The sequence below is a fragment of the Symphodus melops genome (assembly GCF_947650265.1).
Source record: "Symphodus melops genome assembly, chromosome: 11".
Taxonomy (NCBI): domain Eukaryota; kingdom Metazoa; phylum Chordata; class Actinopteri; order Labriformes; family Labridae; genus Symphodus; species Symphodus melops.
Window position 1 is genome coordinate 3,480,079 of NC_136701.1, and position 111,242 is coordinate 3,591,320.

At 42.3% G+C, this 111,242-nt stretch overlaps 4 protein-coding genes across 9 annotated transcripts; 1 reads left to right on the forward strand and 3 right to left on the reverse strand.

Moving 5' to 3' along the window:
* Positions 1-228: 228 nt before the first annotated feature.
* On the reverse strand, positions 229-3,309 carry c1qbp (complement component 1, q subcomponent binding protein). Its single transcript, XM_079356096.1, has 6 exons — positions 2,876-3,309; positions 2,060-2,210; positions 1,885-1,975; positions 1,067-1,162; positions 833-958; positions 229-709 (listed from the first exon to the last, which is right to left on the reverse strand). Exons 1-6 carry the CDS (start codon positions 3,126-3,128, stop codon positions 560-562), a joined length of 867 nt encoding a protein of 288 aa, XP_079212222.1. The 5' UTR covers positions 3,129-3,309; the 3' UTR covers positions 229-559.
* A 627-nt stretch (positions 3,310-3,936) lies between these two features.
* dhx33 (DEAH (Asp-Glu-Ala-His) box polypeptide 33) lies at positions 3,937-14,375 on the reverse strand. The gene is made up of 12 exons (XM_079355724.1): positions 13,941-14,375; positions 12,974-13,134; positions 12,279-12,506; positions 11,994-12,164; positions 8,807-8,992; positions 8,547-8,658; positions 7,787-7,946; positions 7,565-7,653; positions 7,259-7,386; positions 6,882-7,085; positions 6,717-6,803; positions 3,937-5,996 (listed from the first exon to the last, which is right to left on the reverse strand). The coding sequence occupies exons 1-12, from the start codon at positions 14,149-14,151 to the stop codon at positions 5,688-5,690; spliced, it is 2,046 nt and encodes a 681-aa protein (XP_079211850.1). The 5' UTR covers positions 14,152-14,375; the 3' UTR covers positions 3,937-5,687.
* A 4,634-nt stretch (positions 14,376-19,009) lies between these two features.
* Positions 19,010-37,472, forward strand: p2rx1 (purinergic receptor P2X, ligand-gated ion channel, 1; the record flags this gene model as incomplete). Of its 5 annotated transcripts, none has more annotated exons than XM_079355371.1 (14): positions 19,010-19,148; positions 27,697-27,841; positions 29,573-29,644; positions 29,941-30,010; positions 31,922-32,015; positions 32,906-32,986; positions 34,366-34,507; positions 34,612-34,757; positions 35,692-35,782; positions 35,873-35,938; positions 36,032-36,127; positions 36,471-36,560; positions 36,724-36,768; positions 36,859-37,472. In XM_079355371.1, the coding sequence occupies exons 2-14, from the start codon at positions 27,764-27,766 to the stop codon at positions 36,862-36,864; spliced, it is 1,077 nt and encodes a 358-aa protein (XP_079211497.1). In that variant the 5' UTR covers positions 19,010-19,148; positions 27,697-27,763. The 5 variants fall into 5 exon arrangements, with proteins under 5 accessions (XP_079211497.1, XP_079211493.1, XP_079211494.1 ...); XM_079355367.1 differs by lacking the exon at positions 19,010-19,148 and adding an exon at positions 19,685-20,858; XM_079355368.1 differs by lacking the exon at positions 19,010-19,148 and adding an exon at positions 19,685-20,858 and having other exon boundaries at positions 29,941-29,998.
* A 2,524-nt stretch (positions 37,473-39,996) lies between these two features.
* On the reverse strand, positions 39,997-103,211 carry camkk1a (calcium/calmodulin-dependent protein kinase kinase 1, alpha a). Of its 2 annotated transcripts, XM_079355201.1 has the most exons (17): positions 102,642-103,211; positions 76,389-76,837; positions 70,746-70,793; positions 69,905-69,958; positions 65,173-65,224; positions 64,237-64,370; positions 58,746-58,782; positions 58,380-58,401; positions 56,304-56,392; positions 54,277-54,476; positions 51,309-51,362; positions 50,296-50,369; positions 47,454-47,541; positions 45,107-45,235; positions 44,549-44,652; positions 43,517-43,567; positions 39,997-43,227 (listed from the first exon to the last, which is right to left on the reverse strand). In XM_079355201.1, exons 2-17 carry the CDS (start codon positions 76,716-76,718, stop codon positions 43,155-43,157), a joined length of 1,539 nt encoding a protein of 512 aa, XP_079211327.1. In that variant the 5' UTR covers positions 76,719-76,837; positions 102,642-103,211; the 3' UTR covers positions 39,997-43,154. The 2 variants fall into 2 exon arrangements, with proteins under 2 accessions (XP_079211327.1, XP_079211328.1); XM_079355202.1 differs by lacking the exon at positions 43,517-43,567 and having other exon boundaries at positions 102,642-103,209.
* Between the last annotated feature and the right edge of the window lie 8,031 nt (positions 103,212-111,242).

A 111,242-nucleotide genomic window follows, 5' to 3' on the forward strand; every position in this document is an offset into this window, starting at 1 on the left:
GTTTTTCCACCTCCATTGGTTAATAAATTTGATTTCCATTGGTCATTTTTGTGTGATTTTGTTGTCAGCACATTCAACTATGTAAAGAACAAAGTATTTAATAAGAATACTTCACTAGTTCAGATTTAAAAGTGTAATTTTAGTGTTCCCTTTATTTTTTGAGCAGTGTATGTTCATAAACACTGAAACAGTGGATTTTGCATTAAAGAAAAAGCACGACATCAAACATTAATATCAAAGTGTTTTATTAGACGTACTGATCATCCCCTCAAGTTAGTCATCAGATATTGTCGCCTAACAGAGTCCAGGAGCTGGGCCCCCTGGACCTGCCTCACAGGTACTCCCCCTTTCAAATAATTCTGGTTTCTGCATTATTTATGACCTTCATATATTTAATTTAAGTTACAGAAAAAATAAACTCACATTTTAACAAATAGAACACATTCGCAGCAGAGTGCCAAACGCTCATATCACCCAATCAGTCATCAGCACTGCAACATTATCATACTTTGCCAGGGTGTACATTAAACAACAGCGAAATGAAGTTGTTAATTGAACATTAGTTACACTTGACAAATCCTTGGAGGTCTTCCAGGAACTTGATGTACTCCTGATGTTCCACCGCTGTGCTCAGCTCCATCAGTTCGTCAGCGAAGGTGTTGTCGACCCCGCGGTCTGCCAGGAAGTCCATGAGGTGATCATACAGAGCCTGAAAACCACCCAACAAATAAACAAATCATCAAATGTCTTAAGTTAAAAAAAAAGAAAAAAGAGAAGGTATCAGCAGCTTCATTGTGACTCTGGATGTGTTGTTTACAGTCTCAGGTCTTACCCAGTCCAGAGAGTCTGTGTTGAGTGTGTAGCAGGTCTCCTTCCAATCCGCGTCGCCCTCTGGCTGGAAACTGACCTCACGGATGGCGAAGATGTCGCTCTCCTCCTCTCCTTCCCCGTGGCTCATCTACAAAATCAAACATGTGTTTGTACTTCTCTGAAACACACGACTATTGAAGCTGAGGGCAGAGAACACACTTGATTTGATGCAGAACTGAAACGAGACAACGCTTACCTCGTCTTCGGGGAAATGGCAGTCGAACACCAGGGAGTTTTTCGCTGCCTGTTTCGTTACTTCAACAACAAAGTTTGGTGTTGACACAATTTCTGGCTGTAGGAGACACAGGAGAAGGATTGTGTCATGATCCTCGTTTAAATGTAGATGCAATAATGTCTTCTCATGTTTAAAGTACCTACACCCACTGCTGCACTACAAGTGAGAATTATTTTTTGTTTTCTGCACTGTAGTGAGAATATTCACCCTTTGCGACAGGTCAGCAAAACAGGTTGTTACCATTGACTTTAAATATTCATGGCAGAAGCCCGACTGATGTCACTGGTCGGTTCCTGCAGGGGGCGCTGGAGTCCCATCAATGTTTTGTTAACTGATTGTCTCTATCTGCCACAGAGGCTCAGAAAAAAAAAAATGTTTCAATCATAAAAATTCTGTCCAGTTTTTCAGAAAGCTCTCAGGTTGGGGAGGTTTAGTGTTCACACATTTCAGGTCCTATCACATCGAGACGTCAGCAAAACCACTGATTCACTTTAGTACAGGCGCTCTTGTCTGCTGCGATGCAAAATGTGTTTCTCAAGTTTTTTAGAAGGCACATAAATGTTAAAAATGTTAAACTTTTTTTTCTCAAGACTTCCCAGTGCTCCTCAATGGCACATTTGGCCTGAGCAGCCAATCAAATCAAGTTAGGGTCAGGTGTTGCAGGAGCAGCCACGTCCAGCTCAAACTGTATCTGGTCTCTGGACCCGAGGCTTTGGAGGGGGATTTTTCTTTTAGACTTCTTGAGGTCTAAAAGTGTTAACAGATGTGTTATAACTTACCTCCTCTTCTCCTGCCTTCTGCTGTCCCTGGTCTGCCTCTTCCTCAAAGTTAGGTGGGATGCTGTTATTGACGTTGAACGTGACAGTGACTCTGTACGACAGAAGGCAGATGGAGAGCGCGTTAGCCCGAAGCATCGAGAAGGATCACATGAAAAAACGAGAATGAAAGTTGTACTTTTCTCCTGCGACGCTCCTCGTAAGTTTTGCCTCTGTGCCGTTCATCTCAAGCTCCCATCCTCCGGACATCTTAGGAAGGCTTTTGTTTTTCTGGATCTTTCTCTCCTCTTTGAGTTCATCAGACAAGAAATCCCCAAACGCTTTGTCCCCTGTAGAAAAGATGGAACAGGGTCACCATAACTGATTGTCCTGAGGTTCTGAAAGACTGTATTAAATGTTGCAGCTTTAATTGCACAATTGTAGTATATCTGTGTATTAAAATTCAGGGTGTACCTGTATTGTTAAAGTAAATCTTTAAATCAGAAACTTCAAAATAGAAAAAAACAAACTGACAGTAATCATTAATAAAGGTGAATACATTTACTGTATGTGTCATTGGACATCAACCCTGCCTCTCATCTCTAGACATCAGTCCTCACGTGGATAATTATGAAGCTATTTAACAGACGAACACAGAACACGTGTGATTTTACACAACTTGTAGTACCCTATCTGCCCTATATAGTATCTTAACTTGTGATTTTATTTATACTATTGAAAATGTCTGCACATTTCAAGGTGAAAGCTAGCTGCTTTCAGCAAACCTCTGTATTTGTCCTCTGACATGTAAAAACATCTGACTACGAACAGAATGGTTCAATATGTCTTTGTTAATAATAAACCTCAGAGTTGACCATATTTAATCCACATTTGAGGTCCTCTCTGAGCAGCTAATGCGCATTTTCCTCTTAGCACGAGACTTAGCCTCATGCTAATCTAGCTATCTGGCTAAAATAAATTTAAGACAATAATTTCACGTGTATTTTAATGTTACCTTCTGTGTGTAGTCCTCCACAGCCACATGATAGTGGGGTCTGCAGTGCTTTTGAACTGAACAGCTTTGGTCTGTATCCCGAAGACGCCCCGTTGTTATTCAGCATCCACAAAGACCGGGTGAAGGGCCGAGTCGTGGCCGAGCTCGGAGCGCAGAGTGTCGGGCAGCTGAGTGGCAGCGCTCGGGCTGTGGATGTGGTGACCGAAGAGACGCGCACAGCTGCTCCAACCACACGGACTACTGACTTTAACATGATTATATTACACTAATAATGCGTTGAGTTAAATAAATACGGCTTTAGGTAGTCAGTACGTTAAGTTAAGACAGGTGACAGCAGCAAGCTAGCTCTGTGTAACAGCCGCTTCTGGAAGATTACAGAAAACACGTGTGGAAGGACACATTGACCTATAGTAACTATGACCTCTAAACCGGAAGTAATACTTTACGATTAAAACAAGAAATAAAATTCAATTTACGAATGGAAAAACATTTCCCCGGAGCGCAATGAACTTAAAATATATGACAAAATCTATATTTGCCCTTTTTTAAAGTATTAAGATTTTAATACACTTATTTTTTTTATTTCGCTTCATTCCCGTTTATTTAATTGTTTCTGTATTCAATTGTATTCTATTATATTAGTCAGTTTTCTTTTAATTGTATGACTTGTTTTTTGTTGTATTGCGGTTCACTTTTGTATTTAACGACATATACTATGAAATTGACGTTTCCGGTATCTTAAGAAGATCTAAAATACCATTTAAGTTATGTTTAAATAAATTAATAATTAGCTGTGGAAGTGTCACCCACCTGGGGGAGGGGTTACTGCCCTTAGTGATGTCATGAAGGGAAAATCTCATAACAGCCTGTTTGAGCACACATTTTCTGAAAAGTGGAGCAGGCAGAAGACAGAGAGGATGGACTTTTCTCATTATTGAGGGGTTTGTAGACTGACTAGAGAAACATGGTGAATAGAATTTTAAAAGAAAAATGAAACAGCTCATGAGTAGGATCATCTGTAAGAGATTCAAAGGCTCCACAAACAAAGTCTGAGAATCCTCTGCAGTTAAAAGTTATAAACTGTGGATATCATTTATTCAGGTTACAATAAATATTGTACAATCCTGAGTCCAGTGCAAAAAAGACAAGAGGAGCGTCTATGGTATTCCTCCACATGGTGATGATTCTATGAGAGACCTGAGAGGTCACGTGGCTAACTCTAATCTCCATGCATTGCATACATTACCTGTCGGCATACATCGATGGTTAGTCTGTGTAGGAGGGGTGGAGTTACATGTGATGTCAAAGAGTGGAACCTGGAGAGTAAGGCATGCTACTTCTCCTGATGTTCATGTACAGGAACCTGGTGTTACAATCGTGGATGCGAAAATAAGGCATGCAGAGGCTCACGAGATGAGTAGTTATCAAAGTGAATCCTGTCCCATGTAAAAACGCCACCTTTAGTGATTTTTGTTTTCAAAAGCTGGTTCATGTATTGAGACAAATCTACTGTCTATGCATTAAAGAGAAACTGAACCCCAGAGTAACAGGCATTAAGAAGTGTTGATTTTTTTTCCAAGTCAGCATCTCATTATTTGACTATATAGAATTGACATTTTTCACATTTGGTTAGAAAAATGCAGACTGCCCTCTACAGGCTGAAACTGGCTACTGCAATTATATATTTATTTTGGCAGAGCAGGAGGCTGCATGGTGGTCAAGGCTGTTGTCTCAAAGACAGAAGGTGTCTCTGTATGTCGGCCCTGTGATTGACAGGCCAGGGTGTAACCCTGCCACTCGCCCAATGACAGCTGGGATCGGCCTCAGCCCCCGCGACTGTAAACAGATGGTGGATGGAGGCAGGTGACGATAGCATTGCCAGCTTTAGACAAAAAAAACCTTCATCGGCGATAGTAAGAGATTAAAAAACGGGGCTGTTAGTTAAAAAATTGTAAAATTCATACCATCCAAATCCTCCAGAGGTCATTGACTACCACTCAGATATTCTCTCCTGCCGCTCCCTGTCCTGCTCATGGGCGGGCTTAGCACTCACTGACCTTTATTCCTGCTGCTCGAGTCGTCGCTCCAGCCTAAATAACAGAGCTAAAGATGCTAATCAGTTTTTGTGAGTCTCAGTCACATAAACTGTAGGAAGCTGTGGCTGATTTTAACAATGGAATGAGTGGCTGTGTTTTATCCACCCATTCACACTGATGTTTAAATAGCATTTTTTTAAATTTCAGGTTGATGCACAATTAGCCAAAACTCTGGGGTTTAATGACCCTATAATAAAAGACCACTTTATATAAACAAGTAACTTACATGTCGAAAATGATCAGAACAGCTTCAAGCTAACTTTCTGAGTGAAGAAGAAAAGAATAACAATCAGCTCCACTTTGCAGAGTAGGTGGCGTGTTGGCTGACGACATAAGGTTTCTTTGAAAAACTATCTGTGCTGTTAGATGCATGCAAATGTTGAATTAATGCGTGACATCTCAAAAACACTTTTTTAAGGTGTTTAACATTTTGCAAAAAGTGCAGATAAGATGTTATCAGGCAGAGGAAACAGCGTTTATAAAATCTGAACTGAGGCCTTGATATGCAGATTTCTGCTTCATCGACATGAGCCAAACGCTCGTCAACTGAGAGGTAGTGAAATCCAGAGACGTGTACTGCACAAAAAGTGTTCTGGTCCAATTTGTTTCTGTAGGAAATTACCAAGTGTCTTTCTCCAAAACCAGGATGCATCAATCGTTATTTGTCACCTGCTGATTGGTCCTTGCATTGTTCTACCGTCCTGTTTCTCTCTCTGCTAGCTCTTGGTTGGGCGGAGTTTGCGTCCAAAGTATTCTGGCGCTGCGTCCAGCAGCCAGTCGGCATCGACCAAACACAGGTCTCTCATGTAGCAGCGGGACGTGTGCAGCAGCTCGTTGAACACCACGTATGCTGGTTTGGCCTGGAAAAGGACGGAGGAGGGGTGGATGGCCACGGGCTGGTGGGTGTCCAGAGCTAAGTAGCTGCCGTCAGGTTGTAGCTCAGCTGCATTGACGAACATCCCGTGGGCAAGGCAGCGGCGGACGTTCCCTGTTTCGGCCCCACAAGACTCCATCTTCAAATTAAGCTGATAAAAGGGACAGATAGGACACCAGAATTCAGAGAGAGAGAGAGAGAGAGAGAGAGAGAGACAGAGAGAGGGTGGGGAATGACATGCAGGATCAAAGCCACAGGTTAGCTCCAAACCTTCAGCCTCTGACCCTGCAGTGTAACTCCCATGATTCCCCGCCAGCCTCTACGTCAGTGTTTGTTATTGCTTTGATTGAAAGACCGCTGGTGTGTTTAACTCTACCTGACCTACTACAGACGGATTATGCAAAAGAATAAGAGATGCTGTCTCTAATCTTTCCTGTAAATGAATCACTTGTTAAGTTGCTGAGGTCGGACTTTCAAGCTTCCCCCTTTTGCTTTCTCTGCTCTGTCTGCTCTCACGCTCGGGTGAAACCTCGCCCTGGAGCAGTGGAAGAGTCTCCCCTGTTCTTACTGACCGAGGTCCAGAAACAGCAGGCTATGATGTAATCTTAATTATACAAATAATATCAGCCCATAGTTCAAAAGGAATCCTTCGGACTGAATGAGATAACAGAACCCATGCTTTGTAGGCTAATTGAAAGGCTTGAAAGGCATTTTGTCCTTTTTAACTAAAGAGTCTGGAAGGAGAACCTCGTGTTTGTGCGTGTCTGAAATGAAAGCTGAGCTTCATGGGACCTTGTACTGTGTTATTCATTTGTTGTGATATTGCACAGGAGATGCACGTGCACAGTGGATTTCAGTTTAAAGTCTGTACCTTGATGCAGATGTCTTTGAGCTGAGCCTGGACCTCTTTCACCAGACTCATGTTCCTGCTGTTGACAAAGTTCTCTCGACACCACTCCTTCAACAACAAACAGAGACAGTTTTTATTTGCTCAGTCACGCTTTTTTATCTTCCCTTACTCGTCCCTTTGACTCACCTTGTTACCGCTGACTTTCTTGAACGCCCTGTAAATGTTGAGCAGGGTCATGTGGTCTCCTTCACTGGAGCTGAACTTCTTGCGTGCAGCGAGCACCTCCTCCCGCCGGGCAGGAGGGTTATACAGCACAGTGTCCACCGAGAGCAGAGAGACGATGCTGAGAATCTCCTCGGAGCACGAGTAGTCAGGAGACAGCAGGATGGTCTGTGAGACGGAGCAAACAAGGCGCAGGAGTGTTACACCAAATTCTCTCAGGGTCACGCATGTGACCCCGTGTGGCGCCGGTGGACGCAGACTGTCACTTTATGTAAGACGACCACGATACAACAGCAGTTTATATAATAGTATGCATTTCCAAACACTTTTTTTTTTTTCACCTTGGCATATCTGGGCTCCAGAGGGAAGCTGGCCATCTTCTTCCCCAGAGCAGTGAGGAGGACCTGGCCCTCCTTCTTCTCCAAAGCTCCCAGCAGCTCCAAGTGCTCCACAGCAGAGCGGACGGCCTCTGGGATCAACACAACAGGTTAATAGCAGAAACAAACGCTGCTGGGTGCACAGCTTTCCAAAGCAGTCAACATACAACTTGAGGTTTCCTGTGAGTGTACATTACAGGACGCCTCGACTAACCGCTTAACCCACCGCCCCACACTTGCTGGTTACTACAGTGATTAACAGCATCTCACCTGGAGAAGGCTTTGACATGAAATCAAAATTCATGACATCTGGAATCCCCAGAGCCATGAGCTGCAGCATCACACCAGCCAAGTTACACCTGCACACATGAAGAAGAGAAGATGATTCAATCACCCTGAGCTCAACGAATCCACCGATGGGACCGACTCAGACTCCTGCTCATCAGCTCCCACTGAGCTTTGTTATCTGTGTGACGATGAAAGCATCCCTACCTCTGGATCTCAGGCACAGTCATGGGGATGAGGTTGTCAAACTCCTGCTCCGTGTACAGACGATAGCAGGAGCCCGAATCCTCCCTGCCGGCCCGGCCCGCTCGCTGCCACGCCTGAGCTTTAGAGACCCGCTGCACTGCCAAAACCTCCAGCCCGCTGTCTGAGTGAAGAGCAGCATGCAGACGATCAGGGGAGAGCAAAAACTAAATAGAAGACAATTAGGGTTACGTTTCACCCATTTATAGTATGGCCGGGTCAAGGCAGGATATTTCCCCTCTTCAGCATTCCAACATACTTCACATGTACATCATATTTAAACCATCGTTATCATCATCATTATCAAGGTCGGAGGTATTCTTGAAAGAGCTGGTTCTTTAGTTTTTTCGTAAAGGTGCAAAGGGACTGTGCAGCATCGAGTGGAGCGTGGAAGTTCATTCCACCACCGGGGGGAGCCAACATTTCAGAGTGCAACATGCGATCACGGTGACGGTACACACGACGTGTTTGTCAGCATTTGAAACTGTTTCATAGAATGCAGACAATTTTAAAGATGGTAAAAAAACGTTGTGAATCCGATGTTACAGTTAATGACATTTCTGTTGTGTTAACTTTGGACAACAACAGGCGTTGCTTTAGATTTAAATAATTCTCAGTTGAAACATTTTAGAAATGCATAATCTTTAAGTAACAACTTTGAGAAATAATGTGGTTACTGTGGTAACAGATCCAGGACTGTGTGTAAGGGACTGAACCATCTCACCAGGATTGAAGCGTTTGGCCTTCACCATCCCCGTGTCGATGACGTATTTGATCCCAGAGATGGTGACTGACGTCTCGGCGATGTTGGTCGAGAGGATGACCTTCCTACATCCCTGAAAAAGGAGGAAGACAACTTTTACTTTGAGGCATGCTACCATTTAAATAAAGTAGGTGACACATTGCTTTAAGATCATCACAGAAAAGCACTTTCATCTGTGGCTATTTTTGTCACAAACACATCCTGCTTGTTTTGCAGTTCACCTTTGGAGCGGCCTGAAAGACCCTGAGCTGCTGTGCGGGAGGAAGCGACGCGTACAAAGGGATAACCACCATGGGACTGCAGCCGTCAGGGAGGTGCTTAGAGATGTCTCGACACGTCCTGGCAAGAGCCTCGATCTCCTCCTGACCCGTCATGAACACTAAGATATCGTGGGACGGCGGTGCCTCCTGTGCACAAACAACAAGTCAGAAAGAATCAGCACAGAGCATGAACACACACAGGAAGCTACTGACTCACAGGTCGCAGGGATATGGGTAAGCGGGCTTACAGACGTTTGGGGCGAGATAAAAACACAACTGAATTTAGCGCTATAGACACTGAAGAAAGTGCTGAGCCTGCCAGCTCAACGCAGGAGAAAACATCGTCGACAAGACGTCAGGAAAGGTCGCCAAACTTCCAGAGTTAGGAAACATTTTGGATACTTACAGTACAAAAAACGAGTAACATGCTCTGTTAACTGTGTCAAAGACGAGTGCAGCTAAATGTGCAACACTACAGACTCTTCACTGTTTGACACAATATGGGAGGAAATAAATGACCACATGTTCCAACCCTGTGTTAATGTGGAGTGTATTGTAAATAATATAAACAGTGTTAATGTGGAGTGTATTGTAAATAATATAAACAGTGTTAATGTGGAGTGTATTGTAAATAATATAAACAGTGTTAATGTGGAGTGTATTGTAAATAATATAAACAGTGTTAATGTGGAGTGTATTGTAAATAATATAAACAGTGTTAATGTGGAGTGTATTGTAAAGAATATAAACAGTGAATAGTATGGACCCTCAGTAAGGAGCAGGTCAGTATGCTAAGTGCTATTAGCCAACAGCTAACTGTAAAGTTAGTGTTTCCAGCTCTGAGCCTTTGATGGTGAAATGCGTCTGTTACATTATAGTTTGACAATAAAGAATAATTAAACCATAATGAAACATTTGGTTTCTTCAGCTTTTAAATGTCAATCAATAAGGTGAGATTTATCATGACAAATATTGATATTGACTGATGTGAATTTTTTTTATCGTGATAACATTTGTAGTCATATCGCTCAGGCCTATTTCCTGGTTAACATGAGGCTGATTCTGAATCTACAGCAGACGCCACAACGACTTACACAAAAACAAAGAAATATGAAGAGTGTTGTCTCGCCCTCGGCTCCACCTGTACTACAGCGTGTAATTAAGAGAGACAGACCCGTACGTTTTGACACATCCTACCTCAGAGAGAGCTTTTACTGCTGTCACCTCAAACAACACAAATTACAAATCACAGCTGGACGCTGAAAGTAATGGGAGGCTGTCTCACAGCTGCAGCTCAAAATGAGCTAAACTCGTCACTGACATGATTGCAGGTGTGAGAGTTTAAACCTAAAAGAGTTTCACCACGTGTTAAACATAAATGAGTTAAAATGTATATCTGTTGTTACATCTCATCAGGAGGTGTGAGACAGCGCCTTCTCATGGCATCAAAAGAAGTTACTCTAGGTCGTGTCGTTACAGAAGAACATTGCGGCAGAGGAGATACACTAAAACAGGCTGAGATAGATGCAACAAAAGTCTCTTTGACTAAGACATGAGCGGTCAATATCAGAGCCCGACCATTTAATCGGCCAGTAGATAATATCGCTCGATATCAGCGCATCCAGTGAGTATCGGTTTCAGCTCATTTTGATCACAGATATGCACCCATATGACAAGATTTATTCACCAGTCAAAAAGCATTTAATTTGAGTTTCATTGTATTACTTTAGCAGTCCTCTTAAACCAGCAGAAGGCACTACACGGACTATAACAAACAGAGGTGATGCACGAACATGCTCTGTTAATTTCCAGCAGTGACCATCTTGTCTTTGTTATAAATCTTTTCCATGCGTTTGATAACTGCATTTAAGGAATCAACTGAAGAAATGTGAAGATCCAAAGATCGAACATTGATCCAAGCTAAGAAAGTTGTAAACAGGGCTCTGACAAAAACACAGCCAGCAGGATTCGAGCTTCTCACTCATTATATTTACTGCGGATAAAATTGATTCTTGCTTTTTTCATTTGCAACATGTCACATGTTCTTCATTTAAAGATTTATTCTGCCTTCTCTGCTTTTAGATGCTCTTCAGTGTGTTTTCCAGGTGTCTTGTGCATGTTTAGAGACATCTTTGTGCACAAATTCAAAGATAAGATAAGATAATCCTTTATTCATCTCACGAGCGGAGAAATTTACAGTGTTACAGCAGCAAAGCAGGACAGCAGATGAAAATCACACAGTGCAAAAAAATGTAAATTCCTTTTTGCAAAAAAAAAGTGTAGAAAGAAACATGCATCAAAAACAGTAATCAAGAGCTAGTAAGAGAAGAAATGTGCATCAATTAAAGAGCTATTAAAAAACGTGCCACAGAAAGGAACAGTTGAAATGCCAGTAACTTAAAGATGTAAGTCTGTATAAACAGTATGAACACTATCATGCACACAGTGCATATAAGGATGGACATGTTATTGCACAAATTGTCCCATAAATAAATATTGCAATGCAATCAAATTGAAGAATAAAAATACAGAGAAGATCAGGTGACATCTTATAACATTATTATTGCAAAAGAAGTAGGAGTAAATTGTCCAGTGTGGTGTGTTTGTATGATCTACTGGGAGCTGATTGGTTAAACAGTCTGACTGCAGCAGGAAGGAAGGACCTGCGGTATCTCTCCTTCAGACACCGCGGGTGGCGAAGCCTGTCACTGAAGGAGTCTATGGAAACATGTCTTTGCCTATGTCCTCATGTTAGCTGTGGCAGTAGCTGCGTGAAACGCTCGGTCCCTGGCCCCCCGAATTAAAAGTGCCATTGTGACGATTGCGCCAGTGTGATATTACTGATCCAAGCCCGCTGGCTCGTTGTAGCAGGATCAAGCTCATGCTGCACGTCCATGTGACATCCGTGCTGAGCGACTGACCAATTACTACAGAGCAGAACGGCCGACCAATCAGATCAGACTAGGCCTGTGTGGGGACCCTGATCATGGGGGATTCAGAGCGTTGCAAACGCAGGCAGAGAAGAGAGTCTGCATGGACAGACACTTTTTTTCTAACTATAGCGATTGCTGCAGGCACATAAAATAGATCTATAAACCCCAAAAGGGGCAGAATATGGGAGTTTTAAAGAAGAAAGACTGAAAAGTACCTGATGGATCTGGAAGACGGAGACGAGCGCCGCCTGCAGGTAGTCTGACTGCGGCTGCTTGGTGTAGTAGATCTGAATGGGATGCTGTCTGCCCTCCAGGTAGAGCACGGGTGACTTGTTGAAGTACTCGGAGAACAAATCGACATCCATGGTAGCTGACATTACTATCACCTGTGCAGGTGAAACAAACAAGCAGAAGTTCAGGAAACTTCCCTGAACAGATCAGCCCGGCGTTTACATTCAAAGTCAGAGAATATTACATGACGACAAGGCGACGCCTCCTACCTTCAGTGGGATCTTATTAAGCTCTCTGCGTCTGCGCTGAGCCGTCTTCACCACGCCAAACAGCACGTCAGTGTGCACAGTGCGCTCGTGAGCTTCGTCCAGCACCACCACCGTGTAGCGCAGCAGTAAGGGGTCTCCAATGGCCTCACGCAGGAGCATCCCATCCGTCATGAACTTCAGCTTCGTCTCAGAAGAGGTGACATCTTCAAAGCGTACCGTGTAGCCGACCTGGGCCGAAGTGATTGATAGTCAGACCCGGAGTGCCGACAGGTGTGCGACGTGCTGATGTTCGTAGCAACCTAACTCATGCATCACTTATGTTTTGAGTTGATGCCTCATAGTATTGATACGCCCTGCCTGATATGAGTCACGATTCATATCACTGCTTGTCCTACACGATATGCTCAGGCAGCGTTTCCCACAGAATCTATTGTCTTATCCTCACACACCTGCTTCTCTCCACCTTGTGATTCGACCAAAACAGAGGACACTTGTTTTTCATTTCATGGGGAATTCGACACGGATCAGCTTAGGTGGTTTTGAGGAGGAAGATTACCCAAAGAATCCCCCATACAACAAGAAATATTTGGTGTTGACATAACTTTTGTTGGTTTGCATGAAATTCGGGGAAGCTTTCAGTGCATATTTTTCCAAAATCATAGAATACATGTGGTTAAATCAGGTGGTGTGCGTACCAGTTTTCCCAGCTGAGTCCTCTTCTCCTCTGCCACCCGTCCTGCCAGAGAAATCGCAGCAACTCTTCGGGGCTGAGTGATGGCAACGATGCCCTGTCGTCCGATGCCGGCCTCATAAAGATATTGAGGGATCTGAGTGGTCTTCCCTGAGCCAGTCTCCCCTGGTGTTTGAGAGAGAGAGAGAGAGAGAGAGAGAGAGAGAGAGAGATACATTTAATAACAACATTTTGACATTAATTACAATTTATTATTTTCCCCCTTCATGTCAAGAAGAAGAAAATATCCTTTTATTAATCTCACAAGGCGAAATCACTTATACATTGTTATTGAGACACAGATACACACGTGATGAAGAGATGTGAGAGAGAGAGGGGCTGCTCATGAAAGCCCGCCAGAGCAGTTGTGGGGGTTCGGTGCCTTGCTCAAGGGCACCTCGGCAGTGCGTAGGAAGTGACCTGGAACCTCTAACTACCTGACAAATTTCCTGAGTTTTATCTCAAAGGTTCTTCATAATAAACTTTGTCATTTTCTCTGACTTATTAAAACAGTGAATGTTTAAGGTGAGCTTTAAAAGTTCTCATATTACGCAAAATTAACTCCTAACACTAATGTGTGTCCCTAGTCTGTCCACAAATCCCTCCAATGATGAGAGAAGTCTAATTTCGTAGGGGTCGCCTCAGGTCCCATAAAATAAAGATAGCTATTTTGTGCGAAAAAGTTATTGTAAAGATGTATTTTGGGACTTCAGGGGCTCCGTAGCTTTGAGTAGTTTGAGACATTTATGGCATTCCTGTTACATTTCTATTTGTGACTTGAAAATGGCAATAAGTGACGAAAACAACTTCTCGGCCAGGTGTGATACCACAGCAGACAGATTCTACTCATGAGTGTGATGTTTCTTTAAACGCAGCAGCACAACAAGCGGCTAAGTGTTTAGCATCGCGGGCTAACTCGTGCTAACGCTTACCTATGAGAATAGCACCGTTCAACTGCCTCAGATGGTTCAGGAGCTGAGGTTTGGCCTGGTAGATCGGGAGCTGTTTCCTCTGGACTTCTAGTGGAGTGCTTGCATTCCCCTTTCTAGGCAGCAGCATACCAGGCTTATTCCTATCGAGACGGAAAAAAACAGACCCCGGCTTGAACCTTTTAGCCGGAGGAGGGTCGGGGTCGTGGGGCATGGTCTAGAAAAAGTAACGCTGATGGGAAAACCCTTCGAGATTCTCTCTTTCTCTGATAAGATTATTTTAATGTCACAAAGAAACACTTAAAGTTGTTTTCATGCTCGCAGGCAAGCGTCACTGCGGATGTTTTGCTACCGCTGCAAAAAAAACGTCCCCACGTGGTCTAGAACGGCGCAGACGTTTGACGTCACATGAAGTTTGAAGTTTCCCCCACGAGCGCAGCCTGACAGGTACTGTAGATGTCGCTCCTGCTGAAGTATATAAAACACCAGAAAGAACATTTGAGAAAGATGTAGATTTAGTTTTAGGAATTAATGTCCCAAAACTGCCCGAAGTGTATTTTGGTATTGCCCAACTGTAAATAAATACTGGCAAAATGTTTTTTCCCTTTTTCACCTTTTCAAACAGTCCCTTGTGCTCTAAATGAAACCTCTATGCTGTGCTTTGGTCCAAATATAACATGAATCAAGCACCAGAGGAGGTTTGTGACCCTGTAGAAACCAGCTCTCTCAGAATGCACCATTTTGGTGTGTGTCTCTTTAAATGCAATGAGCCCCCTGAGTTTTCTCTGTACATATCACTCCTCTAGAGACAATAAAAATGGCAGACCTGCGCAAAAGTTTGCTCTAGTCTGGAGGTGGAGATAACAGGGGAGGGGAGGATATTTTCTTACCAGAATCCAACTAGTGATATCACAAACTCAGAAAATTTGAAACATAGCATTTTTCTCTGTGTGGTAAGACTAATGCAGATCACAAACAAAGGACTGGATGGATTTATTTCAAATTTTGTGGGTTGATAGACACTCAGGTTATCAAAATAAATATTCAAAAAACACTAGAAGTGGATTTTTCATAATATGTACTCTTTAAATATGTACATTTGGCAGTGTGAATTTCTTCAGCTGCTGCAGGAAGTAAATGCTCTGGTTTATTGATGATGGAGCTGATATTGGCCACTGCTCCCACGTAAAGGCCTGGGTGAAACAGTAGATTAAAAGAAGCTGACTGTGGCCCTGCACAAAAATCTACAACTACCTCCACCAGGTGGTCAGGTGGTCAGCTTCCCACCTGCAGGGCGCACTCATCCCCATCAGAGATGAGTCCAATTAGGGTGTGTGTTGTCTATAAACATCAGGAGTTCTTTGAGATTGATGTATGAGCATCAAATCACATCCATTGTGTTGTTCAGCAGAGAACAGCGTCGACCTGCAGGTGAATAATTTAAAGCACTGTCATCATGGCTTCATGACGAGGAGCAAGGAAGCATGCAAGAAGGAAACATTGCTGCTGAAGGTCATGAGGGGTGATACGCCTTAGGTTCATTTTATGACCCTGGTTGAATTAGAAAAATATCTTCCCGACAAAACACACACAGACCCTGGAAAGAAAGACGAGAGCATCGGCAAATACATGAATGCTTTTTTTTCCTCCACACAAATAATAAACCCCTGAAAAAGCATCTCTATTTCAATGATAAGAATTTGATTCATTTTTTGCAACCGTCTTTGGAAAATCTTCAAAAGCCACATAATGATGTTTTTTAACCAATCATAAGTGCCAGGAGCCAAAACAGGGTTAAGTAAGTCTTGAACAAGATGAAGAAGGACGTTGTGAAATGAAGTTCTGTAACAAAGCTTATCTGACACAAACTGGTCGTAGGACATTACCACAGTTTCCTGCTGACTATCAAAACACGGAAATCACTCTTTACAATGCACAAAATTCTGTATATGGCAAACTGTCTAAAGATTTAAGGGATGAGTTGAGCTGCAGGAAAATACTTCACAGACACCCATCATCTGGCTTTTCACTCTTTAACTTGAATTGTATTAATTGCATTTATCTTATTGCTGTATGTAAGCATTTGTCTCTAAATCTATTGTACTTTACTACTATATTTCTTCTTCTTTTCAGTCGCTGTAGAGCACTTTAAAGACGGGGTCAGGAAGTTTTTCTTTCAAAAACTAATTACAAACTTAAGCAAATGTAATGTTGCGCAATCCACCCTTCTGGGCCTCCGTACATGTGTGCTGGTGTCTGTAGAGATCATGCTGTCTGACTAGTTTTTACTATTCTTTCTATTTTTGTTTTACTTACCCTGGACATTTCTGGGCAGAGCTGGTGTGCTTCCTCCAGCCAATGAAAGCGCTGCTGGTGAGTTAAGGATTGGATACAATTTAGTGATTGGACGTAGCGACAAAGAAGAGAAAACAATCACAGTGAAGCTAAATGTCAAGTGGATGAAGCTCGTTCCAAAATGAGGGTGGACCTTGTTGTCGATGGATGTAGAGTCTGCCCGCTTTCTGCTGGACAGGCAGGTGACAAACTCCAGCAGTTAGCTTGTGCTAGCGTGCAGTGGACTGATAATGTCCAAACTGCTTCAACATGCGTCCAGTGCAGGATCTCATAATTATTACAGGTAATTATGAGATAATGTGTCTACTTTGTTTTCTTTGATGAATGCAATGTGTACTGAATAAATAAAGATGTACTGATTGATAATCAACATCTCCTCCCTCAGGTCAGAGAGCAGAATGTGTCTTCACCTTACTCAGTAACATTTAAATATTCCTGTTTTAATGTTCCAGGAATGTACTGAAATCTACTCGCTCATATTTTGAAATAATTCTGGATTGCATGACAAGAAAACAGTTCAAGCACCGACATGTTTGCAGAAGTAGGTAAGACTATTTATTCGCAGACAGGATATAATGTAACACTATGTGGCTTGTTACCTGCCTTCTGCAAAAAGGCTTCCAGTTCACTGGAACATCTTTGATGTTGGTTTGGTCGGTGACTGATTCCACACGCACGCACGCACACACTGTTGTGAAGTTGCATTTGGCGGAAGTTGCGGATTGTGTTCCTCTGCACAGGAGAACACGATCCTGATAAGGCTACAACACTAAGAAAACCTTCAAAGTCATTCTCTCAGTTGTTTACCTCATTACTGTGATCCCACACACGATCAACTCCAACCTTTGCTGCAGTATGAAAAATGAATCATTGCAGTATAGAAATAATTCAGCATCTACTAAACAGATCGAATAACAAGACCAGATAATTCCCACCGGTTATCCCACCAAATTCCACCCTTATTTTCGATGTGGAGCTCCTGAGTGTTTCAGTGTTTCTAATTCCACCCAAATCTCTGAGACAATTAAGCATGTATCCATATTTGTACACCTTGTACAAATATCCCTTAATAAAACTGAAACTGTGCTTATGCTCACATGTTCATTTATGCTGTTGATAGTTCGCCTAATGAAGGCAAGGCAAGGCACGTTTATTTGTATAGCACATTTCAATAACAAGGCAATTCAAAGTGCTTTACACAAGGCATCAAAAGCATCATGACAGAAGAAAGAAAAGATACATACACAAAGAAAAGAAGAAGTTAAAAATCACTTCAAATCAAGTACCAAAATTATGCCAATAAATGTTTGCAAGGTGTTTTTGCAAGTCAGACAGCATGCAGGAGTTTACGATGAAGCTTGTGATGGACACATTGCTCTCCTACGCGCCTGTCTTAAGAAATGAATGTGCGAAGGTTGTCTGTTTTTGAAGCTCAGGGTGTTTACATGGCTAACACCAACACACTTGCACAGACAGGATGCTTTCAGACTGTCACAAGAGGCAGAAATCTCAGATATATGAAAAGCATATATATAATAACTGTAATTTGGCTGCACCAAAATGCATACACTTATTTCAGAATCAGAATTGATTTTTGTTGTCAAGTACATTTGCTCCTAAAAGAAACATGACTTGGTGATTTTGATGCAAAAACAGTTAACAAAAGAAATAAGGCAAAAAATATCAAAAACTTAAACAAGAAAGTTTTCGAAGCAATCGCAAATATAAAGACTTTAAAAATATAAAAACACAAAAGGTGCAGTCCACAACCATACTGTTTTCAGAGCATTAAGCTCTAGATTGTTCTACATTTGTTTTCATATCTGTAAGCAAATTATGTTGTTATATGTTACGTATATAGATTCACATCGAGCTGCACCCACTGTTTCAACAAACATGGATTCCTATTTGCCAAGGAGGAAGTGTAAGGTTCAACGTAATCCTTCTCATAGTGTTTAAACACAACAGTAGGGATTTATTGCTCATGCTCTGGACTTTCCTAAAACACCTATCCATTGGCGTGATCAATGGTATGGAAGCCCTATGAGGACATTTCGTTTTAAAATTGTAATTCCTTCTTAAAAAGACTTTGAGGTTTCTTTCATTTCCAATGCTGTTGAGATGACAAGCACATTAAAACAAAAAGAAAACAACTAACACCTCTGAGGGCTCACAAACCTGAAACCAAAGCAGCGATGATTGTGTGCACATTTCACAATAACAGTAAGAAACCTGTGTGTGGGGGAATCATATGACCGTCCTTTTAGTATTGCATGCACTGTTGAAAACCAGTTTGTCAGTAATTGTCAACGGAGAAAAATTAGGAGGAATTCATCAGATGAAAAGGAGGACAGCACTGGAGTACTGGCTGATATAACACTATGAGTGCCCCATAATTTACTTTTGCCGTGGATCCCCAATGGGCTCTAGAATTGACACTAACTTTATAGGAATGATAAGACACAGAGTGGATTTTTAGCCAGAAACATCACAGACATGTTTTGGGGCTTCTGAGAATTATTTGCAAACAGAGGATAATATGTGACATTTTAAATAGAGATCCTTGAGTGCAATCTTTTGTTTTGGTTGACCAAAAACTGGTCTGGTAGCTGGAGAGGTGCCAGTCCATTTCCTGAGCACTGCCGAGGTGCCCCTGAGCAAGGCACCGAACCCCAAAAACTGCCATTAATGCAGAGTGAAAACCGAATTAAAAAAAATTTTTTTTATAATGGATGAAGCCTGAGTGACGTCAGCCGTCTGTTCCTGGATTGGGGTTCATCAGCAGCAGCCGACATGTTGGAAATCCTGAGACTTAACTTTCAGTCAACCTGAGACAGGCTGAGAGCTGGAGCTGAGGTGAGTTTTATGGTTTATGGAACCATTACAAGGCGCCCACGATAATTTACATTAACTAATCAGACCTAATCAGACTAATTTGTTTTTTGTACCAAGCTGTAAACATGTATTTATGCTGTTTAAAAAATGCTTTTTTGCCTGTTGTGTGGATGTGACTTCCAGGGTTCCTGCAGCCAGCCTTAAGTGGACACTCGACAAACTGCAGGATTTTGCAATTCCCTTTATTTTTCCAAGACCGAAGGCTGCCGCTTGATTTGACCCCATAAAGATTATCGACCGTCTGGTCTCATATTTAGGAGCATATCAGCGTCCTGATATTAGCATTGAGCTTTAAGCGCAGCTGTGGTGTCGGAGTCGAGTTTAGAATCAATTATCCCCTGTCTCTTTCTAAAATCTGTTTAGGGCATTTGGCACACATTCAACTGCAGCGTTTGGAGCATCTGGAGTTATTTTTTAGATTGTCTCAAAGTCCTCTTTTTGCAATCCATGCAGAATCCTGCCAATCCTGCCAAATCCTCACAATCGTACCCAAATCTATGTGTGGCCATTTCATGGTGTCTTTGTGGAACATGCTTTAACCAGATTTGGATTTGGATTTTAAGCACGGTTCCAAACTAAGATGTTCCATTCGATAATCTCAGGAGATTAGGAAGCGCCGCGCACAAGTGACAAAAAAAAAAAAAAAAACAGTTTTCAAATCAGAAACCATTATGTAATATGCTTCATATTTCAGCTCCTTTAAACTCCAAATATTATAATAATTGTGCACATGCAGCTTCCTTTTCCTTTGAGAATAAAGATTAGAAATTCAAAGCACCTCGCCGCTCATGAAAGGAGAAATTGAGAGAGAGAGAGAGAAACCCCAAATGTTTCCTGGTGCACCCCCTCACAAAATGATAAAACATAAGACGGCTTAATGTCTGCAAATGGTGACAGGAGGGTGTAGGCAAACAAGCTGAACTCGGGTGTGTATTTGTGTTGAGCTTATGTGGTATGTGTCTGTGCCTGTAGCATGCAGGAAGAGAGTGTCAGTGGACGCGATAAGGTTTGATTGCACAGAGAGAGAAAGAGAGAGAGAGAGAGAGAGAGAGAGAGCGAGCGAGGAGAAGGTCCGGTGTTTGTGTGGCAGCTGTTAAAGCCTTTGAGTTTACAGGTCAAGAAAGAGATAAAACAAAACGTGTTTACTTTTATTTGAGTACCAAATAAGAAAGAAGTGAGGCAATAAAAAGCCAGCAGATGCATTTGAGATGTTAAAATGGACAAATGGGACTGACTGTGTCGAGGCAGTGACCCTGTGCACAGAGAGAGAGAGAGAGAGAGAGAGAGAGAGGGAGAGAGAGAGAGAGAGAGAGCAGGAGGGGAGGGGAGAGAGGAAGTCCTACTCTTCAGGACTTCTCATGAAGCACGTCAGATGTTTCTTATGAGAGGAGGCGGAGGACCTTCGCCACTGTAGAGCGAGGGAACAAGCAGAGGAGACCAGGAGGCGAAGAAGTGGAACCTGGGTGTTTATATGCGAGTGGGGTGAAAAGAGAGAGAGAGACACCCGTCTCTGTGAGTCAGCCGATGAGAGAAGATGAAGAGCCAAATCACAAACGCCCTCTCCGACTTCTTCTTTGAGTACGAGACCCCGCGCCAGGTGCTGGTGAGGAACAGGAGGGTGGGAGTTGTGTGCCGCCTCATCCAGCTGGGGGTCCTGGCTTACATCATCGGGTAGGAGCCAAATACTCCTCTTTTTATTTCGTCTGTTCACAGGGGCGACATGTCCACCTTTACAGGGCTTTGCATGTTTCAGCTTGCTTTCGGTGACACACTGTGCAGGATGATGACCCCTCAGAGTGACCCTGCAAATTCCAACAACTCCGTCTGTCTGCTGGCTCGGTGGATTTTACTGACATGCAACTGTTGATTGATTCATCGTTTGAAAGAAGATTAATCAACAAAAATTTAGATTTTACTTCAAGCAATATTGTCAAACAAAATGTAGTTATTTATTTGGATGAAAGGCCTTTTATGAGAATTTCTTTCACAGCTTTCTCACATTTTTATTGACAAAATTATGAATCAGTCAATCGACATTAAGACATTAAATGTCAAATCATTTCTGCTTTGATTTTGGCTTCTTACGTCTTTATTGGGAAGACAGGACAGTGGATTGCGAGAGCGGGGAATGACATGGGAAAAGAGTACTTGGAGGACTAAAGCCTCCATACACACACTAACCGCTAGGCCATCAGCGCCCCAATAATCAATTAATTTCTTGCGGATTTTTCAAGTAAAATGTCAACAATTGCTCGTCCCAGTCCATGAAATTAAGGGGTTTGCTTTTTTTTGAGCATTTTTGTAAACAAAAGCTTTGATTTCAGGAAAGGTTGCAATATTTTTAACAACTTGTAATTTCTACTTTAATCGATTAATCATGAGAGATATTTTCAATGAAGGAAATAATCTTTTGTTTTGGCCTAAGAGGAACATCGAGCTGATGTCTGCAGTAGTCTTTGTTTGTACGGAGGAAGCTGTAAAGTGAACAGTACTTTTAAAGGAAACATCTGATGTGACATGTTGAAGGTGTCACAGCGGATCAGACACACACACTGAAACATGCCTGGTGCTGTTGACACAGCAAGTACGCTCCGTAGCTGTGACGACTTGAGTGATGTCAGAATGGACAAAAATGTGCCCTTCTCAAGTTGAGACAAAATCCACTGCATGCTTCTTAACTTACGAATAGATCTTCTTTACCCACACACACGCACATACACACACACGCTTTAACATGTTGAAGCTGTTCCTCACAGATTCACTTTGAACAAAACAGAGACCGCCTGCTGTGTTAAAGCCATCGCTGGGTCGAGGTTTCTGTTTTTGTTCGTTTTTAATTACTCAAAGATTGTTTGTCTTTCAGTGTGTGTGTGTGTGTGTGTGTGTGTGTGTGTGTGTGTGTGTGTGTCAGTGTCTGTGCACCTCGGAGCAGTACAACCTGAGGAGCTGAGTGTGATGAACACGCTGAGGCATATGCTAACACATATAACAATCAAATAATGCCACTGAGATGTTTTACCTTCTGCTGGTGACATTAGAGGAGAAAATGTGACGGATGATGGATGAAGACAATTGAAGAAAGTACTCTCTGGCTAATGGCAAGGTGTTTCATCTTTTCTTTCCTTTTTAAAGAAAAAACAAAACAAGTTATGTAAACTCATTTTAAATTGTTACGTTCCGTTTGTGGTCCTTTTCTTGGGCTCACTGTGATGACAGCACCGCAGCATGTCCCTCATATCGCATCACATCACATCACATTGCATCTTACTGTATCATGTCATACAATACGGTATATTACTGTACCAAACACTACTGTATATTACCATACAGTATAGTATCTTACCGTGCTGTATCGCATCCTTTCTTATCTTACCTTACTGTCCCATATCATATTGTATCACTTATTACCGTACTGTATCGCATCATATGTTACCATATCGTAATCTTACCTTTTCATATTATCGTCAAATCAAATTAAAGTACGATGTTAAAGAATGTTGAAAAACTAAAAGGAACTGATTGAATTTCTACGTTTTTGTCTGGAGGGATCTTCTACGACCTCTACAGATATCGTATGCAATGCTACCTGCTTCTCCATGCAGTCAGGACAGACCACATTAAAGTCTGCTGTTGATGGGCATGCAAGGAGACGTGATTACAATGTTGTCCTTACTCCACGCTTCAGGACTCAAGCAGAACGCCGACGGGTCGGACCAAAAGTCACACTGTCTCTCCCTGACACTTTTGCAGCAAACTTGTATTACTCATTTTTGTTATTCAGCAGCAGAAAACAAAAAAAAAAGTCTTGCAGTTTTTGGAAGTCTTATCTAAAATTTCAAACATCTTGCGTCCTTGGCAAGACAAATGTCATGAACATATCAGACTGTGCTCTCCATGGATCCTTTGAACTGTAAAATCCTACATGTAAATATTTCTTATTCTGTTCATTAAATGAAAAAGGTAAAGAGTAATTAAATTGAGAAGCAGCTTCAAAATGGCTTTTTTTTTTTTAAATAATTTAAATTTTGTTTAAAAAAAAAAAGCTAATCTATTGTTGTCTGTTTCATACTGATTAGTTAAAGGTTTATTTTCTTCACCATTTTGATTTGTCTTCACAAAACGAGCACTAATCTCGGCTCTGCAGCATGATGGTGGGAAGAAAAGCCCTGCGCACATCAAGGAGCCGCTGCGCCGCTGCCTCGTTGCTCTCCTTCTGTCGCAGCAGATACAGATCTCACTTAGACTGCTGTTTTGGAAGATCCCTCCATTATTTCATGCTCATGCGTTTCTTTATTCCATTAATGTGCTCTATTTTTTTCTTCTTCTTCTGAACGTATACGCTCCAGCTTGCATAATTTGATTTGCCCGACTGATAGAAGTTGTGTTTTATGGCTCATTGTGTGTACTTTGTTTTACTTTGAGGACATCTTCCTCTTCCTCTGCTACCGTGAGGTGTTCTCTTTGTGCGCTGATGGAGGAACGTGTGCCGACACACATGAGTCCAACACAGGCCCTCTGCCAGTGGGTAATTGATTTCCCCCCCCTCGATGAAATAGCTCTGCATCTACGTGTGTGTACACAGTATCCAAGTGCACACCAGCTGTTAACCATTCCCCTCTAGCCACACACACACACACACACACACACACACACACACACACACACACACACACACACAATAAGAAACTTCAATCTGATCAGGCGGAAACATGTGATGCAGGTTTTTAAGGATCTGTAACTTCTTCTTAAATTGGTCAACTCACCAAACTTGCAGATGCTTGTGGTGCTTTACATCAGATTAAAAACTGGAATATTACATGTTTGGCGTATGAAATACAAGGCTGTAAAAGCTGTTGAGATTGTACCACTATTATCAGCAGTGGCTGTATAAACTGGATGGGAAATGCACTTGAGCTTATATATTTCTTTTTACACTGCAGGTCACACCTACACATTCACACACTGATGCTGCTGTGTAAAGTGACCATCAGAAGTAACTCGTTCATTCATACACCGTTAAGTGGCTTGCCCAAAGACACATTGAACGTGGCTGCAGGAGCTGGGGATCGAACCCTCGAAAAGATTGAACCCAGCCCCCCGTTTACTAAGTGCCTTACGAAAAATACCAACACAACAAATAAAAATACTTCATCACGTGTAGAATTCAACTTTTAATATCCAAGCAAAGTAAAGAAAAACCTTATCAGTGTCTTAATTTACTGATGGGCCATAAATCTATAGATTCATTGGTCCATAAAGTTAATTTTAAACTTTAAACATCTGCAATGTCGTGAGTGCAGCATCAACGTGTATGCAGATGGTCAGTGTAGAGGCTCAGGGTGGAGCTATAGTTTTAAGTACTTGATAATATAATGAGGTCATTAAGTAGAATAGTTTCCTGGTGCCCCTCCAAAAGGTCAGCAGATAAATGTTAGGGGTCATTAGATGAATCATCTTGCTCCACTGTTGTTTCTTTACCATGTTAATTATCTCGAGCCAAAGCCTGAAGATCTCACATACTGCCTGCAGGACTGTATGACTTTAAACTCTCGCTCTCTAACATATGGGCTGCAGGGCCAACAGATAAGACACAGATCAACACTCAGGAGTATTAAACTGAGAGGAGCTGGTTTTGAGGAGTTTTGAACATAGAGCAAACACTTTTGTTCTCACTTCTGTTCTCACTTCTGTTGTGAGCCGGGATACTCCAACAGACCTCACATGTTATGATTCAACGTTTTTGACTTCAGGATGTCTCTGCTCGATGTAGAACAAACATGTTTACAGCCTACTCCAATAATCTTTGTCCTCATGGGCAGATATTGGGCAGTTTGACTTCCCTATCCAACCAATATGCAAGTTGGAGCAAAGATTACAGGCATTATTTTTCAATCTTCAAACCCATTGGTTATTTTCTGAAGACTTTAGGGCCTCTAGCAGTGATGGTTGTGCTGTATCCATCAGTTAGACATAAATGACCATCCTTCATTACACATGCTCGTTGTTTTAGCTTGACTAGTAACATGAAAAGCGAGAATGGAGGTGGAGTCCAAAACTATAAGAGTAGATTTTGGCTGAACTTGAATGCAGGTATAACGTTTATGGGAGTTGGTTTTAGCTAAATTGTTGTTAGATGACAGCTGACTTGTTCTACTATATTATGGTGTACTGTAGTGTGTTTTGCTTATTTATTTTGCTTTTCCTAGTTACAGCCAATGTCAGCTCAAAACTCCAGTGGACAACACTACTCTCAAAGGGCAAATAAACCAGAATGCTTACTGATACCAATTTTGATACCCATATTTAGTCCTGCAAACAGATTCTGTTTTTTATGCTCTGTTTATAAAGATAACATTCCTGTCAGTACAGGCCTCACACGTTATGATTCATCGTTTTTGACTTCAGGATGTCTCTGCTCGATGTAGAACAAGCTGGTGCGCATTTAAGATAAAAAAACAACAGTTTTGATACACATACTTGTATTCTTTCCTTTAACTTTAAACTTTCTATTTTTACTGAACATGTCCATGAGACCTTAAAAATGTAAAAAAAAAAAAAAAAAAAAAAACATTGGTTAATGTGGAGCAACTTCCTCTACATATTCTGTTTTTCATTTGTTTTACGGGGTTAGACTCCTTTACATACTGTAGAGGAAAACTATCAGCTGATCGTCGTGGGCGGTAACCAAGCACAACTGTGTTTAAACATGTTTATTGTCTTCTTAAGCAACTTCCTCATTGTTTTTTTAACATGTCACCAAGCAACCTCTGGTGTTAAAAAAAATTAAGCCAATAAGGAAATGCAAAATCCTGCAGTTCCTCGAGTGTTCACGAGAGTCTGGCTGCAGAAGCACAAGAAGTCACATACACACCCATTCAAAAAAGCTTGTTTTTACAGCAGACATGAACATGTTTACAGCCTGGTCCAATAATCTTTCAAATCAAATATGACTTGCAGTTCATTGCTCAAGTTTTTACTTTTTACACTGAGGGGATATTAAAGGTCACATATTCTCCTCCTCATCAACCAGTAATATGATAAGTCTCAGAGCTCCTTAAAACATGTGCGAAGTGTCTTGTTCTAAATTCACTCTGATCCTGTAATTGAGCATGCCTATAAACCCTTTTATTTCAGCCCTGCTCAGAAAAGGTGGTTTCTGTGTCTGTAGCTTTAAATATGTAAATGAGCTGTGTCTGACCACGCCCCCTCTCTGGAAGGGCTTGGATGGATCTGGCTTTCTCGCTCCATGTCCTATAGTTTACGGTGAGAAGGCAGACTCAGAGCGCAGAACAAACACCTAGATGTGGGAGTGTCACTCACCTGAGGGAGGGGTTACTGCCCTTTGTGATGTCATGAAGGGAAATTCTCAAAACGGCCTGTTTGAGCACACATTTTTCCGAAAAGTGGAGCAGGATAAAGCCGGTGAGGATGGACTTTTGTCATTATTGGGGGAGTTTGTATACAGACTACAGACACATATTGGTGTCAGAGAAAAATGGGCAAGTGACTTTTAATGTCAATCTTCAAACCCATTGGTTATTTTCTGAAGACTTTAGGGCCTCTAGCAGTGATGGTTGTGCTGTATCCATCAGTTAGACATAAATGACCATCCTTCATTACACATGCTCGTTGTTTTAGCTTGACTAGCAACATGAAAAGCAAGAATGGAGGTGGAGTCCAAAACTATCTAAGAGTAGATTTTGGCTGAACTTGAATGCAGGTATAATGTTTATGGGGGTTGGTTTAACTAAATTGTTGTTAGATGACAGCTGACTGGTTCTACTATATTATGGTGTACTGTAGTGTGTTTTGCTTATTTATTTTGCTTTTCCTAGTTACAGTCAATGTCAGCTCAAAACTCCAGTGGACAACACTACTCTCAAAGGGCAAATAAACCAGAATACTTACTGATACCAATTTTACTAAATAATTATACATTTTATTTGGCGCCTTTCAAAAAACCCAAGGACACTTTACATGCAAGGTTTTAAAAAGACAATAAACTCAGAAATATAAAAAGTTAAAAAAGGAGAGATTGAAAGAATTATTACTTAAGAATTATTAATCATTATTAATTTCAATACCCATATTTAGTCCTGCAAACAGATTCTGTTTTTTTATGCTCTGTTTATAAAGATAACATTCTTGTCAGTACAGGCTGAATGCTTTCACTTCAGATAAGAACCTGAATCAATAAACCTTAAGTTTAACCAAATCCTTTTTTCCATCAGTACTTCATCTTTAGTGGAAGAAAACATGGGAACCTTTGATCGACACAATGAGATTCAGCTTCTTTGATTTGTTTCAGCGATGGCAAAGGCACAAGAAGAGTAAACCGCTCTGACATTTCACAACCACGATCACTCATACGCTCCCCTGTTAGGCATGCTGCTGGCACGTTTAGTGTGTCAACTGCAGCCCTATGCATGTCCTTGCCTGTGGGGTTGGAGGGTTGGCCAGGACGTTATATGCTGTGTGCCTGACAGGAATCTCTCTGTGTCCCATCCAGGTGGGTGTTCATCTACGAGAAAGGCTACCAGTCCACAGATACGGCCGTGAGCTCTGTCTACACCAAAATGAAAGGAGTGGGCTACACCAACGAGACAGGAAAAGAGAGAGTCTGGGACGTGGCAGACTATGTGTTCCCTCCACAGGTTGGTGTGTGAATGGTTGAAGCCTCAAACATGATTATTACGTGACTCCTAAGTGTTCAAGAACGAGTTTGTCACCCTTCATAAGTCACTGGCTGTTGTTAGGGTGATAGAAAACCTTCACCAAAGTCACATGTTGGGAGTCCAACAGCTACTGTCCATGAATCCAACTGTCTGAAAGAATGACCATCAGCCTGAGTCACATCAGCAACGTGAAGGAACGTGCGCTCCCTGAAGAAAGCTGAACTCTCCGTCATACGGTGGTGACAGGGACGAAGCTTTAGTCATGCTCTTAAAACATCCGTGTTGGCTAGATTTCATGCCAGATCAAATCATTGACGACACAAAGTTAAAGCACGCACAGAGTGAAAGTTACCAGCTTTGTCAACATCAAGGTGTCACTGGGTTGTTTCACATATCCTGTAAAGATCTGAGCAAACAACTCATCCAAAAGGAAGACTCCGGTCAAACATATTTCTTTGTTTACCCAAAAAGTCCTCTGCAACCTGTTATCTGTGAGAATGGAATAAAGAGACACAATGATGATCATCATGTTTGCTTTGAGTTGTGGGTGTGGGCCGTTTTATTTAATGCAGATGGGATTAGACTCACGGTTTGATGTGATAAGCTCGACCAACAACATGAAAAGATCACTTAGTTGTCATGCCAGATACTTTGTTAGGTCACATCTTTATAGTTAATGTTCATGTCTAAATCCAGATCATTGTGAGAGAGTTAAAAACTCCCTCACAATGACCGCGAGGGAACAGTGAGTGGCTTTGAACGTTCTCATGTGGTACACATAAGGGACACTTTGATTGTTGAAAAAGTTATCGAATCAAGTCTACGCTGTGAATTCGGCCTGCTCATCATGATCAAAAGCATCAAAGGAGAACAGGGAGGTGACAAATCCAGCCTCCTTTCCCCAGGCCAATATATTCAACATTAACATAGTCACGCTGAGCTCATGAGGGCTTTGCTATCTTCAAAAGCAGTTTCTCCCCTGTTTCTAGTTCTTATGCTAAGCTAAGCTAATGAGCTGTGGCTTAGTGTTTACCAAGATATATTGGAGTTTTATTCGTCTTTATTTCGGGGGGGTTCAAGAAAAACAGAACATATAATTTCCCTGATGTTACACTATAGCTTCAAAGCAGACATTGCATAAAACAGCATGTGTTGTTTTAGATGGGATTTGTACTTTGAGGTTGTTATTTATTCATTTAAAAATGTATTTAACAGGATAACCTCTCAGGTCAGACCTTTATGGAAGGGAACATTGATTTACAGCAGTGGATAACAAGACAGATAAAGATAAACAGGACATTACAACACAATCTGAAGGAATAAAACCAAGAAAAAAAAAAATCTTCACTGGAATGGAGGATTGAAGCTTTGAACACTTTCACATTAAAACAATCAAACAAGCAGAGTAAGTACAGACTTATAAATAAGAACATGCCAGTACAAGTAGGATGAGTCAGGGCCCGATTTATATGAACCTAAAAGACAAACAAGTCAAGACTGAAATATAATAAACCCATTTGCAACTTGAGCTGTGCCGATGTTTGAAGAATCAGCAAAGCCACCATTAGTTTATAACGGCTTAATGTTTGACATGCTGCATGCAATAAACTGAGGCTTGCTGCAAATCAACTACTACATCCTTCATTATGTGATTTTATGGCATAAATAAGGGAGACAATCACATTATCTGTGTTGATCTTAACCCCTCAGGGAGACTCATCGTTTGTGGTGATGACTAACTACATCATAACTGAAGGTCAGAGCATGTCCAAGTGTCCAGAGGTGAGTAAACCTTCTCCTACAGTCCTCCTTATCTGATTTATACATTTCCATAAATAGTCAAACAAATTCTGTCTCATTCCAAGACTGTTTGTGTAATTGGGTAATTGTCCAGCTGTTGAATACAGTGCCCATAAACATAATGGCTTCCAGATGAGTCCATCAGCAGATTCATTATGTGATAATTATGTGAAAACACAAGAATATATACAAATGTTTCTTTGACCTTGCCGTTTTTGTGTTACTGCACATTCCTCCGTTGTCCATTTCGTCTAACTCTGATCTCCCGTTTGTTTCAGCTCCCAGGGAAGCACAACTGCAACTCAAGCAAAGACTGTATAGGAGGGAGTTTCAAACGTACGGGACATGGTAAATCCTGACGGCCCGACAGTGTGTGACGTCTGCTGTCATCACTGAGTAACCGTCTGTGTGTGTCTGTGGCTAAGCTCAGCACTGTCCAGATTCTGGGCTTTTGATCATGAGAAGAGTTATTAATGTTTCAATGTAAAGTTTGATGCGTCTCTGTGGTCTACAAATGTAAAATCAGACCTCAGAGTGTTGACTGATGCATTTTGATACAGGTCGCACCAGAAGATAATCCTACACAAGCTTCAGAGAACTTCAGGAACATTACCTAAAAGTCCTCTGAAGGTTTTCTTAGACATTTCAACTTTAACCTCAGGGAACATTTAGCGAACATCTCTGCAGGGTTTAGTAAACCTTAATGGACCCTTCTCTGAGATTTTATTTTTAAATTACGACAGGAAAGAAACAACATCCCTCCATTCATGCGTTATGTATATCGCTTTCCTGTTCAGGGTCCCGGGGGTTGATCCCAGCTGTCACTGGGCGAGAGGCGGGGTTACACCATGTTCACCAGTCAATCACAGGACTGACATGTCGACGCAGACAACCAGCCACACTATGGTTCACACCTACAGACACTTTAGAGTCACCAGTGAACCTAACAAGCATGTCTTTAGATTGTGGGAGGAGGCCGGAGTGCGCATGCACAGGGAGAACATGCAAACTCCACACAGAGAGGCTCCTGTCAGACGAGGATTTGAACCAGGTGCTGTGAGGCAACAATGCTAACCGCTGCTCCACTGTGCAGCCTAGCAGATCAACGGAGAGTGTCAAACAGAAACCAAGCTCCCCTTTAGTTTCATTTAATATCTTTATGCCAGTGAGAGCAGCATGATGTCCTTAGGGAGGTATGCCTCGAGGATCATCAGGTCATTGAGCAGTGTGTTTGTTAAAAGGGATGTGGCTCTTGGGAACTGCTCTAGAATTAGCCCACATAGTATAAACTGTATAAACCAACCCTGCTCTGACTCACAACCGCCTGTAAACACTCGGATGTAAAATACATATTGCTCTTGTCTACAGTAAGCAGATCAACATCAAAAATGACAGTATGAGCGAACAAACACACAGAACTCGTGTTTGTATTGTGCTCGTTGATCATTGAAGCGAGTGAGTGCGACCCTGCCTTCAGCAAGTAGACACATTCATGTTTATATAAACACTGGGACAGATGCTACAATTAGCCCTGTGCCTGAAAGCTGACACAAATCATAAGCACAGACAGACATGAAAATAATAACCATTCAGACATGAGTTTTTTTTTTTTTTAATAGGTCTGGACATATGCAGCGTCGTCAGCGAGTTCAAAGAGCAGCGACATAAATTAACTGTCCCCATCTGTCCCTGGGTTTCAGCCTTTCAAGTCCTGTGTTGACCGACATCGACTTTAATAAGAGCAATGTTAGCCCAAGCTTTAGATCTGCCCCAGTCACATCCACCTTGAGGTGCCAGTAGAGGAGAGTTGGTCTCTTTAGAGGCGGCGTGCTGTCTGTATGACTGTGGACAGTCAGACAGGAGGGGCGCCCCTGAGGCTAAACACACCAGTGGGCTTCTGTGAAAAGGTCAGAGGTTGAAGCAGAGTGACCAAAACGCCTGCTGGAGAACTGTCTGTGAACTCACCCAGCACACGATGAGAAAGAGCGATAGCAACAAAGCTAATCACACACAGAGAAATGATACGTTGGGATCAGGGAGAGATAAAGGAAACAGCCATTTCAGCGTTCGCTTTGCTTGACTTTTAAATCTGTCTTGCTGCTCTTGATGCAAACTCGTGATAAGATGATTAAAGCTGTGCTGTGTCTTGCTTTTTCTTTTCTCTTCTCGCTTCTTGAAACGCACAGCATGTTGTACTTCTGGCTGCTTCACTTGAAAGTTTTGTCTCTCATGATGAACTCCAGTGTGTTTTACTTCAAGGACAAATGACGGGAGTTTGTGTGAAGCTGAACACCACACAGACCTGCGAGGTGCTGGCCTGGTGCCCTATTGAGGATGATCGCAATATACCAGAGTATGTCGAAACACTTTCTCCTGCAAGTTGATACTGACATGTGCATAGATTACATAACTGTCAGCACTAAGACTGTCATGATACCAGAATTTTGAACTCTGATACCAATCCACTGAAAGTCAAACAGTATCAAAATTAGTTTTTTTATTAGACAGCAACAAAAGTCGACTTCCTGTGCATCAGATACTGAATAGTTTCTTGTTTTTAATTAACATATATTTGACTCCTGCACACTGTCTTAAGAATACAAATACTTTTCCAAAATATCTGTACGACTAAGACAATGCTCCTCGTCTTTTCATAGTGGCAGCTTTTTCTAAGCGTCTGTAAGTTTTTTGACATGAACGATCTTTGAAATCAAAATTTGTGCAATTTAGACCATGCTCCCTCTCTCACTTTGAGGAAACACAGGGATGTGTCCAGACTTTTTTTTTTTTAACTGAGGTTGCCCACCTGGAGCCCTGACTTGTGCAGAGGTGGCCTGATGTTTGTTGGCACACACAAATTTTTCTATCCCCACTAATATTTAATTTTAAATCAACTATCAGTCTAACTTGATAACAAACATTTATTGGCAATTCAGTCCATTTCGAGTTACATTTCTTCCAATTTTTTTTTGCTTTTTACATTTATGGAAAAAGCGAACTATTAACAACTGAAAGTGCTTCCATTAGCCTGTTGAAAACAGACTGAATAGTTGGTTTGTACTGAAGTTCCGCCTCTGATTAGGCAAATAGCTAACAATAGACATACTGTTATTTTTTTTGAAGATATGGTATCAAACATGTTGACATTCTCAGGCTCCACACGAGAAATGATGTTTCAAATGAAGTATTCTGCTCATAATACGGTCCTTAAATCTCTCCTCTCGTCTGTTTGCTTCCATCTAGTCCTCCTATGTTGATGTCTGCAGAGAACTACACACTGTTCATCAAAAACTCTGTGACCTTCCCCTTATTTGGAGTCACAAGGTGAGGTTGGGTCTAAGATAGATTAATAGAAATAAGAGAGCTGTGATAAATGTTGTTCTACTCAACGTTAATCTGAAATTGAATAATGATAACGAATAAGATGAATGTCCTTAAAGGGGAAGTCCGCCAAGGTGAAATGGTTGGTTTACTCATGTGAGACTGTCTGTTGCTGTTGAAAAGCTTTTTAACGATTGAGAGGATAATTACAAGTTTGTTTTTAGACTTTGCAACTTTTTTGAAAGACGACGGTACCAAATAAACAAAAAGAATAATAGTTTCAATGTGGTTTCAATGCGCTTTTCTTCGTCAGGTGATGGTTGGGTTTTTATTTTTGCATGCCAGTAACTGATAAGCACTCTGATGGCACGTTTGGTCACACATGCAAACCGCCTCAAGGTAAAAACTAAACGAAATCTATAAAAAACCTTATTCAAATACAAAAACGGAAATTATGCAAAGGAACATCATTAATATACAAATATAAAAAAACTCAGACATTGTGTCACAATATACCCAAAGTAAACAGTCAGTTTCACATTATGGGGTAAATTTATTTTTGGAGTAATCCCAGGATGAGTCTGTAGAGGGCGCTAAATGGCATGTTCAGCAAATGTGAACATGAGGAGAGTGGGATCGTTAACAAAAAAACAACAGCTGCAGTTTTTGTGAGTGATTTGTCTATGAAACACTTTGTGATTGGATCTGTTTTGGATATGGGCCCAACATTTTGTGTAATACTTTTCTTAAAGGAAATATGATGGAAACATATTCCTTTGCATACTCCTGTAAAGTTTTTTATAGATGTTTTTTTTTTCATTTAAAGTCTGTTAGCATGTTTGATCATACCTGCCTGATGAGGATCCAATTTTTCTAAAACCAATGGAAACGAGGAAGACCATTGTTTCCAAACTTTTTTTTGACACAGAGTGAGTGAGTTATAAAAAAAGACACAAAACTCCTTAAAAGGGTGGCTATGTTTTACCTTTTAAAGCCTATTTTTATTTGGGTGGCAACATTTAATTAACAATTATGCTCAACTGCATTGTGGCAGTTGTAGTGGTCAGAGTTTGCCACAAACAAGAATCTAAAAGTCCAGAAATTTCTGCCTCAATTTTCACATATGCCTGTTGAAGATTTCACCTAACCAATAAAACAAATATTTGGCAATAAGCCATGTCATATACCGGGTTTAGAATACTAATATTTACCAAGGAGAGGTGAACGATATGAAGCGATGACGGTTGGGTAGTAGTACTGTCAGCAGTTAGTTCCCCCCTGGTAATTTCAGGTTCATTTTTTTTCCAGGACAAAACAAAAACGCTGTGAAAATGTTCCATTAAAAGTAAATATGTGTCTCATAATGGCCATGTGTGTTTCAGGAGCAACCTGGTCGAGGGTATTGATGCTGACTACATCAGTAAATGCCTCCATGATCCAGAGAACTCTCCACTGTGTCCCATATTCAAACTGGGAGACATCGTCAAACTGTCTGGTTTCAACTTTGAAACAATAGCCAGGGTGGTAAGTACAGATTCAATGCACATGCTTTGTGTTCTGGTGTTTGTGTCTCTTTGTGCGTCTTGTTATTGTAATGGTTTCATTTAGGCTTTTATGTGTTATGACAGGGAGGGGCCATCGGTATAGTGGTGGACTGGACGTGCAACTTTGATACGGATGTAAAGAACTGTAAACCAAAGTACAAGTTCCACGGCCTGTATGGAAACCCAACAGAGACTGACAAAGCCAGAGCTTCAGTGGGCTACAATTTCAGGTTGGTATAGCTCCGTTTTCACCAAGCGGTTCAGTTCAGAAAGGTGTACATGTTTTGGTTTTTTCCTTAGTAAAAAGTTGAGAAGGGTTCCAAAAATAAGTGATTTGCACTGTTCTACTTTTTTGCTCCCCTTCTATTGGAGTGCCAAGCGTATCGATTCAACCCTAAAGCAACGAGCTGGACACCCTGCAGTCCACTGAATCTTCTCCTCCTGTGCTACAGCAGTAATAATGGCCAAACACAAAACAAACCATGTTTTAACCCTGCTGATTGGGGGGGGGGGGGGGGTCATTTCAATTATTGTTCAGACCTTCCTAGGAATCATCAATCTTTGTTTATTTTGTACTGTTCTTCGTCTTTGTTAAATATTTTGGCTGTCTACACCTTGTCAAGCCGCTATGCTTTAATGATGCACAAGGGAAAGGCGAGCAAGATCAGGATTTAAGGTACCAATTTCTTTGACCTACCTGCAGAGTGAGAACGATGAACACACGTGAAGTGAGGACTTTTAGATGGTTAGAAACGGGCCGGACGTGAGTCTCTTTACGACCTGCAAAAGCAAACGACAACATCAGCCACAAGATTTCACATTTTCTTTTTTACTGATTCAAATAAACAATTTGACATGGACAGACAGACAGCAACATTTAACCTCGTCAACATGGGTCATCAAAACAATCCGACACACGATCCTCACAGGAGCTTGACAAATATGTGTTTATTTCCACATCAAATTGAGATTAAAATTCAGAATCACAGAATCCCACCTGTGGGCGTGGGCTGTTTTTTCCCCTCCATGCTTAAATTCACATTTGTTCCACTCTGATGTCAACGCCCACAGTGGGACTCTGTGATATTTTGGGGGAAATAACACCTCAACCAGATAAAGAGTTCTGTTAGGCTCTTATCTTTTGTCTCTCATTGCTTTCTGTAGGTTTGCAAAGCATTACTTGGAGGACAAAACTCAGAAAAGAACTCTCCTAAAGGTGTTTGGGATCAGGATCGACATCATCGTGCAGTCACTGGTTAGCCATACATCTGAATGCTTACAATGATGTTAAGTCTATACATGGGATAAAGGGAATATGGAATAATTATAACTCTGTGTTTCACAGGCAAGAAAATTCGACATCATCCCAACGCTGACAGCGATAGGCTCGGGAGTGGGAATCTTTGGAGTGGTATGTTGAACTTTTAGACTTACACCTGCAAAAATTACCTTTTATTTCTGCACAGTAACATTTATAATTCTGACTTTTTAAATGACTTTTCAGGCAACTGTCGTGTGTGACTTGATGCTGCTCTATTTGCTTCCCAAAAGAGAATTTTACAAGAACATGAAATTCAAATACACAGATTCACACATACAGGTAAGCTCTGTGATGCAAGTGACTGAACGTGCACTGTGTATTCTACTGTAAAAGATCTTTACTTTGAGCACAAGATGGCAGCAGAGAGGCATGTATCAATGGCAGGTGTTTGGTGTTATTCTGTGTCACCCTCATCTCTTGTGAGGTAGTGCCACATGCCAGAACCCCCAACAGCCCATGAGGAGAAGATTAATGCTGTTTATTCTCGTAGCTCACACAGCCAGTGCAGGACTCTACCTCCTTTGTCTTCTGATAGAAGATGAAATGATTCCATGATGCCCTCTTGCCCATGCAGACAGTTCTCTTCTTTTACTCAACCAGGCAGAACATTTTGTATTTGCAGCATGACAGCGAGTTGTCTGGTTTAGACACAGGCGTCTATTACACCATTGAAGCAAAGGCAAGCCAAGCCAAACACACTGACAAGTCCAACGTGAGTGCACGTAGACGTAGAAGTCGACGTCCACGTCGATGTAGAACAGTAGTTTTTCATTAGTATTTCTAATAAATTATGTCGAGGTAAATCCTTACTTTCTTGTTTACCTGCATGATGTTCAAACCTTCTTTTCTTTGGTTTTGACTGTTTCATCCAACAGGATCCGGATTCAGATGCGGGCAGCATAGAGACCGAGGTTTCTAAAGTAAGGGATTCCTAGATTTCTAACAGAATATACCGTTTTACTTTGGTTTCCATAAAGGCTGATGTCTGTCTTTTCTGCATTGCTGTTTAGAAATGACCCGGGAGCAAGCCTGTAAGGTACTTGTTTTGGACGGTGTAATGCACTGATACCCTGCAATAAACCCCCACAAGTCAACACAGAGAAACACACTCAGACTCTAGGACTCTTGACTGGAGCAAACAAAACCAAAGACCTGGCTCCACGTCTTCCTCTTCATGTTCCCGAAGAATCTTCAGCCACCATCTCCCAACCTGAGAGAATTTACACAGAATTTACACTCTTGGTGTCGAGCCCTAACATAGCTGAGCTGTGTGTGTGTGTGTTCTTTTTTTTTTTTTTTTTGGGTGTTGCTCAGTTTGCTTTTATTCATACTTTGGGTGTAACCCTCCCCCTAACCATCTTCCTATCTGTGCAGGTGAAAGCTCATTTTCTGGCACTACTGTGTGTACACATATCATCCATAATTCAATCCGTTAAATCGTCACGTCAGAGCAAGATATACACACATGATGTGTGGAGATGTGTCACTATCAGAGTCATCCTGTGTTCACCTTGTGATCGACTGCTGCATTCAATAAAACATGTACAGTTATTTCACTGCTTTTCTTCTTTTGGTTTCAAATAGGACCCTCAGCATTGATTAATTAAAGTCTGAATTGAATGCATTAATGTTTTATTAATCATGATTAATCTTGTTCACCCTCAGTGTCTCCCTGTAGTCTCTGTGATGTAAAAGAAAGGACACTGCTGCATCTTTGAATTTCTCATTTCACTTTAACAAACTCCCAGACAGCTCAGCTGACGAGTCCAAAGTCAAATCCACCTTATGACATCACATATTGATCTTTGTTACCGTTCCTTTGAGCTATCTGGGATCCATAACCACTTCCTAATGTCCTAACCTCCAGCGTACCAAGAGCGCTTTATATTATTTCAAAATAAAAGCACACAAGTAAAGCACTCTCATTGCCAATTTCCACATAGGAAGTGTATAAGCCGCCTGCACATCCTGCCTAATGATTCAGCTTCTGAAGTGTGAGCACAGCTGTAGCTACACATCACGTGAGAACAACAAAATCACGCGGGAGTAACGAGAAAAACAACAGGTTGCTTTGTCTTTCTCAGTATTGTGCACCGTTGTTTGTGTAAATGTGCAGCAAACAAAAGAAAGTACTAAAATAAAAGCTGAAGATTTTTTATTTTTAAATGGTAAATAATGGAATTTGAAACATGCATTAAATGTGATTAGTTAATACAATTTAGCAATTCATCACGTGTCTAACGATCCTAAATTTAACGTGTATGGTCAGATAACAATGCAGACACACATCAGCGTCCAGATTGTCTTTTTTATTGTCTTTGATTACGTGGTGTAGGTGTACAAAAAGCATGCAAAAAATAGGATCTTTAATGGTACATATTTACATAATAACAACCACATTCCACAGAGATGTGCCATGCTTCTGTTTTTTTTTTTAAATCACGCACTAGTGCAGTGGTTCTCAACCGATCTAACCTCAGGACGAACTGCCAACTCTTTCACGACACATCGTAACCCAAATTTCTGATATTTTTCATTGTTGGACCTCCGAAGGTTCAAAACGTGACAGAGCAAAATAAAAATAAAAAAACGGGTTCAAAAAGCACTTTACATAGCCTACAAAATCCCAGGCACATATTAGCGACACACATTTGGGTTCCGATCCACCAGTTGAGAAACACTGGACTAAAGAGTACATTCAGAGAAATGCACGAGACAATACAACACAAACGTACACACGAACAGACACAGAGCCTCAAAACACGAATCAGGACAGAAAACAGATGAGATTCACAGTGAGAGGTGAATCATCCCTGACCTGCTATTGGATACAAACTCCCTCTCACACCTTTTCCTTTGGAGATAACTATGACCTAAAGTCATGACAATTTGTGTGAAATGATCCTGTTGATTATTCTACATTAACACCAAACCTCAGCTAAATCAGCACCATGCAACACCTTTCTTTCTTTTTAAAAAAAAAATGTAGTTCACGTGCATCTGGATCAGGCAGATTTTTGGAGGACATTTAAAGTCTTTATGCTTTTAAGATTTCTACAAAGAGGAATTGTACAACAGTTTCGTGACTGATGAATATGACTCTTACCATTATCACGTCATCTGCTGTGACCTATTTCAGGTTTAATCATTTAGTGTTGCACAGAAGTCCTTAAAAACTGAAATAAAAAGTTTTTTTAACACATACTTTCTATTTATTATTATTATTATTATTATTATTATCTGTAGCATCTGCACGAGAAACGACATCTGTAGGTATTCAGATTGATATTTTAGAGGAAGGGGAAAAGCTATGCAAGGTAACATCTTTTAAATTTGATGTCCCTCTCTCTTGATGCTCTGGAGAGCTATGACCTGTAGCACTCATGCAAAGTGCTGACTGAGGGTTTCAGCGCTCTAACAAGACATGCGATTGGCCACTTGTGAATTCAAATTTAAAAAAAACTTGAGTTTGGTAAATAATTTTCTTATTACCAAATTTCATAATAGTTTGAAATCATATCGGGTAGAATTGAATTTGTAAAAAAATAACGAATAAGAGATGAAAACTGACAAGTGTCCTCGGATCTGTACGTTGTCATATTATCTGCCACTTTGTAATTTTTTTCCTGTGTGCTTAAAACGAGACACGACGGATCCAAAAAGAAAAAAACTTTTTTTCAGAAGAAGAAATCTAGCAGTGACAGTGTGCAAGTCTGAAGAGACCGTTCCCGAGTTTTAACTTTGAGACTGGCTCGTGATCATCCATCACTGCTTCTCAAAGAGAGGCTTTTGAACCACGTTGCTATTTGAAGCTTCTCCTTTAATGAATCCTGCCGATACAACAGGGTTTTTACAGTTAAAGCTTCATGCGTCTTTTCTGCAGTGACATCCATAAGTCCCCTGTCCCAATTATACAAACCTAAGACTTTTTTTAAACGGAGGTAAACAAACACAACTTTCTCAAATCCAATTCTTTTTCTGCAGCTGATACAGTATTTAGACACAAACAGAAGAAGTTTGAAACGTCTTTTAGATTCATTTGTAAAATTCTCAGGACGCTGTGGAAACAGAGGTACACAGGTAATGTGCTTTATACGGGCGAGTCACTCAGTTGTGTCCTTGATCATAAACTGCACATCGCTAACCAGTAGTGTTTCATGACATCACAATAACTTTAATATGTATCTGTAGGTGGAAAAAGTGCAAATATTTCAACAGAGGAAACAAAAAGTAAAAGATAAAAGATGAGCAAACAGCACAACAGTAAAATGTGTCGCTCAGACATGACAGACATACAAAGATACGACTGTAAAGCAGCAAACACAAAGATTCAACATAGAAACATATATAGAAAACAACAAAGTATTAAACCATTCAAATCAAAGAAATCACATCTTTGCCTACTTTTTGGTTCAAACAGCCCTTCACTGAAGGTTACTGTGCACATGAATGCATTCTGTCACATCAGTCTCTGCAAAGACAGGAACGAAAACAGACGGTATCAAAACCTTATTAAATACATGTCACACAATTCGACATAAAAGGTGTTCACTTATTCTCGTCAAATCTTGTCGAGAGTAAAATGATATACACAACCCCCTACACACAGATGCTCAATAGCAACACGTGAAACACTTTACCATTCAGACCCCTCTCCGCTCTCTACGTTTCACTTAGCATCCTTCACTGGAGGATACAGAGGGCAGCGCTAATCGAGGGAAATGCACACTCTGTTTCTAATCCACAACACAGTGGCCAACACTGAAGTGGACGTGGAAGTGTTGTTGGCAGCTTGCGTCTAATCATGACATTGAAATGCTTCTTTTCACTGCGGTTCAAGTGATCAGAGCACTCAGCCAGCCACAGAGGAGGATGAAGAGGAGGAGGAGGAGGACAGAATCAAAATGGAGTTATATAAACATTTATGTGAGGCAGTGCTGCTGTGGAGGCAGAAATGTCCTCATTGATTTGAGTGTGCAGAGACAAAACAACCCACAGATTCAGCTTCTTTTTTTAAAGTGGAAAACCTGGAATGCAAAACAAGGAGCAGGATCATGGACAATAAAATCTAATGTTTCTGATTCACCGATGATCTGAACGCGTGATCTCACAGCTAGTGGCTCTAAAAGTACAAGGAGTTGGAACTAAAAGGACCAATCAGTGAGATGTGTAATGAGTGAAATGATAAAGTAACCTTCCTCTCTGATCAGACATAAAGGAAACATGCTATGTTGAAGTGCTGGCTTCTCTGACAACAATGCAGCAGCCAGTATGTCCTCCTTCTAACTTTAGATTCTGCTCCTGAATGCTCTGGATTTGTTTGGACCAGAGAAGGTCGGCGGTTTGAAGGCCCCCCCTACACAGCCTTTTTGGACTGCCCTCGGTTTGTCAGCTATGAGAGCAATTATCAGGTGAACAGGTGTTGCAGTGATGGAAGTGGGCAGTGGAACTGATTCAGATAGAAGTGATTGTACCCGACCTAAAAAGCCTCTGCATGTTTCTAATAAGCTCCAGCAGCAGAAAGCTGCTCAAACTGGGATCAATGTTGGAGATGATTTTGAAACATGGAGAGAGGTTAGAACACAGAAAGGTTTACAGACCGATGCAGAGCTGGCTAAACACTGAAGCTTCAGTGCCCACCACATGGTTACTTGTGTGAGCATCACCTCACACTAGGTGTCTGGAAAAAATGACCAGAAGAGACAGTACACAAATGGTAAGGGCTGGATGGAAGCGTGGAAATCCGATACGTTTGGGCCCTACCTTAAACTCCAAAAAACCCCCCCAAAAAAACAAAACTTCAATCTCCCCCCATAATCTCAACATAAAGTGTCAGATAGAAAAACAACTCATTCAATAAGTGATATCTAAGTAAAATTAAAGCATAAAACAATTATTTTTAAAATAATTTCATTTGAAATCTATTTAACATTGGATAAATAAAACTTAATAAAAGAACATGCTAAATAACTCCACTTTCAGTCTTGCGTTACATGTTGCTAGTCAAAACAAAAACAACGAGCGTGGTACAGAAGTCATTTATGGCTAACTGCTGGTTACAGCATAACCATCACTCCCAGAGGCCCTAACATGTTCAGACAATAACTGAAAGGTTTAAAGTTTGGTATTAAAGGTCACTTCACCATGTTGTTCTAAGACTAACATGTGTCTGTAGTCTGTCTACAAACCCCCCAATGATGAGAAAGGTCTTTTGCCTGCTCCACTTTTCAGAAAATGTGTGCTCAAACATACTATTTGGAGATTTTCCCTTTATGACATCACAAAGGGCAGTAACCCCTCCCCCAGGTGGGTGACACTCCCACAGCTAGGTGTTTGTGTCTGCCTTCTCACCATAAACAATAGGACATGGAGTGAGAACACAAGTTTTGAGGAGCTCTGAGGCTTATTTTCACTGGTTGAAAAGGAGAATGTGTGACCTTTAAAGTGGAATAAAAAATGTCCTCATTTATGCAAAACAGAAATGAAAATGTATCTAGGTTCAATTACTTAAAAAGTGAGTTCATAAAAATAGAAAAAAATCAACCCACTCTTCTGACCTCGTCTTCTCTGCTAATAATCTGTGTACATTATCATCCCAGCAACCAAATAAAACTTGCACAGATACGAGCACAGAACATGTATGACACGTCTTCAGTGACATCTATGTACAATTTTAAATATAATTGAGGAGAAATAAAAAGCCCTGCAGATCACTAAAGAGACGCTGTAGAGTCATTAACATGCAGTGGGTTTCTTTCCCCTTCAGCAGGCGGGGACAGGCGGCCACAGACAGTCTGATGATGAGGCCTCACTTTTCATCATGCAGATGGATAAAACAAAGACTGAGAAAGTTTTCCCACAATGCAGTGTAACGCCAGCTGACAAGTTCTTGTCCTTCTCCCACAATAATAATGTGAACTGTTCCAGTTCCATATCCAATCATACAGAAATCCAGCAGAGTCCTTCATCTTATCGGTTCACTGATGCCAGTCACAACAGTTAGTGGTTAAGTGGTAAAACAAGCAAGATTTGTTATTTCAATTGGTGTCCAAAGAGACTTCACACTGTTAGAGAAAAATGAGCGAGACCGAATATTCTGAGGTGAAAGGGAAGCAGAACCGTAAGCAAGCCTTTGCCTTAGTGTACAGGTCTGAATGTAAACAAAAGCATTGTACTGGATGTGGATACTAGAGTGTCGTCGGCGTAAAGAGCAATATGCCATCATGTGGCGCTTTGGATGAGTCGGGGTTTGCACACAGTGATTCAAGCACAGGGGCGTAAAGTGGATGATGTTGAAGACAGAGACTCAGGAGGAGGGTTCGTCTTCATGCAAGTCCTCCAGCTCGCCTTCTCGTGGTCCGTCTCCTGTGCTGCTCTTTCTAAAAGTACAAGGAGAAAAGACAGGAAAATGAGTCTATGAGGTCCACACTCTCTCTTGCATCATGTTTTCCTTGTTATTTGGTGACATGACGAATGTTAAAAACATGACAGATGCAGCTTTAAATGACAGCACCAGAGAGATGGCAGAACACTCTTATATGACAGCTTGGGAGGAAGGGGGGCTGATTGGTCATTTCTATTGGTAGGTATAAGCAAGAGTTGAGGTTTCAAAGATGATGATGATGAGCGCAGCAGCTGGTAGATGTTAGCCAGACTGTATTATGTTACCTGAGCGAGGGGTGAAGTTTTTTTAAAGAGGGCCGGAAAGGCCATGCATCCCTGCAGCACAGTGAAAGGGAGAGAAGAGGGAAAAGTCACAGGTGAGAGGGGAAAGGTCACCTCAGGGGCTCAAAGACATGCTCGCCGGAGGAGAAGACCTCCCCTCTATGCACTCCCACTCCTCGACACCAGGGGCAGTGTGGAGCTTCAATAACATCAATCAGTCATCTGATTGACCAATGGGACAATGGCAGTTTGAATAACTTAACAAAAGCTTGAGACTTTCTGTTACAAAACTCACGTAACTGTTCATACATTTTCTTTTCATTGCTATTTAGTGCTTTGGGCTTTTGTAAGCCTTAGATGTAAAGGGCCTTTGGCGCTTAAATTTTCCAGAAGGGTGCAGTATTGTTTCACCTTCCCGACCCGTCCTCTGAAAACACCTTCAGCTCAGATAGCAGCTCTGTGGTTGCCTACAGTGCAACAGGGGAAGCCTCGGCCTAGAACGAGGACGAATCATCGAATAAAACCCTGACAATGGGAGATTACACGCTCAGCGCTGCAGAAGTCCTTCCTCATGACAAACTCTGTTGGACATATAACAGAGATCAGTGTCCTCAAGGACAGCTATAGCTGATCCCCGAGCTGCACTGTGTACGTCGAATGAGGGGATAAGACAATCGGCCATTTCCACCTGTGATGCTTTCAATCAGTGTTACATAAAATCCAAGGTCAGCTTGAGGTGCTGTTGGATCTCTATCACTCGGTGTCTCTCTGAAGGTTGAAAGCAACACACAAAGAAACACTTATAAAAGCTGTAAGCTCCACAGCATACAATGAAATAATGAAACATGGTGCTATGGCAACCCAAAGCGGCAGCAGCTGCTGTTGCAGGAGTGAGAGCTGGTTAACCTGATACACAGAGAGGAGACAGGTGTGAGGCACAGAATCTACAGAAATCCCTGCAATAAGAAGAACAAGCCTGTGGTTTATGTTTTCTATATAAGACTATATATAGTCTATATAATGCTGAGGGCTTACATGAGCAAGCTGCCGGGAGCAGACATGGACCTCTCCTCCCTCCTGCTCGGACACTCAAAGGGGTTACTGAAGGAGCGCTTCCTCAGCATGGCTCTGACCAAGATCTACAACATTCACAAATACACAGTGCTTACAAAGATGTGCAAGAGGTTTAGTACAAAAACTCCTTTATTAATCCCTCGAGGGGAAATTCACTTTTACACTCTGTTGTTGAATCGTGCTACACACACGTGAACAAACGGGATCCTATGGACATGCACTAACTAGATGATAGTTTGGCTCTATAAGACTGGCGCCCCTCAGAAGTTCTGTGCGTAAGGACTTTCCCAGTTTAGTAAGTATGGCATCTTTCAGTATGGAAGCTACGCACTTCTTTTTTACATGAGGCCCCTGGAGATGATGAGCCATAATCTTACGTACGTACATAAGATCATACCTACCTACCTACCTACATACCTACATACCTACATACCTACATACATACATACATACATACCTACATACCTACATACCTACATACAGTTTGTAGGGTAAATGTTTGCTGACTGGCCGTCTTACCACTGCAGAGAGGCTGGGAACAAACTTGACCGAGTTCTGGATGTCCTCCTCCGTCACCTCCACCACAGTGCAGTGCTCCTCCTCCAGAGGCAGGGGGTCAGTGCCTCCTTGGGTCACCCACTGGTCCATCTAAACGCACAGAGAGACACACAAACATCATGACATCTGACAGTGTGACAACGGGTCTGTACTGTGTCTGTGATCCACGGCTGCCACAGTGCAGGTGATTAAAACTAAATCCATAGTCTCATCTTTGTATTCACATTTGATATATTTTGCAGGAACGCTACACTGGCTGTTGTTGTTCATGATTAAGTGCTTGCACTAACAGTGCTCACACTTTAATTATAAACGCATGCCTTCCAGCCAGCTTTCTGTTGTAATGTATCGTGTTCAGCGTTAGGACAGAAAATCTCTCAGCCAGCCTCAAAGTAACGACACGTCTGCTCCCTTTGATTTCAAGTTAAAGTTGGATGGAATAATATATTTGGTTGCTTCTTGTTGTTCACTGATGAAAAGAACAAAAGCTACAACATATTAGTCAGCCTCTCACTTTCCCAGCCCGTCTGTGGATCTCGGCTTCAGCCTTTTCATACCGACTGAATAAAAGGTTTTAACATCCAGAGTCTAACTGCTTTGTTTTTATCTGTAGTTACTGTTACATTCATGTACATGTCACAACACTCACACATAATGTGATCATTTTTGTAAACAAAAACGTCATTAAACAAAGCTGTTAAAAGCAGACTGAACACTGATTAAAAGTTTTAAAGTATTTCTAAAAAAAAAAAAAAAAAAAAAAAAAAAGGTTTAACATTTCTTTAGACACACATTTACACTGAATGCTTCTCTTATTGAAAGCCTTTTTCTCTAGTTCAGTGTAGTTTATGTGAGGAGGAGCCACCTTTAGGGATCCTACAGTCTTCACTGGAGGCTGACCTTGAAGCTCTGCTCGTGTGTTTAGAGTGAACGCTCTGATTGTATTTATTGTTACTGAGAAGTGAAAGAAGTCGAGTAGTTTCATGGCTTACTGACATGTACACACTTAAATCTTTTTCTTGTAAGATTGATTGACTCAATGTGTTGCGTATCCCACAACGACTCTCTGTTGCTATTTGTGAATCCCTTACCTCCAGGACTAAGAACTACAAGAAAACATAAACGTTATTATTTTAAATCATATCACTGCTCCTCCAGAAATCAGGATCTGTCCACTTCTCTCCCTTAATCCAAAAACTGACCAAAAGACACTTATTTTAAATCAGTGACAATGAATAAACATGAAAGAGAAACTGTAAGTCACAAAGTGTTAATAGGATGCTTATTATGGGTATTATACATAGGCTGTAAATACTAATGTTTGAAGCCTTAGGGACGTCACCAGTGTGTCCCTGAGGGGGTGCCAAAGTTTAAATTGGCAATGGTGTTGTCAGGCCGTCTTTTAGTGGAAAAGGAAAAGAAGAGGCGGAAGCAACAAATAAGGAGAAACCGCACTAATGGTAGACATGGATACGACAGCAGCAGGTTCATGGGCCTTTCCTGAACCTGTGTCAAGAGCTGGAGATAAACAAAACCTCCAGCTGCCAATCAGAGAGACTCCTCTCACCAACCGCTGATTCAACATGTCGAATTGACAATAACTAGGACCGACAGCCGACCATCTCGTTGGTGTGTCAGGGACTTTACAGACATTATAAAACTAAAACACTTCAAAGACATGTGTTTTTTGGGACCATCGAGACTTTTTCTTAAACTTGTTGAAAAGGAGGACCATGTGACCTTTCACCTCTCTTTCCATTCTTTATCAATGACGCTGCTGAACAAGCTCACAGCTCAACCTGAGCCCTGTTGAAGGCGTCCATGCTCTGAATTAACTTATTTTTACTTCTTATAAGAAGAAGTGTTTGTGAGAGTGAGTGTGTGTGTTTGTGCACACACAGTATATGCGTGATGCATGCAAAGCCTAATTATCTCCTGTTCCATCAACACACGCAGAGTCTCTGGTGAGAAAATGACTCACACATTATCAGATTGTGTCATGGAAACACGGATGGGGGAGTGAGGAACGACATGTGTCACCCGGGCTGCTTCTGGACCTCTCCCTCTTTTTTAGCCTCAGACAGGTTTCATCACGCCCCGAAGCAGCACAACAGGTCTAATGATCCCTGCTGTGAGGTCACACAGTCCCCTCAGCCAAACGCAGCAGACAAAAGCACAGTCGTGAGTGTCGTGTCTGAACATGAACAATGAAGAGCCTCGTTATCATCAGCTGTCTTTCTCCCGGGACAATCAGTGACTAATGCCGCGTTGACCTTTAAACATGTGCTTCGTCGGTCCTCTCTGGTACCTTGATCTCAGGGATGGTGATCCGGTTGTCTGGGTTCTTGTCGAGCATCCGTAAGATCAGAGTGCGCAGCTCCTCACTGACCTTGGGCCTGAAAAGAAACAGAAGATCACGACCTCACAGAGTGATTAGGAACTCTCATTGTTTGTCCACATGTTTCATAATGAGAAAAAGGACACTGATATCGTTGGTTGTGATGACGTTCGTGTACTATCCTTAAACCTTAAAATAACAGCTTTCACGGATTCTTCCATTTCAATGATTTTGAAGGCCATGGAAGAAAAAGGCAAGGATGGAATAATTCATTATCTCTCCCTCTGCAATGATACATTATGGGATTGTTTTTGCTGTCAGATAGAATTAACAGAAGATCTTCTTTTCTCACGTCTGAGAGAACGCCTGTCACTTGCTATCAACCAGAGCACACGCAGAGTGTTTACTCCACTAAGTGGCGGGACGGATGACAGACACGGTGACGGCGCACAGATTATTTAGGTGTCTACGTTCTTCTTGATGCAGATTTCGACAAAGAAAATGAATGACATGAGGTGCAATGTGGAGCAGATTTTCTTAACAGGGCTGCTTGTGCCCTATAGGAGTACTTTTTCTTTGTCAAAGCTACAGTTTAAATAAAATGTACCCTCATATCTATCTGTGGTTTGTGTGCCTTTATTGTAGAGATAAGCCAGTGGATGTGGTTGGAATAAGAGCCTCTGTACATGGGGCACACACCTGAACTACTCAGCCACTGTATGCCCCTTATGCTTCCTCATAGTAAGTGAGATGTAAGACCCGGTTAGTACAAGTAGTGCTGGGGAGTGCATCGAAATGAATGAGCAAGCTTGCAGGGAAGATGTAAAGATTAGCTCAAAGAAAAACATACATGGCTTTAATATTATGCTTTAAGTAGGGAACATTTTCAAGAATGCTCAAAGTAGTGAATAAACACTACAAAGGGTTCAATGCATTAGATTTAACAGGGGTAAAGTTTGAAAACTGAACACCATAGGGAGGTCCTAAAAGTAGGACTGTCAAAATGAAAGTTCATTTTTAGGGCTTTCACACTTGCAGAAAACTCCTGACATTATCAGGAGCTGCTTGAGTGAACCCAAACAGTCAGACTTTTGGCTCGGACTTGTCCCAGAGTTTCTCCTCCAGCCTCCTCGTAATTTTTTTCTGCAGAAAGTCAGAGTGAGTTGAAGTGAGAACGCAGCAGGATGCAATCAGGAGAATTCACCTCGAGCCAGGAGGGGGAGTGACAGTATGCTGTGTCTGCACGCCACCTCTATGATCTCCACTCTTTAGTTCACATTGTGATTCTGTTCAACTTCACGTAGCATTGATATACAGATTCTCATTATAGTGTTGTAAAGCCACTCTGTTGCTTTGTCTGCTAATTCCACATCTTTATTTTTATACCATGTCTTTCCTGAAGAGACAGCCAGGCCCGGAGAAGCTCTGGAACAATCCTCCAGGAATGATCTAGATATTTTCAAGAATGTAAAAACAGCTTTTTTTGATTAATTAATTTCAGAAAGATGACACTAAAAAAAAAAAGATCACTAACTAACTGCACTCTGATGTCATTAATCACTGGTCATAAACCCATCTCGTCACTAACTGTCACCAACAAAACACAGATGAAGAGAGAGAGAAACAAATGGTGGGCTAGGAAGCGCTGTGCATAGAATGAACTGGATGACTGGATTACCATTATTGCTGCTCCTTTTATCTCGAAGCTGCAGATCTGTAAATCTGAAGCTTGTGAGTTTAAAACAAGTTGAAATGCACTCATGCATCATGGAATGCAACAATGTGTTGAGGTTTTTAATGTCCCCTAAAAATTATTGCATGATAAAGGTCGTGGATTTCTTCGTACATGAAGTAACCATTTCTCCCAGTCATTATAGAAACGTTACGATATAATGGGCCAATCAGAGCTGACAACAAGGCGAGCAAACTGTCATTGAGGTGTTCAGCATGGAAGTGACTCCATTACCTGCTGTAATATTCTGCTGCGTTTAATGAGCGCGCTCTGTGCCTCTCCACACCACTGTGTGTATTTACTCTCCACCACCGGTGTGTTCCTGAGTCTATCCGCACTGCTAACCTCTTCCTGACTGACTCTTTTTGGATACTTATTTTGATCTTTTTAACGTGACATCTACAACTCGACAACAAACAGAGAGTTTGACCAACACACACGAAGATCGAGAGAGGAGGAAACCATGGCAGGAAGTGCAAACAAAGCGGACAAACAGGTGCTGACAGGAAGTGACCATTTTGTAAAGTTAATGTTAAATCATTAACAACATGGAAAGTTGTTCTTGAGAGTTTTAATCAGCATTAAAACCATCCTAAATATTGTCACCATCATCATTAAGATTGTAGGTGTTCATGAAAGAGCAGAGCTTTTTCTTAGAGGTGCGAAGTGACTCTGCAGATTGAATGGAGTCTGGGGTTCATTTCACCAGCAGGGAGTGCCAGAGTAGACGAGTCTCGTTATGAGACCAGGCCCTGGTGTGAAGGTTGAATCAGACACCTTTCATTGGGCGAGCGGGATTCGTCTACATCTACTGAGTGTTCCCAAAAGCTGCAGAACACCAAGCTACTCATTTTATCTGCATGACAACTGCAGAAAGTAGACAATTATTTTGTGACTAAGACAGAGATGAATAGAAATGAAAGATCGAGAAAATTACGACAGCTGCTGAGGAAAAGTAGGAGGCTGAAGCATCACTGCTGTGTCTTTTAATGGAGTGGAGGAGGAGGAGGAGGAGGAGGAGGAGGAGGAGGAGGAGGAAGGAAGGAGAAGAAGGAAGGAGAATGTAAGAGTCAGACTTACGTTTCTGGGAAATCAACAAGCTTGGTCCTTATCTTATTGTGCAAAGCCAGTATGTACTCATCAATAAATGGGCACTGCAGGAGGAGTAGAGGAAAAACAGAGAGAGAGAGGACAGTGAATTGTGTGCACTAATAATCTGTTTTCTTGGAGACAGCCAAATAAAAATAAAAACAGTAGAATTCAGCATTTCACACGCACATCACCTTTTATTTTGTGGGTCATTTTTGCCTTTTGCCACATGCCTTATATTATATAGGGCTCTAAACACTGAGCAAAACCAGTGACCTACTTTGACTATGTTTTTAAAGGTCAAATATTACGCAAAATCCACTTCATTATGTTTCTCTAAGACGAATACTTGTCCATATCTGTCTACAAACCCCCAATTATAGGAAAAGTCCATCCTCTCCATCAGTAACCCCTCCCCCAGGTGGGTGACACTCCCACAGCTAGGTGTTTGTTCTGCCCTCTGAGTCTGCCTTCTCACCATAAACAATAAGACATGGAGCGAAAAAATAAGAGCCACCCAAGTCCTTCCAGGGAGGGGCGTGGTCAGACACAGCTCATTTACATATTTAAAGCTACAGACACAGAAACAACCTGTTCTGAGCAGGGATAGAATAGAGGGGTTTAAAGACATGATCAAATACAGGATCAGAGTGGATTCAGAACAAGACACTTCACACAAGTTTTGAGGAGCTCTGAGGCTTATTTTCACTGGTTGAAAAGGAGAATATGTGACCTTTAAGTAACTTGAGTCAAACCTTTGTGAAGCTTTTCTCACTAACTAGGAAATAGTAGCACGCAAACATTTTCCTTTGCCTCCCTAATACTGGCTGTAACAGAAGGAACGCAGGTTGGTGATCGACTTTGTTCCCACCTAAATGTCACTGTGTGCTGTTAACAAGCACGGCTGTCTTTGAAATGAATACTTTCCTTTCAGCCGTCGGGGTTACATGCAGTGAACCTAAAGCTAAAAAAAAGACTGAGGGTAAGATAATGTGCTGACTCACCTTCCCAAAGACGAAGCAGTAGAGAGTAACTCCCATGGCCCACACGTCCAGTGCCTTTAAATAAGGGACATTAAAGTTGACATGATGCCAAATGGACATTTGAAAAACACACTGCTGTGCTGCAAACACCTTCTTACACAAACAAACACTGTGACCTTAAATCGGTGCTGACTTTCTACAGTGATTTATGGTCCATTCCGGCGATGCTGCGTGTCTGATACCTTGCAGATGGATGGTGTGCGATCAGATAGTGGCGAGACTGCAGCTATCCATTAGGCTCTTTGTCTCCTGTCAGCCCATCACTCTTTGTATGAATAGCTCTTCTAGAAATCCATTTTTACTCCCTGATAGATATGAAATGATAGAAGCAGCCCTCTGAACCTTCGAAAGCCATCTTTGAACCACACACACACGTTTGTTTTCAGGCACGATGCTTGATGACTAACGAGTACTTACGGCCTGAGGTACCACTGAGGCTCAACACTGAGGGGGATTAAGTACATATGAGTGTCTGACATTAAATATTTCAGTACTGATCAGATGTGGACACCAACTCAACACATCTACTGAAGTAGACCTGAAAGAGTGTGGGCTCTGACACGTTCTCGCAGTATTGACTCAATCCCTGTTTACCGACTCTATCTTTGCAGAGGAAGCTGAACCTCAAGACACACTAGGGTGGTGATCATGCTTAGATAATTCTCTCTTCAAAATATAAAGAAATTGGGATCGTCGGTGGCGCAGTGGCAGGGCGCGCGATCCCATGTATTGAGGCTATAGTCCTCGCGCGCGGGCGGCCCGGGTTCGCGTCCGGCCTGTGGCCCATTTCCCGCATGTCTCTCCCCACTCTCTCTCCCCCTTTCCGACTCTATCCACTGTCCTCCCTCTATAATAAAGGCATAAAAGGCCCAAAAATAAATCTTTAAAAAAAAATAAAATAAAAAAAAATAAAGAAATTGAAGATAATTTTCTTTTACGTCGCTTCTCCGTTGCTACCTGTTGCTGTTTTCGAGTACAAGGCCGCTGTGAATGGGACAACAGTCTCAGCACGTGTGTGTTACGCTCAACCCTGTTCTCTCTCCGCTTGTGCCTCTAGCTGCTGCACACCTGAGTGTGGTCAGAGAGGAGGAAGGGGACTCAGATAGGGGCACACACACTTTGGGGAATGATATGCAGGAAAGGAGCTGGTCTGAAAATGGGTTGCACACACTAAGCACTACACTTCTGGCGCCTCCCCCAGTGGAGAGGAGCTTTTGTTCCCCCATTTTATACTGTGTCTTATTCTGTGTCTCTGTTTCTTCAGGTTAATCTTTTCTTGTTTGGAGGTTTTAGGGGACGATGCCGAGAGCAACAGCTCATTACGTGGTTGACTGGACATCGTCTTGTCTTCTTTTGGACACCTCTTTTCGTTCTTTTTGGCCGGTGTCTCCACCCCTTTTCTATTTCTTTGGTTTCTTATTTATCCTGGATTGCTTTGGGGAGGCATCTAAATCTGTGTGGAGTCCTCATATGCATTTCTGTCTCCATGTTTTGAGCTCCGAATATACCATTTTGGATAAGGAGGCTGTAACAGCGTGCAACATAACCAGTAGACTATCCAGTACCTTCCCAAGAAATACAAAAGTTGACGACCATATTCAACACTTGTGAAGAGTGCATGTTTGAAACAGAGTGCACACTTGTTTTAGTAAATTCTAAGTTGTTTTAAGTACATCAAACTTTTTGTTCTTATTCTCTTCCCACTCCACTCCTGATTTACACCCTCATCAAACATGTTGATGAATAGAGAACTCTTCAGGGATTGGCTTCAACAAGAACAAATCAATGATTATCCAGAGCTGATCCACACGCCTCAAAATATGTTTAATTATGCAAGAATAACGGAGGAAGTACGTCAGATGTGGAGGCGGGTGGTCGTCAATCCAATCAATCGTTATGAGGAGTAGAGTTCTCCTCGACTGATCATTATTTAACTGTACAGCCAAGAAGAGCTTCATCATAATGGGAAACGTTCACATAATCAATATCAGGTATTTAAAACCAATAAACCACTATTTGACTGTGAGGTTCTGTTCTGAGCTGGATTAATAAATTCTAAGTAGCAGCTCACATACGAACACTGACAATGACAATCAAACTCATCTTGGCTCTCAGTTAAAGGAGCAGCAAATGTTTTATGTCATCAAGTACATTTACAATATTTATATTTAGGTATTTGTATGAGGTACTGAGTTAAAAATTGTTTTTTGTTACTCTGACTCTAGTTGTGTAACTGATGATGTTAAACCTGCAGAGGCATTCCTGCAGATTCACAGGTGTTGCATTCATTTTGTTGCCATGTCAGTGGACTTGGTGCACAGCAATTTCTCTGACCTCTAGTGTTGAAAATGGGTACTGCTGTCCAAATTCAAAACAATGTGAGAGCTGTCTCCCTCCTTCTCTCTAGAGTGGATGATCACACAGGTTGCCATGTGGTGGGCGCTGAAGCTTCAGTGTTTAGCCAGCTCTGCCTCGGTCTGTAAACCTTTCTGCTCTCTAACCTCTCTTCAGTATTGATCCTAGTTTGAGCAGCTTTCTGCTGCTGGAGCTTATTAGAAACATGCAGAGGCTTTTTAGCTCGGGTACAATCACTTCTATCTGAAGCAGTTCCACTGCCCACTTCCATCACTGCAACACCTGTTGACCTGATAACTGCTCTCATATCTGACAAACTGAGGGGCATCCAAAACAGCCGTGTGGGGAGCCTTCAAACAGCCTACCAGAGTCTAAAGTTAGGAGGAGGACATACTGGCTGCTGCATTGTTGTCAGAAGCCAGCACTTCAACATAGCATGTTTCAACATAGCATTCAGTTCAAATCTTACTGATTGATCCTTTAAAATTGTGGGATTAAGGCTTAATCCAGTTGCTTTAACCAGAGGCAGAGATGTAGCTTAGCTTTACAGTTATTAATATAAATGTTCACTTACTTTCCCACTGAAGCTCTTTCGTGTGTCTGACAGCGTCTCTGGAGCCATGAAAGCAGGAGTGCCAGCAGTGCCGGACAGCAGAGCATCGTTGCCCTCAAACTGGTTGCTGACCCCGAAGTCTGCTATTTTCACATGACCATCGTCCCCAAGTAACAAGTTTGAAGGTTTGATGTCCCTGTGGACGATCTTCTGGTAGTGCACTGAAGACAACACAGAAGAATAAACAATCACTTGCAGTAAACGACTGTAAATGAGCAAAGTACAAAGTTATTCTTGGACTAACAGTAGGCGGCCCTGTCCTCTCCCTCTACCTGCAGCACACCTGATCTCTCTCTCCTGGATTCTCCATGCTCCTTCACCTGCTGCCCACTTGAGTGCAGTCTGTGCTCAGTAAGGAGGGGGACTTAGAGAAGCCAGGTAGAAGAGACAGGCACACACTCTCTGTGCAGCGACGTGGTGAGGAGCTTTTGTTTGCTTTCCTCTGTTTTTCCTCAGGCATGTCCAGATAATCGGGTTTTGTTGTTTTAGCTGGAGGTCACAGGTAGTCCTATTTTTGGTGTTGTTGTTTCTCTTGGTATATTTTTCTTCTTCTTTGGTAGTCTTAGTGGGAGTGATGACCTATAGTGAGGTTGGCTCGGCGCCTTCCCATCTTTTCTTCTTTTCGGCCATGGGTGGAATTTTCCTAAATAATAAATCTCGGGGTTTACACCTTAAAAAAACGCGTGGGGTTAAATATGTTTTCTGGCCTTTCTGGACCCATTGTGTTTCATTGTGACCGGAGGGAAGATGTAACACCTGCATACAGCCAATGGCCACAGTGGACAATACCACTTCCATGACAACTTAAACCATTCTGCATTGTTATGGAGCTTCATCAGCTGTATGGGTCAAAGGCTCCCAAACTCTGTTACGATAAGGATCACGTTGTAGCATTATCCTCTACAGCAGGGGCCCTCCTCTTGCAAAATGGGCTTATTTCCTTTTACAAATGGAGCAATGCATCCTGGTAAATGTATGCTGCTTCTAAGTGCACAAACTCAGCCCTCTCGGTCAATTTTATGAGCAAAAAGCAATCTAAGGCTTCGACTGACTACTTCACGGTCAATACTGATTGACATCTACGACACACTTGTTGGAAATTTCATCGGCCACAGCACGCAATTCATCACAGCAAAATATCATTAAGGTGTGAAATAATCAAGGCAGGTTTGTTGGAAACAGTGATTGATTGTCTTTGACAGAAAGGAAGAATCCAGTTAACACTCTGAAGTCTTACAGTTTGTGATTTAAGCACAATTCTGGGTCTCTATACTTAATATAAATACACACGAGGAAGTCTACAGGATGTATTTTTCAAATGTGTCATCCAAAATTAAAGTGAGGCAGCAGGAATTGTAGCTGACAGTCCACAGTAACTCATGACTCATGAGATAAGCTATAGAGATGCTGCTTTAAAATGTTATTTTGAATGTTATGTTGAACGGTGTGATAAATGTCTTGAGCTACAAGTGTCAGCTTGTGCATCGGTTCCTGTGAGTCTTTGAGACATTATCTGGAGGATGGAGCTCAAAGAGGTAGCATTGATCTCTAATCATTAGGCTCATAGCTCAGCGAAATGGATCCAGTGCAGCAAATGAGGACACGGCTCGAGGAGACCATTTCAGCGTAGAGAGGCTCGATACTGATGAAGGGGACGGTACATGTCTGCAGTCAGACCTCGAGGAGACGGTCAGGAACACTTCTTCAAAAAAAGGGAAACGCTATCATTGCTTATTTTCAAGAACAAGGGGAGAGCGTTGTTTGAAAAAAGAGCCACATTTCTGCTTCTACACTTTGCGCATCAGAGTGGATATGACACGGAGGGAGAACTTTATAAACAGAGTGTGTAATACCTGTATGTTGTGTTATCCGTGGGGAATGTGTGGAGATGAAAAGCTTGAAATCCAGAAAATGACATTTCAGTGAAACACGTCACAGGTATGTTTCACAGCCTCAGAGACAGGCCTCGTTCCGCATGAGATACTTACGGTACTCTATGCCAAGGATGACGTCTCTGAAGTACAACCTGGCCTGCTCCTCCGACAGAGGACTGTCTGTGGGCACTTCCATCACCGGGCTGGAAATCCATGCAGGCAGGTCAGTGAGGCAGAAACAGAGACGAGCAGAAAGCGAGAGAGTTAGGCAGATTAATCTTCAGATTAAATGGATCAGTTGTTTTATTAGCACAAGAATTTGATTCCAAATGCAGAGACGCATGTAAACAGACTTAAACATCCTGATCAAACATGGCTGATGATCAAAATCTCTGACTGAGACTTTGTCTTTACCCAACAGCACCAGAGAAAGCTTGGTGTCTTTTCAGTGCAAGACAAGTGAAAAAAAAAAAAATCATTTTCATTTTTTCATTTTTTTTTTTAAAAGAACTGTAAATCAGTCAGGACTCTCAGTCTGAATGATCATCAGCGTCTTTGTGCACCACTAACCCCTCCCGTTGCAGCCGAAGCCTGGCTCTCGAGTAGACGGAGCTCCCCCGACCTTCAGTGAGGTGAAGGGCCACTACTACCCGACGTCCCTGACTCCCAGCCTCCACCACTGGACTGTGTCGTCCCCACAACCACACTCGTCCTCTTACATGCACGGCCCGCTCCGACTGCCAACTCAGCAGCGAAGAAGTGTGGACAACAGGAACACGTATCCCATCTCTCCTATCCCACTTTCTTAACTATAAGAGAGGTCTTTTACCTGCCCTTCCTGTGAAGTGTCTCGAGATTACACTTGTTTTGAATTGGTGCAATTCAAATCATGATTGATTGATGTGTATTTCAGGTCATGTCGTCCATCACTAGCAGAATCTGCTGCATTAGTAGCTGTATAAGTTGAATCATTAAGCAGCAGTGAGGTTTTATGATGAGTGAGTAGAATCCAGATCAGGCCGCTGTTCTGTATTAATCAGCGTCTCTGTCCATCATTTTCCTCTCAGGGGCAACAAGAGAGCAAAAGTTCCCTCTCATTCTTTACAACAACTAACAAAGAGAGCAAACCTTCTTATTAAAAAGGAGAACATGACTTATTAATGCATTTTGGTGTAATGATACCAGCTGCCCCGTCCTTCCTCCAGACTTAGTAACTAAAGGTCTCCGATCATTAGAGTTTTGAGCAGCTCGTGCATCAAGACCTGAAACATTTACACAGCCGACTGCCAACGCTGATAACTGTGGAAACCTGAGAACATCATGAAATCCTTTGAAGCCTGTTTTAAAAACAACAGCAGCATGGTGTCAGCACGAAGTAACGAAGGAGAGGAGGATGAAGAAGAACAAGAGGAGAATGAAGACCTAGAAGATAAAGGAGGAGAGGAGGAAGAAGGAAGGATGAAGGAGGGGAGGAGAGGAGAGTAGGGTGAAGAAAGGAGGGAGGGGGAAGGAAGGATGAAGGAGGGGAGGAGAGGAAGTAGGATGAAGAAGATGGAGAGAAGGGTGAAGGAGGAGAGGAGGATGAAGAAGGAGGGAGGTGGAAGGATGAAGGAGGGGAGAGTAGGATGAAGAAGGAGGGAAGGAGAAGGAAGGATGAAAGAGGGGAGGAGAGGAGAGTAGGAGGAAGAAGATGGAGAGGAGGGTGAAGGAGGAGGGGAGGATGAAGAAGGAGGGAGGAAGAAGGATGAAGGAGGGGAGGAGAGGAGGATGAAGAGTGAGAGGATGAAGGAGGAGGAGAGGAAAAAGGATGAAGGAGAGGAGGAAGAACAGGGAGGGAGGAAGAAGGATGAAGGAGGGGAGTAGAGGAGAGGAGGATTAAGAAGGAGGGAGGAAGAAGGATGAAGGAGGGGAGGAGATGACAGTAGGATGAAAAAGGAGGAAAGAAGGCTGAAGAGTGAGAGGATGAAGAAGAAGAATAGAATGAAGAGTGAGAGGATGAAGAAGGAGTGGAGAGGTGAAAGAAAGGGAGGAGGGTGAAGAAAAGGAGAGGTTGAAGAAGGGGAGGATGATAAGAAGAAGGAGAAGAAGAGGAAAATGAAGAGGAGAGGAGGATGAAATGTGGAGGTGAAGTTAGAGGAACAGGGCGGGGAAGCTTTTAATTATTTAAAAAAGGGAATGTTCTCTACTCACCCTTTACGCATCAGCTCAAAAACTGTCAAAAAGAAGAAAGAAGAGTGAGAAAAGTAAACATGAGACCAAACATGTTATAAATCTAGTCATGCAGGGGCCTCTGACCCACCGCTAGCATCACACTATTTCTTTCAAACATCATTACATTAGCGTCAAGTGTCACATTAAAGACATAAAAACCGCCATTTCACACTAACAGGCGTCTGTAGTATGTGACCTGGCATCGCTGAAGGAACATCTCTGCATAATGAGTGAGCCCTGAAGTGATTATTCAAGAGATGGTCTGAATTATGAACAGGCCATATGGACACTCGTCCCTGTAATATGTGTCACAGAGGGCAACGACAGAGTGAAAGATGTGCATACCCATGTGAAGGTTGTCCTCGGCAGGATCATCCAGCACCTGCAACATTTACATAACCATCATTAATGCAGACTCACTGAAAACCTCAAGGTCCTGTATTCAAGGTGTGCAAACTATCAAAACGAACATGTATTAGTTATTAACTGAGGGAGCTGACAGGATGCATTTCTTCCTTTTCTAAAGAACTATTTAGGACTTCAGTAATAAGAGAGTCCTTGATGCTTTGAAACTTCTTGAACGCAACCTTTAACACTTCATTTATGTTCATATGAAGGACTAGACAATCTAAAGAGTGAGGACATTGAGAGAGGAGATAGACCAGAAAGAACATGAGAACATTCACGGCTCTTTAATCGACGCTCTGACAGGTTCAGAGTCGGCTCCTCAGGTACGACAACGCCAAGCAACAGAGTCTTCTGCTAGATGCTATAATGAGGATATTTGTCTTTATATCATTGCTACGTGGAGTTCAACAGAATGACAGCATCAACAGAAGATCATACTGGAAACCAGAAAACAGAATGCAGCCGTTTAATTACGTGCACAGAGATCAAAGCAGTCGCGTAGAGACACTCTGCAGCGTGCAGCGGTCACAGTATATAACCGTCACTCCGCCTCCCATATGCTCGAGGTGAATTCTCCGGAGGATATCCTGTGGCTTTCTCACATCAGCTCACTCGGACTTGCTGCAGAAAAAATACCAGGGGCCTAGCAGGAAACTCTGGGTGAAGTCCGAGTTAAACATTCAGCTGTTGGTGTTCAAACATACAGCTCCTCCGAGTCATCCACCAAACCCCGACCGCCGATGGTCCAGCTACAGCTCTTCTTCCTTAGTCTCAGACCAGTCTGTCAATTGTGGGTAATGTACAACACATGTAATCCATAATGCAGAAAAAGTACTTTTTCTTTGTAACATCAAAATGTGTGTGTGTGTGTGTGTGTGTGTGTGTGTGTGTGTGTGTGTGTGTGTGTGTGTGTGTGTGTGTGTGTGTGTGTGTGTGTGTGTGTGTGTGTGTATACATATACCGTAAATTCCGGACTATTGAGCGCACCTGTATATAAGCCGCACCGGCAAAAAATAAGTAAATAAATGTATTTGTACATATATAAGCTGCACTTGATTATAAGCCGCAGGTGTCCACATTGTAACAGAGCTATTTACACAGAAAGACGTGACACAAAAACGTCGTTTTAACTTTTAATGAAATACGTAGGCTACCGGCTACATCCGCAAATACGAAGCCTAGTGGAAATCCTTTATCGAACAGTGTCTGTAACACGGCTGATGAAAAAGATGACCATAATACATTTCACAAGAAAAAGTCCATCCATTCACTGCCTCAGAATGACTTCATTACTCACTTCCTCAGTCTCTTTTTTGATGTCGCCGTCAGTTTCAACTTTACGTGCAGCAGCTCTATTAGCTTCTTTGACAGCCAGCTCGATCGCCTTTAACTTGAAAGCTGCATCATATGCATTTCTCCGTGTGTTAAGATCTGATATTAAGATCCGATGTGACGAGGTCAAATGTTTTTGCGGCAGAAGCTCATTGTCCCCCAAGAAAAATCCATAAATAAGCCGCATCGTTGTAAAAGCCGCAGTGTTCAAAACGTGACAAAAAAGTAGCGGCTTATAGTCCGGAATTTACGGTACATAAATAATATATTATATATATTTATTTATTTAAGTTAACATTATTCTCTTGTAGTCCATACTGCTGCTACATATCACTGTTGTTGTAGGAGACGCCTAATTAGCTGAATATATTTTATTTGCATCCACTGAACCTCATATGACTCCTAATGACTCATATGGCACAACAATCCATTTAGCGTCTACTGCCCAGCAACTAAAAGCCGTTTACACGCACGTAATTATGCTTCACACTGTAAACACCCGATTGAAAGGTGAACAATGCAGAATAAACAATGCTTTAGTTTTCATTCAGCAGCATGTGTTTGTTGATGTAGTCAAGACCGCATTAACCGAGACCAAGACATCATGAGACCAGAGGCAAGACAAGACAGAGACCAGAGTGCTCAGAGACCAAGACACGACTGGGACACTCAGGGATCGAGACCGAATCAAGACCAAAAGTATCAAGCAACGATCATCATCTTGTGTGGAGCTGGCGTGTCACTCACTGAGACCGTAACACCAGGAAGGCCATAACCAGGAGGACAAATCAGAGGTGTTTTTCTTCTAATCATAGCCACATGAATAGCCGCATGAAAAAATAGCCACGAGTGGTGGTAGTGACTGGCATTGATTGAAAACCTGGACTCCGCCCAGAGACTGAGTTAAGTCTGAGTAAATATGATTTCGATTCAGAGATGAGACAGATTCCTCCAAAGAGAACACAACATGTGATCATGAAAATACTTCAGGTGACACTCTTCTTCAGGTATGACAGAAAGCTGTGTATCTGGTTAAAGGATATACATCCTCTTCACTTTCACCATGAATGATGTCGGTCGGGGACTCCAATTGAGTAGCCTCATGAGATGTGGAGCTCAAAAACCTCCTTACGTGTCTGATCCTGGCGTCAGTGAAATCCCTCATTTCAGCCTCTGCCTGAAACACTTTATTTCAGCTGCTCTCTCTTTAAGGCCCGCCCTTCCCCATGTGCCCACTTTCCTCTGATTGGCCAGCTCTGTTTGGAAGTCCCAGGGAAAATTGATTGAGGTCAGGGTGGGTGTGTCCTTAAAGAGCTGCCAGGATGGCTGTCTGATGGCTTTGCTCCATTTGCTCTGATATGTCGGCAGAACGTGACGTCATGCTCTCCCACCTGTTCTACAAAAATACCAAGCTGGTGTTCTGGAGCCTGTGTAGCTCTGGGCTCCAGGGTCTTTTCCTGTAAAGTCCAGTCAATAATCTCAGGTCTTAGCCATGTAATAAAAACAGGTTTTCCCTCTGGAACACATGGTCTATGCTCTGCAAGTAAACTGCACAGAGCTTGAACACAAACCACAGGACACACAGTCCATCTGCAGCGCGGCTTGAAACACAACATGCTGGTGAATGTAAATGACCACACTGACGGTTGTTCACGAGAAAGGTAGGAAATGTCCTCTAAAGCAAAACAGACACTATTTATTCATCCATCCATTATTTATACCTCTTTTCCCGTTCGGGGGCTGGAGCTGATCCCAGCTGTCACTTGGGTGAGAGGCGGGGATACACTCTGGACTGGTCACCAGTCAATCATATGGAGACAGACAACCAGCCACACTCACCAATTAACCTAACGAGCATGTCTTTGGACTGTGGGAGGAAGCTGGATTACCCGGAGAGATTCATGCATGCACGGGGAGAACGTGCACACTCCACACAGAGAGGCTCCTGTCAGACGAGGGAATACAGGACACAGAGCGAACCCACTATTTATTTATAACACAGTGAAATCAGAAAAATATCAAGAATTATTGAGCTGACTTTGCATGCAAAGACAAACCCATCAGTAGCTTCAGACTTTTCTCTGCAGCTGTCTGCTAAAGCTCTGACAGAATCTTATTAGAGAGGAGTCTTGACTAATGTTGAAGAGCACGATAATTGAGCTTTGTAAGTTGAAGTGTCCACTCTGATATCGGCTGCACGCACAGGCTAATATGAAGCTGGTTTCACTGTCTCTCCTCCACCATCTGTGACAAATGACCACATCACTCTCATCAGTTTTAATCTGTTCCACTCTGCGCCTGCCTTAATGGTTCCAACCGAAGAGGGGAAAAAAAGCCATTCATAATTGGACGGACTGGGCTGCAGCCTCACGGGAATCAGTTGGGAAGAAAGCGCAGCCTGTTTAAACGGATGAACAGAGAGGAGGAGACGCGTCACCCACACATTCCCATTACAAGAGGGGATCTGAGGCCGGACAACGTAGGTAAAGGGATGAGAGTATATGAAGAAAAAACTAATCATTTGACTTACAAACTCCTATATATTTGGCACATTCTGCTTCAAAAGACCAGACAGCTTTCCTTTCCTTCTGACTGCCTCCCCGAGCTTAACGCCCGACAATGACATCAGTGCCCCCGCCATCTGGTCGAGATTGAAAAACACTCTGATGGCATTGCGAGGGAGCGGCGGGCATCTTGTGTCGCATCTTCAAATGGACTCTCATTTTTAACAAACAACCGCCTCTGCAGAGAGCGACAGTCTATCCTTCTTTAAACGTCCCCAGCTCAGTTTGAGAGCACCGTTTGCCGTGAAGAAGAATCCTTTCACAGAATGCTTTGTGGGCTTTTTTAAAAAAAATTCTGAAGAATATAACCTTGACATCATCCGTTTCCAGTGACAGAAGTGTGATGAAAGATGTCTTGAAGGTAAAGCCTATCTTATTTTCACTGACCGGGGTCATCCACCTTTTGTGTGGGACACAAATGGATGTGAGGAATGGACAAAGCATGATCCAGGGCGCACATGAGATGAGATGGAGCGATAACGCCTGATCATGACCACAAAGGTTAATTAACCTGTTGGGAAAGTGTACATGCTTTAATCACAGCGAGGAAGAGACAATTTCCTGCTGCAAGAAACCATTTTTCATTTAACCTAGAATACAGAGTGAGCATATTTTCAAACAGGGAATCTGTCATTCTTAGCACAAACCCACATGTATGAGCTCTTGAGATGAGTGGATTTTTTTAAATCAGTGCATCTTTCAACTGCACGGAACAACAACGACACCGAAGATGAACTAAAACCTTGTTTAAAAAATGTCACAATAAAACACAAGTCAACATGAAACACAAGGATGTAATGGAACATATTCAGTTAACTGTAAATCAGATTGCTGACCTGCACTGGTCACACACGGCGCCCTCCTCCTGAGCAGCTCATTTAAGTTGGTTATCACTGACCTTTGCCTCACTGAAGTAAATCACAAGAACGCTAGTATCAGCCGTTGGCGGCTGAAAATAGAATCTTGCAGTTTGTACAAAAAGCAGCATATTCATCGCCTGGTAATTTTCTGGTAAGGAGGCTGTAACTGTCCATAAGTAGTGTATCTTTGGAAAAATGACATGACTCGGGACACGGAGCTTGAGATTGGGATGATCCAGGTCAAACCAGTAGGCATGGAAACTCTACATTAATACTGACAAAAAGCAAACTTATCTTTTCGTGTTAAACATGCAAATGCTAACCTGTGTAGCAGGTACAATGTTTACCATGTTAAGGATTAGCAAAGGCTAATATTTACGAATAGTGTATAGAGCATTGTTTGCTTTCTGTGCTCATGATTCGAGTTTGCCAAAGGCATTAATGTGACAGTAATTAGTAAGTAACTAGAATTTCACATTCAGTCACTTCAACAAGCACAAAGGAGAAACTTTTAAAATACCCTTTAAGTTTCAGACAAGTAAATATGAACATAGATGAAAGGGCAAATATCTGAATCCCTTATCATGTCTTGTTTTATTGTTGTACAGGACATAGTCTAGACCAACAACAGGACAAATGTACATTGACATTGATTCTTTATGTTAGTCTCACCTCCACCAGCTTAACAATGTTGACATGGTCCAGTTTTTTAAGGATGGCGATCTCTTGATAAACCCTCTCCAGGGGTCCGAGGATCTTCGGCTGCTCTCCCTGTGCTGCTTTGGGTCCTCTCGGAGGTGGGCGACCTGCAAACCCAAACAACAAACAATTTCAGTTTAACACAGTGTTGATACATCAAGTGGCAAACACAAGGACAAAGAGGGATTGTTATTCTTCTGTGTCTTTCTCAGTCCTTTGCACTCAAATTGAAACTAGTGCGGGTGATTTAACTTATTTTGTAACTGACAAATTCTGTATTTTTCTGGCATTCAAACATGAAAAACAATCATGGCAGTGTTTGTGGCTGAGATTATTTTACTCCCAATTTAACAGCCTTCCTAAGCACTGATACACAGTGAATTTTGAAAATGGCCAAATACAGTATGTCTCTTCTAAAAAGGGTTTCTCTGTGGCAGATTTTCTCTTGTCTTACTGACTTTGTTAGGTCTCAATGTTCCACAATCCCTTATTGTTGATTATTATTATTGATTATTCAAAAAAATAGCATCCCAAATTCTGATTTAATAAAATGTCAGTCAAAAGACACACTCCCTTATGTTTCTCTAACACAAATTCGTCTCTAGTCTGACTACAAACACCCCAATGATGTGAAAAGTCCATCCTCTCTGTCTTCTGCCTGCTCCACTTTTCAGAAAATGTGTGCTCAAACAGCCCATTTGGAAATTTTCCTTTATGACATCACAAAGGGCAGTAACCCCTCCCCCAGGTGGGTGACACTCCCACAGCTAGACAGCCCAGATGGAACAAAACAAACATGTCCAAAAAGCACTTCTTAGACATTTTGACATATTTTTGAGCACCACTGGTTTAAAGCAAAGCCATTTTTCTCCATTTCTAATTCTAAACTATAAACTGAGAAGGACTTACGTGGAAAACCACACTGCTTCATCAGCTTCTTCTTGGACACCACCTTCATGGCCTAGGAAAGTGGAGAAAAAACAAACTACAGTTACAAGAACATATACATGACATCAATATAATAAATGTTCAGTATAAAGGAAGAATGTGCAACTTCTTGATCCAGTAGATGTCGCCCTTGAGCCCCACCATGAAACCAAAAACGACTGCTGCTCCTCTCGACTCCCGTTAGCACCAAAGAGTTTTCAAACGTAAACACCATCATTGAAGCGCAGGCAGCAGACAAAACTGTTGTCTGCTCGAGCTGCAATCGCCTGTCCTGCATTGCTGTGATAGCATGCTAACGTTAGCACACTTTAAATCAACTCATAGCTTCATTTTTCATGTAAAATGACACAGAATAACTGTGACTATTTAGGTACTTAACCAATCAGATTCTGTTAAGACCTTTATCGATCCATCATCATGCTGCTGCCATGTTTTTTGAAATCTTTTTCCCTCTCTTTCACGGTCAGTTTGCTGAATTCACGTTCATCTTCATGGTAAATGGTTTTGAGCCTGTATATTTCTTTTCCAGTCTTCTTATGACTCAAATGCAGGTCACACCTACACGTTCACTCATTGATTGCAGAGGCTGCTGTGTAAAGTGACCATCAGTATTAACTCATCCATTCATACACTTTCATTCTCGGAGTAACGGGAGAAACTTAAATTAAGTGTCTTGCCCAGGGACACATCGTATGTGACTGCAGGAGCTGAGGAACTTATCCTGAACCCTTCTGGTTGACAGACGAACGACTCTACCACTGATCCACAGCTGCCCTCATGTTCATGTTGTCACATCATGTTCACTTTGGCAGTGGTAGTAGTAGCACATGTCCGATTCCACACACAAATTGGGAAACGTCCTCTCTATTCCTTCCGGCGATGTCAGGACACACTAGTGCAGCAGAAAACAAACCGATTATTTAAACACATCCTCTGGTAATCATCCAGGAAGTTTATCACAGTGTCCATGCTTGAAACAATATCTCCTTCCCATCGTCAGCATCCCTCACAGCTGCTGGACGGTTGCATTCTGCTTTACGTTCAGTCTCACAGTCATGCTATGCACACGTCTGCCGCCTCAGCCCCACAGGTGGGAAATCATCATGGTGCGACATGATAATAAAAGGGGAAGACGCTAGGGTGTCTTTCTCATCTTCTGTGTTACCATTGCTCCACTTACATATTTTCTCTTTTAACAAACGTGTAAATAAATAACTGTTTAGTCATTATTTAGTCTGTCCTAATTGAATCAAGATGACCAAAGAAAACAGTTAATGTTGGACTCCAGCTTAAACTTCCCGAGACACAATTCTGGGTATTAAGTTTAAATTTTATATTAAGGCAAGTAGTGTGAGGAAACAAAAAATCATAATGATGTGTGGTTTAAGTTAACCGAGAGAGAAGACACATTTGCATGTGTTTTTTGTAAAGATAGGGTTGTTGTCCACACCACACTAACAGAGACCAAGACACACCTGAGACCAGAGTGCTCCGAGACAAGACCAGGACATTGAGGGATTGAGACCGAGTCAAGACCTTGACCATATCTCTAAAAAATCATCACTATGTGTCTCTTGCTTAGACCGTAACACCAGGAAAGTTGCAGCTGTAACCAGGTGATAAAACTCAAACTACAAATGAATTAAAGTGATTATTGGTTCTGCTAGACAGGTGCTTTCCTCCTCATCACAGACATGATGTGGAAAAAAGGCAAGTCAGCGATGGTCTTGATTTAAAATCCTGAGGCCGAGACAAGAACGAATAAAAATGCTTTAGAAACCTTCAAAAAGTGTTCAAGAGTGATTTCGACTACAACACCAGACAAAGATCATCAGACTTCGTCCCTCACATCAAATCCAAAACACACGTCTAAACTGTTACACGAACAGCAAACATCTAAAGATGTTTCATAATGAAACTACACTAGGCTCTTTTCAACAGTGAACATGAGCGTCTTCTGTCCAAAGACTTTCCTATCGATGAGTGCTTTCTTTGTGGGCCATTACATTTGTGCATACTGTACGTGGGCTCGGGCTGCAGCTGCTCCACGTTCAAGAATCCAATCCATTTAGTCTGAAACCAACTCAGATTGCCAGGAAATGGAATCAGCCATCCATGCATTCATTACTTATCTCCTCCCATGATTCCATTTTTCATTACTATCAGTCAGCTTGTAACAACCCTGCAGTCTGTCCAGTTTGACATATGCAGGGCGGCTGTTGCTCAGTGGTAGAGGCGGACGTCTTTCAACGGGGAGGTTTGGGTTTGATCCCCAACTCCTGCAGACACACGGACGATGTGTCTGTACGATGTGTCCTTCATCAGTGGCGTATGAATATATGTGAATAGGATTGACAAATACTGACACCTTAAAAAGTAGCCTCTACCAGAGGTGTGTGAATGTGTAGGTGTGACCTGCGATGTGAAAAGTCTATGAGAAGTCAAAGGACTCAAAATTAAATGTACAAGCTTGAGTCCATTTACCATTTATATGCAGAGAAAACATGGAAGCTTTACATATTCCGAACACACAGACATCCGACAGCTTAAGGAGGATCAAGAATGGTTTGCTCTGGATTTATCTTTATCCATGGATTTCATGTTTGGGATTCTTTGGTTTAAGATCGAGTGATTCTGAAAGACAGAACATCTCGGAGGGTCCATTTGAGTGTGGAAATAGACCTCCATCTACATACGGATGACATTGACGTTTTTCAGATATCTTAAATCAAGCTTCCACCTCCCTCAGATGACATGATTTTTCCTCTTCTCGGTAGAAAAAATGAGTGAGAAATGGATCCACTGCTTTTTGTTTGTTTAACTTGATTGACAAAATGTGTTGTTATCGTACTTTATTGCAATCAGTGCTCTCAACTGTGTGCCTTAACAGCCAGAGGAAATGCTCCGTTTCTTTTCTCTTGAATTTTCTTCTTCATTTGAAGTACAAATGAGCATTGAAAATAAGTGTGGAGAATATTGTTATATTAAACCAGAGGCCTGCAGAGGATGTTAGAGAAACAGGCGCTCACAGTGAGAAGCTTTTTCATTTAAAGACAGTTTTCCTCAAATTAATAAAATATAGACTTATTCTAAAGTAAAGCTGCTCCATCATCACTTTTCGGCCTCCATACAAATGAGCTGGAATAATGGTTAGGGTTACTGTCCTCTGGCTGGATTCTCATGGTTTGGGTTTGTTTTGGTTGACTCGGGATGATTCTGGGCGGAACTGGTGTGTTTCCTTCAGCCAATGACAATGCAGAGGTGAGTTAAGGCTGGTTCACACGGCAGGATTTTAACATTTTCGGCCGATTTCCCAAACTTTGGAGACCACACACATGGCGATAAATAATCAGAGGTTTTACAGTTTTGGTCGTACAGTGTGTGGTGTGCGGCCACACTGCAACATCAACACACCACACACGAACTGATTTCAATCGCGAACATCGGGGCCAAAATCGGCGTAATTCAGTGAAGTACAATTCAGTGATTGGATGCAAGTCAACCTGACGAATATGACGGACGTGAACATAGCGGCAAAGAAGAGAAGATGTTATCACAGTGATGTGACGCTTGGCATTTTGCAGCACTATGATTACATCAGCTAGTTCCCAAATGAGGTTAAAGCTTGTGCTGTCTGTTTTCTCTCTCTCCGGTCACTGGTAAGTATACTGACCCGGCGACACGCGACGGGTACACGACGGGTCTTAAATACCAATTGTATGTGCAGGAGATATACCTGAGCAGCCATTAGTATACCTTTGTGGCCCGCCTTGGTGAGAGACACTACACTTCATGTCATGTCAACATATCTGCACACCCCACCACTCTGAGAAGTACTGCCTTCACAAATCCACAGTCTGACTAAACATAACAAGTGCGTTTACTGGAGGAAAGCTGAAACATCCGTGAATATTATCCTGGCATGCTCCGTGTCAGCTCAGTTACTAAGAGTCATGGATGTGCTGTGTGACTGAGCAGCTCTGCAGGTAGACATTATTTAAAGCAGCATGTCATTATTCCACTCCAGGATAAAGGTGGAAATATGCTCTGTCTTGTAATAACATTTCGCCCGCGTCCCCACATTTGTTATTTAACATTCTGCTTCAGCCTGTTTTCATACTGCATCGTGTCGGGCTCCTGCTGGCTCCAGATCAATAGTAGATCTTAAAACCATGCAGAGTTGGCAGCTTATGTCGTCATGACTCATCCAAACACTCACACTGTTGTTATTGGACAGAGCAGCTAAGGTATGTTCAAACATAAAAATGGCTTACATCTGCAGCGGCTGAGTTTACCGAGCTGCTACAGAAACAAATCACCTTGATGGAAAGTGAAATGACCTCATCTGAGCTGGGCTGAGTCTCCCTGATGAACTGACCTCAAAGCAGCTCTGCATAAAGAATCAGCAGCACCGCTTTGAAGACAGATAATAAAGCCATGGACGGACTTTCCAGAACGCTCCGCTGTGGCACCAGAAGTCATTTTAATTTCCAAGTTTCTTTCCCGAGGAGAATGATGCAATATGAAGGGAGGGAACTTGTAACTTGCAGAAGAAAAAAAAAAAATCAATAGCACTGTCGAGAGCTTTTCTGTCGAGACAAAAGAGGCTGAGAGGACTGATGCTGAGTGACAGCGCGGCCGCAATTTGAGTCCGTAATCAGAAAGAAAATGAAAAATGATTGCAGAGACTTACGTAATGTTTGTCATCGTCCTCGTTGTAGGCGAGTTTGACCACACCATAGGAGCCCTGCAACACACCAACAAACAGATTATTTACATTATTCCATAGTAAGTTATTGGTATGTTTACAACTTTTACTACAGATGTGTCTGTTTACATCTTAAGTCCACTTAAACCTTCTTTTGTATCTAACTTTGTAATTTTGTATTTTAACTTGCATCTTGACACTTTATTCTTTTGTTGACACTTTATCTTTGGTGACATTTTTGGTATAGCTGCACTGTTGTTCATTTACTGCTCTGTGTGCCTATAAATTACCCCCAGGGGACAAATAAAGTTTTTTGAATGAAGTGGAATTGAAAAATAAATTAAATAAACAGGGTGATGAGCAGAGCGGCTGAGGGAGTTTGTTCAAACTCCTGAAGCCTCACTTTGAGAACAGACAGCAGCTCCACGCTAACAGAGGCTGCATGAAGGCACAAACACATTTACGTATTTTGTCTGGCAGCAGAGAAAGGCTCGTCCCTCACACTTAAAACAGACACACAGTTTTGTGCGCGCACACACAAACAGACACACACACACACAATCTCTGAATTGTATCCTACTGCATTTTGCAGATTGCAACATCTTTTTCGTTTAAAAGCTTAATAGCAAATCTTACAAAGTTAACATGCTAAACAGAGATCACCATTGTTAGCATAACCTGATCACAGGGTTTGTGTGCATGCTGGGAATTATTCCGTTGTCCAATATTTACCCTTCAAAGTTCAATTGATCAAAGGGTCAATTTTCTCTGCCACAATTTCCCGCTCGAGAACTGAGCAGAGGAAATCAGAAGACGACAGACTCACCTTTCCAATCTCACTTTTCAGCTTGTACTGGTTTAACTGGATACAGTCCTGTGAGAGAGGGTGAAGAGGATGGAGACATCAACATCACAGAGGCCATTATGAATCTTTTATCTTAAGGTTGACGCTTAAAATATGTTTCCCTCGTATAAAGAAGTTCATATCTCAACCATCCATGAATAGATTTTTACCCTTCATTTACAAATCACCACAGTGGAAGATACCTCCCACATTTCCTGCGTTGTTGGAGAAGCTCCAGGAGAACCAGGCTTTCATTTTCTAAAGCAAAGACAGACAGGAGCACCTCTGGAACACAACGTTCCTGCTAAGTGTGTGTGTGTGTGTGTGTGTGTGTGTGTGTGTGTGTGTGTGTGTGTGTGTGTGTGTGTGTGTGTGTGTGTGTGTAAACGTGTTTCAAGTCATTTCTTCCTGAGATGTTGGCAATGATTCAGTCTGTACTTTCTGTTTACTGTCTGAAAATCCATTAGAGTGCTACTGCTTAAATGGCTGATTTTCAGTTCCATAGCAACCACCCGCTACAGCAGAGTCAGCCAGGGGCATGGGGGAGGAGAGGCGACCACATCAGGAGGGGGGGGGTTAACAGGGGGGAGCAGAGACGAGAAAGTCAATGAGCTTGAACTGAGCATTTTAAGTGTGAATAGGGAGGAAAAATGGATTTAAGCAAGTCTTTTATTGGCGTTAAGAGGGCGTTAGCTTATGTGCAGGAGCCGGACCTGTGCCTGAGGCTTGATGCTGTTTGCAGGATGAGAGGAGGCAATAGATGTAACAAAGCAGAAAGTGTGGCACCTTCTCACTGCGCAGGGCAGGACTCCATCCACCACCAGGCAGGATATTTTAGAAGTATAGACCCTTACATAATACTCCTGGTTATGCAGCTGGTTCTGAACGTTGCTTTTTGTTGCTGCAGGAGATGTGAGGGTGATGCTGTCGGGTTTCACACTGTGAAGTACTGTGAGCAGGGATTCAATCAAAGTGTAACAGAAAGAATAGTAAATGGGAGTTTTATGTAGTTCAAGAAGCAAGTGATGGAATGAAAAAAAAAAAAGATTTCTTTGATTGAACGGAGAAACATGAAAAGAATAGGAAAATAGCACTGCAAAGGATAAAGAGGAAGTGAATTGAGGAGAATCAAAAGAAAAGACTATCAAGAGGGATTGTGTGAAAGGACTTCCACAGTCTCCCTGCACATGCTCAGTGGGCGCTGCATTGCAGTTAACACTCTGTCAGGACTAATGGATAGAGAGGGCCATGCAGAAAGCCTTAAACACATCTGCCTCTCATGCACGCGCACGCTCAAATGCTTCCATGGGCCTCAGTAAATCTCAAAAGGGCTGTTGGGGTCATTCTGTCACGGGAGACTTTAATTTGACGTTAACTCTGCAGCTTCCCTCCTCTCGAGTCCCTTCACTTTTCTCTTCATGTCCTGCATCCTGCACCAAGCACTCCATCTTTTACTCAGAACCTAATCAATACGCGTGCAGAAGTTATATAAATCACAGCCACCGTGGCGTTCTAAAGCAATATCAATTCATTTTCAGGATAGGTGAAGAGCACGTCTGCCTCAGGAAGTACGCATTAAGGAGGGGAGCCTGTGCTTGATGAGATTTTAAACCTGTAAATGTAAAATCACTTCCCCAACCTGTCGTTTTTAAACGGAGGTGGATAAAGAAGAAGAATCCATGTTGCACATAGTTGTATTATGAGCTGTTATAAATGGAAGCACGGAGCAGTCTTTACTTTAATTATTTAATTATGGAATAATAAATGAACACACTCTCAGTATGTGTGTCAAGTTACAACTTTAGGTGCCAAAGATGGAAAAGGACATCCGTTAACACACTAATGTGCAGCCAATATTAATCTGTGCTTATAGGACGAATGTGGGCTCTTTTTGATCCAGTAGATGTCGCTCTTGAGCACCAGCATGAAACCAACACCGCCGCTATTCTGAAGCGTCCACTCCTCCCGAGACACATCTCCCACCCCTCTCCACTCACGTTCAAACAAAAGGAGTTTAGACCAAGAAGTGGACAACATTGTGCTTTGCTTGAGCAGCAACTGCCTATATCCTGTATTGTTGTGTTAGCGTGCTAATGTTAGCACATTTTGGTTAGCTCGTAGCTTCACCTTGCATATAAATTGACATGAAATGACTGTGAACTTAACATGCTTTTTGTGACATCCAAATAATCAGTGAGTATGTTCTTCTTCTTCTCTCTAGTCCTTGACTAAACCATCTTTTAAACACAAGGGGAGGAGCCGGCTGTTCATGTAAACACGGCTCTGACAACAACACAACCAGCCGGACTCGAGCTTCTCCCTCATTGTAGACAGTCGCTTCTAGGGGTCTGTTGGGACCCTAGGCAAACTTTCACTGGAGGCCCTCCTAACCAGCGTCCACTATTCATTTTAGAGTAATAATGCAAGTAACACTTAGCAGGGCATTGAGAGAAAGTGCTGTCAGATGGGGCCCCATTAGGGAAGTTACCTCCTGTCATTGCGTGGGGGGGGGCGCTACTGGCCTGAGGCCCCAAGCAGTTCACCTGCCTTGCCTGTTGACAAGCAGCGCCTCTGACAGTCATGACTCAGAGAAATATTGATTGTATTCATGTATCAAATGTTTCATAGTTCTCCTTTGAGAAGCTGCCAAATGTCTGCGTTTTCAAACATCCTTTACAGCTTATTCTCATTTATACTCAGCCATACGTATTAGATAGAGTATGAAGATGCAGCTTACAACATCCTTTTTTTCGACTCAAGCTCCCTTAAAAGAATTATAAACTGGAGCTCTAATAGTGAATGCTCACAGTTCACATTGTTAACACTGTCAGTTTAGCGGTACAGGAAGCAGAGACACTGAATACAAAGTGGCCTCGAGTACGGACACAAGCAGAGACAGCTCTCATCAGGGAAGAGCGGCAAAAATCAATTTTGCAAAATGACCCTGCCAAGTGTGCTCTGATTTGGTTTCCTTTCTGCCTTAATCTTACTTTTGAATATTTATTTCCTCACTCTGACCACGCAATCTGACCACATAAGAGGAAAGACCGAAGTGAGAAACAATCCTTCTTAATCTATCCTCCTTCAGAGGTTGTGTTCTCATTGATTGCGTCTTATCTTAAAGGTTGCTCACCAATATGGAACCGTCTCTCTTTCCATCCAATTAGGTGTATACTGTAGTGCAAAAAGAAACCAGTAGTTGTTAAAAAGGTTATCGTGTGTCTCCGGGGTGTACCGGTGCACAGCAGTGAAACCTTTTGTTCTTCAGCTACCAGCCCTGATTTTCATGTTCAGTCCTGACAGAACGGCAGGCTGTTTAGATCTTCCTCTTTGCTCGCACTGCACACTGACCACACTTCTTATTCTGCCATTGTACAAAAATGGGATCCCATTATATAAGACCAGAGGATGTTAGGAACTATGATTAATTTATGACTACTGGTGTTGGCTGAAGAAATGCAGAAGAGAGCCAAAGCTGCATCGAAAGCACCCTGGCACATGTAGGCACTGCGGGCATCGCACGGTAACCTTCTCAGTCGGCAGAGCTGACACAGAAGTGTTGCATCAAATGATGACATTAACCATCAAAGCTGACTGGACATTCCCATATCAAACTGACAAAAGGTATTGGTTGTCGTGTTGCCCTTTAAAAATCCCCTTTCACAGCAATGACACCAATGTGTTTAAAACATGTTTGTCCGGACAGGAAACAGACAGGTTTTTAAAAGACGATAAATAATTCTTTGGGAGGACTGTCCACAAGATATTTCAATCCTTATGAAGTAGGCGTGTCATTAATGCTCACAAGAGACAAAGAATTATCATTTTGTTTACAAAGCAGATTTAATGACAGAGAATAAGTGCTATGAGAAACTCAGCTGAGAGAATTAGAGGAGAGAGAAACTGGAGATGTGAGGGTCGCCTACGATTCATTTAAAGCTTCAGTATACTGCAAGCTGTATGCAGTTTTACCTGAATATGGGATTTCACAGTTTTATGATCAATAATGGGAGAGGGGGATTTATACTCTCTCTCTCTATCTGTCTCTTCCTCTCTCTCTATCTTGCTCGCCCTCTGCTGTGTCATGCTGTAGCTGTTGGAGCAGGAAAATGGGAGCAACATGAAACCCCCTTTTCATGGTAGAGTGATGGAGCTGCAGCTCCGTTTGCAGACAGGAAGGACACAATGACAGGTCTGCCGGTCTGTGGCAGCAGCCTGTTAAATCTACAGGGGTTCCACATCCTGGCAGATATCATGAATTTTTAATATTCACTCTGAAAGAAGAAAATGGGAGGCTTCAGGAGTCACCCGGCGCCACAGGGTACTCTCGAGTTTTCTTGGAAACACAAACGTTGGGATGTTTTTCTAGCTCCCTAAGCTGGGTACGCGTGCGTTCATTTTTAAAGTTGATGTGTTTGAAAAATGATAATCGGAACATTAACTTAAAGTTAATTTGGTGTCCAATAACATAATTCTTGTTGACTTGAATCCAGCTCCACCAACTCAAATCAGCTGAGCTCATTTACTCCCAACTCTTTGAAGAGGCGAGACTGCCGACCCCGTTATCATCTCTTTTTTTACTGACACCTCTGAATCATGTAATGCTGTCCATGGATGGAAGAGAAAGTTCTGAATTCCACTCAGGCTCTTATTGGCTGAAGTAGCAGCCTAGGAACAGCAAATGGGAAGTCCAGATTGGTCTAATGGGGTGTCAATCAAAAGTTAAAGAGGAGGAGAGTAGAGATAGTGGTTGGAGGCGATGGACAAGGGGGGAGAAAGCACAGTCCCCCAGAAGTGGTGGTTGGGGGACCCCTCATTTTTCTGGTTTACCCAGTAACAAAATCCTACCCAGAATGCATTTCAAGTCTGTCAGAACATAAATGCTCTCATGTTGCAGCATTCATCTGCCTACAGTGCGTTCAGTATAACCGTGTACCCTCTGTACATATGTGACCGCAGCTCTGATAATGATGCACGAGAGATATGTTCCACGATGGGTGCTAATGAGAGACTAGTGTGCACAGCTGCTCCCGCTCGCGCCTTCTTTTCATGTTGCACACCCGTCCTTCTACTCCTCTTACTTTGGTGATAATGAAGAGGCAGGAGCTGCATTTACAGTGACCACTGCTTTCATGAGCACAATGGAGCAGCTTTCCCTCTCTCTCTTTGTGCTGAACTCCCCGCTATGATACCACCTGTCACACCCAACTGCAGAGATGCATCAGCCAACTGTCCTCATTTGAAAATGAACATTTTAGGAGAACATTTCTGGTTTTTATTAACTTTCTCTGAACTCCACTTCCCAGACATTTCATACGATCAGTTTACGTATCGACAGCTTTTTGTCGGACATCTGTGACAAAAGCCTTTTCAGTAATGCAATGCTGGGGATGCCGGTGGCGCAGTGGTTAGTGAGCGTGTCCCCATATATGGCGGCTATAGTCCTCAACGCGGGGACGGGTTCGAATCCAGCCTGTGGCTCCTTTCCCGCATGTCAATCCCCACTCTCTCTCTCCCTGATTTCCATCTCTGTCCTATCTCTCTAATAAAGGCACAACAAGCATCACAAAAATAAATAATGTGATGCTTATTAGTAAAAATAAAGCAAACAGATTGCTTCCTTACCTGAGAGTCTGAGATGGACACACGTTTAGACTCCACCGTGGGTCTGCGTGCCACACGAGGGGAGGTGTGTGGGTACCCTCCTCCAGAGCCTGACATGTAAGTGCCTTTCTCCTGCAGAGACAACTTTCTCCCAGTCAGGTGAGGCCGTAGCGGATGAGTCCTCCTGCTTGGAGCCCCGTCCCTCTGACCCCTGCCATTCTTAACGCCGTTTGTAGACGAGCCGTCCGAGTCTTTTGTCGTCATGGCTGCCAGTGTGTCTGTGAGACTGCTGGGCTGTGAGTCTGGGTCTGGGCCCAGCCTCTCACACACAGGGTCACCGCTCATAGCCATGGTCGGTGAGGAGGTGGGAGGAGCCGGAGCAGGTGGATGAAAGAGTACTGGACAGCTCCCAGCAGCATCAACGTGACCTGGGCCAGCCTGTGGCCGCCACGTTCAGGGTCCCAGCAAAACTGCAAGACAGGAAGAAAGGCTGTGACGTTCATATTTTTAATATGGCTCAGATTTGTCATTAGAAAATATGAGTAATGTCTTCATCAATTTTCTGACAACAAGCTAAAAACAAACGTGGCGATCTGCGTTACATTTCCCGAGATAACAATCTAAGCTATGTGTCCACCTCGGGGTTTTTTTTCTCAGTGCCAGCGTGTTTTTTGAGCAGCCACCTGGATGAAAAGCACAGTGTTTTTTTTTTTTTACAAGCCCTCTAATGTTTTTGTGCAGCCGGTCCAAGCGATATTATGAAAATCTATCAACTTTTCTGAAAGGCGCTCTTACCAAATGCACAATATTCCCTATATGTTAGCCTCCTAAGGATTGTGTCTTGCATCCACATCCTTTTTGCTCCGTGTCGGATTGGTTAAAAAACTCCAAATGTAAAACATGCAGTAAAAGGCCACAGAGCCGTGTCGGTCATACAGCGGCCGTTGTCAACACACTGTCGTCATAGAGACAGAACAAACGTGCAGCACTTTTCTTCTCAGCGCACGAACGTTTCATGCAAACACTCACGATAACACAGCCAGCGCTTTTCTGCCCGGAAAAAAATACAAGACGGACACGGTGCCTTAGATGACCTTTTAGCATGCTGATGAGGATTATAAATGAGGGAATATTATAGACTCTTTTCTGTGTTATATTAGAACATTTGCTAAACATGTACATTCAACCTGTAGCAAACAAACTGGTCCAGAGGTTGGATTAATAATCTATCAGAAGAAGACACGCGTACACGCACGCTCAAACAGGACTCATTGGACTTGCACTGATGGAGATGTCAACGTGAGGGGCTGCACATGTAATCCATGTGTATGTTACATCAGGGGAAGTGAATCAGGGGTAGTAACACAAAGAAATACAGAAACCTGTGTGCGTTGCGGGTCCTTTCAAACTCCGTTGGACAAGTAGAATATTTTAAGGAGCAGAAAAGAACAGTCTGGCTGCATTGAATCACAAAAGAACAACTGTTAGATCGAAGGAACATGACTCATCGGTAACCTGCCTCTGACTATGCACACTGTGCACACCCATACTGCTCGCACACTTGTGTTATCATCACACAAACACACACTAAGACACAAAATAAGAAATATAATAAAGAAGTGCTTGGATCGAATCACAAGCTGTGTCCATGTCGACCTGATCGATAAACGAACAAGCAGCTCCGAGCAGTTGGGGATTTACTGCCTTGCTCAAGGGCATCTCGACGTTGATGTGAACTGGCACCTCTCCATTAACCGATCTCTATTTTAATACTTGGCATGTACTTCAACTGCCAGCCCTCCGATTCTCAAGCCAAGTCCCCACACACTGAGCTTCTAAACCACTCAGTGTTCGGCTTTTTTTTGTTACGCTGGTCGCTCCTCTACACTGAGAGCAGTCAAACACCACTCTGCTCGCAAGAAGCTTAGAACCACAATGCATGATGGTAGATATTACTTGGAGAGTGACCATTGTTTTTTACACAACTTTTCACAATGCATTGTGGGATACGATAAGTACACTATAAGGAATGATAATGCTCACTCAGACACCACCAAAACATGTTGTGTTCCCTCTACAGTGAGGAGTGACTTTGTTTTCTGACATCACGTCCAGTCAATGAGCATGTCGACGTCTGTCAAACAGATGACTCTCTTACTGAACAAACACTCTTTGGGATTATTGATTACTGACCCACTGCTGTAACGTAGCCTCCAGCCGCAGGACAGTGTAGACAGCAGCCTCTGATTGGTCAAGTTTACCACACACACACACACACACACACACACACACACACACACACACACACACACACACACACACACACACACACACACACACACACACACACACACACACACACACACACACACACACACACACACACACACACACACACACACACACACACACACACACACACACACACACACACACACACACACACACACACACACACACACACACACACACACACACACACACACACACCTCTCTCAGGTTGTTTTCTGGTGGGCCAAGTTATCTACAGTAAACTAAGAAATTGAAATTACGGTTCCTCTGACAAGACCCAGCACACAGGCTGCAGAGTTAATTATGTTTTATGCCGTTGGCCATGACTCCCTGCTTCCCCATCGAATGCACGTAGAATGACTGACACACACACACACACACACACACTATGAAGTTATTATGTGAGAACAGTGCATGTACGAGACATTTAGTGGGATTGTTGTTTTGTACCTTTCCCCTTTTATCTTCTATAAGAATCAAACCCGAGGCAGATAGCGACAGAGAGGAATATCAAAGCTGCCTGATACGTATAGTTCAGCTTTTGTTCTGCAGATGAAAGAACACAGAAATGCAAAGTGAGCCTGTGAACAGCGATCTAGAGGAAAGGCCACTTTGCTCCCCTCGTCCTGACACAGTGTTAGTGGAACAGAGGGAATCAAGAGGGATCAATGAGGTGACTGTTTTCTCCCCTGGAGGATCTGCCTGTAGGTCTGTTTGTAAAAGAAACAATGGAACCAACTTCAAAGTCAGCTCTGTTGGTGTTCACTACAACAGGTGGTCAGTAAATTAGGCCATGTTGAGCTATTCATGAAGTGTGTCAGGTAGGTAGAGCTTCATATTCAAAAATAACACAGTGTTCCACTTTGTTCAGGTGGGTCACACTCATTCATGCACTTTAACTACCTGGGCTCCATATGGACCTCAGGGTTGGATGCTAACATCCTTCTAGGGACAAGCTCATAAACGGCGCTTCAGGACTAGCCAGCAGCTGGCGGTGACGGACTTACTCCAGAGACTTCCTGTCTCATTCATAGAATTGTTTACATTCTGGCTGGAGGATGCCAGATTGAAATAGACTTGAAAGTCAAAGTACGAAAGCAAATGTGAGCTGGAGCTACATTAAGATACATCGTGTCGGTCTGTTTGCTGCATAAACTGTCAATATGAATAGAGGAGGCCTGAGGGATGTCACCCCTCCAGTCCTGCAGGGGGCTCTGGAGTTTCATTGATGGCTCCATGATACACCTTTACCGCCTGTCAGTCAGGTCAGGAATATGGTTTAGCACATAAACTCACCAACATGGTTTAAGAGGACCCTAATAAAAATCAAAAGGAGTTATTATTACTCTTAATCCTTTCAGAAATTAATTGCTTATTTCAGGGATTCAACTTGCCTTAAAACTCTCCAACTTCTGCACCAAATACGAATGAAATGAACATGCGATTCGTACAAAATGGCTCCACAGCGCCCCCTGAACTGCAGCCCCGGAAGTGCGTTTAGATTTAATTACATCCCAGCCACACAAAGCTGTTAAATTACAAATATATCCATGTATTCATACAGGAATAATGGCTGATCATGAGGCAGGAAAATCAGCCACTCATTACACACATTTACACAGACGCACATACACACCTAACCCATCACTTGCCTTCAATTTGCATATCCCAGATAACTGATATTCAATCTATGTAAATTGTTAGTACAGGAAATAACCTTTTGGCTGTCACGGCAGGGAGGGGGGGGGGGGGGGGGGGGGGGGGGGGTTGTAATGTGTGATTTCTCTGACTCATTCCAGAAACAAAGAGGAACTGTCATATTTTTCTAATTCTCATCAAATCAGTAATTATCAGTCTCTCGAAACAGGTTCACTCTACATTGCAGCAGCGCTGAATTCAATGCCTTGTGCTAACAATATCCTGCTACAGGTGGGAGGCAGAGGAGCAGCAGAGGTCTGCTCATTCATTTCTGCTGCTCGGAGACTTTCACTGTTTCAGGAACCACATTTGTTTTCACACTGAGAACGTTTTATTTCATATCGGTTCTCATTATTTTTGTCTGTTTCAGGTGAAACACATATTTGAGATGAACTGTAAAACCTTTGGCCTCTCTGTTATACAGCTGTAACATAATAGGACACAATCGCACAAGCTCTACCTCTGTATGCCGTAAATGCTGCAAATGATTACCTCAAACCGATGTCGTTTGCTAAAGCACACGCAGTGTATTATTCACTGTCAATGCTTCACCAAACTTCTACACAATTAAAATGTTGTTGCTGCTGCAGAGCTGATCCAATTATTAACCTATGAGTAGTGAGATACAAAAAGGGAACATGGATCGCCAGATATCGCACACTATGTACAAAGGCTACAGTCCTGGTTGAGATGATCAAATTCAGAAGTATCGGGCGTTTAGTTCATGCTCTGTCCTGTCCAGGATAAAGCCATTCGCACAGAGGATGTGCCAAAAGCTAAGCACACACACCAGCAAACATCACAGGAGAACTACAAGATAACACGGGATTGCTCACTGCGGGATCTCCTGGCTTCTGAAGGTTTTATAAACATTTATTGAACTTTTTCACAATTTCTTTGATTGTTGGTTTGCTTTTATGAGCATTTCTTCTATCTATTTTGTGTGTAGTTTTGTGTGTGAGTTAGCAGAGTTAGTCGAGTGTGTGTGTGTGTGTGTGTGTGTGTGTGTGTGTGGGGGGGGGGGGGGGGCGCTGTGTAATCTGAGCAATAACCTTATTTTAACTTCATGTTTTATCTGTTACAGTTTCCACATGCTGCATTTGGACGCCAACAAATATGAATCTGATTTGTTTCTCATCGCTGCCAAGATTGAGAAAGCAATTCCTGATATGTATTTTTAAATCTTGTGAGTCATTTAAAAGAAGGAATAAAACACTAGGATGATACTTTACAAATACTCAAAACTGTAATCAAGAAAATAATCTAATGATTCTTCATAATCTATGTAAAATTTGGGAACAGCACGGAACATATTTAAATAAGGCATATTTGGAGATGCTCACATTGTGCTGCTAATGGAAGCAATTAGGAAGATTGATGCTTTTGTCAACAAAACATGAAACTGCAAGCTCCAACATTTGACTGAAAGTGATTGTACAAAATCTTTATTTAATTAGGGAAACAAAAACAGGGAGAAAAAATAAAGGAAAACAGCCAGCGCCTGAATGTGAAGGCTCTTAAATTTCTGCCATTTTTCATTAGTTAAGCTGGAAAGAAGCTTCGGCCGCCAATTAGAGGAGGAGGACCGAGTGGGCAGAGACGGTGAACATATGAATCCATCTGGCTCCATTAGTAAACCACTTTCACCCTTCACCCGGCTGCTATTTGTCTCTGTCAACATTCTGTTGAGAGCACAAAGCAAATCGAGAGACGCAAGGCCAAAAGTAAATGAAATCCTGGAAAAGAAGAAAAACAGAAAAGGGCAAAAAGCTTTTACTAATGCACCAAAAAGGCATACATTTATCAAGTGCTCTATAATGATGTTTCCTTTTTAAAGTGTTTTTCTACTTCCTCGAAGGTCATCTGGTAAAGCATATATTCCTCAAAAGGAAGGATGTGCGATTTTTTTGGAGCCCTTAGGCGTCAGCATGAAACTAAAGCAAAAGAGTTTGGCGCAAGTGGGGGACAACATTTGCTCGATGTGCAATCAGCTGTGTCCTGCATTGTTGTGTTAGCAGGCTAATATTAGCGCTCTTTAGTTAGCTCGTAGCTTCACTCTGCATAAATAAAATTGTCACAGCACGAGTGTCATCTATAAACTCTTACGTGACATCCAAATAATCAGCGAGTATGTTCTTCTTCTTCGGCCGCCCCGTCCATGTAAACACAGTTCTGACAACAACACAGACAGCGGGACTCCAGCTTCTCCCTTGCTGTAGACTCTCATGAATCAAAGAGACATTTACACAGGATATAGAGGATTTCTGTTGTTTCTATGTGTAATGTTTCGCATTCTTCCTTTAAGACATGGAAGCTCTGCACATGCAAACATCACATGAATAAGTCCATAAGGTTTTGGGAAATGGGATTTTGCTACCTGCAGAACTCCAAAAGAAAAAAGAATACTTGGCCTTACCCCTAATTCGGACACCTGCTGACTACCTGCACAGACGCCACCTCAGCCGAGTGACGGATCAGCAAAACAAACACGGCAGCCGTAACAAGAGTCTTACCTCTGGAGTAATGAAGACGTAGAGTTTTGCCTTTAAGTCATGAAATTAATTAATTAAATATAATGGAAAGCATAGATGGAAGAACGCATCAAATTTGTATTTTAAAAAAAATATGCAAATAAGAGTCAATAATCAAATAACCATCTTTCTCTGTGTGCATAAAGTCCAGATCTTGAATGTTAATCTGCATCCCTAACTGTCTGCCTTGACTGTTTAATGTCTGTCCTCACACTTCTGGCACTACCTCAAACACCACTTTACAAACAACACAAACTTCTAGAAGGTCAGCACTTTGTCTCTGAGGCTCCTTAACGGTTTACAGGTCTCTTTAATTAGCACATATGTTTTCTCTCCTCCACATATTATGTACATTGTTGTTATATACACATGAGTCTAATGTTAATTGTATAGGTTTAAGCTGTAATTATGTTTACTGTTAGTCAAACAGGGAGCTTCTAAATCTTGTTTGGGGCTTATTGTATACAGAACAACGTTAACTAATGTTGTGTGTCCTGCATGTCTTCTATACTGCTACTGGATGCCTTGAATCTCCCCCGGGATCAATAAAGTATCTATCTATCTATCTTGAATATGATCAAAACCAGGATACTCATGTGAAATCACTCAGGTTTAAGCACAGAGGGCGGGGCTGTCACATCTGTTTGGTACTTTGTATCCTGTGACTGGAGGGCACACAAGTTTTCTCTTCACCTTCCTCTTACTCATTCACACCAATCATGCACAGTAGAGCAGAAAAGTTGAAGTGAGGTGATTCACCTAAAAACATCACGACCAAAGGCAATCAACTCTGATTGTTCCCTGATTACAAAGACGGGCTGCATGCATCATAATGATGTTAAACGACACCCGAGTGTTTCTTTGCATTTGCATAACAGGTTAACAGCACAAACTGAAAGGTCAAACGTAAGGTGTTTTCTGTTTGTCGTAAGATCAGAGGCGTGTCTGGTAAACATCCTGCAGCTCTGTGTCTATGTCCAGTCCACCAGTCAACAGCAGGGAGGAACATTTAAAAATCATTATCTTGGTGTGGTGGACAATGGCATCTTTTCTGAAATTTCTAAAGATAAACAAATGAATTCTGAATCATTTTTTGCAAGACTGTGGGTTCTGCAATTGTGTCATGCTGTACCTGTATGCTTTTTATATTTCCTTATTTTTGTTTTCATCACTCAGGCTGTGTTTTTGCAGATATACGCAACATCTGTTGTGTTGTTCTGTATTGGTACGTGCCTTTTTGTTGAGGTGCAGAGGTGGTTTTTCTATTGTTGTTACTTATCAACTCGAGTCAAAACAGCAGAATGTTTGGCAGCACTTTGAATCCAAGACAATACAAAAAAAAGTCTATTGAATCAAAACACCATGATTGATGGCTCTGTTGACAAATGAGGCTCCTGCGGCTTTCTCGACCAGATCAGAGGAGGAACAGTGAGAAGAAACCTCAGTCTGTTCTGCTGTGGATTGTTCCACCCTGGGGGTTCTTTGCCACATTATCAGTTAGTTAAACATGTTTTGGTTTGCAGATGGGGTTGGACTTAAATACCACAGATCCATCAGCCAATCCGTCCAGTGCAGACTCGAAATGCCATCAAATGATATAATACGTCAGCACCTGTCGTGGGGATATTTTGGTGAAGTAGTTGCAATAGTTGCTACAGATACATTAATAAATATACAGTTGGCATCTAGGAACCAAAATGATATGTTTTCAATGTGGCTGTCAGTTAGAAATAGGAATCGTTCAGCTCAATGATTGGTTGACCCTCTCGGCATCAACATCACCCGAACCGATGCAGCAGGGTGGTCGGTTTCCGTTTTTACCCTAATGCCCCGCTGGCCATTCTGTCACTGGGCGAGACGTGGACGATGACGAGAAACGGAGTAGCAGGGAGCTCTGCCGTGTCCTACAGGAAAACCTTTGATTACCTTTCACTTTTCTTACTCAACAGAACTTTTCAACCTTCTGACACAAAGTGGAGAGAGTCCACATCTGCGTTGAAATGTCGAGCTTTAACGCATCTTTCTTCGGCTCTTCTCCGTCCGTTCATGGATGAGCATTACACGGCAAAACTATGATCGATGTATGACCCAAATAACATTATTTTAATTGAATTCTGTATTTAGACAGTGTGTGAAGAGAGAGTTAACTGAACCTTGCAGTGGTGGCTTTTCTTCAGTCACTTCATATTAAGTCTGAGGAAGCACTCAGGGGATGATGTGCTGTTTTTTAGTGAGAGCCTCGCTGAAGTGCTCCGGGTGCTGTCGTCCACTGCAGGCAGCTGCTGTGATGCAGAATCTTATTTCTGATACTTGTGTGCTTTCCATCCTGTCAAGAAGAAGTGGCCTCATACATTCTGTCCTGCTCAGTCGTGATGCTGAGAGTCCTTTGATCACAGTTACTGATCATTATTCTCCCTCACCGTTTTCTTTACGCTGCTTAACTCTCTGCTCCATATGAATAAGCCTCAGTTGGTAAGGATGACTCGGCATTATCACTGCTAACAGTTTGCATCCTCAACAGGAGGGACACAGAGTGGAGGGAGGGGGGTGCTCACTCTGGTGCACACAGTTGTGTAAATATGGGATAAAATGCCGCCCTTAATCCTCTTTACAAAAAACAAAATCAAGTGTGTGTGTGTGTGGTTTGAGTGGGCGTGTGCGTGTATGCATGCAAATCCAAGCTGTTCCGGAGGCTTGCTCTCTCTCTCTCTCTCTCTCTCCATCATCTATCAGGCTCAGCCAGTGGATGTTCCTGCTGGGTCTTCCGCCCTGCCCTCTCCTGTGTTTATTTACCCCGGCACTCAGTGTGACCTACATCGTGTGTGTGTGTGTGAGGCGGATGAGATGTGACAAGAGGAAGGAGACAGGAGAGAAACCTGGTGGGCTTAGGGACAGAGGAGGAGCATCTGCAAGGAAAATAATGTTATGGAAGAGATTTCCTATTAAGAAGACACATCTGTGCTTGTCGTGACTAATAATGGAAGCACACAACTGAAAGAAAAAAACCTGCATGAAGAGCAGCTCGTGTTCCTGTTCCTGTTCCTTGTGTGCCTTCGGTCTGAAGCTCATTACCCGTGTGCTGATTCCAGACTGCGGGGGGTATTTCTCATTACCAGCGAGGGCTTCAAACCCTCTTCTTTTTCAGGTATACCCAGAGTATGCACGCTGTTGCCCCGACTTCTGATATCCAACTCCAGGTCTTGCTTTCTTTTCAAGTTTGATAAAAACACCACGCAACTCATTACCGTCGCTGCTCTGCCTCGGTGATGCAACCGTAACTAACTGGCTACTAGCAACCGAAAATCGTAGTGACGTTACAGTGACATGTTAGTCCCGACACTGTTGGAGAACTTTTTTCACATGAACGAAGCACCGAGCTGAACAACGACACGCTACTGTCAGAGAGGTGGAGACATTCCATACGAACAGTCGGCTGGACTTAAAACACTACCTGCTCCACCTGACAGACATAAGTAGACCACGATTTGCTTCATATCAACTGTTGAGTCTGTTGCCTTCAGACATTTAAATTGGTAAAATACCTACATGAGGAAAATGACTACGGTGTTATTTCAAATGTGCAAGTTGTCACAGCTCAATTCTGCTACAGCAACACTGCATCAACATTAAAACAACAATGGACGCTAATAAAGTAGCGCCCAAGTCATAGAAGCAACTAGTAACTGTAACTTGCCAATCATTTTCAGTAACATGCACCACACTGAAAGCCTGTGAAATCCCTGCAGTCTAAGAATGTTGGATGAAGATGAAGAAGACGCTGACGGCGTATAGTGGAGGTTTCATCAGTGCTGATTGCAAACGAAGCCTTGGCTGCAGATGAGCAGCTTTAAATGCTGTTATATTTGGAATAACTTGACATTCAAATGGTCACAAACTAAGACAAGATATTTGCTATGTCAGCGTTAGTGACATTTCTGCTCTGATTAAAACTCTTTCTACCGGTCAAACACTGGTTTACTTTGAGCTGATTATAGATTTCAAATAGAGTTAATTTCATGAGAGTGCTCCTTAATTAGAGACACTGTTCCTCCTGACATTTACCCTTTAATAAGCTTTCAGTTCTTGTTATTTGTAAAAATAAAAAGCTGCTTTCAGACTCTGCGGTGCAGTTTTCAAATTCTACCTTAACAGTCTCATGCAGGCCTTAACTTTCAATCATCTCAAAGATGTAAATGTTACCCGGCAGAGTCTCAGAGGACTGCACACAGATCCAGCAGCGTACTGTATGCACACAGGCTCAGCAGGAGCTGAAATGATCAAAGATCACCGATCCAGTTTGTTTTTCAGCCGTGAGATGAGACCTTTAATTTCTACTGATAAGCTGACATTTACTGAGTGTGGTCAGATAACGCTGCAGTCTGAGAGTGTGTGTGTGTGTGTGTGTGTGTGTGTGTGTGTGCGTGCTGTACAGTCTGAGCTCCACATGTATTTCACAGAATATTCAAACACTGTATGGCTTGATGTGAAGACGAAGTGCGCCTGACAGTTTGATAGCGCGCCACATCACGCACTGTCAGACGCTCCACGCTGCCTCTGATGAATATTTAATTGTCGCCTTGTGTTTCCTTTTACGAATGTTGTGAAATCTCGTGCTTTTATTTTGACGGTGGACAATCGGACGCGTGGTGCTTTGTGTTGACTCCAAGCCATTGCAATGTGTCCGGTACAATCGCTGCATTGCTGTCGGTGCGATGTCAGTCAGGTGACCTGAGGAACGTCATGCTGACACTATTTTGTTGTTTCACACAAACAACTGAAAAGTGTAAAGAGAGGGTTTTCATCATAGTTAATGCAGTGGCCATGAATGTGGACATGAACAGAGCAGATGTGATGCCATTTGTTTACAGACTATTTTACTGACTACTTCCTCCCATCCCCACAGCGCCGCCCATCACTGCTACTCTAGTTAATGCATCTGTTTCCACAGTGAGCGCCATGACGCGCCCACAGGCTCTGCTCCTTCAACTATCAGGCTGTTAAACACTGAACAACTTCAACAGATTATGGTCATTCCTTTGCAAACCTGTAAGGTTTATCTGTTGATGTATCTGTTACTGAATACATTTCTGGCATTGTATACATTTATCATTTGTACTTGTGGTTTTTAGATCTGGCTTCTCACTTGGGGAACTGCACTGTACGCCTGCCGTCATTACTGACAAGTGACTGTATGTGACTGTGTTTGTTTCCTTAACATTGTCCTGACTTCTTTTAATGACGCGGTAGGCTGTGAAACCGAATTGCTCTTCTGGAATTAATAATGTCGTCTGAATCGGCTGTTTAAACATCACGTTCACACTTCACGTCATTTAGTCCCCGTCATGTATTTGTTCCATGAGCGTGTGAAAAACATCTCCTGCCCCACTTTAAGTACTTACTGTAATACCAACAGCAAACACAGGCCGGGTCCTGTCTCACACAAAGACTCTATTCTTCACAATGTTGATGAGAAACTACTGACAGCACAGGAAGTTCATACCTGTCAACAAAACCATCTCGTCATAATCTGGCCTTAAACACACAGCCACTAAAACCCTAATTGAAGTCCTTTCTATTAGAAAATACTTTGCTGTGTGTTCACCTGTCACAGACTAATACCTGGAACTCTCTCTTTCAATCCAAAGGATTAACAGGCAACTTCAGAGACACAGCGAGCTTTCGACGTAAACCTGTTAAAGCCATTCTTTCAGAGCCCATCAATGAGAGGCGATGAGAAAACTGGCAGCTCGGCTCCCCATGGCAGACACCGGATATCAGGTCCATGAGAGGCGATCAATCTGACTAGACAGAAATACTATCGGGGACAATCCCAACCAAATCCAGGGCCACTCTCTCGCTGAGGATGGCTGCCTCAGGCAATTATAAGCCCAGGATTACACAGGATATAAGACTGCAAAGTGGCAAGTTGGATGAGCCAATTATTTCTTCTCTGCTAACGCTGACAGTCAGTCTGCAGCAGCTTCCAGCATGGCTGACCTTCCTGGAATCCAAAAAATGTCCACTGACAAGGGTCTCTCTAACAAGGAAAGACCGCCCACCCTCCATGCAGCAGTCAGATAAAAACCTGGCTGCAGATTTGGACTCTAAAACATTTTCAGGTAGGGTGGGCCATGAAGCCAGTCCCATCCTGTCCTTGTGACCCCGCTGAGGCTGCCCGGTATCAGCTGATCTATTTTTAGGAGGAGTTAGTCAACCGGTCCAGAAGGGATACCAAGAAAAGTCTGAAAGGAACAGAAATCCATAGACTTTCCATCCTGAAATAATCCCATTCAGAGGTTTCAATATAGCCATGCTGGAAATCTGTGATGATGTCAACCTGCAGAGGATTATCTGCTGCTGCTGAAAATGAGAGCCATCCATCTCTGCCGTCTGGGAGTGCTGCTCGATGCCCTCTAAATCCCTCAGAGAGCCAGAGCATCCCAGCAATCTCTGTCTCTGCACATCTCCGTTAGCGACCTGTGGTAAAGTGGCGGGCAGGCTGCCAGGTCAGCCCTGATGCAGCGAGGCCGGATACAGCTGCAGCTTAGACTTGTCTCGCTGTCGGGAATAAATGTAGCCAAAAAAAAAAAAAAGAAAACAGGTCAGCTTGAAGTTTTTCATCACAGACACAAAAAGAAAAGAGCGCGTTGTTAGCGTTCCAAGAGGAAAGAAAAACAGATTAAATAATTTAAATAAAACCATGATCAGGGATGTTAGTGTTGGAAATATGATGTGATGATTCAGCCTAAACTGTGGCATAGTGTTAGTACATTCAAATGTGTTTCAAAAGATTTACATGTTTTATTCTTCTTAACAGCAGACTTCTAAAAACAGACTATAACACAGCAGCCAGTAGGAACTATTCTGTCTTAACTGCCAGTTCACACAGACTCCGAGCTCTCTCAGCACTACTGCGCCCCTCACTGCCACTCTACTAAATGCTTCCGTTTCCACAGCGAGCGCCGGGGTCCATCTTCTGAGTGTGCAAGCAGCACCACATTGCTCTGTTTCGTTTAAAATACGCCGCACGCAGACATCTCACTTTACATAATAGATTGAGCTGGACAGGAAGTTAGACAAGGCAACTCATAGAGCATCTGACTCACATTCATGTTTCCATCACTTCATCAACATTATTTTAAAACAGGCACCGAATAAACAACAAATCGTCCTCAGAAAGACAAAGTAACATGTATGCATGTTTTTGTCTTTATTCTCCTGTGATGTGTTTCGCTGCTCACGTCCAGAATCAGACTCAGTGCAGGGCATGTGCCGTCTAACAGAACAAAAAACCTGTGATGCTGAAGGAAACGGAGTGGAAATTGGCAACAACAGTGAAGGAGAATTACGGAATTCAGAAAAATGTTCATTCGACACCAACAGTGCAGTGTTATCTGTCAAAGCCAGCAAGATTTCAGCATCCATTGACTTCACATCCCGACATTTTAAGACTGTGCATCTTTGATGTAAAGGCGGAAAACCAGAAGCTGCAAAACACACAAAATAATGCACATTTTCTGTGACTTCCTTTGGTGAAAACAACCTGTGGGAGGGGCCACATAATGATCTTCTGCTAACATCTGTTTTCAGCTTTTAAGCACGTTCAAACAGCTGTAAAAAATAAATAAATAAATAAAAACAATTATGTGAATACTTTTTTTTAACTGCACAATTAATATGCACAATATTTACTGTAGCACCAAAAAAAAGTCACACACGTAAATGGTAAGAGACCGATCCACCCACAGTGAGCCACAATGAATATTTGCAGAATTAGGTCGGCACACTCTTCAGCTCCCTGTGGGCGACTTCATTTAACCAGGGCAATGTTTTGATCCACAAGATCTCCCTCAGGCACTTTTCTCTTCTTCACAACACTGGATATTTTTCAGAATATGCTACTGTAAGTGATTAAAAAGCTGTTTCCAGTATTTTAACTTATCAACAAGTGAAAGAACTCACATTCTTGCCCTAACTGAAGCTCAACAAGTGTTTACATTTAATCAATAACACTAGATCTATAAACCCAGTCAAGAAGATGAACAGGGCCTCACTAAATGAACCCAGAAGTTGACCTTGCTTAGCACAGAGGCACAGGTGTTTTACATCAGAGCATCTCTACACCTGTAGTGTGTGTGCTTCTTTTTAAAGTGCTTAACAAATAAAGTTGGATTGGATTGTCAGTGCAACCTCCTCACATCCATTTACCTCCGCTCTCATGTGCCGAGCCCCGTCGGCCGCAGGCTTAGCAAGGTGCCCAGAAACATCCGTCTCTCCAGTGAGGTTTTCTAGCTTCCCCCCCCCAGGCCACCAGGACGCATCCTAATCAGACGCCTAAACCACCTTTTTTTTTTTCAGGTGAAGGAGCAGCGGCTCTACTCCCTCCAGAAGTCCGTGCTCCTCACCCGATCTTTAAGAAGGAGCCCAGTAACCCTCTGGAGGAGACTTATTTCAGCCGCTTCTACAGGCAATGTTATTTTTTCAGTCACTAGCCAAAGATCACAGGTGTAGGTGTAGGAGGATCTTGCGGTGTTGTTCACGAGTGAGAGTGGAACTTTTTACAGAGTGAAGTTCTGCCGGTCCAAATTTTTTTTAAGTGTATCAAGGGGTGTGTCCAAACTGTTTGAACTGCAGTGGCTCAACTGGGACACCGACTTGTGCAGGGGTGGCCTGAAGTTTGTATGGACACATGAATATAGAACATTTACCTACCTCTTCTGTCTGCATTAATCAGATCGACTAATAAGTAACACAAGGTAACGGCAACATACGCAACTTCTAAGCTTGACTCTTCAAGGACTCATACGACCAAAATCACAATTTTAAGTATTTTAAAAACTGCAAACAAACATCAGCCTGTTGCAACAAAGCCTGGATAGTCTATGTCAACATAAGTACCACCTCTGGCGAGGCAAATAGCCAATCGTAACCAAGGATTTTGGGGTTGCACAATAAGACTTCAAGGTGATGCCACCCCTCTGGACAGGCCTGTATGTGTATGAAAAACAGCAGCATCACCAATGCTGCATTCCTCCTATTTACTAGTTGGAAAGTGGGAGCAGCTCGGAATAGCCCAAGTTGGAATCCAACATGGTGGCTACATGCATCAACCGTACGTTAAAGCTGTAACTAAAGTGTTTATTAGCCACTTGCTCCTCTTGTTGTGAGATTAACTCAATCATACCGATAGTATCGTGACAGTTCTATCTGTAGGTATGTCGTCATGTTGTGTTTGTGCACAAACTATCACGTAGTCATCGTCTGACATTAGCTAACAAAACAAAGGTACTCCTGGAGGTGTCCATGTTGCTTTTCCGACGTGCAACTGGAACACGCTCAACTCGGGTGTGACGTCAGTTCGGAGGTAAACTATGTTGTTATGTTCAGCTACTTTAAATGAGCGAGGACAGCGGTCAGCAGTCATCAGACTTAACAAAGTGATGTCCTGTGCGATGTACGATGTAACACCCTGTACTGTAAGTCACTTTTGATCATCACTCAGTTTTCCTTCCAGCTCGTCCTGAACTGTTTTTCAGAGAATCCCGACTGTGACAGAGGATGAAGAGCTCGTCCCTGCAGCTGTTCTGTCTCTCGCTGCATTTTGAACATCAAAAAAACTAAATGCAGATTTTATTTTTTGCGCTCTTATCTCTCTGGAGCAGATTTCTGAATGTGCTTTTGGTGGTAAAAAAAAAAAAAAAAAAAAAAGACCTCTGGGAAACATATCAGACATGAGGTTGTGTTGTGTGTGTTTGGAGAAAAGGTCGCAGTCAGAGGAGTTCAGAGACTCCAGCATTAACAGGCAGCTCGTATTACAGCAGCCCATGTTCGGCCCTGCAGCACTTTAGTGACTCATCCTGAAAAAAAAAAAAAGGACTCCCTGAAGAGAGAGGGATCGTTTCTTACAGATCATGGTGACACTTTAAATCAAGGTCACAGTATTCACTATGAACTAGTCACTTATTAGTTTCTAGAGTTTGAGCCCTCTGAGCCGTGAGCCTGTTTCTGAATTCATCTACCCTGTTATTAGCAGCGTTGAGGAGTCTTTTATGCTGGTGCCAGCTACAAAGAGAAATTTACATGCAGGAGCCAGTAGAGCGGAGCCGAGGTTGGTCGATGCAGAGGACGAACAGTTTGCTCAACCAAAATAGGTTGCTTTGTCAAAAGTAGAGCGCTTGAGTTGTCTGGCCCAGGGTCAGATCATTCTTCTTCCTCCTCCAGGATTCCATCAAAAGGACTAACGGCTCTGCAGCTCCATCATTCACAGGGATGGATATTTCTACCAGCCTCTCTACAAGCAGACATGAGCAGCAGAAATAGTAAATCACAGTGCTATAGACACACTGAGAACATGGGGTGCTGTCAGCACAGATCTTTGCTGAGGTTTAAGCTCTTCTCTGAGGCTGGCAGAACTCACTGAAAACACAAACCTGTCTTTAGAGCTGCGAGAGCCGATTCCTTCCCCGGCATCGCTGTCACTGCTAAGCTCTCGTAGACAATGTGCCAGAGCCTCCTCTGCCACCAATGTAAACGTAATATAGAAGCAGAGTGGGGGGGGGACTTTCTAAACCCGATTATTAAAGAGTTATTTACCGAGGCACAGCGCAGTAAGCACTTGAGGAATGGTTTCTTGTCACAGCAGGTGAAAACAATTAAAGCAAAGCCTCCCCATGTACTTAAAGGGGAGTTCAGGACCTGTTAAACCTGGACTCCGTTTGTCTACATGACTGACAGGTATTTCAAGTTTTGGAATTTATTTTGTAGATTTGAGAAGTTTAAGAAGTGTTGTTTAAGCTGTGACACAAACAAAAGCAGTGAACGATCCAGGCATGTAGGTGTTCCTCCGACATGTAACATCTGCTGTAATGTTTGTTGATGCTAAGTGTGCTAACTGTGGATCAACATTAGAGAAAGTACTGCAGGTAGAGAACGTTTATTTAAGGTAAGATCCCCTTTCACTGCACCGGTGCAAACCTTTTCGAAGCCAACCTGACTTTACTTGAGAAAGAGAACGGGGGGAGGGGGGGGGGGACCAACGTATAGAAGTTGGTCGGCGAGCTGGAGAGGTGCCAGACCACTGCTTGAGCACTGCCGAGGTGCCCTTGTGCAAGGCACAGAACTCCCATGCAGCTCAGGATGCACCTCCTAAGGGCTGCCACCCTGTTTCGATCGGCAAGTCTCATTGTGTTATTGTGCCTGTTTGGTCAGACAGTGCAATTAAAATAAAAGTCACTAAATGTTCCTAAAAAAGTCAGTCGTCAGGCCTGATGTCATCGGCTGGTTGATTCACCGGTCGGACTCTTGTATTTAGTTATCCAGTTGGGAAATTATGCGTTTCTTAATCACACACACTTGGTGTAGGTTTAAGCACCTTCGAGAAACGAATAAAGAAAAGTCCTTTCTTTGCATATGTGACACCTTCAGCTACGTGGAACTAATCCACATTTCTTTATTTAGACGTGTGTGTTTTCTGCTCACCCCATGTTGTGGTCAACACACACCTGTTCTTCACCACAACTAACACAATAAAAGCAGCCGTGTTTCAATGGAATCTTAAGTAAACAACTATGGTACCATCTGTTTGTGTACATCTCATTACTACTGTATGTAAGAGAGAGCTTCCACACGTGGGCTGCGTTAGCCTCTGAGAGTGTGTGGGCTTTCACTTGAAATCACAGAGCAGAGTATCGACTATCTTTAGCCGACTATTATCCAGATCAAAAATCTATTTCAATCTGTACATTGTCATGCCCTGTAGGATGAAGGGAAAAGCTGCTACAATTCTACAATTCATTAATCCAGAGCGACAACAACGACCAGCAAAGATATGGAGAGAGGAAACTAAGTCAGGAAGTGCTAACGAACAGCTTTCAGTCCGATCTGACACACCGGTGCTGACAGGCAGAAAAAGACGGCAACCTAGTAGAGAGGCAGCCATGAAGGTAGGACTCTGGCTGTCTGTGGTAAACCCAAAGGAGTTCACTGTGACAAGCAGACACAGGGGGACAGCTGTGTCAGTGTTTGTGGGTGATTTCTGGACAGCATGTAGACAAGCCTCTCTGGAGGACGGACATCAACTCAACCAGACATCAGTTGTTGTTACTTAGCCCATCAACCATATGTAGTGAAAAAGAACTGGGGTTTCTTTCAGTTGAATTTCTTCACTGGTTTTGTAACTTCCTAATTGTAGCCACAGCCGAGCATGAGAAAACTTAAATATCAAGCTTCACAGTGCTGCAGTCAGCCAGTCGATGGTGTCGAACATGTCTTCAAGTTTGGATTGCTTCAACAGTGCTTACAATAAGATGAGTCAGCAAAAACGGTCCCTACGGAAACAAACGGGCCCTCTTAATTACAAATTACAAACTATAAACAAATTAGCAAACTAACTTATGCTAATATCTGGCAGAAAAGGAACATTTTCCCACAGCTCTGCTTGGAAAAATAGCACAACGACAAAAACATTTCATCACGATAAATCACATTTTATTCATTAATGGCATTTTGGCATTGATTTGACTCAATGGCATTTTACCTTTATTTTGCATCTGAAAACAAAAAACATGTTCAGCATTTATTTGGAATTTTTTGTCCTGTCTTTAGCTGAGAATACTTCATGTGTGCTTTTATTTTGAAATAAAGTAAAGTAAAGAGCTTATGGTAGATCGAAGGTCAGTAAACTACTTGTGAGCATTTGTTTGAACAATCAATCTGTATAAAGACGCTATCAAGTCTTTATACTGATTATGATTGAAGTTACTGTTACTGTTACTGAACACTCCCTGCATGCGTGCTGTTCATTTAAAAACATCCTTTTTTTGCTGATTCTCTCTAAAGCATTTTTATTTATGCCGTGGTCTTCACTTGTCATGGTCTTCTCATTAGATAGCACCAGAAACAGAAGAAATGAAAATAACAATAAAGTGCAGTTCCATGCTAATCTTCATCTGGAAGGCTGGGGACCAAGGACTCTGTTCCCTCTGCTGTGAGGGGAAGTGAAGCATCGGGGTCCACATAAAGTGAAATATAGAGAACAGAGCAAAAAGGTCATATTGGGCTTAAATTCAAACTTGTAAATTATGGTAGTTTTTTTTAAGACAGTGATATTAACAATGAAGTGCTGAAACTTATCATATTCCAAAAGTGTTTGTTCCACAAAAGCTATTTTTATTGGGGGTGGGGGGGGTTTATGGGTTTTAGTGATAATAAATTCAAATCTAATGGTCAAAAGTACCAGAATCTTATTTAGCTACTTTCAGAATACTCATTTTGCCAAATATCATATTTGTATGGCTCTAGATGCAATTTTAACATTATCATTTGTGACTTTCATGTCATGATCGTGACTAAAGAATTTTTGAAAAAGCCCCCCCAGGACCAATAGGCCCTGAGTGGTTGTTATCAATGTCATTCAAAGATCCCCCAGTGTCCTTCTTCTCCATCACTGTGACTACAGGGATGCTGAGGATGACTATCTACGGAGCGCCCTAAGGGACAAAATACCACAAGATTAATTGTGATTAAAAAGAAAAAAATGAATGCCTCCATTTCAGACCTCAGTTAATTGCAATTATCTAGTAAAAGCTGACAGCCCTAACAATTACATCTGACTGACAAAATCTGTCATTGTGAAGAACTCAATCAAGAGAAGGAACAAATTAATTTCTTCTTTTTTCACTTTTACCCTCCAATAAGTCAGCCACACTCTTCACACAAACATGCTCAAATAAAAGGAAACGTACTGTCGTAGGTTCCCAGTGGGGGTCTCATTCATGCAGGTGTCTTTCATACACGGACTAATGAGGACCGAGGTGAAGTGCAACTCGTTTGGAGAGCAGGCTACCTCTTGAATGAGCTTAGCTTAAAGATCTAAGAACCCCGGAATACTCCCTGGTTGTGCTTTGAATAATGAGCACTAATAAAATGCAAATGTGTTCTTCGCCTCATCACACAGTAAGAACTAATGAGGACATGTGAATGTATTCATACCATCATGCTGCAAAACACCCCAAACACCCCAGAACAATTTGTAACTGAATTGTTCCACTCAATTCAGAATTATAGCCGTTTTTACACACGTACTCCTGGAGGTTTCTGGTGAATTTCACAAGAACTCCCCCTGAAATCCTCCTGATCTGGTCGTCTAAACGTGCAACTCACAGACGGAGACTTTCCCTGTCAGATGGAGAGGAGGGGCTGGGGTCTCCTGAGCAGTGCTTTGAGGTGGCCGGTACGCTCCAGGATCGCCAAATTAATTCTGCCTTTTGTGCTCAAACATGCAGATCACCTAATGGAAGCTAACAATGTATTAAGATTTCTATTGCCACTTAAGCATTTCATTTCAACACAATGTACTCTATTCTAACATAAAGAAAAGTCTACTGCCATGCTAGCAGCTCTGCAAGACCATATAGCCCAGTGGTTTTCAATTTGTGGGTCGGGACCAAAAAGTGGGTTTTCAGTGGGTCATGAATGTTCGAGGTCTCTTTGTTATATCATATGGGTTTTTTTTTTACGGTCTGAGCTCTTTTATGAATTAAAAGATATCAAAAATGGGTCCCGATTTTCTCATAAAGCAGTTGGTGGTGGGTCCAGAGGCCAGACCAGTACCACGGGTATAGTTCAAAGTGAGCTGTGTCAGCTGTGCAAAATGCTAACATACTGTATGAACAAGAGAACTGTTCAAAGCTGACAAGCTAACATGCTTGTGTTTAATAAATGTAACGTAAACCATTCAGGTGCTGTAATATTCTTTTACAATATTAGTTTTACATGGTAGCATTTAGCATGCTAACTTTCTCTTATCAGCAGAAAAACAATGAAATGAGTCTGAAGTGAGATATACCATTCGACATGATCGTTTATTAACGTATCAGTAGGTATAGCTTTTCAAAACTGACAGGGTTTTTTTTTTTCAAGCCTCCACCATCTTTGAGTCTAAAATGTGAAAATTGTTGCACAGGTGATTTTAAAGAAGAATGACAGGCAGCACATAGCTGATATTTTTCTCATGCGTGTGATCGTTGCATGCTCCCTCCAATAAAGCATAGTAGATGAGAGATGCATGATATATGATGCAAGCCGTTTCTGATCCTGCTGTCACGCCATAAGGTCAACCGCTCAACATTTAACATTCATGCCCGAAGCAAGAGAACGACATAAAGATATAGCAGGATGAAAAGGCAGCAGCTTCTATTATCTCCTAGTCTACAAATAATCAAAACATTGTCACTGGAAAAGCTTGTGAGGTCAAATTTAAATAATATGCAGACTCAACAACACAGTCCTGTCAACTCTTCCTCGCCACTTTTTCCTTTATTTCCTGGTTTCTGTTCGGTGCACTGAGGGGAAAAATAAGAGAAACTCCCTGCGGCTGGAGCATAAATCGTTCTCCCCGAGTGCAGCTCCCCCCCCCCCCCGAGGGAAAATCCTCCAATAGTTGTTCAGATACGTCATGTCAAGTCAAAGTGGTGGACCAAAAGAGCAACATCCCAATCCCTAGAATCAAACTGCTAGCATGGCTAAAAAGGCGAAGGCAAAGATTCCTTTAAGTTTCTGCTCCCTAAAGAGTCCATACTCGAGCTGGACTTTTTGGGACTGTAATTAATACGTTAAAAAAAACAAAGACATTGCAGCAGATCATTTTAAGTAGTTCACCCTGTGATAAAACAGACCTATCATTTAACTTTCATCTCCAGTTAGGACTCAAAAATAATCAAATTGAGCATCATTTTAAATTGGTTCAAACATGATTTCTGGACAGCTGGCAGACGATCGTCAAGATTTCAAAGAACTGGAGCCTACATGTCCCATCTATCTGTCAACACTACACACAGCCAGTTTGTACAGTAAGCATCCTTTTACAGATGTGTATTCCCCAATCGTGTAGTCCCTGTGTCCACCCTGATGACATCACTGCAACATCTTTATCATCTTTGATTGGTTTGGAAGCTCTGCAGACACTGGACTTTGTACTTTTGATTAACATAACCTCATAGTGTCAAAATGATTTAAGTGATATTAATCATTATAGAGGCTGCGCAGACGTTAGCGCTGTGGCTTAACATCGAGGAGGTTCCTGGTTTGAATGCCCGTCTGACAGGAGCCACTCTGTGGGGAGTTTGCATGTTCTCCCTGTGCTTATGTGGGTTCTCTCCGGGTACTCCGGCTTCCTCCCACAGTCCAAAGACATGCTTGTAAGGTTCACTGGTGACTCTACATTTCCAATAGGATTGAACATGAGTCTCTGCATGTCAGCCCTGTGATTAAATAGCAACCAGTCCAGAGCGTACCCGGCCTCTCATCCAATGACCTCTGGCGTCGCCTAAAGTCCCACGACCCCAATCGGCAACACAGTACGCATAGACTGTATGGACATCGTAGGTCAACTATAGCTGGATATTAGTACACATACTATGGTGTAGTACCATAACCGCAATTACAAATTCATCAAGTGCTGAGGTTCCTTAATGAAAACACGCGTCAGACTTGGACGGGGGGGGGGGGCTGCCTTGCCATGCACCAGTGAACCCAAAGACATAATGTTAGTCACACGATGCGATGTGATTCCCTCCACAAATACCTGGAGAGCTTGCAGGAACGGATTTCAGGGAGGAGCTGGTGCTAACGGTTCCAGCTCTGTAACAGTACCAAATACAGCAGGTACAGCTGCTCCTATGTTCTCACAGCTGTAGCTTCAGAAAACCTGTGAGACATCAAATAAAGAGCCTCTCAGTGCGTGCACCGCAGCGCTGCCACACGCCTTAACACTCCAAAATAGGAGACACCATTCAGTCGACCTTACAAGACAGCTCCAATCTCAGAGGGACACTATTGTGTAGAAGAAAACGCCCCTCTGTGAAGGTTTCTCACAAGAAATCAAGAGGAAATGAAGTTGGCTTTATTTATAGCACGTGTTTGTGAAACAACAACTCAACCTCTAATGGATGTTCAGATGTAGAAATGGGCAGGTTATGATGAAATTTAAATTTTCATTTATTTCTGAGTGCCTGTAAATGTCTTTGAGACAATTTCGCACACACGTGGAGACAACAGGCGGATAAAAACACATGAAAGAACAAACTGAACAAAGCCAATGGTACACTGGTTTGACTAAATGCAGAAGAAAAAGTCCTTTTTACAATCAAGCTCAGCTCTATGTGGATTCAGTGATCGCACTCAATTAGGAAGATGAATGAAAAACAGAAATCTGCTGCAATAAGAGAAGCAGAAGCCGAATCTTAAAGTGAAGGGAACAAGCTCGTCTCTGTTTATTCACTCTGAGTTTAGTATGACATAATACAGCTGAATGCTGTCCAAGCCAACTTCTAAAACAGTTTACAAGATTTATTAAAGACATTCATATAGCCATAACAGTCTCACACACACACACACACACACACACACACACACACACACACACACACACACACACACACACACACACACACACACACACAATCGGCTTATTTCTGTCTCCTCAGTCTTTCTCGAGTGATTTCCCCCGAGTGCTGGAGGAGCTGGAAGCTGTTGACGTGTCCTCTTTTTCAGGAGCTGGGTCGTAGCTGTGGCATGATTACCAAAGCCCACACAAAAAAAGTGTTGGGGGGGGGGGCATACATGCGTCAGCAACAAAAAGTGGCCACGAGAACAGAAGTGATACTGACGATGCTAATTTAAACCACTCAGAGCTGTCTTGAATAGAAGATGTGCAAAACTCAAGTTAACATTTAGAGACATCACAGTAATGCTGAGCTCGCTTTGTTCGTTGCAGTCAAATGAAATTCTGATGTCATTTTTTTTGTTTTTAAATCCCTCAAAGGAAGTTGGTATGGGATGACATGGTTACACTGACTGTTGTACTTGCAAATATCCAATTTGGCATTAGGACTCCTGAAAATACAGTTCCTGTTAATGTTCAGCATGTTTGATCACATTTTTAACACTCTGTTCTCGTTTCACTAAACCGGCCAAACCACAGATTTGCTGCAAGCCTGAGGGACAGAACAGGTAAAGGACACAGAACAAGGTCTCTGAATCCTGGAGGTCGTTTGGCCTGGAAGTCTTTTTTCTTTTTCCTGATATTATAAGCTTGTCACACTTTGCATGACTTGTCCAATTTCTGGCATTCACGGCTCACACAGTTGCCTGAAAACTATAAAGTAAACCCCACGACATGCACGTCGAACTGCTCAGCAACAAAACACACAGACACTTCAGCACATTTGCAATTCAGCCTCGGGACAGCTCAGCAGTGCTGGTTTTAAATGATCGTCTAGTGAATACATGAAGTATCACCAAACTGTCAAAGTCTCCTCAACCAAAACTGAAAGTGGTTTTCTCTTTGCTGAGCAGACACTGCGCAGGATCTCTGCTTAACGTCTTTCATGCCTTCAGTGTTTCAAGGTGCAGAAAAAACACAAAGACGATTCAATTTGAAACCACCTTTCAAGCAAATCAAAGGAACAATTCAGTCCCGTGCCTCAGGAAAGATAGATTAAACAAGGTGCCCACCTGGGGAAATGAGAACCACTTGAGGCAGACATGAAGCTTTGGCTTTTGTTAATTGGATACCGAGTCACTGTAGAGCAGCGAAAAACGATTTTGCTTTATTTGTGACAGAGAAAACTTAAGTAACTTTGTGCTGAAGGAGGTAATTTAACAAGAAATGCCTAATTAAATTTACAAATGACTGACAGGTTAACCTTACACAAGAGGTCACTAACTATGTATTCACTTCATCCAAAATTATGGAAAACAGCTAAAGAGGATTTCTTTAAATAGGTGTTTCTTCCTGACTGTTTGACTGTGCTTTTCAGTAGCATTGGAACTAATGTCTTGTGTCCTGCATGTCTTGTATACTGCTACTGGATGCCTTGAATTTCCCTCGGGATCAATAAAGTATCTATCTATCTATCTATCTATCTATCTATCTATCTATCTATCTTGAATATGATCAAAACCAGGATACTCATGTGAAATCACTCAGGTTTAAGCACAGAGGGCGGGGCTGTCACATCTGTTTGGTACTTTGTATCCTGTGACTGGAGGGCACACAAGTTTTCTCTTCACCTTCCTCTTACTCATTCACACCAATCATGCACAGTAGAGCAGAAAAGTTGTATACACACGGAGATATTTAATTTACATCTAGAATACGGAGAGCAATAGAAACCCAGCATTTGAGAAGCTGTAACAAGGAAACAAAAAATAACAGATCAATAGTCAGTCCATATTCATTGGCATATAGATCGATCATTTCAGCACTTCATCCCACTCTGGTGTCCACATTTATAGGCAGAGGGGATCATGTGATCACAACAGACATCCCTGGAAATCATTGTGCAAATCCTTGTTTTACAACTCGAGGAAAGACCTCCTCCAGAGGACCACTTAATGAGATCCCGTTCCCCTGACAAAACTTCTGTTGGGGCGAGGTGACAGTTATCATACGACAGGTGCATGACACGAATCACCGGCACACAACCTGCGTGCATGCATGCTTTATTTTAGTGCAGCTTCCTATTTCATGGCGCATTGTGCGTGTCCACGCACGCGAATGTGCGTAAAGTGGTTAAAATCCACAGCAGCTGCAGAGAAGTCAATATCCTCCCGAGCAATTCTCCAAACAATAAAACACGTGCATTGTTGCAGCTGCAGAGCACCAGAGCGAGATGTTCAGCTTTACTTACCTTTTACACACACTGTGACATTAATGCTCTACAGATGGGATGATCGTAAAAGTTTCACTTACCCAAATTTCAGCTCGGGTCTGTTCGAGCCCCTTTAAAAGCGTTCCTGCAATAGGGATCCAGAGGCGTCCCGTTTGGAACCCACGGAGCCTGCGTGATTCCGTCCACCGCAGATTATGAACGCGCATACAATCAGGAGGGCATCAACGCTCACACGAGCCGCTGAGCTTCATGTGTGGCGGGCAGCAGCTGACCTCAGATGTGTCCCATGTTTCACACCTTCTCTTCCGGAAAACACGGACGGACCAGCCCACACCAGCCCGTCAGAGCGCGCTCACACACAGCGGCTTAATGCACACACGCAAGCACGCACACACACACACACACACACACACACAGCCTGCAGATCAGCCGGCTGTTGTTGCACCGCTGCCTCGTGCACACAGCAGCACTCACACACACTTTGCTGCTGCTTTGTGAAGCGTCGACAGCGCACGATTAACCCCAACTTTTATTATTCTACAAGACATGAAGCCACGGGTCCTAAGATCCGCCCTGTTTCTGCAGCAGCACCAAATGTGTGCCATGGTTCACCTCACTGTTATATCCTGCAGTGTCTTAACTCCTGTTTTCATCACGACACATGCAGGCAATATAGCCCGTTTCAAAATGAAACCTGCCTAATAGGATTTTTTTTACATTGCTCGTCTATTTAGTTTTGACACACTGTTTATAGAGCAGACGTGAAGTTAGCGCCTCTGCTGGCCATATTTCTAATTTATTCCCCAATTCACAAAACGGGAATGAACGTCTGAATAATTATTGACTATCTATCTATCTATCTATCTATCTATCTATCTATCTATCTATCTATCTATCTATCTATCTATCTATCTATCTATCTATCTATCTATCTATCTATCTATCTATCTATCTATCTATCTATCTATAACTTCATTAACAGAACAACCCTTTCACATACACACTCACTGTATTCTCCCAGTGTTATTCAAGTGAAGTTTATTCACATAGAATATTTTTTCATGACACAAGGAGACTGTTGCTGGCATGATCTATTACAAGAGCAAGATATACAAGAATGACATGTTTAGCAGGAATAAGGATGGGAAAGAAATTGAAGAAGAGGTTGAATCCAAAGTCATCATGAAGCTTCTTTGTTGACTTCTCTTTGTTTTTCATTCTGTCCTCTGTTGCACTAATGTTTTTATGAGGGGAGATCCTTCCCCCCTCCCCTCATCACCCTTATTAAGACATCTAAGAAGCCACAGGGAGGCACACCCATACTGTTAGTATTATCAGTGTTGTTATAGGGTGCAGCATGTTTCATGGTTAATAGAGAGAGCTGTTACTTCTGTTTAAAATGAAACATATCCCTTTACTGTGTGTTCACAGTTTTACATGTAATTGGACGTTGTCTGAGCTGGGTGACAGCAGGCACATGATGACATGCTGCTGCATGCTGTGATAACTGAGGACACTATATAATCTTTGCATGTATACTATACACAGCACATAATCACCACACCCTCCACTCAGTGCTCACAAGAAGTCGGGTTGAGTGTATGTCGATGATGGAGTAAGACAGCAGACGTCACATGATTCAGTCTGTCTGGAACAGTCGCCTTTACAAATATCACTTCTTGATGCAACAGAGAGGGATTGTTATGTTTTCTTCTAGCTGCATGGCTTTGATGAAAATGGTTTGCTGAACTTGCAATCTGTTTGTTCTTGTTTTGACTTTTATAACTTAAGACAGTAAGACGGATCTGGCTCATTAATTTTTATCACACAGTGAAAAGCTGAACGCAAAGTGATTGTTCTGCATAAAGATATTTCTTATTAATGTGGGCGATGAACTGTCATGATGAAGAGGGAGCTGGGCCTTAAGGCAAAGCTCTGGATTTACAAGTTGATATTTGGTCCAACCTTCACCTTAGGTCATGCACTTATAGTGACCTAAAGAACAAGGTCAGGCATAGAAACAGCTAAAATGACCCTGGTGCACTTTGTTGAATGTATCTTATTTGTTTTTTGGTGGTGTGGATGCTCAAACAAACTCTGTGCAGACCAAAGATGTGGACGTGGGTCTTGCATTGTTGATTACATCTGGCCGGATATTTCAGAATAAACCACAAATGTCAAATAGGTTTGCAGAGGGCGGCTAAAGTTAGCTTTGCTAAAAACACCAGCCTTTGGTCCTCCTTGCAGGTTAACATCCATATGCCTGTTCTTAATGTGGTTACACGTTAACCTGTCACTTCCAACACATAACTTTATCTCCATTTTATAGATCAAAATACTGAATCACACCAAACTTCATATGAGAAAGTGACCTAACATCGCCTGTTGCCACAGCAACCTGACCTCTGATGAGGGGATGGAAAGGAAATGGATGGATTTATGTTGGGAAAATCACTGATTAATCGCTGTATAACTACGACTTGTTGAAAGGTGACATATTCTTCCTTCAGTGTTGTAATACTTTTATTATGTGAAACTAACGGATATACAGGAGCAGACAGGTGTTTGTAGGTTTAGTTTTAGTGGGTGCAGCACTCTGTAGGAGCACTTCCCTGTCACCATGAGGGAAGTTCATTTGAAGTTCATGTCGTTTCTTGGCAACAGTTTCAGCCTCGCAGCACAACACAGTCTGACACTGTGGGATAAGAGGCCGAACTTCTCCCCCCTCGACTCCCCATCTCAAGCGCTCCTTTAACATTTCTGTCTCAAGGTGCTGTTTTAGACGTTTGTCCTCACAGCCTCTGTTTATTCTCTCATGAGTCACAGCTAAATCAGACTGCGCACAGTCTCCTGTGTGCTGAGTGAGTCCAGACACATCAGAGCAAAAGTGCATAAAACTGTAGGAACGGAGCACGAGCAGATCTTTACCAAACATCTGTGACCGCTTTCCGGGTCGAGGCTTTCTCATGACATAATGAAGGACGGAACAACAACAAAAGTATTTTCTCTTGAAAAAGTAAAGAACGTTAATGACAGTAAAAGCAAGCAGCAACATTTTCTTCTGGGTAAATGTGAATCATAGAGAAGAAAAACAGCATTTCACTTTTCTTTCAGTTGAGTTTTTTTGTCCTTAAACCCAGATTAGCCTCTGTTTAGGCCTTTTCTGGAGTTTTATCAGTGCTTCATCAACACGGCCAATTGATTTGTTCCTTCCTTTTATCTCTAAATAAATATAGAAGCAGACTGAAAAAGTCCTTATCGCAGATATTTGTCATGCTCTTTTTCTTCAGAGGAGTGCTTCCTGTCCATGTATGATTTGCTGCTTAAACTTCAGAGTATGCAGTTCATTCAGAGGAGGTTTGAATCCAGGAAGATTTGACACTGTGTGATTCACTTTAATTAAACTGAACAGGAACACTTTTTCTGTTTCACACCTTTAAATCTGTGTGACACATCTATGAGTTCATTGTCTGGTTTTCTAACGTCAGACGTCTTTAAAGAGCAATCCGTGAGCTGTGTAGCGAGGTAAATGATAAAGTGATCTTACTCTCTGATCAGACATGAAGGAAACATTCAAACTGGGCCCCTCTTCCTGGACTCCATGTTTCCAGATGAGCACATTTACTGCAGGACGTAGTGTGTTTACACTGCAAGCTAACCGATGGCGTTTGGCACCTTCCAAATGTTCCCCCTCGTTTTAGAACAAGCGTTATCTGCTTGATGTTTCACCTTTGATTGCATTTTCTTTTCTTTGAAGCTACGCCAACTTATCTGCCGGTTTTAATGGCGTCCAACTGCTAAACTGTATCCACTCCTAAATTTACCTGCTGCGCTCTCATTGGCTGGAGGAAACAGACCAGCCCAGAAACATCCCAAGTCAAAGAAAACAGTCAAATGTAGTCAGAGAGCAGACACAGTCACTGATAGGGATGATTGCGCTGCTTAACTTTAGGATAAACATGTGTTTGATCTATTAAGTAAAAGCTGCAGACTCCGTCTTTAATATGTTCTTCTGCCCTTTGTCCTGATGTTTTTGATGACGTCTTGTGTGAAGCACTTTGAATGCCTTGTTGCTGAAATGTGCTGCAGATATGAATGTGCCATGCCTGAGTTGGGATACAAGTGTGACTGGTTGTTTGTCTCTAGATCGCATTCCTGTGATGGAATTTTACTGATAATCTGTCAGAGTTGTTGTTTTCAAAAGTGAAACGCCCGGGTCTCCATGTTGAGTTGTACGCTGCACTCACCTGCCTGTGTGTCGACATCACCCTGACTGACCTTCTTCCTCTTGCGTCCCTCTGACGCTGAGAAGAGGAAATAACAACCTGATACTAATTACTTCCTCTTCTATTTTGCCAGCAGTCCCTGGGACCCCACCTTCCTCCAGAGAACTTCCCCTGAGAAGCTGATGTGTCATTCTCTCTCATGAGATGCGAGGATGCAGGACTAAATAAGCCCCGTCTGTGTGTAAACGGGTTGTCACGCAGGTGTACAGAAGATGTGTTGGGTTTTGTTTTGTCAGGTCGTGAGTGATCGCTGTCTGTGTTTATGGAGTAGCAGAGGATCTGTTTGTGTCGGCATCAGTCCAGAAGACAAAAACAACAGAGACTCCTACAAAAACAAAACGCTGTTCTTCAGATGAAAGGTAAAACATCCTGAGATGACCTCAAAGCTGTACAGGCAACGTGGTGCAGCATCTCCCCCTGCTGGTTAAAAAGGGCCAATGCACACGTGGTGGAGCTTCATTGATTTGTGAAGTTGTGAAGTCCATTGAGATGGTCAGAAAGGTGTCAGAAAGTGAAGTTTGCTCATCAGTGGCAGCTCCTGACGTTGGGTCCAGAGCACAGGTTTGTAGAGTTGAGGGGGCTGCAGTGTGTGCTGAACACATGCATACTTTTGATTGTCTTGTACGTTCTGTCGAGTCTGTTCTCTGTGGAGGACACACATCTATACAGTCCTATGTGAATGCCTATTCAGTAGTAACCTTGGTTAACCAAAGAAGAGCTGTACAAGCAAAACACTCACTGTAAAGACAATAAATGAAATAACATAGAGAGTAAAAAAATACAATAAATTAATACACATTTCAAAATGTCAAGTTCAGCTTGTATTAAAAGCCAGAGCTGGTTTTAAGCAGAGATTTAATGGTTTGAGCAGCTCTTATATATAGACACGGATTGGGAGGAGTCACAGCAAAAGCTCCGTCACCTCAGGTTGTCTGCCTGCACCTTGGAACATCCCAGAGCATCTGGTTAGATGACTCCGATGCTTGATGCTTGGACTGGAGCATGGAAGATCAACAGCTCGGAGACATTAAGGAATTTAAAAACAACTCATACAATCTTAAACTGGATCCTAACACTAACTGGAAGCCAGCGAAGAGAAGCCAGAACAGGTGTGACATGATCACAGCGTCTCTCGTCTGTCAGAAGACGCTCAGCACAAACTGAACACAGAGTGTTCAAGAGTGTTTTCAGATGGCTCCTTGTATTTAAAAGTATTGTCATGGCTGCTCGGGCTTCAGTTGAAGTGGTTTTGTGTGAGGTACCATCCTTAGCACTTACAGACACGAGCTTGTCTCGAGCAAGCTTTTTTTTAAATGATTATGTATTTAACATCAAGTGTTTCAGCCCAGCTGTGGCTCAATAATCTTCTTCATGTGGTGTTTAAAGAATGTTTTCTCTGTTTCCTCCTCAGCTTGAGAAAACTCTTCATCCTCCTCACGGTCTCTCACCTCAGGAGCTCTCTAACAGGCTGAGACGCTCTGGGAATAGCTTTCATCTTTACAAGGATCAAGTCGGAATTTTAAGAGGGAGTTCTAAGATAGCGTCATGACTCTGCATTGAGTTACGACATGCGACTAAATTCTCACAGGAACCTGAATCCGACCCCTGAAGACCACGACAAAGATCCTTCCCTCAATTAGGAAGTGTTAATGAAGACATTTTAAAGATGTGTTCATTCTGTAGACTTCAGTTTATCCTGAACTTACGAGAACTCTTTCACTTCAATTATCCAGGATCCCTGCAGGATCTGTGATAGTTGTTTGAAAGTGCATGATAAAAACATCTATTGTCTGATCTGATGTCTGTTTGTTAGGAACAAGCTGAAGGGCGCGCACGCATGTATTTGTCCTGCAAGCTTTCTCACATCCATGTGCAAGTGATGTTCCTGTACTGACATTTAATGTTCTTGCCATGTGATGATCTTTCAACTGGTGTTTTATTTTTGTATGTTCTTTGTTTCTGTAAAGCCGTTTGATGCAGACCTTGTTTTTTAAAATGCTGTAGAAATAAAGTCTTTACTGTCCGTGTTTCTGACAGTTTATGAAATTACAGTAAAGCTGAGAACACATAGTCCTTTGAGCCTCTGATCTTTCTCCTGTTAAATTACTCCAGCTTTTTAAGCATCAAACCTTACAATTTGGTTTTATTTTGAAGGATCCAGGGGCCCGTTTCAGAGAGTTTTGTGCAAACACTGAGTCACTTAACCCTGAAATGAGAAAAACTCTGGGTTTTCCGTTTCCGCAAGGGAGGTCACTCAAACCCGAAAAAGAGGGGTAACTCAGTCCTGTTCCAGAGGGAGAAGCGCCGAGTTAGTTACCATGGTAACAGAGTCTGTGAACCTCACCTGGTCAGGAGCAGGTTTCGTTCACTGAACCCCGAGTCTCTTCCGTCTTTCAGAGCCAGAAACATTCTTTCATTTCCTCATTCTTTTATTCGATCCGTACCAATAAGTGTTGGCGAAGATTCACTGTTTGTCCGTCAACAAATTAGGTAGGCTATGCTGTAGCCTACTCCAGTGTGTAAATGAACTATTTTATTTTTTTAGTTGAGGAGTCTCGAGATGAAGGGGCAGGTCAGAGAATTTACGTTGGGAGATGTTTATTTAATGAGGAATATTTAACAAACTAAACAGGATAAAGGTGAGAGGGCATTTAGTTATGTGTGTGAATACAGCAGGCTGGGGATAGAGGTAATGTTTCATATGTTAAATATCATTAAAACACCACCATGAGCATAGATTGGACCCGAGATTGTTCTTGTGTTTTATTTTGAGCTGCTTTAAAGTTGCTTTCCTTTTGCGAGTTTGCATCTTAATAAAAATACATTTTACAAGGCCTCGCCATTGAGATCACAGACCTGACTGCACCCTGCAGGAGGAGGAAACAGAACTGCACCATAACCACCTGTCTGCTGTATCAGGATATCGGAGACACATATTTTCCCACTCATCACGAACACAGAAACAATTCATGTTGACAATGGGCACAAACAGGTGTACCTACTGGGTGAGGTCCAACAATGTGCCATCACTGCAGCACGTAATGTTAGCGCCCAACAGCTCCAGACCGTGTTAAAACATCCCAGCACTAACTCAATATAAATAACTGTAGGCCTACACACATGTAAAAAAAATAATAATTATAATTATCCCTTTATTTTTTTCTGTCTTGTATTAACAAAACACATTTTAAACATATATAACTCTATTCAATATTTGATCTTTGTTTATTCTTTTATTCTATTATTTTGTGTTCTTTGTTGATTAAAGCTTTGGCAATGTAGCCTATGTTTTCCATGCTAATAAAGTTCTTTGAATTGAATTCACAGACACACAGACTCCTGTTAAATTCTTAAGTCCGTGATTCTCAGTTTTGTCAAACAGTTTTGTTATTATCACAAAACAAAGTTGTAGATTGATTTATGCAAAAATAAAAAGATGTGCAATCATAATATTCAATAAACAGTGAAGTGCATTGTAACAATATTAGCGGGCAAAAGTCAGTTTCATTCCTTTCTGTTGTATACCCGTTGTACTTTTGTATTACAACTAATAAAGAAGGAACACGAGACCAGGGAAGTTGCTCTTAACGTGTATTAACTTCTCACACAGGACTGAATACCATGACAACAGAAGGGGGCGTGACGGTATCTTAGAAGGGACAAACTTAGGCTGTCAATACACAACACTTTCAGCAAACTATCTGCAGGCCTATTTGACATTGAAATGTTGCATATTGAAAACACTGATTAAGAGGATACAGCTGAGCAGCTGTTTTCTCCAACACCTCTTTCTCTCCTTTACGCTGCAGGAGCGTAAAAACCTGTTCTTCATATTCGCCGTATGTCTGCATGAAGATAGGTTATACTTACAGAGGGTTAAAGTATGAGGATCTCTTTTTTGTCACCTTTTGCCATGGTGAATCGAAGTATCGGGGATCCATTTATTTCGTCTTTTTATACTCATGCACGCACTTAACGCCCGGTGAACTTACTCAGACTTGATTTAACTCAAATCAGCTGTTCTGGAACCAAAAACTCAGTTTCCCATCCCATCTGAGGGTACTGATCCCCACTGAGGGTTTGTTGAACCTTCTTTCAGAAACTGGCCTCAGGACTTGATGTGTCGGACTTCCTCTGGGTGCTTCTGGATTGTAAAGAGTCTCCACAACCTGACAGCAGACCATCCCTTCTCTCCGTGCCGAGTCCCGTCAGGACCAACTGTTCAGTGTGCTGATATTTGTTCCTCCTTCGTCTCATTCATTCAGCGTGGAAGTGGCTTCACTAGCCCGCCTCCTGTTATTGACACTCCATCTCAGATGTGATCTGCACGATGGCTCAGTAAATAACATCAAACTTCACATTTGAAAGGCGCATTACCAGAACATGCCACATCCA

What these genes read in the sequence shown, in the direction of transcription:
- c1qbp (XM_079356096.1), bottom strand. Translation starts at nt 3,128, where the DNA reads ATGTTAAAGTCAGTAGTCCGTGTGGTTGGAGCAGCTGTGCGCGTCTCT. An exon ending in TGGAGGACTACACACAGAAG is followed by an intron (nt 2,211 to 2,875) that starts GTAACATTAAAA and finishes TCTTTTCTACAG; the next exon opens with GGGACAAAGCGTTTGGGGAT. An exon ending in GCCATTTCCCCGAAGACGAG is followed by an intron (nt 959 to 1,066) that starts GTAAGCGTTGTC and finishes TTGATTTTGTAG; the next exon opens with ATGAGCCACGGGGAAGGAGA.
- camkk1a (XM_079355201.1), bottom strand. Translation starts at nt 76,718, where the DNA reads ATGGCTATGAGCGGTGACCCTGTGTGTGAGAGGCTGGGCCCAGACCCA. An exon ending in TGTCCATCTCAGACTCTCAG is followed by an intron (nt 70,794 to 76,388) that starts GTAAGGAAGCAA and finishes CCTCTCTCACAG; the next exon opens with GACTGTATCCAGTTAAACCA. An exon ending in ACTGCTTCGTCTTTGGGAAG is followed by an intron (nt 50,370 to 51,308) that starts GTGAGTCAGCAC and finishes CTCCTCCTGCAG; the next exon opens with TGCCCATTTATTGATGAGTA.
- dhx33 (XM_079355724.1), bottom strand. Translation starts at nt 14,151, where the DNA reads ATGCCCCACGACCCCGACCCTCCTCCGGCTAAAAGGTTCAAGCCGGGG. An exon ending in CCGTCTTCCAGATCCATCAG is followed by an intron (nt 8,993 to 11,993) that starts GTACTTTTCAGT and finishes GTTTGTGCACAG; the next exon opens with GAGGCACCGCCGTCCCACGA. An exon ending in TGGAGCCCAGATATGCCAAG is followed by an intron (nt 7,086 to 7,258) that starts GTGAAAAAAAAA and finishes TCCGTCTCACAG; the next exon opens with ACCATCCTGCTGTCTCCTGA.